Raw genomic sequence first — 103,211 nt, 5'->3', positions numbered from 1 at the left:
TTTGCCAGTACTTGCAGTATAACACTTTTAACAAAGAAAAAAAAAAAAAAATGAGACATAGCCCTAACAGCGGCACAGTGGCGCAGCAAGTAGGTGTCGCAGTCACACAGCTCCAGGGACCTGGAGGTTGTGGGTTCGATTCCCGCTCCGGGTGACTGTCTGTGAGGAGTTGGTGTGTTCTCCCAGTGTCCGCGTGGGTTTCCTCCGGGTGCTCCGGTTTCCTCCCACAGTCCAAAAACACATGTTGGTAGGTGGATTGGCGACTCAAAAGTGTCCGTGAATGTGTGTCTGTGTCTGTGTTGCCCTGTGAAGGACTGGCGCCCCCTCCAGGGTGTGTTCCCACCTTGCGCCCAATGATTCCAGGAAGGCTCTGGACCCACCGCGACCCTGAATTGGAAAAGCGGTTACAGGTAATGAATGAATGAATAGCCCTAACAGTTGTCTGAGGTCTTAATAAAACATCTGTAAAATGCTTCAGTCAAAATGCCAAAACACAATCAAACAACACAGTGCCTTTCTCATAGCCCTGTTTTGACTGGTTGCATCTGTTCCTTTAAAAGAGAATGAGCTCTACCGTTTACGTGGCTTTAATGACTGTCTATTTAATTTCTCTTTTTCTGAACAGTATCATTTACTATGGCATAAACAACTACGAAATAATTTAGCAACATAATATAGTGGCACCCACCACTGGCTCCAGGCAGATTAGCTCCTGGCGTGCACCACGCTTAAAAAAAAGACAATATACAAGCTATTATTTGAGTGCTTTTTGCAAATGGTGTGTCAGAAAGAATCTCTACAGACTTCCAGGCATGTGTGCAAAATCACTACTCAAAACGGTTCTGGAAACAGTGCTGGCATGAAGGCAGAAGGAACATAATTGGTTACTAGCCAACAGGCGGGGAAAGGGATTGGTTCAAATGGATTGGGCAGAGATTTTCAAATACTGGACCAGAAACCAGCTCTGCCTAGACTCTTGTGGTTCTCCTGCTCTGACTGTCAGAAATTGCTTTGGAAGAAATAAATGTACAATATACTGTAAACTTAGCTCTCTTTAATAACTTAGAAATGTTGAAAAAATCATAGTATTTTGTTTTCCCTGAATGGAGGATAATGTAACTCTGTGCCTCTGAGGAAGCTGCAGAATGTTCTACTGCTCTGCTGCCTCTGAGGCTGATTTTGAAGACATACTTTCTTGCACATTTGAGTTATAAGAGGAAGCTGCACAAGGCTATGTAATAAAATACTGCTGCCTATGAATCATATTCTAAACAAATATGTTTTGCACACTTGATTTATGATTGCCACCGCTGAAGAAGCTGCAGAATTACATACAATAATTTTCTGCTTCCTCAGAGGCAGCAGAGCATTATTTAGCACAGCAATGCAGCGGTAACGTTAGTTGTTTACTTGTTGTGTATAAGCTCTGAACCCCAGTTCTCACAAACTCCCCAGTTTTTTGTTGCACCATTCAGCTCTCCCTGGAGTTTTTCATCTGCCACCTATCTAAGGAGCATTTGAACTTCTTCAAAACACCACAGCGTAATTTTATGAGCTACCATTGTGAGTCGGATGAAAACAAATGTGACTTTTAACTTGTAAATTTTACTAGAGGCTTTGTGTTGGAGGTCTGCATTATATCTTTTTTTTTGGTGATCAGTGCTCTGCAAAATTTACATCACCTTGCTTCGAACCAGGCCTTAGCAGGGACTACAATAGTACCTGGTTCCATGGATCAAGTACCAGATTTGGCTAGCGGAAAAGCAAAAGAGCTAAGCCAAGCCAAGCCAAGTAGGGTTGAGTAGGCTACATGCAGTGGTAACAAAAATGAAAAATACATTGCACGTTTATTCTTACAGAGACATTTGTGGCAGTCAAAACAGGCAAACACAAGAGTCTAAGCACAGCTTTACTGGATTATGATGTGGTATTTGAAAAGCTCTGCCTTTTTAACCAATCACATTCATAAGGTGTTGGCTGGCAACCAATTACGTTCCTTCTTCCTTCAAGGCAAATTTGCTTCCAGAACCATTATGAGTAATGCTTTTACTCAGACATCCTAAACCCAAGTGAGAAAAATGATGTGACTAAAACTCATATTACCTTACTTACATTATAACCTTTTTAAATCTTAACTTTTCTAAATTTGATATTCTCATCAGTCATGTGTTTGTAACTCCTTTGATCAAAATAAGGCTCTAAATCATAAACACATCAGGTCTGGAAGAAATTAACAAGAAATTAACTTTTCTGAAGCCTGAGACCTGTGAAATACAAAGTTATATAAGTATGAAATAGGTTTGAGAGTGTGCTATCCCAGAAATCATTTTGGCCTAATCTGTGTCACTTTTTGCACTTACAGCATCTTATCAGCACTGATAAATGTTGTGTGGGCCAACTGTCAGGAGCATGGCTTGAACTGGGTTATGGCATATGGTATATGGGCCAAAGGTGATAGGAAATGAGACATAGCCATTACTGCAACAAGCAACCTTTATTAAATAAGTGCAGAAAAGAGCAGAGAAAAAAAAGCAAGTAAACAGAGCTTGGTATGTAGTGAGATGCGGATGCAATACAAGCAGGTAGACACCCTTCTTCATCATGGGGTCCCTCCAAAGGCACACATCTCGCTACCAAGTCCAAATTCATACTTTCACACACATAAGCACACAACAGCAACAGAAAACATGCATAAATAATATCAATACAACCAAGGCATCCCTGACACCTGGCCCATATAAAGTGGACTTGTGTCTAAGCTGAGGTAACTAGACTCACCCTGAGTTAACAGCATCATTCAAAACCAAATGTGGAACATAAGAGAACAGCAGATGTGTCACAAAGGCCAAACATCCATTGTTAACTGGGATGTATAGAATGCTACAACAAATCTTGTGAAAACGTTATGTTACAAATACTTTATTAAACTTTGTTTGATTAATTGATAAATTATCACTGTTGTAAATAGTTATTTGCAAATTTCCCAATTAAAATTATGCACTTCACTATACGCAAAGCCTAATGACAGTTTACAGTTAGTGAGGGGCAGTATGTACTTTTGCAGTTCCTGTATTTTACCACTAGATGGTAGACAGTTACTTGGGACACAAATGGACAGGATGTTTTATTGTCAATTAAAACGTATCAATATGCAGACTACTGTATATATAAAAATAACAAGTCATCCAGTTTGTCCAGAAATTTTTGTAACAATAATAAATGAAAAACAAAGCAGCACATATATTCTCCTCTATTTAGCACAGAATACAGAATAAACAGATACAGACCTACAGTTAATTTCTCACATGACACTAATTTTGGACGTTTTAATAAAAATAAAAGAAAGCAATATCACTGAATTGGATTGGGTTGAATTGGAATATTAAAACGTAAAAAAATTGAAACTGAATGAAAAACAAAAAAATTAATAATTTGTAGCTCAACAGAAGATGTTTCCACTGCTCCAGAGTCTAGTGGACACATGCTTTAAACCATCCCATCTGACACTTGGCATTGTGGTTGGTGATGTAAGGCTTACATGGCTATGGAAACACATGCATGAAGGTCCTAATACACAGTTTTTGTACTGCTGCTTATGCCAGGTGAACTCTGTAGTTATTTATTTTTATGCATGTGCATCTCAGCAATCTTTGACACCACTCTACATCTGTGACCTCACAAATGCTCTTCTTGTTTTGCCACATTGTGGCTGAGTTCCTGTGGTTGCTAAATGGCTCCATTTTTCAATAATACCACTTTTGATGCAGCAGTGGTATCATATTACAATACCACACATGTATTCAGCAAGCTCTTAGAAAAGTCTCATTCTTCACAAATATTTTGTAAAAGTTGACTGCATGGCTAGATGCTTGATTTCATAGACCAGTTGCAATAGGAGTAAAAGAAACACCAAAATTCAATTATTAGGTGTGCAGTTTTGTCAATATGACTGTGTGTGTATATGTGTGTTTCTTGTCTCCAAGTGTATGTGCCTTTGTGTGTGCATAGATTTGTCAACTCACTATTCAGAGAGCTGTTCAGTGTCTCTGAGTCACACACTGTAGCCCTGAGCATTCTGGTTTTTAAAAAAGACATTCAGGTCAGCTTGAATTGAGTGAGTCTCTCTCTCTGTCCCTCTGACTTGCCCTTTACATTTACAGTAATACACAAATGTATTATTATTGCTGAGTATGTTAGAAGTTGTTTTTGCTGATGTGGTTATTTCGACACTACCACTGCCCAAATACGCTTTGCGTTACTTTGAGAACACACACACACACACACACACACACACACACACACACACTCACACACACACACACACACACACCTCCTTGTGCTCTGATTACACAAGATGACTGTTTAACACCCCATAGTCACAGTCCCCAGGTGGGGAGAAATGCCAGGTAACCATGGAAACGCTGTGTCTCTTAGGGATGTACCCTGATTGCCTCACTGAAAATCAGGAATCAGCCATGCTTTATGTTCAACTTAAAGATTTTCGCATCTGTGTAACTTCTGCCTTTAGGCATTCAAAATGTGTGTGTGTGTGTGTGTGTGTGTGTGATGTTGTGAGTCAGCGATGAGCAGATCCAGTCTGTTGCCCCTCCCCCTCCTAATGTGAAGCTCAGTACAGTCAGAGGCCACTTCACTACTGCTCTTTATAGCTGATGGGTGCCACCACTAGCAGCTTTCTCTCTTTCCTCTTTTGGTGGTGGTGGTAGTGGAGGGTCCTGACTATTTCAATAAAATTATTTTAATACACAAGAAAATTAACTGGTTAAATTAAAACTGGTCCAACATTCCTTAAGGAGGGAGCGTTCACAGGGGACCTTAAATGGTCTTGGCTAAAAAAGAGACTGCATTTTACAAGTGAAAAATAAATAATTAAATAAAACAATCCAACCCAAATATACAACAACCCAAAAATACAAATAAATGTATGTAAAATTTAAAGCAGACCATCGTCCTTGCTCACAAAACAACACTACAAATGGAACTGAACCCAATAAAAATTATAAATCGACAGCAGCAATAAACCTCATCACAACAGTCTGTCTTTCATTGGAGGCATGGGGACTGCACTGCATTTCTCATGTTATATTGTAATATATTAATCATTTAGAATAAATAATGACAAAATGAACAGGTAGTGGCCTCCTCCATCAAAAACATCCCCACCATACCTCCTAGTTTTGTACAAATTGTACAGGGCTGAAAAGTAGGTGCAACGTGCCTGTATTTCCTGCTGGCTATACATAGGCCCAGCACATTCTGCCTCGCCACCTCTAACGTTTTGGGCCTGGCTTTGACAGCAGTGGGAGGGAATTCCTGCCTCCTGCTAATTTGCTTGAATTAGAATACAGCGCCCTTTAGCTTTTGCCAGACAACATCTGTCATTCCAATTAACATAAAAACCCTGTTTACTGATGGTGAAAACTGAGTTATATTTTAACTGTACTCCCTCTAAACTCGCTTCTGCTATTCATTCATTATCTGTAACCGCTTATCCAGTTCAGGGTCACGGTGGGTTCAGAGCCTACCTGGAATCATTGGGCACAAGGCGGGAATACACCCTGGAGGGGGCGCCAATCCTTCACAGGGCTACACACACTCACACATTCACACCTACAGACACTTTTAAGTTGCCAATCCACCTACCACCATGTGTTTTTGGACCGTGCAAGGAAACCGGAGCACCCAGAGGAAACCCATGCAGACACAGGGAGAATACACCAAACTCCTCACAGACAGTCACCCGGAGCGGGACTCAAAGGTCCCTGGAGCTGTGTGATTGAGACACTACCTGCTGCGCCACGGTGCCACCCCTACATCTGCTATATAATTGTCAATTTAGTTAAATATTTCACTCACTGCAGACATTGCATGGGTAAACCCATGTTTTCTATCAATATGTGAAATTTACCACATTTACTTTGAGGAAATCAACATCATTCATTTTCATTTCTGTGACATTAGTAGGTTGTAAACTTGTTTATGATTTATCTGACCAATGTGTTTAAGCAACTGCCACTATGTGAAAAAAAAATGTCTTCTCTTTTTTTATGATTAATATTAATGGGTTAATAATAAATACACACAGAAGCAATCAATGAAACATTTTTTTAAAAAGAAATATGTCTGTATTAAAAACAAGAACACACCTTATTAACAATATTACACACACGCTTATTAACAAAGACATATTTCAAATTAAAAAGCCACACACACGTTTGCAGAAGTGGGAAGGGGTATGGCATGGATCTACGGTCTCCTGAATAACTCCCAGAAATTAAGTCAGGCTAAAGTCTGAGCTTAATATGTTGGGAAAATTTCCCCACTTTCCCTGGTAAAAATACATTCTATGCAACCGAGAGACTCCCACATATGCCGCTATCCTAGCTAACAAATCCAACACCAGGAGAAGATAGAGGTTTTAAAGTAGAGGGGTCACCCAGAATTAGTAAGCGAGGCACATCCTGCTCAGTAATCATCTGTACATTGTTATGAATCAGTATCCGTAAGTCCTGAAGTCACAAGTCTACGGCTGGTGGCTGTACAGTTGGAGTTTGTCTTGGTAAACAAGAGGGTTGCCTCAATGCGGCTTGCAGAGAGGAAAACTTTGACTGTTGTGTGTGCAAATTCAATGAACAGCAGTTCAGAGTATTCAGCCTTCTTGGCTTTGGTAGTGAGTGGAGTCCTGTTTTGCTGGGGGACTTCAATGCTCATATTGGCAATGACTGTGAAAACTACTGAACCCCAGTGGTGTGATGTTATTGGACTTATGAGCTAGTCATGGTTTGTCCATAACGAACACCATGTTTGAACCTAATGTCGCTCATAAGTGTACCTGGTACCAGAGCACCCTGGGCCAAAGGTCAATGATCGACTTTGTGGTCGTGTCTTCTGATCTAAGGCCATATGTTATGGACACTCGGGTAAAGAGAGGGGCCGAGCTGTCAACCGATCACCATCTGGTGGTGAATTGGATCTGATGGCGGGGAAAGAGCTTCTAAACGTAAACAAACAAGAAAAGCATACATCAGCAATAATAAAAGTAAATGGAGCACTGCATAATCGCCACAAAACCAACAAAGACTATTTTAGCCTGCTGTATGTTGTGCGCCAAAGCCTAGCATTGTCATTAACGTTATGATGGACTCTTTCATTAGCGAACATTACTTTTAAGTGACTTGTGTTTCTTTGAAAAATAGTTCCTTATGTCCAGCTTCTTTTTTATGCTGCCATCCTCACTCGCTTTTGACACCCATGTGTCACCCACATTGCACCTGAGTCTTGCACATTAAGTCTATGACTGAAAAGTTTTCCTTCTAGTTTTGGTCGATGCTAACAACCAAACATAGCTACAGAAACTCACGCGACAGCAGGGAAAGGTACAGCCAGTCAGTCACACTGGCCATATGTGTTACAGTGCACAGTCCAAAAGCCAGCAACTGTGATTGTATAGGGGTGCATTAGTGCAGGCACAGTTATTGCTAAATGATATATACACATTTTGTAGCAGCATATGCCTCCAACTAGGCAACGTATTTTTCAGGGTAGGCTTTGTTTTTTCATCAAGACCATGTCAGAAAACATTCTGCATGGATTTTAACAGCATGGCGCCATAGTAGTAGTGGTCAGGTTCTAAATGGACCTGTCTGAAGTACAAAAAACAGGTAACTCAACACAGTGGAATACAATTCTCTGTCCCAAATTGATGTTTGCATCAAATATGAAATGAATGTATATTTTCCAGATAGCAATAACATATCGGTTTCAACATTTGATATTGTCATGGTACTATTTTCAATTAAATATATGGTTTAACTGATCTGTGCTTTAATTAACATTTTGCACAGTGTCCCAACTTTTTGTCCACACTAAGCCGCATGTCCATCTGGAGCTTACTGTGAAAAAACATGTTTTCTATCACATTATAAATACCATTTTTAATGTGGCTGAGTGAGAATCCATCACAGTTTATTACACGGTCCCATACCAAGACCAAATCCCTATGTTCCAGTAAGCTTCCATTAAAATGTAATAACATAAGCCCATCTCTGAAATGTCACAATGTACCAGCGTGCAGACAAAAATACTATTAATCAATAACATACTCACCCTCCTATGACATCCATAAAGCAACTACACAAAAAAAACAAACATTTTAACCACATTTCTTTTCAGGTTCAGATTCAATTTATTTGTCATATACAAAGTTATACAGTACAACATTCCAGTGAAATGACTTTTGTAATTTGAAATTACAATCTATCAAAGTATGTTATGGTAACACCAGCTAAAGCTGAGTGTTCTTTTTGTGAAAAATAAATAAATAAATTAAAACATTTATAAGAATACTTAAAATAATACTTACACAGACAACACACACATCTAGTCAAATCACGGATTGGTATGGAATGGCGCACGTTTGGCCTGATTGACAGGTGAGAGCTCAGGCTAATCTGCTGGAAGTGGGCAGAGACAGACAGACAGAGAGAGAGGAAGAGCCAATATATTGACCTTCACACTCTATGGCCTTTCACCCTCACCTGGCTTTGTTAAAAAAATAACTTGCCCACACAACTTACACACAAGGCTTAATGGAGTATTACGTAATGTTGGAAAGATGTTTGCTTTTGTAGAACAAGAGGAAGGAAGCCAGACCTTTGAAGTGCAAAGTAGACAATAACCATGAAAAAAGGTCTTTCAGAGATGTTCATTTATGTGCCAGATAATCTCATTGTCTGCCACTGACTGTCTAATATTTCAGTATTATCAGTTTTCAGCTCTGAGTGTGATTTTCTTTCATATTCAAAACCTGCATTATTCACTAGATGAGAAACTATATGAATAGAATATTCAATTCCAAGTACAAAGTTATACTAAGTTAATTTATTTGGTTGTGTGTGCTTCATGGGAAAAAAAGATGTGCATATGTAAGAAAATATATATATTAAGTTTGAGTGATTCATTTTTCAGCAGCAGCACAACAGGCAGAAAAATACACTAAACTGAAAATGAAATAGAAAAACAACCAATTATATTAAATGTAATGCTGTGGTTAATGTGTCCACCTATTTCCCCTAATACAACAGGACAGGAACACCTGTGGATGTTGATTTTCTCCTGTCTCTCAAAGATAAAAGCTTTAAATATTGTTAGCAGTCTTACTTTTTTTGGTATCTTTTATTATTCATTGAACTCTGGTTTTGACTTTTCAGTTGGTTTCCTTTGACTTTCCCCTTCCTTGTACAAGTGAATTGTTTTATCTAATCTTCTAATGGCTCCTGAATAATGAATAAACTATATAAACAAAGAGTAATGCTTGACTCTTGCATAGATTATTATATTGCATAGTAATATTTCTTAGTGATACATAAGAGGCGTATGTTTGGTGCTGCATCTTGACATAATATGGATGCCCACCAATGCTCCCTTGTGTGAGTCTTACCATGGTCTCTCATTGGCTGTAGGGGTCATAAGAAAGCAGATTAAGTGTGTGTGTGTGTGTGTGTGTGTGTGTGTGTGTGTGTGTGTGTGTTTCTCTGTATTAAAGGGAGTTGTGCCCTCAAGATACGGTGAAGGCAAAGTGGCAGCACGGAAGCTGAAGCTTGCCATCCCTTTAAGAATATATTTTTGGTCAGACGGATAACAGTGGTCATCAGGAGAGAGAGTGGGGCATTGAGGGAGGATTTAAGCACGTGGCAACTGTTAAGAGGGATGTGTGGGGATCAGGGAGACTAATTTACCACAAATGAAACCTTCAGAAAGCGGTTCACACGGAGAAGCAGACAGTTTGAAGGTATGTGACTCTGTTACTCCTATTGCCTAGTGCATGTCTCTCCCTCTCTCTTTCCTATTACTCTTATCTAAACACTTAATTTAAGCTGAGATAAGTCTCTAATGAATAACCATTGTCTATCTGCACTTATGCTGCTTTTCAGCTTTTTTGTCTTGCAGTGAAGGAAATTATTTCTGTATTAGAAACAATGTCATGTAACACTAATGTAATAGCAATCATTCCTAAATGTATATGAAGTCTATTTCGAAGAAAAAATAAGAGAAAATGTGTTCAAATTTTACTTAAATACATATTAATTAAATCTGCTAATAGCCTCATTAAAATGTGTTTAATAAAGTTTCTTGAAATAAGTACATTATCTATTTCTTTATAAATTAAGTCATTTTCAACTTAGTAAAATATTTAAATATAGCAATTTAAATGAAAAAAATATATATATATTTTTTGTTACTGTCTATAACTTAGTAATAATAGAATAGACTAGAATACAATAGACTTTTATAGAATAAAATGGAATAATGTAAGCTTAACTATGTTGTGCTGTTAATGTAAAAGTGTTGATCTTCTGCTTGTATTAACTTCAGATCACATCTGAAATCACTCAGGGTGCTCTCTAAGATGAATATTTTTATCAAAAAAAAAGATACATCACATTGATATAAGGTTATTGCACTTATATAACATTTTTTATTCTGATCCTCACAATGTAAACCATTACATTTTAAGGTGAACACATGTTTAGCTGTACTTCTGGAAAATCTCTTGACAAGTGAAGGGCAGTCTGTGTAACATTCACTCATTTCACTGTGTGTGTGTGTGTGTGTTTATGTGTGTGTAAAGTCTGCACTGTAAGTGTGAGAGGTTAGTAGAAATGGGTGTTGGGTTCACTGGCAGACTGAAACATAATCAGAGATGCCATATTTCACAGTGGTGAAATGAATGCTACAGTACCCTCGTCTGTATCAAAGCCCACCGAAATTGACTTGACACCCATCGGCACTAATCTCTAACAATGTGCAGCTTGTTGAGGTCATTTCTGGCCATCTGAATTTTATGGAGTCCCTCGCCTAATATTGGGGCCATAGAGTTGCACATTCAAATTTAATGAAGTAGGCGAGGTGTGCTGTCAAATTTCAGGCTTGTGTTACACACACTGTGGGTGCACTAGAACTATGCATGCTCACAGTACACACACACACACACACACACACAATATGTCACATACACAGGCACCATCTGCATGGCTGCCAGTGGTAACCCACAGTGGCTGCCTTTTTCTCTCTGAGTCCTGCTGTGTGTGTGTATGTCAAAGCTTCTGCATCACAACGCTAAGGGCATTGCTGCATGCTCCACTGGTCAGCCATGTTTGTACTGGTCTGTTACTACTGTAAGGCCCTTTTTGTAAACTGTGACAACAGATAATATTATTCATTGTGCTACACATTCTACACCCTTAAAACAAGAGTTTCCCAGTAATGTCCAATTCCACCCGGTTACTAAGTCTCTTTATCACAGGCTGTAACCAAGTTGAATGAAGGACAGAACAAGATTCTGAAAGGCACACAGCTAGAGCCAATGTCTTTTCAGTCTGTAACTACCACATAACTGTCAGTTCAACGCACTTAGAGGAGAACACTAACTGCCCAGGTCTGTTATTTAAAGCCCCTGGGAATCTAAGTTTAAGTTTGCTTTCTATTTAATGAATCTGGATTTTTACAGCCCACAGTGTAAGTCTACCAATCATTTATTATGACTATCTTTCAAAAAACGGAATATAATTCTGCTGTATGTCACCAGTAGAATGGGCGGTCCTAAAATGGATGTAATGCTTACATCAGCTTCACCCTGACCGGTCACAAGACTACCATGGCTCCATTCTATCTTTGGGTCTGAGGAAGCTCACAGCTGATCTGGCATTCTGAGCATCACACAATTTACTTTACTCACCCTGAGTAAAACCAGTACTCATTTCACTGCCCACACACTGACTTTAGAGCTCTTTATTTATATGCACCCACACACATACACACTGATCAACTATAATACCATGACCATCTTGTTTCTACAAACACTGTCCATTCTCTGAGCTCCACTGACCATACAGTAGCACTTTGTAGTTTGTATACTTAATTTTCCTTCAGTGTTTGGCACCCCGACAGGACCACTGCAGAGCTGGTAGGATTTGGGTTGTGGATAATTCGCAGCGCTGCAGTGACACTGACATGGTGGTGATGCTCAGTGTTGGTCCTGTGGGGGTCCTGACCACTGAAGAACAGGTTGAAAGGGGGTAAAATAATGTGTACAGAGCAACAAACAGACTGTAGTTTGTAATTATAAAACTACAAAGTGCTCCTGTATGGTCGGTGAGTGTAGAAACAAGGAGGTGGTCATAACGTTATGGTTGATCAGTGCATATAAAGAGAGAAAGCAGTGGTATTCTTAGGCTGTGACTTTTTCTGTGATAGCATGCCCTGTGCCAACAGTAGATAATGTTAACAGGGAACTTAGCCTGCTGCTAATACATTTAGATCTCATTAATCGATGTGTCGAGGTCATTCTTGCTCTGCGGATCTGATAAGGACTGCTCTTTCAGGCATAGCCCACAGGGATGCACTGGAGTTGGGCACGTGGAGGACGAGTGACCCCTGGAGCTCCAGAATGCTGTGAATAAGCTTCAGATGTCACTACCGTCTATCTCTCCCAGTCATTTCTCTGATATTAAACAGGGCACGTGGGCTTCCTCTTAAGCTCTGCTGACATAGGTCAGAAAGAGTCTAATCTACACCAGTGTGGATGGGCTGCATTTGGTGTTCTCACTGGGTTTATGTGTAAATCAAGTGTTCATGCTTGAGCTGCTCAGTGCAAACAGAGCGGAACATTTTTCTCAGCTCACAGTAGGTATGGTGCATCTTGGGAAATGAAGTTCTTTTAGAGGACAAGCATGTTTTCTCTAGAGAAGTGCAGCATCTTGGCTCTGCATTCTCACCAATTGCTACAGTTGTCAACTTGAATCAAGTGGGTATACAGTGTGTTCCGTTTTCACTTTCAACCCCATACAATTTTGGCAGGTGTCAAAATAATTCACTGCCTACATAAAACAAAGAGTATATTTCTCTAAAGATTCCATGAAGGATGACTCTGAATAAATCAGTTTGCAAAAAGGATTTGCTCAAGTGAAACCTCACATGGGAGTTGACAGACTCAAATCCTATTACTTAAATCCACCCTGAAACAGAGACTTATCTGAGATTCTGAAATGGCCTACAGCGCCCGTATTTATTAGATTACAGTTTGTTTTTGTTTTCTATATGACTACAGGACCAAAAACCTCTGTATACCTGCTCATTCTACATTTATTTTCTAAAAAATCAGTGTTATTAAAAGCAACGTCTACAATTGTGGTGAAGCGCTGATCTAACATTTGTTTACATTCAGAAGCTCTGCGCCTTGGTGGACGGTATGTTTGAGGGGATAAAAACAACTGTTGTTTGTACATGTCTAACTTGTATGTAACTTTTTATACAGTGTCTGAATTACCACAGAAACTCATTTGTTTCTTATGTTGTTAAGTTTTGTAGCACTTAAGATCTGTGTTTACTTTTATGCACTTAGTGCTCTCCCAAATTTAGAATACTGCAAAAATAAGTCAATATTACCCACCTATGGAACAAGAATAGAGTAAGATCTCCATCCAGTTCCAGCTTTTCAATGTTTAGAGGGGTCTTTGTTGTCTAATACCCTCCAGAAGCCTTTTCTCTGCCTTAAGCAGAAGCCTAGCATACCGGACTGACAAATTGTTTTTTATTTGTCTGTTTGTTTGTTTTTTGTTTAGCAATTTACAGAAACTGTTGCTTCATAAACACAATAGACTGGGTTTAAACATGCTAGTCTCTCATTGCCAGACACTAAACGGAGAATCTGGTATCTTTCCCCACTTCACATGGCCAAGAAACACCTACTACTACAGGAAAAGAGATTTGACATGCAAATGTCCAATTTGGGATTATGTGTTGAAGGAGGCACATAGCCAATCAGAATAAAAAAGACAGAGTCCTGACAGTGAGGCCAGCTTAATGCACTGAAAGTCTCTCAATCAGCTCATGGGCAGAGGATCTGTAGTTGAAACCACGTGCACACAAACAGACTGGTGAGCATCAAATGGTGAGGAAACATCTTCAGAATTGTATCAAACCTGTATTTCCATATTGTTGATGCAGTAGCAGATTCTGTGAGGACTTTACACTGAATGTTGGAACATTTCTCTGAGGATTGATTCAGCCACATAAACATTACTAAGTCCAGGTACTCTATCCATGCTGTTTGCTAATTTGTTTTGCCGCTCTAAATCATCGTAAAGGGCCCATCACTCCATAGTTCCAATGCTCTACTTTATTAATCAACTTGGAGAAATTAATTATCTGCATTTAACTCAACTGTGGTAGTGAACACACAAACACACACTAGTGAGCAATCCTTCACACACACTAGGGTCTGTGAACACACACACAGCCACAGCAGGCTGCCAACCACTTCGGTGCCCAGGGAAAAATTTGGTGGTTAGGTACCCCTACCGGTTCTGGGAAGTGGGTCTCAAACTTGTTTCTCTAACATTAAGGCCACGGTTGCATCCAAAATATATAGGCATAATAACCTTAGGTTATTAGAACTGTCTGAAACTGCTTATAGTTCAGGGTCGCAGTGGGTCTAGAGCCTACCCGGAATCATTGGGCGTATAGCCAAAGAAAAACATGAATCTCCAAAATAGTAACTATATTGTAGTAAGGATAAAAAACTTTCTTAGCCTTGAATGGAAGTCATGTAAAAAGATTTATATAAACTCTAATAAATATTTCAGTGGTGATAGAGATATCTGACAAATAGAATATATCTGCAGTACACATTTGTTCCCACATCAATGTCCTTGTACTGTAAAGAACTATAAAGAACTGCTTTGCTAAAAATATCCACAAACCTTCAGACACACAATTCAGTTTCTACAGGTCTGAAGAGCCTTCAGCCCTGATGAAGGAAAATCTCATCTCCGTTAGCAACCATCATTGATCTCTACTGCAGAACAGACAGCGTGTATGGAGGAGGCTGAGAATCAGTCTCTCAAGCCCCATGTTCATTGAGCCGCACACTGATCACCGATCTGTGATCGAGGGATGAGGTGGAGGAAGATTTTCTAAAATGTAGGTGGTTCATTGCTTTAATATTATTTAGGATACACATATCATTACTATCCAAAGAAAAACACACATCTCCATTTTCACATTGAACCTGTCCTTCATATTGTATGAATATTTCATAATGAAAGGACCAATAGAAATGCTCCAAACTGACTTGGAACTATACAGACAGGACATCTTTAAGATTAGTGAAAAAGTAGGGCTGCTGAGGACATCTGAGTAGGCCTAAAGATGGGAGGGGTAGAAAAAGACCCTCACTTGGTGTTGGGTGGTGGCTGAGTCATTAAAACGTTTTTTTTTTTATATATCTAATGTAATCTTTAAATAAATTCTTGGTAAAACATCTTGTTTTTGCACCTTTGCTCCCTCTGTGGTGTAGAGTGTAATTCATATTTACAGCACTGTCCAGAAATCAAGTTTCCTACCCTCCTTCAAATATTACATTGTGCAATTTCTGCAGTACTGAGCCCAGAATAGAGTTTTTTGTGATTCAAACCAAGAAAATAGTAGAATCCCTGAATGTAGAATCTATCTGGCCATATAGTGCAGCAGAGTATATTTTCATTCATTCATTCATTCATTATCTGTAACCGCTTATCCAGTTCAGGGACGCGGTGGGTCCACAGCCTACCTGGAATCATTGGGCCCAGGACGGGGCAGAGTATATTTTAATAAACATTTACAAAATCAATATTAGATATATTTAGGGTTGCAAAATTACATCAAGGTTTACAGTTGCTTGCTATCTGGTAAATCAGAAAAGCTCAGTGAGTAATTACATTTAGGAGACAATTTTACAAAGGCTAGCAGGCTAGCAAGAGGTTAGCTTACCAAGGCTAGCATAGGCTACCTAACTTTATATTTTTCATCTCAATGGGTTTCTGTAACCAAGAATTTTAATATTTAACAATTGTTTATTTAACATTTTGAAGACCATTAGCTTTAGTGTTTTTTCAGTCATTTTATTTAACAGAAGAATGTAACGTGCGTCAACGACAACCCCAATCCCAATGAAGTTAGGACGTTGTGTAAAACATAAATACAAACAGAATACAATGATTAGCAAATACTTTTCAACCTATGTTCAATTGAATACACTACAAAGACAAGATATTTAATGTTCAAACGGATAAATTTACATTCCAAAACAGTTGGGACAGGGGCATGTTTACTACTGTGTTACATCACCTTTCCTTTTAACAACACTCAGTTAGCTTTTGGGAACTGAGGACAGTAACTGTTGAAGCTTTGTAGGTGGAATTCTTTCCAATTCTTGCTTGATGTACAACTTCAGTTGCTCAACAGTCCAGGGTCTCTGTATGACATCACAGGTGTCATAATTATTATGTGTTGTTATGCCTTCATGTCTGCGGTTGACAAAAGAAATGGTGCATTGATGATAGTGTATGATATAGTTCCTTTAAATTATCCAAAATGTCCTATTAATTCCAATAAAGTCCCATAAATTCCCAAAGTTCCCAAAATTTTCATGGAACGTTTACATTTTGGAATATTTCCCCAGCTAAAGTTCCCATCGAAAATTACAGGTAATTTACTGAAAATTTAGCGGACATTTTCCACTCCTTTGCAAACCTAGATATATTTATACATGTACTTACCATAGAATTTCTGTATATGGCAATTTTCTTTTATTTTATTTTTGGATGTGTTCGGTAATTATTGAGACGAATATTACCCTCTCATCCTCCTTCAAATGGGCAGATACATACTCCAAAACTCTCCCCAGATTATCCTTGGTGGCTCAAAGTCATCCACTCCTCTCTAATCACGCATAACAGCTCTGTTGGCCATATGCAACACAGTGACTGCAGAAACACATTTAAGGATTTTAGTGTTTGTGAGTAGGTTTAGTCACGAGAGTATGATCTCTGCAGCTGTTTGATGATTTAACCTTTATGTAGGTGACTCACACTACAAACCAATACCATGTGACCTGTGACTAAGAGGCTGGGCAAGAAAAGTTACAGCTCGGGAAATGTTCCTTAAAACAGCCACCTCTGTTTAGATACATTCAGAAAGATGCATAATTAGATGTGATTTACTGGCTGAGTTCCAGGTTCAGTCTTGTTGCTGTGATTATGGTGGCCCTTTTTCACTGCACTAAGCAGTGAATATGTTCTGCCACTTTTTTATACACCTCCAGCAAAATCCATAGAGCTGAATAAACAACAGGCAGCACAGTGGCAACATTTTCACTGCCACACAGCTCCAGGTTCCTGGGGCTGTGGCTTTAGTTGCCAGGTCGGGTCATTTACTTTGCTGTGTTCTCTCTGTGTCTGCATAGGTGTCCTATAACTACTCAAAACTATACGAAATAGATAACCATAAACTGGAACAGGAAACTGGAACTGTGATTTTCCAAAGGACATACAAAAGTGTTCATCTTTGTGTGTTTTGACCTGCTCAAGATTGGTCTCAACTAGATTTATCTACACCCATGTGCGTTTTCCCTGTTTGCTATTATTTGTAGCCAAAGCTAATAACAATAATTTATATCAGTTAAAATGATTTACTCTTACAAGTCAAAATAAACTCACCAATTACTATTACACCCAGCATGTAAACTATAGTATGTTAATGTATTCAATACTATTTTTAGAAGTATTACAAATAAGAAAATTTAATAAGGGCTGGCACAGTGTTGTAGCAGGTAGCATCGCAGTCACACAGCTCCACAGTCCTGGGGTTTTGTGTTCGAGTCCCACTCATGGTGACTGTCTGTGTGGTGTGTTTGGTGTGTTCTCCCCGTGTCCGCTTGGGCTTCCTCCTCGTTTTCCTCCCACGGTCCAAAGTCTCCGTAGGTGTGAATGCGTGAGTGTGTGTCGCCCTCCGATGAACTGGCGCCCCCTCCAGGGTGTGTTCCCGCGTTGCACCCAGTGATTCTGGCTAGGTTCTGGACCCACCTCAACCCTGAAGTGGATAAGCAGCTACAGAGGATGAATTAATGAATGAATTAATTAAAATATAATTTTAAAAATTTGCAAAGGTAGCTCAGCATGGTGGTGCAGCAGGCAGTGTTGCTGTCACACAGCTCCAGGGTCTTCAAGTTGAGGATTTGAGCCCTGCTTCGGGTTGAGCTTGGTTTGAGATCCCTGTGTCTGCCTGGGTTTCCTTAGATATCAGTACTTGAGACAGGTGTAATAAGCTTTGATATAAGAAGAAATGATGAGTTGGACTGTGAACAAACAACCATTGTGCTAGTTTTAAAGAGACCACAGTTTGTTTTTTTGTTTTTTTTATTTCATTATGTTATTTTTACACGATGTACTTTCCTCTGTGTAACCACTGCCTTTACAGAAGAAGCCTTAGGAAATCTCTATTTAAGACGACGCTCCTGCCCCCTTTCAATCTTGTTTGTTTTGTATAAAAGGACGAGAGATAATGCAGCCTATTCTGAATCTTCCTTATCGCAGCAGGGAAAACATCTTGGTTGGTTGCTAATTAAACAATTAGGTCTTGACTCCGGCTTACTATAGTGTTTGGGAAGATTACAGTATTCGGTGGCGCTGGTGAAGAGGCAGGTCCCTTTTAATTTTGGTTTCCCCTTCGGGGGGGTTGTCGTCTTGTGATCACCTGTCAGGCGTGGCGCATGCGCGTTGGCGCTCGGAGGGAGAGGCACGGTCTCGGTGTTATCGAAGGAGGGACACCATCGAGGGGCGCGAGTGAAAATGGAGAAGAAATAAGGACGGACATGCCATCGCAAGCTGACCCCGTGAACATCGTGTTCGAACCTAAAAAGCAGCGCGTGACTCGCTGAAGAGGGAGCGCTGCTGCTGTTGATAGTGGGGGTCTAGTGGGGGGTATAGGGGGCTTTGGGGTTGTTGGGGTCCGGGGTCAATCATGGGCAACGAGGCGAGCGCCGAAGGGGGCGAAGAGGGGCTCGCTGGACTAGCAGCGGGCATCGCGTCCGATGGCAAAGGGGGCTTCTCGGAAGCGGAGCTCAGCCATCTGAGCGAGGACGAGAGGAAGCAGCTGGTGGCCGCGATGGCCAAGGCGCAGTCCAGGCAAGTCCAGGCTCCAATGGCGATTTACAGCTGTGGTGTGTGGCTCTTTGAGGATGTTCAGGTCTGCTGTGGCGAAGGTATAACGTTGTGCTTTGGCACGAGGGCACTGCAGGTTTGGCACAATCACGACCGCAGCACGGGGGCAAAAACACGCCCATCTCCATTCAGCAAATGGAGCCAACGCTAAGGCTTAGGTGCCAGTGCGGTGTGTAACATCATCTTGGTTTAGTTAGAGACGACTACATCCTTCTAAATAGCAACAGCGTTGTTGCAGGCCCTGAAATAATATTCTGGCAGTTGATTGAAGCTTGTTTTAATCTTCAACTTAGAAGATATGTGAGATTTTTACGAGAGCTTGGATACATTGTTTATTAATAAAACTGTATGACAGCACGAGTCTCTCAGAAAAGCAAGCTGTGGCCTATTTCATGCAGAAAACAGGGTCTTATTTGGCACTTCTAGCCTAATTCAGAGCTGTTTGACGGCTCAGTCGAGGGAGAGCAAGTTGACAAAAATATCACAATATTTAAAGACGTTTTCTCCGTAGTCTGTATGATGATATGTTGATGCACACCCAGTAAACATTTAGCCGTTGAAATAACGTTGAACGTTGAAATAACGTAATGACTGCCGTCTAATCAACGTTCTCTTAAGGTTGAAAATGAAAGTTGAAAAGACGTCCAAACACAGACATTGAAAAGACGACTATTGGACGTATTTTGGACGTCCACTGACGTTATCGATTGGTCACCACTTAACTAACTTATTAAGATGGATTTTGGACGTCCGTTGACGTTTAAAATATGTCCTTGACGGACAGACTACTTTTAGACCTATTTTGAACGTCCAGGGACGTTCCTTGTTTACTGGGCACAATGTGCTAATAACTAATTGTTCAAAAACGTCCTCGTACAGTGTTTATTATTTTCCTTTTTACAAACAGTACTGCAGTGAAGCTAACAAAATAGGGCTAATTATGCTCTCTGTACGGAAACATGACGCTGACAATTTTCGTAACGTGCAAATGAAAGCATATACAGTATACTCAGAGAACCACAATGTATATCCTGCTAACAAAATCATTTAAAATAGCAATGAAAGGTCCTCATATCGCCCAGTTCTCGGCACACTCGTGCTATTTCCTCCCTAACACAGCCTTGAAATGCTTCAAGGAGGCAGTGATTTTTTTTCTTCTTCTTTTTTTTCTTTTTGGCGATTTGCAGCTTGAGGTACCAAGCATTTATTTTTGTGCTTCAGCTACCGTTTATATTTTCTCTTACGTCCGTGTGTGGCTTCTTTAATCCACACACACACACACACACACACACGCCCCCCTTCCTATGGGCTGAGTAGGTGATGTCATGAGCGCTGCCTTGGAAAACACTGGCTGAGAATAACACACCTTCGACGCAGCTCCTCAAACGTTAATCGCGTGAAAAATGCCGATCAGACTCAGTTAATATATCTCATATTTCAACAGACGAGCTTCAACATGTGACAACAACGCGCCTAGGCTTTAGGCAATAGGAAGCGCAGCGCTTTGCAGTTAGTTCCCATTATTTTTACCCGAGCGAAGAAAAGAGGGGGGAGGGGGAGTGCCGGGGGTATAAATATTAATATGACTATATATAGCTTCGCGAGCTCGAATGCTGTCGTGCTCATTGATTCTCTCTCCGTGTCTCTCGGTGGTGCGTATAGTGTTACAAGTGAGAACGGAGGGGATCGAACGTTATAAGATAGAGCATCAGTTGCGTTGAGGCTTTTCCTTCACTCTCCATGGTGCTGAAACAAAAAAAAAAAGAAAAGAAAAGACAAACATCAGTCCTGGTCGGGTGGAGAAAGCGGCAGTAGATCAAGGGAAAGTGTCGTGTTCAAACACACACCATCCACAACAGCTCATACTATCTGTTGTAGCTCTGTAGCTTCAAATGTTTCAGTACCAGGACTTTAATTCAATGGTTAGCTGAATGAAGCCTTTCTTAGAATGAAGTATTGATCAAGAGTGGAAGTCCAGACAAGCGAGATCCTGCCTTACACTAGGCCTAGATTTACACAGCTTCAATAACCTGCTTTTATGGTGTGTGTGTGATGCTTCAGAGAGTAACTAGATTCTCCCTAGCAGCACAGTGTGAACTCAAATGTGTTGATGAGAGCTGCAGGTTCCTCTGATGTTGTTGTTTAAAAGTATCATATTCTAATTAGGTCATGTTTATGCTCAGATGAGGCATCAGGCCGCAATACTTTGCTTAAAGCTGTATACTTGCTTAATGCCGAACCACGTTTTTTCTATTTGCTATGTCATGCAGTGTCTGATCTAGTCTTCTGTGACCTGCTGTTGACTATAAATATGTTCAGAGAGTATAATAACTACAACAGCGATAATAACAAGTTTAAATAATATAGCGTCTTTTCAAAATGAAGAATCCATGGCAATTTAAAATAACAGCATAAAAGTCATATACACTCAATTTTATACACTTCAAGGCCTATCTGTTTATCGATATAAATGGCAATAGGAAAGAAGAAACATTTGCATTTCGGTTTTGAAAAATATTGCCAATGTTCTAGGCCTGAATGTGTGACATATATCATTGTATATATAAAAAATAAAACAGATTAAAATTAACACACACATTACATTTACTTTTAGTAGAAATTACGCGGATTGGTGGCATGAAATGGAATGTTTTTGCAATACATTTGTTTGCAGCAATCATATGTAGATACACAATTTGAAACGTCAGGAGGAATGTATTTTTTCCTAGAGGTAAGACAAGCCAGATTAGTGTGCTGTTGTTTCTTATTCATATTATTCGCCATTTGAAAAAATATACATATTTTTTATCTTTTATAATTAATTCAACCATTGTCAATTTATAATATTTTAATGACATTAAAATGCCCTCGCTGGTCCTAGGCGGTGGCCCTCATGCATCATGGCTGACTTTCAGCAGTGGCCCAATGATCACCAAAGGGTGCTTGAGAAAGTACAGAGTTCCCTGTATACTCGCACCCTACACCATCACAGTGCAAGATCCCTGATTTGCAGGTCAGCCAAACTTCAGGGTCACGATGCAAATTCCCCAGTTTGTGGCCTAGTCAAACTCTGTTGTCATTACGCAAGACCACTGTCTCATGGTTTAGTCAAACCCTACAATCATATTCCAAAGTTTTAGACATACAGCCTTGTAAAACTCCACTATTATAATGCAAAGTCCCCAGTTTGTGGCCTAATCAAACACTAATGTCACAGTGCAGTCCCCAGTTTGTGTCATAGTCAAATTCCTACAGTATGTCTGCATAGGGCTGGACATTATGGTCCAAAATTGATATCACGATATATTTCTTAATTTTAGTCAATAAAATATACTTCCGATATTGGTATGAACAATGTAAAAAGCCCCAGAAAAGCTGCCAAAAAGTGCAAACAAGAAAAATGACATCACATTCAAAGATAAATCTCTACGTTTTGTCAATATTAATATTTTTAAACTAACAGTGCCCTGTAATAAATGTCAATCAGTGGCAGATGCTGTATATTGAAATACTGAAAATATGTTATTGAATATTTTATATTGTGATATATGTAATATCGAATTATTGTCCAGCCCTAGGTCTTCATCACTTTAATGGCGACATTAATCATATTTTTCATACACAATGCAGATGATTTATATATATATATATATATATGTGTGTTTATTATTCATTCTTTAGATCATCAGAGCCTCAGTCATCTGGAGCACGAGGTCCATCAGGACTTAGCAAGAGTCGGACTGTAGATGCGTTTGGAGAGGGACCACCACCCAAACCAAAGCCTGGCCGAAGCCCCTCATCCCTCAGCCTCCTTGAGTCCCGCTTCCGGCAGGAGCCCAAAGACCCTGAGCAGCCACGCACCGGAATGTTCTCCTCTTCTTTCCTGAGCGGGGCCAACCCCCTTAGTGCTGTCTCTTCAGCAGTCTCCTCTGCCAGCATCCCCAAGTTTGGTCTGTTTGGGGATGATGAGGAGGATGAGGCAGCCAAGAAGGGAGCCAAACCCACCGGTCCTCAGTCAGGCCCTGGGAAGGGTCCCCCTCAGCAGGGACCACCTAAAGGACAAGGACCACCTCAACAGAAACAGGGAGCTCCACCACAGGGGCCTGGAGGAAAGCCTGCTGGTCCTCAGCAGCAAGGACCCAAAGCTGGTGGTCCTGGGCCTCAGCAGCAAGGACCCAAAACTGGTGGTCCTGGTCCTCAGCAGCAAGGACCCAAAGCTGGTGGTCCTGGGCCTCAGCAGCAAGGACCTAAACCTGGCGGCCCTGGGGTGCAGCAGCAAGGACCTAAACCTGGCGGCCCTGGGGTGCAGCAGCAAGGACCTAAACCTGGTGGCCCTGGGGTGCAGCAGCAAGGACCTAAACCTGGTGGTCCTGGGGTGCAGCAGCAAGGACCTAAACCTGGTGGTCCTGGGGTGCAGCAGCAAGGACCTAAACCTGGCGGCCCTGGGGTGCAGCAGCAAGGACCTAAACCTGGCGGCCCTGGGGTGCAGCAGCAAGGGCCTGATAAGCCAGGTCCAGGAGGCCCAGGAAAGTCTGCTGGACCACAACAAGGTCCTGCTGGGCCTGCAAAATCTGGACCTCAGCAGCAGGGTCCACAGGCAGGCCCAGGTAAAGCTGGGGCTTCTCCAGGGAAGGCTGCTGGAACAATGTGTCCTCTTTGTAAAACCACTGAGCTGAACTTGCAGGCCAAAGACCAACCGCCCAACTACAGCACCTGCACACAATGCAAACAGCAGGTCTGCAGTCTGTGCGGCTTCAGCCCTCCAGACTCAGCGGTAAGCACAATTCCCTTCTAATACCCAAGCCAACCCCAACATTTTTTCTCAGGGCGAAGGAGGTGTCATTCCAGTTTTCAGATATAATATGTTTTTGTAAAGAGTAACAGCTGGTAATTGAAAATATAATTTAAAGTGATGTTAATCATAGGGTGAATCCCATTTGTTAATTTTACCCTTACTCTTTGTTTTTCGAGTGTTATCTTTCCCCTTGGAACAAAGGTACAAGGTGTAGTGGTTAAACGCTGCTTATTTGGTGGCTTTTTGTTCAAAATGTCTAGTTCCTCCTTCAATATTGCAGTAGCTGTAGGCACTAGAATGTAATTGATTCACCATTTAATGTGGAACTGGACATTGAGAGACATGAGCAAACATTGCTTGTTATGGAGTAAAAGGGAATGATGCATTAAAACTACATTAAAATAAGGTAGTACAATAGTTTTTAAAGGAGACAATATTGATATTTGTGGTGAGGTTTTTTTGGTCACTTTTGAAACATCTTGAAGGTGATTCACAAGGCATTCATGTGCCCTCTGTTTCAAAGGGTATAAAGCCTTATCACTTGGCCCTGCTCCTTTTTCCCAACAAAAATGAAGACAACCCTTACTTTAGACAAAAAAATGTGTTTAAGGCTAAGGAATGAAATGAGATTCACCTTTATTGCTGATATATCTTATGTGTGCAAAGACCACTCAAATGAGTATCAAGGAAAAAAACATTTTGGAATAAAACTATTGAAATACAAACACCAAGGCTGACTTTGCTTGGAGAAGCAATTGAATCTGTATAATTTGGAGATACATGCCATTTGAAATAACCAGAATAGGGTTTTTTTAAAGCTTAAATATGAGCTAATACATCGCTTTTCCAAATCATAAATTTCTTATCTCAAGGTTAAAGGACAATTAGGAACTATTCCCTGTCCCCCACCACCCTATTTTCAATGACTAGACAGTGCTATAACAGTGAATAACACTGATATTTTAGGGGAAGCCCATGAGCAAAAATACCAAATCTTTGCATCACTAAAGAATATCAAGTCCAAGTCCAAATATGAGTTGGTCTCTTGAAGGCTTGAACCTCTCTGGGTTTGATTTGGAAGGTTGCTCGCACAGCAATGGAAGATCTGATGTCTTTATCAGTCTCCCCCTCAGCCTAAGGCAAGAGGGACCATATGGGCTCCAAGGGGGAAGATTATCAAGGTGACTCACATCATCCAGAGAGGAAGTGCAAGAGGCTGCCGCTCACCATGTTTAGAATGCATTCTGAGAATAGCAAAGCCTTAGAGAGCACAGAATGATGTTTACTGTTCTCTACATGATGGGGAACTGCAAGGCTCTGTGTTTCACTGGTGGAACTTGATATTGAGTGGCCTGGAATAACAGCATCAATAGATGTCTATGTATAGGTGTCTTAGTTTCCTTACTGCCAGTATGAATTTTAGATACAGGATTCCTATAGTCACATAGGCAGTAGAATGTTACCTGACGCAGTGGGGCTAATCCTGGGGTCCACAAGCATGTGCACGTTTGTACTTACCCTATTTTAACAAACCTAATGATGGCCTGGATAATTAGTTAATTAGCTTAAACAGATGTATTAGAACAGGGAGAGCAATAAATCTTAAGTGCAGTGACCCTTGAAAATCTAATTCTAGGATTATTTACCATTATAGATCTGGTAATAGTAATGTGAAATTCATTCAAAACAACACAATTCAAATGTAGTATTTTACCTTAAAATATACAGTTTCAAAATGATTGTGATGCTTTACTGACTTGTAATAGGGAGAATAGGGACTCTGGTTTTGCTACTGGGCTTAGCACTGCAGAAACAGCACTGTGTAACTTTGGAGGTGGGTAGGAAAACACCTCCACTCCCTAACACTTCCTCTTGATTTCAGTGACAGACAGTGCTTTAAAAGTTAATTAAATTGCACAAATTTAAGGGGAGCTCAGGAGCAAATATACCAAAAATTACCTAGTGTTCCTTTAGTTGTAAAGGTAAGGAGGATTTTTAGAATCAGTTGCTTAGTAAATGTAACACTCTTCAAGCTTTATTAACAGGTGGTGTTTGAATTTATGAGCTACAAACCTTCCATATGCCACTGGGTAATCAGTGAGACTGCTTCGGGTGACTGTTTGTGAGGAGTTTGGTTTGTTCTCCCTGTGCCCGCGTGGGTTTCCTCCGGTGCTCTGGTTTCCTCCTACAGTCCAAAAAACACACATTGTTAGGTGGATTGGTGACTCAAAAGTGTCTGTAGGTGTGAGTGAATATATATATATATGTGTGTGTGTGTGTGTGTTGCCCTGTGAAGGATTTGCACCCGCACCAGGGTGTGTTCCTGCCTTGCGCCCAGTGATTTGGGGTAGTGCCCAATGATTCCAGGTAGGCTCCGGCCCCCACCGCGACCCTGAACTGGATAAGCAGTTACAGACAATGAATGAATGAATGAATTAATTAATTATTCATTCATTCATTATCTGTAACCGCTTATCCAGTTCAGGGTCGCGGTGGGTCCGGAGCCTACCTGGAATCATTGGGCACAAGCCGGGAATACAGCGTGGAGGGGGTGCCAGTCCTTCACAGGGCAACACAGACACACACACACACATTCACTCACACACTCACACCTACGGACACTTTTGAGTCGCCAATCCACCTACCAACGTGTGTTTTTGGACTGTAGGAGAAAACCAGAGCACCGGAGGAAACCCACGCGGGCACAGGGAGAACAAACCAACTCCTCACAGACAGTCACCCGGAGTGGGATTAGAACCCACAACTTCCAGGTCCCTGGAGCTGTGTGACTGTGACACTACCTGCTGCGCCACCGTGCCGCCCTATGAGTGAATGAATTAATTAATATTATTATATATTGTATTATTTCATATTTCTCCTATCTTGGACTTTTTTTTACTTTTCTCAGGGTAAAGAGTGGCTATGTTTGAATTGCCAGATGCAACGTGCAATGGGTGGCATGGAACCCCCTGGCCCCCCAATGATGAAACAGTCTCCCAAGCAGGGCTCAGCCCCTCCATCCCCCAAAAAAGAACCACCACCAGGATCACCTGCCATAGATGAGCCAGGAAAGAAGCCTTCCACCCTGAGCAAGCAGCAGAGCATTGGAGACTTAGGGAAAGGTGCAACTCCTCCAACAACTCCCAAGCAGAAATCCCCTGGTCCAGGGCCACAGCAGCAGCAACCACAGGGGCCTCCTAAAGGACCTCAAGGGGCACAGCCTGGAGCTCCAGGGTTAAAACGTGGACAGCAGCCACCTCCTCTTCAGAAACCTGCACAGAGTCCAAAAGGTAGTCCCCAACCCTCCCCTGCAAAAACCACACCAAAGCAGGAAGCAGGTGGCTTTTTTGGGGGGTTTGGCCTTGGAGGATTGACTGATGGAAAGGCTCCTGCAGCTGAGTCAGTTACAGGGAAATTATTTAGTGGTTTTGGCAGCTCATCCAAGCCTCAAACACAGGCCAGTGAGTCGGTCACTGGGAAGCTCTTCAGCGGGTTCAGTGGACTGACCGAGACATCAAAATCCCAAGCTGCCACTTCTCAGGCATCTGATAACGTGTCAGGGAAAATGTTTGGCTTTGGGTCCTCTATTCTGAGCTCTGCCACTAGTCTCATCACTGGAGAGGAGCAAAAGTCACCCCCAGAGTCACCCCCAGGATCACCACCTGACTCCCCCATTGATTCTGGTCCAGGATCTCCCCCAGACTCAGGCTCAGAATCACCACCCGATACTCCACCCGCCTATTCCGAAGACAAAGTCTCTCCCAAGCCCAGAGCTGCTGATGGTAAAGCTCCAGCAGATAAGCCCACCACAGAGACTGCAAAAGCAGAGGAACCTCAAGCTCCAGCCCCAGGTTCAGAAGCCCAGTCCAGCTGTCCACTCTGTAAAGTGGCACTGAACATCGGGTCAAAAGATGCGCCCAATTACAGCACCTGCACGGAATGCCAGAAGACTGTGTGTAACCTGTGTGGCTTCAACCCCATGCCACATCTGTCAGAGGTATGGAATATCATCTCTACAAATCTTTTATATTATTTATCCTACAGCATTTTGTGTAAAGGTTGTTACATCCAGTCTTACCTGCAGCACTTTTAAAAATGATGTTCATAGCTGTAATCCAAAACACTTTTTATAAAATTCAGAAGATGTTTCCTCGCCATTTGCTAGCTCTCCATTTTTACGTCTATTTTCGTGCTGGAAACGGGTCTAATGTGTTTACATAGCCCCGATGTTTGTAAATGAGTATAAAAAATCAAACTATCTCGGTTCAGTATGCTAGGCTTTTTCTCTCTCTTTCTCTCTGCTCATGGCAGAGGTATCTGGAGTTTTTTGGACAATGGTGAGAACTCCAAACGTTGAAAAGCACGAACTGAGAGAAGGATATTGCTTAATATTGACTTATTATTATTGCTGTTCCAGATCACTAAAAGTGGAAATGTTACCGAAAGTGCTACAAAACTAAACAACTAAAGTTACAAATTAGTTTTTTGGTAATTCAAACTCTCAAACAATGTATAAAAACTATATAAGGTATTTTTCCACCTTAAAAGACACAGAGCTTCTGAACGTAAACAAACCAGAGTAACTGTGTTTCACCATATATGTCCCCTTCAAAAACATAAAACATAAATTGCGATCGAATGTGCTTTAGCACCTTAAAGGTGAATCCCATTGATTATCCAAAATGTCTGCATAATTAAAGAAACACTAAGTAGTATGCTTATCTTAAAATGACAACTTCAAAATAATTGTAATGCTCCACTACCATGTAATAGTGAGAATAAAAGAACTTCCAAGAAACTTTTAGAGGAGGGTAGGAAAAACCATCCATTCTCCATACCACTCGATTTCAGGACAGTGCTGTAAAAGTGAATTATGGCCCTTTTCCTCTGCATGGTACCTACTCTACTTGACTACTCGGCTCTTCTAACATGTTGGTACCATCACTACAATAACTCCCTTGAAATGTAGGCAGTGATATCACAACACATTATCTTTAATGGGAGCCATGGGCATTGGAACCCACAGCAATGGCGGCTGTAATGTTAAGTGTTGTTTACTGATCATGTCTTTGTGTATAGTTTTTTGTTTTTTGGGACTGAACACAGCTTAGCTGCTCACCAGTTCAGACAGATTCCTTGTTCCTGGTTGCACTGTCCAGCTCTCACAGGATACAAAGAGCATTTGTATGTTTTCAAAAGACTATGGTGTAATTTTATGAGCTGCCATTGTGAGTCAGATAAAAACAAGTTATCACTTCTGTAGCTTTTTTTTTCACTTCTGAGAGTTTATAAACGCCTAGTTTTCACTGGATATCTGCATTTCACTTTTTTCTGTGCTCTGCAAGGTTTCTAAGCCTTTAGTCCCTACTCTGCTCATACTAAGAAAGTATCCAGGTCCAGGTAGTAAGTACCAAATTTGACTAATGGAAAAGCAAAAAAAACAGAGTAGAGCCTAGTCGAGTTAAGTAGGTACCAGTTTCAAAAATCCCAGTTTTTTTAAATGGTGAAAAATGTTAAATTAATTCACAGTAGTTTAAGATGAACTGCTCGATTATAAAGACATAGTTTCATAATAGTTCAGAGATAATTTTTAGGACTTAAATGACATTTTCGAAAATTTGACTTTTTTTTAAAAAACTTTTGCATATATATATATATACTGATTACATATGAGACACATGCATATTCACTAGCCATTTTGTACACTAGTGCCCTAGTACACTAGTTTTCAAAAGTGCGTCAGGTTTATGGATTATGCAGAGACTTAATAATTGGTGAATTCCCCTTTAATGCTGGCAGAGAACAGGGGGAGTGTGCCCTGCCAGTGATACAGTTAGATAAACAGTGCCTTAGGATGTAAGACACTGATGTGCAAACATTAAACATTTAAAGTTGCCGTGCACTTGTCAACTCCTGCCCAACACAAACAGTCGCCCAATCCAAGATGCTATCTCCATCTCTCAGCATGGCTGTCCCAGTGCTACTGCTCCTGGGCACGTGTCTGAGATAAGAGCATGTGACCTGTGCTTGACGTGATTATACCATGTGTACTTTTCTGCTCAAATGGACTATCCTTGGTTTAGAACTGGTCAGATGAAGGTCTCCACACTTTGCAGATTCAAAAGCTTCATGCCTTTGCATTTCTTAATGTGAAGATGGACAGCTCTTCTCATACTTAGAGTCCACCTGAGATTTCTTGACTGCTTAATGATTTGCCAATGGTGTTTTTAATTATTATTAAATCAGAAATATTACAAGAAAAGTTTGAAAAAGAATGAGAAAGGTCATAATGATAACATGGAGTCTATTTGAAGGGGAAGCCCCAGCTAGTCATCTCACTGGTAAGGCAGAGAATGAGAAAAGTTGGCGTCCATATGAATATGTATATGTAAAGTGAGCCAGAACACTTTCTTTGCTATATTTAAGGACAATGCTCCAAATTATATAAGAAGAATTTGTCCATTTTTAACAGTGATTTCTAATATGTTTTTGAAACATTGCTGTGGCTATTAGTTTTGGTTAATAGGCCTTTCCACATTTAAAGCGATGTAAGGCTGGTCTTGAATGGAATGAGTGGCACGAGAGGAAAATAATCACTGGGCTTTATTTTTATTCCATTTTTATTTTATTCACATGTGACATCACAAGTATGGCAACAGATCTACGAAATTCTTTCTCCAGCTCTTACTGGCAGTTCATAAATTAATCATGAATGAGCCATCATGAAGTAATTACATGATTGCACTAACATGTTCAGCTGTGGCTTAAGTTGCAGAATATGTGAATGTGATCTTGAACCCAGAACCTTGCTTTCCTGCAAAACTGTATTGCCTAATTTCAATTACAATTAAGCAATACAGTTTTGTCCAATTACGGTTGCCAGTTTTGTCTTGACAGATGTCATATTGTTTATGTCACGTGCTATTTTTATGCTAAGTGTCATCTGTCAAAAAAAAAAAAGACAACAGCAATTGGAAATAATCTGTCATGACATCTCATAAAGCATATAAAATACAATATGTAGCAGTGTTACCAGAATTACTTACTGCACTACAATATGAAGCTATAAAACTGTAAGAGGTGGTTGATCCACAGGGTTTTTGAGGTTTGAATTGATTTCAGAAATTTCTAGTTTTTTTTTAAGTTACTTACAGTATGTTTCATTCAGAGTATCTGAATATAGTTCAACTGATTTGAGTAAAATTACTTGTCAGTTCATGAAGTCATATTGGTATGAACTGATATGTTTTACACAATGTTCTGGAGATCTGAGGCTAATGTCCACACAACTGTGTGGATCCTCAGCATACTGTGGCATTCATGTGCTAGCCACCTGGTGTTTATGTAGACCTCTGTGTGTATTTAGTGTGTGTGTGTGTGTGTGTTTGTGTGTGTGTGTGTGTGTGTGTGTGTGTGTGTGAGAGAGAGAGAGAGAGAGAGAGAGAAATAATGTTACAGTAGGCTTCTCCAGTACTCTTTTGCTCGTGCATGTTGTAATCCTGTGAGTCTATTTCAGGTGAGCTAAACAGATTAGCTTAACCATGACTGTCCGGCTCTAGCTCACATGGCAGTGCCTATGACCTCACTACCTACGCAACAACCTATGAAAAAGGCCACCATACTTCTTTTCTTGTTGTGGACAGAGGCAGAAAACCTTAGTGCTTGCCTGTTTTGAGGCTGAAACTCAATTCACTCAATAGCATTTATTGCACATGGTAGCTATTAGCATGTGCTTGTGTTAAAGGGTCTGAGTTGTGTTTAGATGCATTCTAATTTTGCTGAAAATCCTTGCTGAAAAGAATTGCAAAAGAAAATGTATTATTTTGCCATCTCCATTTGGATATTTCACTAGCATTCAGTAGAGACCATACCGTTGTTACTTACCGTTGCTATTATGATTTCAGACATATTCTGACTGAGTGACCATCTGAATTGCTTGTTTGTGTGTGTGTTTGCCTCTTTCTGAATGATGGGGACTTGATGAATTGGAAAACTGGCAGTGTTGTGGACAATTATGTGGGCATTTAATCCTGCTAAATCATCCCCATGAAAATACAGTGTAATAAGATTTATTCTTATGAATCTGCGTTATATTTAATGCACAAGAGAGGATCGTTCTTGATGCATTTGATCCTACTTGATGCACTTGTTGATGGAGGTGGGGGTGGGGGGTGTTTGGTTAGGAGTGTGTTTGTGTTGCCTGTGTGTGTGTGTGTGCCTAATCTGTCCTTGCTAACAGGATTTTAAAGGGAACAAAGCTGTCTTTCATCAGATTTTTTTTTTGAGTGGAATGTTTTTCTTCTTTTTCATGTTTATTTTTAATCTTCATATTTGTTTCATACAGAGATGAGAAGATTACACTCCCATTCTCTTTCTTTTTTCTCCACCTTTCAGCTCTTCAGAGTCAACACCTCGCCTTTCCTTTGAGGATTTCACTTATTAATGTGACTGCAATGCCTCACGTTGCCTCCTCTTTCTGTCTTTGTTTATATTTCTAATTACAAACAGATACTATGAGAGATAAGAATGGTCATATTCCAGGAACTGTACATGGTCTTCTAAGTGCATTATTTATATCAAAATTGATTTCTCTCTCTATTTTTACTGGTTTAGAAGCTGTGTGTTTTGAGACGCTCCCTTGACTGAGAAGAGCATGTGCTTGCGGAAGGCTGAGCAGCCTAATGGCCTTTTTAGATGCTTTCCAGAGCCTCGCCCCTTTGTTGAGGGAGCGTGTGCGAAATGCATGCCTTCACTACCACCACTCCAGTCATAATGGTACTGGAGCATCACTCCTCCATGGCGACAGTGCATAGCAACACTGCCATGTCCCCCACAGAGGGCAATTATGAAGCGCTATTCAGACAGCCATTACATAACAGGAGAGAGCACATCAGAGCTGAGAGCTGTGCTGTGTCAGTCTCTCTCAGGTTAACGGCCTTTACCCCTCCCACTACTGTACCACATATACAGTATACCATATGTCCAGGTTTGTAAGCAAGCTTTAAAACTAAGCAGCTGCTCATTTTTACCACCAAAATGTGTCAAACAATATTTATAAACATTTCATTTTTTTACCTGTAAACACTTTATGATTATAAGAAGCAAATAGCTTTTCATACACTGAATTAACCACTATATACTCAATATAGTCTCCCACATGGGGGCAGCCATGTTTAAAACTGGTTTAGTTCAGAATTTCTGAAACATGCAGGCCATGATGATCAGCTGTGATCAGTGAGCTCATAAAATCTCAATAGAAAAATAGCCACAGATGAGCTTAAGGTCACCATGCTAAGTGCCAAATGTCAATAAGAGGTGTATAAAGCTCCCTCAGCACTGTGCTGCAGAATTTAAATCCTCTTAGGTTTAAGGAATATAGAGCCAAATAATAACAGTAGTATGTAATGGAATGATAAAAGAAAAAACAATTTTAAAATATTTAAAAAGAAACCTTAATATGAAAGTGAAAAATGCATCTGAGACAGGTACATTTTTGTTAGAACAGTTTTTTAAAAAAGCTCAGATATTAGTAATGGAATTTTATATGCTTGTATGAATGTCTATTAAACATAAAACCCATTAGTTCTTATACATTAAAATTAAAGGGGAATAGGAGGGAGGGATCATTATTTCTGAGGATGAATGGATATGGAAATGTCAGAGGAAGTATACCAGTTCAAAAACTTCAATGTGAAGAACTTGGCTGAAAGAATATGATAACTTACTTTATTAATCCCTTTAATATACCTCAAAAAAGGCTGAAAAAAAAGATAAAAATTTAATGAATTTACTGTTGGTGGCTGGTAAGAAAACTCCTACTAAGGAGTGGCTTTTAAAAAATGTCCAACTCTACAATTTTTAAATTTTTTTCTATACATATGTACAAACCTCATTTCCAATGTTAAAAAAACTCAATGCAATGACGTGGACAACATAAAAAAAACATATTTGCAATTGAAAAAATGTAAAGAAAATTCTAAAATGGTGAAAATGTGACATTTTATTGTTTTTTAAAAAACAAATGCTCATTTGAATTTTATCAGTGGCTAGTTTCTGGCCACATGATTTTGGGATATTTTTGGATGGGACATGGTGATATTGCAGTGTTTAAAATCACAGCAACAGTGTTCCTGATTTGCTTGTAGTGTGAAACATAGATTGACATTCATCTGCTGTGTTGGTAAAGTGTCAGTGTGGTTCTAAAAATGGCCCACTATCAAGATCATATCTGGTCAGCTGTGCTCTATTTGTCCTCGTGCTGTCCCATTCTACTGATCAACATTGTGAAGGGCAGCTGATAGATTGTAAAGAAGTCAATAGGCTATAGTTTGTGACTGAATGTAGACAAAATGCACCTACATGGAATATCCCACAAGACCTGCCATTTTGGGATATGCTTGAACAAAACCTTATGACATTGAAATTTGGTCAGTATAAAAATTCATAGTTTATGTTTTCAATATGTCAAATTCAAGAAATGACTTTTTATTCTTGACAGATGGCAGTGATAAGCAATGTTTTTCACTTCACCTTTCAGTGGTTTTAATATGGTTATGGGTGTACAGTAGGTTTTTTAAAAAAAAATTAAACCCACAAGAAAGACAGTCTTGCTCCTTTGACTACTTAATCCACTTAAGTGAACCATCACTAGAGGATGAAACAGGGGCTGTTGTTTCCATGTATTGAAGTGTTGAAGGTTTCATAGGAGCCCCACCAAGAACTGGACCAGGATTTAGATCCCTCTCCCTGGGAGTGTTTTTTTTTTTTCCAGTTGGCCATCTGCTCTTTACTTTGACTCATGAGTGAGCCAACTGATGTGTTACCAGTCCCCCCAGTTCCTTTACACCACCCACCAATACATACCAGATCCACGCACACATGATGCTTCACAATTTTTTTGTTCTTATATAGGCCTGTACTACACATATTTATCTAATTTTAAAGTGTGAACCAGAAAATGTACTGAACTGCCTAAATTTGCATTAACATGGGACTTACTGTGAATGTCTAAAGCAAGTCCAGTGAACAGAAATGTGATAACATGCCCAGCTAACCATGTTAAACAATGTCAACCAGTGCATCTGCTTCTCAATGTTGTAATATTAATGTAGAGACTGAAACATCATATATAATACTTCACTTAATATTTGTGTGTTCCAGTTATTAGCCTGGATGCTGCCTTCCCTTTCAGCACAAAGCTGAACCAGGCTCATTTCTAGTCAAACATAGTAGACCTGTTTATTTTATCTTGTAATTTGAGTCAGACACATTTGAAAACTGTTGAGGTGCAGCTCAGTGACTTGCAGGGACTCTTTGCAGGTCTCTTAGTGTTTGCATCAATGAAAACAGCACAGGCAACAGTGAGAAAATAAATGCAAACTCAGAAAGTTAAATTGGAAAAAAAGTACAATTGGACCGGATTCATATGCCTCCAGAGCAATTCATCACACCTAGACTTTCTTTCCTCTCTTTCTCTAGCTGTGTCACTTTGTGTTCTTAATACTAATTCTAGTGTTTATGTATTAATGTTACAAGTGTCAAAGTGGAATATACTATAAAATCCAGAGTGCATATTTAGAACCAGTCCATATTTGAGTACGATAATGGGACAATCTCATGGGAAAAATAAAGGGAGGAGCTTCATAGGTCTTGAAAATAATGACTCTGTCCCAAATAGTGCCCTACTCCTTACATAGTGCACTTAACAAGTTATAAAACTAATACTACTACACACAGACAGGGCACTAAAACTTAGACAGATGTGAAGCTTATATCAAATAAAAATGATTTTATAATCTTATGTACAATGTGCTATTTTAGTGGAGAATCTGTTAATTTATGACGTACACTGTGCACAACGCAGTGTAGAGGGATATATTTATGTTTCAAACATAGAAAATATGGCGGCTAGCATTGCCTGTACATATCCTGTTAATAAAAAGGTAGTATGTTAATATTTTGTGTACTATACTGGTGAACTAGTAGATTACTTTATAGTATTAGTGCGTAGTACACAATTGGGAAGCTGCCTCTCTCTCTCTCTCTCTGTTTGGCCTTTAGTAGTGGATAATTTTAGTCTATTACCTTCAAGCTTTGCATTACACACACAGACTCCCCTACATGAAGGGGATTCAAAGGAATAGGCAACAAATCTTGAAAAGTTGGTAAGTGTGCAGTTTGGATAATACCTAATTAGCATAAGCTAAGAATAAGTTGAAGTTTGAATAAGGTATAAATTAGTCTTTATAACTTTTGACAACTGGATTAGCTGTTATGCTAATTGCATGCAGTACTGATTAAAGGAAAGAGGCAAAAACAACTCGAAAAAGGCTGATTAGTCACTGGATTGGATGTGCTCAGTAGCATAATAGCTAATCCATTTGAAACAGTTTTAAAAGTATATGATCGTAACTAGCCCCCTCCAGGGTGTATTCCCGCCCTGCGCCCAATGATTCCAGGTAGGCTCAGGACCCACCGCGATCCTGAATTGGATAAGGGTTACAGATAATGAATGAATGAATGAATGAATGATCGTAACTACAATTTGTTTAAACTTAAGATTTATTGAATGTCATGCTTTGCTCTGGCCATTAGCCTGAAGGTTCTCTATAATGAAAGGATCATTCTTTGAAGCCACATCACACTTGATGCTGCTGTGAGCTGTTGGAGGACCGCACTACAAATGGTTGGATCTGACCTTAGCAAGTTTGGGGTCACAATTCAGTCAGCGGCGAGTCGAATCATGACTAAGTGGCTGACTTAGGTCCCCTATGTAGTTAGTGTTTAATATGGTTGTGTATAGATATTGTATATAGGTTTTTTGTATAAATGTTTTGTCTTCTTTTCTGTTTAATCCATTTCATTGTCATGGTTTTACAAAAATAGAATAAGGTGTATAGCATTTTGTGTGTTTGTATGTGTGTGATGTATAATTGTAACATTCTAATTTAGTGTAACATTTTTTCTTTTAATATATAAAACCTTGTTTGTCTGAACATCTTTAGTCAATGCCTGAAGGACTTGTGCTACATTTAAACATTTTCCTGCTCTACACCCAACCTAGAAAGTCAGGAAGGATTTTTGTTAAAGGCATGTATAATGTGTGCAAATAAGTTTTAAATCATATTTTGTAATGTATAATTGCAATTCAAATGTCAAACATTCTCCCACTCTTTTGTCATTTTATGGTGACTGTTGTGTATGTGAAAAATGACGATTGTGTAGTTTATAAATGACAACTGAGAAGAATGTATTCATATGCATTCATTATGAATAATGAGTTCCATTAAGGAAAAGGGGTTGCAAAATTAAGTGCATCAATTTAATCTGTTTGTGGGGATAATATTTTATCCAAATGTGTTTTGGATAAGACAATTTAAAATGGTGATTTCGACATTAGCCATGGTGAACGCAGCAGTAGAAAAATGCTTTATATATGTTTGTTTTTTTATTTATTGATTTTAATAAAATGATAGTAAAATGTCTGTTTTAATACTAATTAACCATTACCATAAAATGACAAAAGAAATGCTGAATTTTGAATTACAATTTTACACCACACAAAAATGCTAAAAAAATAATTTATACTACTAATACAATTGTATTTATTGTCCATGTGCACTATTGTCTGCTACTACTTTGTTTTACACATTCTAGGAGATGGTGCGATCTTTCGTTGCTCATTTAACACCTGTGTAGGAAGGAATGACAATAAATTTAATTTTGAATTGTATAGTCTATATTTGCAGAATTGTATGGTTCTAACCAATAACACTGTGAGCATTTCAAACTGCAATGTCCCCCATTTTCTGTTGGTTATAATTCATGACATCTAGTAATGCCAAGATTGTCACAATTCAGGGACCTTGTTTTAGTCTTTGCAGGAGTATATCATGTTGCATACACCTTATATGAACCAGTTTGTCTACTTAAAGTAAGTTCATTTTCTTGCACACAACACAAAAGATATTTCTGAGACAGAGCTCTATGTTGTCGCCCACTTTCTTATCCTCTCTGGCCCATCCACCTCCTGCTTGCTGGGCAGAGTCTTTCCGTTCTTGGGTCACTTACAGTTCTTCTTGGCTTCCTTCTGAGCTGTTTATATAACCCAGCTCTTCTTTCACTCCAAACTTGTAAACCAACCAAGACTGATGTGTTCTGTTACAGTTAGGGCAATCTCTCAATTCTACTGTGAATCTGTCTTTATATTACTTGTCTCCTGTGCCATTATGGTTTGATTATATGGGGAAAAAACTTATATTACTACAAACAAACCCTGGAACCAGTGTACAGTATACGTCCAAATTTTGTAGACACACCCTCATAATTTGTAAGCCCAGGGACATTTGAACTCAGTAAATTCAGACATTTAGTTTTGCAAATGGAGCTTGTATAATGTCATGGCTCGGCAGGGGAGATGAGGAGGCAGACGTAAATGCAAGGAACACTTTATAACAGAACCAGAACTAAACTAAAACAAAACAGATATGAAGCAGGAGCAAAAACACTAACTATATTAATTTGAACAAAACTAAACAGGAGCAGATAGCAACAGACAGCCGTGAACTGGGGTAGACATACAGAAACACACATCTATGCACACAAGAACAGATAAGGGGGCACTGAAACAAAAGGACTATATATACACAGAGCATGGACAAGAAACACCTGGGTAAGATAACGAGAGGGCAGGACTACAAAGGAGACACATGTGGAGACACTGACAAGAGGCCAGAGCTAAGGCAGGACTAGGGCAGAGACAAGAACAACAACAAACAGAGCCATGTGCTACATGAGCACATGGTGGGGAAAACAGACTCAGGACAGTACAGGACAGGGCGTGACTTATAATCTCCATTGAAAAGCATGAAATGAGGTTCTTTGGAGCAGGTGCACATGAGCCTATGGCTCAATTGCAAGTGTGGGCTAGGGCAATATACAAAACCACTGGGATTATTTGGATTGGAGTTTCACACTGACTCCAGGGCTCTGTTGTTGTGTTTGATCCTTGCATTGGTTCACTCTCTGTGAATAGTTAGTAGGTGTGTTCTCACACTGTCTGTGTGGGTTTCCTCCAGGTGCTCGGGTTTCCAGTCCAAACACACACGTTTGTAGGCCATTTGCCGGGGTAAAATTGTCTACAGGTGAGTGTACGAGTAACTGGGTGAATGTGTGATGCCCTGTGATGGACTGGCAACCTATCGAGAGTTCTGCTGCCTTGTTACCAATGATTCCAGTTTGGCTTCAGACAAACACTGACCCATATCAAGATTAAGCATTCACAGAAGATTAAATGGATTGAATGCACTTGGTTTGTGATACAGAACTAATCGTCCATCTATAATCATAATCATTCACATTCATATAGGTGCTAAAAAATCCTCACAATAATGTAGCCAAGGCTTTAAGTAGAGCAAATAAGTGGAAAATCTTTTGGTTAATACCCAGTATTTCAGGACGAATGTAGGATGAGCAGGTGTGGGCTCCAACAATTGGCAATATAATGTATGCCCATATTTTGTAGATGTATTCTGTCTGTTTTTCTGTCTCTCTGCCATTCTGCTAGACAGCCAGCTCTCTTTCTTTTTCTTTCTTTCTTGATCTTCTCAATCACCAGTCATTCTGCTCTGTCTATCTGAATCTCAGCTCTGTTCCCATAGCTACAGTTCAGTTTCTCCATCTGGCTGTTTGGCTACTTTATGTAATGTGTAAACACGTGTGTGTGTGCGCCTTTCTGTGCAATCTCTAGCACCATGGATATCTGTCCATCTGTCTGTTTGATCATATTCTCTCAGTGTCTTTGTCCTCCGTTTACCTTTAAACCCTTAGCTGTATATTCTACCTTTCTACCTATGTCTGTAAACAACACAAAAATGAGTGTAAAACAGCATGACGGAATGCAGTTGAATACATGTATATTATGTCATTTTGAAGTAGAGCTAGGGCTGGGCAATCTGGCCAATATCTATATTGTGATGCATTTCTTAATTGCAATCGATAAAATATAATTTTGATATTTATATGATATTATACCAGCATCAGTATTAATTTTTGTATATGTAATACATTTTTAATATCTGCATCATAGTTTCCATTATGCATATGCATGTATAAACATGCTTTTATTGTACATATTTTTTATATATACTGCATACTGTATGCAAATCTGTCATCTTCCTGCTGTATCATGTGTTCCTTGGTGTATCCATGCTTTTGCCTGACAGCCATAGACGAAAATAGCCAGAGTGACAAAAGAGCAAGAGAGGCAGGGCCAAGCATGACTGCAGGGCATTGTAGAAGATTGGGCCTCTTTGTGTTGCTGGCCTTTTATTTGTGTGTGAATATGAAGGGATGAGTGAGTCAGTTTTCTCCCTGTGTGTATGTGTATTTGGCTCTAAAGCCTCTCTCTCTGGGACAGCCTCCTATCCACTGTCATCTTCACTCTCTGATGTTTTGAAAGCAGCCACCTTTTTATTTAGACATGTGTTTTAGATGTATGTTTTAGAGAGAGACAGAGAGAGAGAGAGAGAAAATAATTATAATCATACACAAGATAAGATAAGATAAGAGCTTCACATAGGGCCCACCACGCTCTCTTCCTACCTGCAGCCACCAAAATTCATGTTGAATTCTACACCTCAACACTAAGGTTCATTCATTCATTATCGGTAAGCGCTTATCCAGTCCAGGGTCACGGTGGGTCCAGAGCCTACCAGGAATCATTGGGCGCAAGGCAGGAATACACCCTGGAGGCGGTGCCAGTCCTTTACAGGGCAACACAAACACATTCACTCACGGACACTTTTGGGTCAAAAATCCACCTACCAACGTGTGAACACACCAACTCCTCACAGACAGTCACCCAGAGCGGGACTTGAACCCACAACCTCCAGGTCCCTGGAGCTGTGTGACAGCGACACTACCTGCTGTGCCACCGTGCCGCCCCAACACTAAGGTTTCTGTGTCCATTTATGATCCAATGAGCAACCGGCAACCCTTAACAACTACAGTTACTCATTGAGCCCATCACATGAGCACCCACAGGTACCCAGCTCTTCACAGGGGTCATCAGGCAGGCACCTCCTCTTGTTGGTGTTTAAATGAACTAAGCTCACAACACCTCCAGAAAGCTCAACAGTAAAGTCTGGTGTCCCAGACCCTCCCCCCTCCAAGCCAGGTTTACAATCCTACCTTACCTTTACCATCAATAACCATAAATCCACACTGGCTACTCTGGTGGTTAAGGCTGTACTTGGCCCCACTGGCACCGTTAATGCATGCTCAGCACCACCAGTTACTTTACATGCTACATCACCAACAATCCCAATAGCATCTCTACAGTGCATTTCCCCAAGTAATCTGTGCTCTCCTTATCCACAACCACTGACTAGACCTTTCAGCTATTTCTGATAACTCCTTCACAGCTGCCCTTAGTTTCCGGCCCCTGTTGCCAAACTGCACAAGCAGGGATGTGGCAGACTTGGCTACAAATCCCCTAACACCTATTTCCACTGGCCATACATGTGCCTGCCACCCATGTTCCCTCACCTCAGCCACCAAGTCTGCGTACTTCAGCTTCTTCCTTTCGAATGCTTCATCTACTGTATCCTCAAATGGAACTGTTAACTTTATTTTCAGAGTAGAGCATCACATCTAACCTCAGTATAGTTAACACAGTGCACTCTGGGACCTGCAGCTTTTTTCCTACGTCCACCAGCAATTACCAACCTCATGCTTCACCCCATCTACCAATATTTGTAGCCTGCGAACTTTCTTGCAAATATTCCCCCTCACGCACAAAGCTAATTATTTTATTAATACAGCTACTCATCAATGCATTAACCTCTAGCCGTTTGCCTCTAACCCTTAGCACCTGATTATGTCTACGTGTATACCGACCCTGTAACAAACTCATTTTACAAGCTGATAGAATAAGAGAAATAGGGTGTATAAGAGATGGCGGCCTATTCATTCATCAGATTTCTGATTCAGACCACATTTAGTTATTTTTTTAACTGAAGTATAGTGGAATTTAACTGAGAAAATATTATTGTATTGTAGGTTGCAGCCTCACTCTTCTATGTCACATAACTCATGATTTTATGTCAATATCCAGCCAAAAAAATGAAGGTTAGGTGAATTGACTTCTCTAATAACTATCCTGGTGGGTAAGTGAATGAATGGCTGTATGCGTGTGAGTGAATGTGTGAGCCCAGATATGGATTGGCGCTCTAACCTGGGTGAAACATTAGTGCCCGATGCAGTCCTCCAGGTGGACGTTTGTTCCTGGTTGAGAGTATGCTGTGCGCGTTTGGCTGCCGATTCTCACCAGTGTGTGTGTGGACTGAATGTTGTGTTGATTGTAAAGCATCCTTGGGTTTCTAGAAAGGTGCTTTAAAAGTGTAACGTTAGTATCTGGTTTTGGGTTTACACAATTTTTTAACAATTGTGATAACATGCCCAGCTAACCATGTTAAACAATGTTAACCAGTGCATCTGCTTCTCAATGTAGTAATATTAATGTAGAGGCTGAAACATCATATATAATACTTCACTTAATATTTGTGTTCCAGTTATTAGCCTGGATGCTGCCTTCCCTTTCAGCACAAAGCTGAACCAGGCTCATTTTTAGTCATACATAGTAGTCTTGTTTATTTTATCTTGTAATTTGAGTCAGACACATTTGAGAACTGTTAAGGTGCATCTCAGTGACTCACAGGGTCTCTCTGTAGGTCTCTTAGTGTTTGCATCAATGAACACAGCACAGGCAACAGTGAGAAAACATACGCAGGTTCAAAAAGGTAAATTGTGTTATGATGAAGTTAAATTGGGAAAAAAAAACGATTGAACTATATTTCTGAATCGATTTGAACAACTCATTCAAATAAGCTCATTCATGAGTCAGACATCTCTAAATGGAATAAAATGGTGTTCTTACCAAACTGTCCAGTTTTCTACCTTATTAACAAACATTCCATTCTGTGCTTTTAAATGTTTTTGAGGCAGTAATTTCAACCACTTTTGCCTCCAATCCAGAGTTTCTGTAAGCGTAGAGGATTGTCTCTCTCAGGGGTGCACACACACACACACACACCAGGAAGTCTCAGTGATGCCAAACATGTTATAACGGGAAGTTGCTTCATAAAGACCTACTGCAGTTTGATAATAAGGACTGGAGGGAGGCAACGGATGTGAGAAGTCTAGAGAAAAGAGAGATGCAGTGGGAGAGGGGAAGAGGTGATATTAAAGTTGGAAGAAAAACAGAAGGGTAGTGTGTGTATATTGGCAGTGTGTAGCCAGCTACTCTACATCTGTAGTAATGAATCAAACCTATAACATTTTTATACTTGATACATACAATATTTGTATACTTCATACTAACATTTGTGTAACCACTTAAAGGCGATATTCAAGATCTAATTTTAAAAAAGGAATTTTTTATAAAATTCTGAGAATGTTTCCTCACCATTTGCTAGCTCTCCAGTTTGCAGAGTGAGGATATTGCTCTATGCCTGCTCCAGAGATGGCGAATATTGACTTATGTTTGATGTTTTGGATTAATTAAAGTGGAAAATATCTCCAAATTCGGGAAAAGGCTAACTGCATTAACAAAAATGCTACAGAAGTCGAGTTACGAATAAGCTTCTGTGTTAATTCAAACAGTGAATAAATATATACACACACACACAAGTTAAACTTCAGCCCCTTACAAACAACACTATACAATTCATTATTTTTTTTACATCAAACCTACCATTCCACTGAAAGAACTGGAGCTTCTGAACGTCAACAAACCAGAGAGACCAACATTACAATAGTAGATATCCCCTTTAATAAAGTACCAATATATTTAATCATAATAATATTAATATGTAATTGTCTAATTAAATTATTTGCACATTAATATTAATTTAGCCCCACACTTGAATGTCTTCACCTCTGTGTTATACAGCAGCCTGACTGCAGTCTAGGTGAGAGAGTTGACTTTTAGTTTGAAATTGTTAAAAGTTGTGGAACATCTAGTAAACTACAGTATCTAAGTGAATATACGATATTGTTCTATACTATACAGTATCTGAATGTGTTGTACAGTTTTTATGGATTGTATATATCTAAAAAAAAAAACACTTGTTGATGTTAAACAACTTCAGAAGTGACATATTAATAACAAGACTAATGCTAATTAATATTATTCCATTAATGCCTATTAACCAGTGCAAAATTACAAGAAGACAAACTGGCCTCTCACATCTATTCACCATTTTTCTTGCTCACCCAACCCCAACCACATGGGGGAAGCATCTGGCTCATATCAATTAATCTGTCTGTGTCTGTCTGTCTGACTGTTTGAATTTTCCTGGCTGTGTGTGTCTGAGTCACTCACATCAGTACAGCACACACTAATACATCACCACAACGTCAGTGTCACTGCAGCGCTAAGACTGATCCACCACCCAAATTATGGTGGTGCTCTGTGGTGGTCCTGTGGCTGTCCTGACCACTAAGTTACAGAATGAATTGATAGAATAAAGTTTGCAGAGCAACAGATGGACTAGTTTTAGATTGCAGTAATTGTAGAAATACAAATTGCATCAGTTTGGTCAGTGGAGCTGATTCATTGGACAATGATGTAGAAACAAGGATGTGGTGTTAATGTTATGATCAATTATGTTTCATATTATATATTTGCATACATTATATTATTTTTAGACCCCTTTATCAGACTGGGTGATCTTTCTGATGTGTTCTTCAGTGAATTGCAGCAGAAGGGTGTGTTGAACAGAAGCCACACTGCCAGAGCTGTGGATAAATTTAGCTCCATTTCCCACATTTATTGCCAGACTTCACACGCGCTCATAGACACACACATGCACACGTTTTTTCTTTCAACAGGATGCTCTCTCAGGGACTAAAAACACTCACCCCATCAGTCCCATCAAACAGCTCTCCAAACACTCTAAGTAAGCACATACCAATGTTTCATGGAGCTACAGTCTGTATGTCTCGAAGACCTACTGTTCTCTGGGATTCAATCAATGCTAAAGCAAATTCCCATTCACAGGAAGAAAATGTGTGTTCCTCCTTGTCCTTGATTTTAGTTTTTATGCAGCATTATGCAGAAATATTAAGTCATATTCAAGCTTTCCATCCTCAGCCATAATATGTTTACTGTAAAGGGCTGATTTCCAAAAGAATTTGCTTTTATTTAAAAAAAAAAAAAAAAACATTTCCATTTCTTACAGGTCTTTTTAGCTTCCCCTTTCCCTGCAGCATTTCTTCTGTAATCAAAGACATTATTTGACCTTAGTCAGCTTAAGCTGTCCTCAGAGAGAGAGAGAGAGAGAAAGAGAGAGAGAGAGAGGTTATCTTTGTTCTCTTCTGCCTGCTAATGATAAATATGATATTTTTCCTTCAGTTATTCATGCTTTGATTGCATCCTTCAGGTTCCCCTGTGATTGGAAGGCACTGAATTTTAGGAGGATCTTTGAATGATATTAGGCCGTAAGGAAAGCAGTTTTTTTTTTTTTGAAAAAGTGGCAAATCTAACTTGCTTTATGTCTCAGAATACTTTGGATTTAATAGAATAGGATTTAAACCAGAATGCAACCAATTGTTGAGATGTGTACAAAAATCCAAAGTAATTTCTGCTCCATTTAAGGTGGAATAGAAAGTGCTGTAGGTGCTAGAATGTGGCATCTTTTCACCTGGAACTGACCATTGAGTAGACTATAGAACACAGAACTGAATAGAACTTTTGCACCATTTAAAGGAAAACTAGGTAAGATTTGTTTTTTGCGCTCATGAGTCTCCCCCTGGTGTAATTCATTTTTACAGCACTCAGAATGTTATTGCTGCCCCATTTAAATAGGAATGGAAATTGGTAAAACCAGAGCAACTCAAATTCACACATTCACTCAAACCTATGGACACTTTTGAGTAGCCAACGGACAGTGGGTGGAAACTGGAGGAAACCCATGCGGACAGGGGGAAAACACACCAAACTCCTCACAGAGAGTCACCTGGAGCTGGGCTCAAATGCAGGTCCCTCTAGAGAGGTCTATGTATATACACACAATGCATACATACACACACACACACACACACACACACACACACACACACACATTTTTATTTTTTATTTTTCCTGTGTATGTGGTGTTATTTTTCTTTTTCTCATGGGAATCCCTCTAGTGAAATTAATTTTTACATCACTGTACTTTCAGTGGGGAGGGTGATAAAGGGGTTGTGTTTTTTTTCCTCCTCCAAAACACAAAGTGCAGTTTCTGCAGTGGTGAGCCCAGAGTAGAAAGGACAGAGGCACTATTTCCTCTTATTACAGGTCAGTGGACATGGCCTGTGTTCATGGCATTAGGCATGGTGAACTTAGGCTCACGTGTTGCTGCTCCAGGGCATCTCATTCTACTGCTTCCAGCATTTCTATTGAGATTATTCATGCTGTGAGTATGCCATGTGCAGTTGAATAGCTGTGACAGCACTGGGTGTACTTTAAATTAGCCAAATTCATTAATTATAAAGGATGTCTACAGAGATTTGGATACATGGAGCCTTTCCCTTTCATGTGAAGTACTATGAAGCTTGCCATTAGTCTTTAGCACATGGGTCCTGTATTGTCATGGTGGTATAAATCTACAGCACACAGTCACCACCACATATCAGCTGCCTCACATCCATAAAGAAACTTCAGCTTGGATTTTACAGGCTCTCATTATAAAGTATCTTATACTGTTGGTTGCAGACTCAGCAAGTTTCACAGAATCCGTGAGGGGGAAGAGGAGCACACTTTTCAGCCCAAATCACAAATCATGTGGCTGACTCTGCTCTCGTTATTTCTCATCAGTTGCAATCTCTCTAGCTCTTGGTCCATTGGATTTAATGGATCAGAACGGGGGCCTCAAAAAAGCAGTGTATTGTGGTCTTCTGTAGGACCTTGACCACCTCAGGCTATATTATTAAGTTGTTATTTGCCAAAGATTGAACAAAATGACTATTGATGCTTCGTAATTACAGGCAGTGACCTCAGAGTCAAACAGATGCAATTTCTTTCAGTTCCAGCTATGCCTTTCTCCTTGATGGGATCTGATAACCAAATGTCATTTTCAGCTCTGTCCCAGGGCGTCAATACTGGTGAATTAAGTGAGCATGAAAGAGTGCAGGTTTCTTTTGCTCACCAAACCTACAATGGAGATTTGGCCACTAGAATGAGCCTGGCAGGAAAATGTACATTTTGTATACACAACTTATATTTACTGAGTTCAGATACTTTAAATTGCACCCATTGTGGAAACGGATGTTCAGCTGTGTGCAAAGAGCTTGTATAAACTTCATAGAAAAGCATAAAAGGGGCATAATTTACACAGCTCTTGGCTCTTGAATACATGCCTGTGATATGCTTTGATCAAAATACCACAAGGATCATACAACACAGCACTGATCTCACTCTGTCTAAAAAGCCCTATTCATAATATATTCTTTCAGCGACTGTTCCTTTAAACGAGAATGACTTCAGCTCAAGGTGCCCAGGAGTAAGGAGCGAGGAGCAGTTGCTTTTGTTTTTGGCTGTTTTAACTTCATTCACTTCAGTTCTCATATACCCTGTAATAGTAAGAATATGGCCTCTGTTGTTACTACTCTGTGCCTAATATACCATATCTTACCAAGTGTATCTTTGCACTCTCAAGTTAATGGAAGTGCAGTGCTGTGACTGGAGATACACAGATGAGGTCTTAAATTGTGTGCACAAAGAATGCAGCACAAAATCAGACTCATTTTATCCCATGTTTTCAGACTGAAGCAGCCTATAGATTGAAGCAGTTTGTGGTTTGGTAGGTGCTCCAGATTCCCAAGTTAATGTGTACATGCAATGAATTTCTGATAATTTTGTTTTCATAATATGAATATAAATATATATTTATAAATATTTTCCCCTTTAAATAAAACATGGATGATCTGAAGCAGCTGTATCTGGAACCTATTGCCAGATACATGATTTCTTGACATCTGGAAAGTTGTAGTCCTGTTTGTTTTTTGTCATTTTGTGTTTTTGAGAAGTAGTGTGTATTGGTTTTATAGGAGGGAGTTCTCATTAGTCACCTCATTGCTCTTTAGCAGCTCAACAGAGGGTCACAGCATTTCACACAGAGCCAAATTTGTACTTGTTTCAATGATGAATTTTACTAGGAAGATGTATATTATAATCGTATTTTTAAAAAGCTACACCAGCTTCATATATTTGCTCTCATTCATTAGGGTGGCTGGCATTCTGGTATAAATTTCTTTAATTCCATTTTTTTTCCCAAAGTTTGATGCTTCACTCTGATTCAGTAGTATTTTGTGTGTGGTCTCTTTGGACTTTGGTGTGTCCCCACCATCCCTTTCTTCTTTGCTTGTGATAAAGGCTATTTCCTGGGAGTGTTCCTGTTCTTTTTTTTTTTTGAGCTTCTATGGCACAGGAATCCCATCCCTCCTCCGTTCAGATAAAGATGTACTGTTAAATCAGTGGAGAATCACAGGAACACTGTGCATAACACTACTTAACTCGGCACTGTGATGCGATTGAGCAAACACTCAGGATTTACGTCAGCCACGGCCTCGTGGGAGGAATTCACCATACGGTTCATTCTTGTTTAACTCTGACGTCAGTGATTTTAGCAGAGGGAGTGTCTAGCCTGCACTGCACTGTCACAGCACACATGGTTGCACTTGCTGTTTGCCTCATTTACAATGTTTCTTTTTTTTTATTTTATAATAACATTTTTATCATAATTATTAATATTTAATAATTCACTGAAGAAAGGGAAAGCAGAGGTGACACTTGGTATTAAGCTATGCTAAATCACCTTCAAATAATAGACAAAATTTATTAGAATGTCATGACTCAAACACTTAAAGCTCAAACACTTTTTGTTTTGTAACTGCAGAAAATGTATGTAAGCCCTGTCATATTGAAATGCCAAACAGATATAATTTAACTACTGTTTAACTTTAACTACTAATTTAACATATCTATTTAACTACTGTGAGAAATGTTGTTTCATATTTAAAGATTTTTCCAATCATCTTTCCTGTAACATATTCTTTAGTAGCGATTAAACTAAGCCCTAATAAAAGCCACCTTAAACTGCCACTGGCCCAAATGAAGTTGAAAGCTTTATGCACTGACAGACTACAAATGGCAGCAGCTCTTTTTTTGTTCACTCCATTTTGTTTGCTGACAGATTTAATTGGCTCTAAACACAGGCATTTAGCTCATTCTGCCCAGAACCATCAGCTGCTTGTTTCCATCCGCTCTGCTTGTTTAGAGACACAGCATATCTGAACTGCAGGGGCAGAATAATTGTTAAGAAGGAGCACAAGATGACTAGTTCTCGTTTCATAGTGAACTCTGTCATGGCATATCAGTGCAGCTCAACCAAGCTTTTCTGACAAGAATGGTTAAAACTTATATCAAAAATATCAGTAAAATTAGAACAAAGACTTATTATACCTACATAAAATATTAAGTTATTACCAATATTATTATGCATGAAATATATCTGTTAAAGGTCTAAAAGTATTATTTTTTAAATTTTATATAACCCTTACAACCCTTTAATTACAGTGCATTTAAATGTGTAATACAGTTCTAATGACTCTCCTGTAGTTTGCCTCGTTCTAAAAAATGTCTGGGCTTTATAACTTCATTTATAACTTAATAGAACTTTTTGGTGAACTGATGGGCCTATGCTACAGGCTGAATATGTGGGTAAATGAAACTGCATTTTTGTGACATAAAAGAAGAAATGTATTCTATTTTTGATAGTTAAATTATATTTTTTGTTATACTAAAGAAAAAACTATTTTTTTATAATATGCTCTTCTTAAAGTTCTTACTTATTTATTAATTGTAATTACTTTATGATGTCAAACAGTGTTGAATTTTATTGCACTTCTTCAGGATAAGTTATATGTTTGTTTGGTTTTTTTTTTTTTTTTTATTATTATTTGCTTATTGTCTTACAGAAAGAATGGTTATGCCTGAACTGCCAGACCCAAAGGGCTCTCTCCGGACAGCTTGGGGACATGGCTCCACCTTCTCCTTCAAAACTGCCTGCTAAATCCCAGTCAACCCCTCCCTCTTCCCCAGCTAGAGCTGTCTCCTCCATCCCTTCATCCCCTACTTCCACTGTCACTGCTGCCCCTGCCAAAGTACTCTCCAGGACCCCCAGTGTAACTCAGGCTCCAGCTGACAAGTCTGAGCTTGTCTCAGCCACAGCTGACACTAAACCTCTAGTAGACTCAGCTGCAACGAAATGTGATGAGGCACAGGCGGTACTGGAAAACACACAGGTAGTACCTAAGGCAAGCGAAGAGCGAACTCTTCATATTGCACCGGAAAACAGAGAGGGCATATCTAATCCACCTGAGAAAACAGTCAAAGCCGCCACCCCTCTTCCTGACAGTGTCCCAGGGGATATAGCAGATGCAGACCAGGCTGAAATAGTAGAGCAAACTGAGCCTCCTGTTGAGACCCAGAATGGAGGGAAATGTGAGCAAGATCCAGCACTTGAGTGTGATATAGCCTCTGATGATGCTAACATTGCTAAAAATGAATTAGAAAACACAGAGATGTCACAGGCATCTAATGTAGTAACAGAAGCACAAGTACTAGACATTAACAGATATAGACCAGTCACAGATATAGAAACAGACCAACAAGCATCTTATCAAGGGTCTGAAGAGGTTTCTCTAGCTGGCGATCCAGCAGAGGAATGCTCAGTTGGGATAGCATTAGCTGATTATATGCACACTAGTGTAGGAAAGAAATCAGATGATAAAAATATCCCTGTAGCTGCTGGAGTTGCAACTCCAAATGACTTAGGAGAAAAAGAAAGAATTGCGGAAGACAGTTCTGTTATTACTGGTCCTCTGGAAATGCCTGTTGAAAAAGAAAAACATACACATCCAGATGAGTCAGTTAGCGGCAAAGATGAGGTTGAACATGAGATTTTGGCTCACAAAGGATGTGAGATAAAGTCAGAGACAAAAATGCAATATGCTCAAGCCCATGAAAATCCAGATAGAGAAAAAAGGGAGAAATATCTACTTAATACAGAGAAAGAGCCAGCACAACATAGAACAGAGCCCCCAAGTGAACTTAGCAAAGAAGAAACTCAAACTCCCCTGGCAGAGACTCCATTGGGTTCTTCCCCACTCCCTGTTATCCTGACAGAATCTGAACTAACAAGTAAACCTGATATTTCATTACATTCATCTGCTGAAACAGTGCATGCATCCTGCCTGAATACAGGAAAAGTGGCTTCAAATACATCAGGCTCAGAATTAGGGAGTGTTAATGTCAGTCCTCCCGAAGAGTATGCCAGTCTTATGGATGAGCTAAATGATGCAAAACCCATGTCACAAAATCAAACAGTTGAATGCTCAACTTCAAAAGTTGAAGTTGCTAGTGAAGATGTTGGTAAAAAAGAAAAAGAGGACATGTCATTGAACTTTGATCAAGAAAAGATTCAAAGAGATATTTTGGAAAATACAAATCAGGTTATTCCAAATTGGGAAAAGGAGGAAAAAACTGAATCAGAAAAAGATCAATCACCAATAAATAACAAAGCAGAAATCAGTGAGAAAACCAAAGAGGAACTATGTATTGAGAGCACAAAAGTGCAGGTGACAAAAGCAACTGAAATATATGACCCTTGCAACAATGATGAGGCTGGTCCTAAACCTAATGTTTCGGAGCCAGAGAACACCTTTGATAAACACATCAAAGATGAAATATTATCCCAAACAGATTTATCTCAACTGGCCCAAGACCCTCCTCCCAAAAGAGAGGAAGTGCTAATAGAGAAAGATCCAGTGCCAGAGCTCTCAGGAGAAACTATCCTCAAAACAGGCCATTCAATTAACAGGCAAAAATCTGAGAAAATGGACAGGGATACTGAGAAAAATGTTGAAAATTTACAAGGCATGTCCATTACACAGTGTGCAAACAAAAGTGATGAAGATAAGACAAAAATTGAGATGAGCCTTAAAGGTTCTATGTCAAAGGTGGAATCAGAGCAGATTTCACTGTCGTCTTCAGTTACTGAAGCTAAATTTATGGGAAAAGTCGCAGAGCAATATACAGTCAAGTCAGGCACTGATACTGTGAAAACTGAGAATGAGTGTGTAGTTGAGAAGGATGACTCACCATCAGCAATATGTGCTCAGAGACTTTCAGAAAAGGAAGAAAGTTCATCACTCAAAAACAGTGAAATATCATCTTCAGACACAGTCTTTAAAAAATCTCTAGAACAGTCTACCACACCAGCTGTTCTGCTGTGCAAGACAGTAGGAGAAACTCCACTTCCTGTATTTGATGGAAAGGAGAACATACATTTGGAAAGGGAAATCAGTTTGAGTAAAGGACAGCCTGCAAATCTAACTCCAGTAACTGATTCTCATGCTGCAATGCCCTGCAAAGAAAATAAAATTGAAAATGAATTTAATAAAGAGTTGAAAGTTGACCCAGAAGTCAGTAATAAATACACTGATAATGAATTTAATGTTGTCCATACTTTAGATGCTTTGGTAGAACCAACTTCTCCAATCCCTGTAGCTAGAAAGCAAGAAGAATGTATATCTTTTGTGCAATCTCCAATCACTCAAGAGCAAAAAGATGTTGAGCCAGAAGTGCAATCTCCAGTCACTCAAGAGCAAAAAGAAGTTGAACCAAATCCACTGATAAAGCCTAAAGAACTTGAGGTGGGAGAGGTAATTGTATAACTAGTGGATGTAGAGGATATGGTAGATATAGCCGTTAGAGTGAAGTGATTTTTAAATGTATGTTTTCACCATTATACATTCTATATTTAAATATAGATACACTGTAAATTCTTATTTCCTTCTTTTGCAGAAGAAAGAAGAAGCTCTGCTTGCAAAAGACAAAGAGCTCCTGAAAGAACCTGGTGACAAAGATGGAGCCAGTCCAGTGTGCAGTCCCACCAGCCCTTCAGATCTGGCAAAGTTGGAAAGCACCGTACTTCAAATACTAGAGGCTCAGACAACACCTCCTAAGGATGAAGCACAAAGTGATACGATGAAGACAAGACGGCGACTGGAAGTGCTCCCATTGTCTCCAGATCTCAGCTCAGAAGAAGACAGGCATGGTGAAGATCAAGAAGAAAAACATGATGCTATAGGCCCTAAAAAAGAAAGGAAAAAGCTACTTGTGCCAGGAGAATTTCAAGGAGAGCCTTTGGAGGACAGCAGTGAGGCAGAATCTTCACCTCTCACAGAGAGAAAAAAGAAACCCAGAAGAGAGAAAGATTTAGGAGGAGAAAGCCCAGGTTCGGCAGATGAAGAGGAGTTTATTCGAAAGCAGATTATGGAGATGAGTGCTGATGAAGATGCATCTCCATCTGATGAGGAAAATCTTATTAGGAAAAAGATCAGGGATCATGAAAAGAAACAACAGGAAAAGGATTCCAAAAGGGATATCAAGGAGAGGAGTGAGTCTGGCAAGGTGAGACGCCTTCTCAAAAAAAGCAGTGTGAGTCCTGAGGATGAGCCAGACCGCAAAAGCATAATTTCTGTGGCTAAAATAGAGGAACTAGATAAAGCAGAACAGCCTTCTGCAGACAATGGGTCTGCCATCCGTCATTTCAAAACAATAGAACTCAATAGTGTTGCCACAGTTCGACAGCCTTCGGATGATGGGGAGCCAGAGAGTCTTACAGACTCCCCTGATGACAGGTCCAGAGGGGAAGGCTCATCAAGTTTGCATGCTTCCAGCTTTACTCCAGGAACATCTCCAACCTCTTTGTCCTCGCTTGATGAAGACAGTGATAGCAGCAGCCCAAGCCATATTCGTTCCACTGGTGAGGGCAAACAACACAGGAAAGCCAAGCACCGGCAGCCAGGACAAATGCTGCCTACTATTGAAGATTCATCTGAAGAAGAAGAGCTACGTGAGGAAGAAGAGCTTCTGAAAGAGCAAGAAAAACAGAAAAGCTCTGGGAAGAAATCAAAGAAAGACAAAGAGGAGATACGTGCACAAAGAAGGAGAGAGCGACCAAAAACTCCACCAAGCAATCTCTCACCGATTGAAGATGCTTCTCCAACAGAGGAGCTACGCCAGGAAGCAGAGATGGAGGAAATTCGAAGATCTTCCTGCTCTGATTTCTCCCCAAGTATGGAATCAGAACCAGAGGGATTTGAGATTCTCCCAGAGAAGATTGCTGCTGTCCAAAAAGTGTATCATCTGCCGACATCGGTTTCCTTGTATTCTCCAACAGATGATCAGCATGCTGATAACAGATCCAAAGAAAGCAAAGAAAAACGACCACTGAAATCTGCAGATGAAGCCTACGAGGAAATCATGCTCAGAGCAAAATCTCCAACTACAGATAGAGAAGAAATTCCACCAGGGAAAGAATCACTTTATGGTGGCATGCTGATTGAAGATTATGCTTATGAGTCCCTTGTTGAGGATGCATACACAGAGCAGGAACCAGATAAAATTACTGTTCCAGAAATAGCAAAAAAGCTTAGATCTCCTGATGAAGTATATGAAGACATGATGCAGAGAAAGCAGGAGATACTCAAAGAGCAGCAACTGAAAGATGATTACACCAGGAAAGAAATCCCCAAGCCAGAAAGAATGCTTCCCTCGCCTGACCTCAAAAGAGACACTGTCTCTACATGCAGCTCTGGCCAGTCAGGCAAAGATGGGAAACCATTATTAGATGCAGAGGAAGCCTATGAAGAACTTATGAAAAAACAGAGAACAGTTTTGACACCAGGCACTAGCCCAACTCAATCTGTTCCGGATTTGGGTCATGCAGAACAGCAAACGGCATTAGCCTCTTCTGAAAAAACAGAGAATACTCTCCCGAGGAGAATTCTACCTATACCTGATCTGAGGGTTACACAGTGCTCCTCAGGTGAAGAAGAATCTGGGGAGGAGAGCTATGATCAAAAACAGGATACTGAACAATTTCCATCACCAACTTCAATGCATACCGCAGTTGCTGAGTCATCATCATCTGATACTCACCAACCTCCAGCTGCTCCTCCATCCTTAGAGCCTTTAATAGATTCTGCTTCATCAAAAGAAGGACCATCATCACAACCACTACCACCACAAACTGCCATGGTTGAAGTCGAGTTTTTCCAGTCTGATGTTGTTGACTTGTCAAAATCTTCCACATCCACTCAAATAGATACTTCCCCTGCTCCAATCCCTAGTGTAGTTTCTAGACCTTCTGTCCCAATTGCTTCAGCTTTACCCACTGTACCACAGTACACTCCAACAATACCTAGTGTAATATCAACAGCTCCACCTGTCCCTCCTAAACCAGTAGTTCTACGTAGAACTGTGTCTCAGGAAAGAGCAGACATACCTGCCCCACCTCCCCTACCACCACCTACTCTACCCAAGCCTAATGTTTATCCCAAAAAGATTCCACCTCAGGTTCCACAAAGAACAGTTCCAGTTGGTATGCCAACTGCAGTCCCTAGACAACATGTGGCTCCAACATGTAAGCCTCATGTTCCTCCTCCTGTGCCTCCAAAGCCATCCTCAATTCCTGCAGGACTGACATTCAGTCACAGACCAGGAGAGGCTGTGAAGCCACCCATAGCTCCAAAACCCATGTCAAGTGCCCAGCTTTCTTCTTCTGTTTTTGTTGCATCAAGACCAGACATACTACCCACAAGCACCACTGAAGGTGCTTTGAATCTGAGTCCATCAGCAGAAAATAAGACAGGAGTTACATCACCAGTCAAGACTCCTACATCCCCCAGGTTTGGAAAAAGTTTACATGACACTTATGTGGTTATTACTCTTCCATCTCAGCCTGGTTCACCCATAGAGGGTGTGACAACCCAAGCCTCAACAAGTTTTGATCCCACATCACCAAGCAAACAAGCTCCTTCACCATCTCAGGCACAGGTACAACCACCACAGTCTCAAACAACTAAGGTCCCATTAGCATTCACACGAATTACAGAATCCATAGAAAGCCAAGAAATATGTGGTCCTGAGAAGGTAGTTTCAAGCATGAGTCATGTGTATGAAGCTATTTCATCTACACAGCCCTCATCAGTAATACCAAATGTTGGTGTCCAGGTCGTTACTACTGAAGTTCAAAGAACAACAGTGTCTGTTGTGCATGAAAGAACAGCACCACCTCCTCCCACTCCTAGAGCCACTGGCATAGCCGTTGTCCCTGAAAATTTGAAAATGCAACCAGTACCAGCGCAGAATGGACATGCATATAATCCTGGAGAGGTTGTTGATCTGCGCACTCCAAAAATTGATGCAGAAACTGCTATGAAAGGTATGGATCTAACATCATCTGAGTCTCGAAGGCAGTCACTTCTTGCAGATGTCAGTGGACGGCAGCAGAGTGCTGTGCAGTCATCAGTCATGAATCTGAGTACTGATACTTCTTCAGTGTCTGTTGTTACTGACAGTATCACTATCTTAACTTGTACAGCTACCATAGCATGCAGCAATGGTGATCTTTCTCAAGCCACCTCAGTGCCTCTCCAGCTTACAACAGCAAAATCTTTTGAACCTGTATCTCAAATTATTTATCGGCCTATTGATTCTCAACCAGAAAAACCAATCAACCTCTCCACAACTGTAAGTAAAACACACCCTGTTCCTGTGACATTAGCCCCCACAGTTGCAAGTAATGGCATTAGCGTAAGTATTCCGCCTCGCCTGGAAACTTGCGTGTCTGGTGCAGTTGACCTCACAACTATGAAGCCTGTGCAAACCATGGTCTCGGTAGATGGGTCTACATCAGAAGTGGTCACAGCTGTGATCACAGAAGATGATGGCAAACCTGTAGATTTAACTGCAGGAAGACGTGCAGTCTGTTGTGATGTTGTTTACAAGCTTCCATTTGCCAGAAGCTGTGCCAGTGGACAGCCTTCTGCCCCATTGCCAGAGGATCGTTTTGGCTATAGAGATGACCACTACCAGTATGATCGCTCTTCATATGGAATGAGAGGACTTGGTGGAATTAAGCCCTCAATGTCTGACACAAATTTGGCTGAGGCCGGTCTTTTCCTATATAAAAGTAAAAATAGTTATGATTACAATGGAGCAATGGAAGGTGCTGTAGACCTAACCTCTGGAAAGATGTCCATGGCAGGTCAGTGTGATATTGCAGATCTTTCCCACAGGTGTCATTTTGAGTTACCTATACTGATTCCAAGCTGAAAGATTTTGTGCTTTAAGTTGTGATTTTTGTGGTACCCTTGAACTTTGCATGTTTTATTTATTTTTCAATTTCCTATTTTTCATTTTTAACCGGGTGTCTGTTTCTGCATGCAGTTTGAGATTTGGGTTTTGCATCTCCCATGAACCAGCAAAATCTTTTTGTTTTGTTTTGTTTTGCTTTGTATTATTTGGACAAAGCATGGCCTTTTGATGTCTTTAGCAAATGCTTGTATGAACAGAGCTCATGATTGATAATATGAACTCTTAACAGGTGAAGCAGTGGACTACTCAAGCAAAGTCACAGGAGCATATACTGGAATAACAATACCACAGTACTCCCAGGCCAGAATAACCTCTGCTGTTGGAACTAACTTTGGAGTTTCTAGTGTTCTGAGATCATCAAATGGTGTGGTTTACTCCTCTGTAGCAGCACCAGTTCCTTCTACATATGCTATTACTACTCAGCCTGGATCTATCTTCAGTACAAGCTACAACACTCTGTCAGGCATGCATACTAGTGACACAATGCCATCTCTGTCAAGTCTGCAGCATCATCCACTCACTAGATCACATAGCTTCCTTTCCACAATTGCTGTGACTACAGCAGAAGAGCAAGATGACTTACCCTTGAATCTGGAGAAAGTCTCTAAGGACATTTTTTCTGCAGGTCACTCGGATGGAGCTGCTGTAACCACAGTAGCAGCCCTGGACTATACAGATGCCTCACTAGAGGCAATTGCAGCTTCACTAGAGGCACTATCCTCCCCCATGGTTCCAGGTGATGAACAGTATCAAATGGAGCGTGAGCTTTTGGAGTTAGAGAAATTAAAACAACAGCGTCTAGCAGAGGAACTAGAGTGGGAGAGGCAAGAGATTCAGCGCTTCCGAGAGCAGGAGCAGCTGCTTGTACAGAAAGAGCTAGAAGAGCTACAAGCTATGAAGCAGCAGATTCTGTGCCAGCAGGAGGAAGAAAGGCAAGCTCACCTTATGATGCAAAAAGAGACTTATGCTCAACAACAGGAGCAATTAGAGCAAATTCAGAGGCTTCAAGAGCAACTTAGACAGCAGCTAGAGGAGCAGAAATATAGGCAGATGTACCCAAGTGAGATTCATGAGCAGACTCATGGTCTCATTGTGGGGAGCGACAAAAAGATGGACAGTGGCTGTCAGACAGATGAAGAGGACAATACAGACAAGGCCTATACTACAGGGAGAAAAAAGAAAAGTGTCAAGAAGGGTGTAGACAGCTGTGTACAGACAGATGATGAAGATCAGGATGAATGGGAGGTTCCTGCTCGAGGGAGACGTAGTAGATCACGAGGGAGTAAATACACTACAGGTGAGGGTGGTGGAGTTTCAGTACAGGCTCTTACAGAAATTTCTGTACAGACAGATTCCTCAGGAACACTTAGAGGTCACACTGTGCAAACAGATACAAGGGTTGATTATCCTGATTCTGACAGTATGTCCTCCCCTAAGAGACGCCCTACCCCATTAGAGATTAGCCAGTCTCCACATCTCAAAGCAGACACTTCCACACTTCAGGTTGCTCCAGCTCCTCCCAAATCCCCGAAAGTCCTCTATTCACCTATATCACCTTGTATATCCCCTAGCAAATCTCTTGAGTTTGTGTCCTATGATAAGTCTCTTGGGGACACCAGCCCACAGAAAGTACATGCTGCAGATTCGTCTAAAGTCCCTCCTGGTAGTCCCAGAGCACCCAAAGTCATACAGAGGTCAATGTCTGATCCCAAACCCATGAGTCCAACTGCAGAGGAGAGAGCAGCAGCCAATTTCCAGTACACTGAGGCTTACGCTGTAAGTAAACATTTCTTCAAATGTGTTCATGTTACATATGTATTACAGTATATTGCATTTTATTTATATACAGACATGAAATGGCAGGAAAACTCTATTCAAATTTTATTGTGGCCAAAAATTATCACAGGTATAAGTATTATCATGATATGTTAAAAATGTTTAAAATAATCTCAGCGAGTTTATTATTAAACACTAAATTAGCAGCACTATGTACACCTTTAAAAGATTTTAAAAACTAATAGACAAATGCACAATCAACTCTGCAGGTTTTTTCTGTTGGACTTACGTAAAAGTCAGCATGTGAGATTAATAATAATAGTATACAACTGTATTAGGTTTTGTTTAAGAGGTACTTTATATATTTATAACCCTCAATTTTGTTGTTTTTGTTGAAATATTTGCTGCATAGACAAAAGAAAATGCATTTGAATACATATAATTATATATGTGGATATATATAATTATAGCGCCATGTAAGGTGTAATGGAACGCTGTATCATTTAAGTTAGATTGAACGGTGTGTTTGTAATTCTGCCAAGAATTTGTTATTTTTTGCTTGTGACATCTTGTTGGGCATTACAAATGAAACAAAATGAATAAACAAGCACATTTCTATAACCACGCAAGTGTTTACAAGAGCATCTGCAGCTGTTATCCTACTAGTTTATTCGTTGGCTCTCTCACTGCCACATGTCTCCCCATCACAAAACAAACTCATGTTGCTTGCGGTGTGACGTGTACAGCTGCGGACTGGGAGACCGTTCCTAACTTTGGTTGATGCTGTACCTTGCATAAAGTTTTTAAAGCATAGTAAATAACGTTGAAACAGTATCACTAACCATTAAGGAATTTTACCATGAAACCGGTAACAGTGTCATGTCTAGTGTACTATTAATTAAATTAAGTAATAAGTACATTGCTTTTTTACAGGGCAAAGGATCTCCAAGTGGCACTCCATCAGGCACGCAGAAGAAAGTAAAGAGAACCCTTCCTAACCCACCTTCAGAGGAAGAGGCCGCTAATGCCGGTCAAACGGCATACAGCACTGCCTCTGCTCGTCGCCGTCTCTGCCGAAGCTCCAACATGGCAAGAGCCAAAATCTTACAGGATATTGATCGTGAACTGGACTTAGTGGAACGGGAATCCTCCAAGCTTCGCAAGAAGCAGGCTGAACTAGATGAGGAAGAGAAAGAGATTGATGCCAAATTGCGATACCTAGAGATGGGCATTAACAGACGGAAAGAGGCCTTACTCAAAGAAAGAGAGAAAAGGGAAAGGGCGTATCTGCAAAGTGTTGCAGAAGATCGTGACTACATGTCTGACAGTGAAGTGAGCAATATCCGTGAGACAAGGAGGGGTGGAGTTGAAGAGGACGTAGGTGGACATGGACTGGAAAGACCCCGCACTGCTCCACAGTCAGAACTAGATGAGTTTGTTCCACCACAGACCAAACATGAATATGGCAAGTACTCCCAGTATCAGTACCCACAATATCAGCAATCCCTGTACCAGTCTCAACAGCCCTACCAGTCTCAGTCCATCTACTCCTCTGTGCCCTCTCTCACCGCCTCTCAACAGCAAAGCTACCACCAGATGCTGCTGCTACAGCAGAAAGCAAGACAGCAGGCTGCCCTTCTGTCAGAACTAGATGCCACCAAAGTGTCAACTAACTATGATACCTCACCTTATCTTGGAGGCAAGTATGGCAATCACCTTGATCTGCGTGGCCTGGAAGAACGTGGTGGCAGCATGGCAGGAAGTCCAATGTCCAATGCGTCTGCAGACTCTTTCTATGCTGAATTGGATCAACACCATCAAACACCCAGAAGTTACCTGCTCTTAGAGGATGCAGCTGAACTTGCCAAGAGTACAGCTGGCCTCTCATCTACAAGCTACGGAATTGCAGAGAGGGAGCTGGCCAAAGCAGAGCGCCTGCTTAGACGCACAGCAGCAGATGTGGGCACAGATTACCTTGGGAGCTCCACAAGGCTTCATTCTTATGGAAAAACCCAAGATGATGAGGATTTAATGGAAGAACCATATGAACTCAAGCTTTTGAAACAGCAGCTGAAGCAGGAATTTAGGAGAAGCACAGGTGGTACTGAGAGCTTAGAGCAGCTGGCTGGTCTTTCACATCATTATACTCCTAGCACTAGTGTCACTGGAGGAGGTTATAGGCCATTCTCCAAGTCAGAGAAATACAGCATAAGTAGATTAACCCTGGAGAAGCAGGCAGCCAAGCAGCTTCCAACATCTATGATTTACCAGAAACACAAAAGTGCCAGCAATATTGGAAAATACCCCTCTATTCAGGACAGTAGAGGCTTAGAGACTGACTACAGCAGTTACCTGGCATCCACTGCTGCTTCACCAAGATCAAGCAGATTACTACAAGATGAGATCACCTTTGGTCTTCGTAAGAACATTGCAGAGCAACAAAAGTACCTGGGCTCAACATTAGGTGCCAATCTGGCAGGTTCACTCAATTTAGGTCAGAGTCTGAACCTGAGCCCCAGTGTGAGGTCATCCCTGGGAGAGGACTCTGCATATCCCAGCGGGAGTCGATCCAGGCCTTCTTCTAGACCTTCTTCTGTATATGGTTTAGACTTATCAATCAAAAGGGATACCTCAAGCTCTTCCTTGAGGCTCAAAGCAGAGGGTGACCCTTCTTCAGAGACGGCCTATCAGACACCATCAGGCAGGACAAAGCCCACAAGTCTGCCGATTGGCCAGGGTGGACGTGGCCGAATCCCAATTGTGGCACAGAACTCAGAGGAAGAGAGCCCACTGAGTCCGGTGGGTCAGCCAATGGGTATGGCACGGGCATCTGCAGGTCCGCTCCCACCCATAGCTGCTGACTCCCGTGACCAGTTTGGGTCTTGCCTCTCCCTCCAGGACCCTCAGCAACAACATCTCAGGGAGGACTCTAGCAGAGGTCGTAGCTATGTGCTTATGGATGACCTACAGGGCACAATGTCTGATAGTGAAGGTAACATTTATCTGCACGTATTGTCCTTCTGGGATATTATTTCTCACCTGTTTTCTTTAACATTTCTTTGGCTATCATGTTGTCATTCTCTTTTTGAGCATTGTTTGTGTATCTGCATGTTTAAGCACTTTCAACTGATGCTTGACTTCATGTATCTTCAAAATAAGACAGTAAATTTTTTGCTTTGTTTGGTTGTAAATGTGAATGCTTTGCATGTCAACTCTTTCCTAGTTGCTCACTTTGTTTCCTCTGCTTATGCTTCTTTTTTAAAATATGCATAAAAATAATGCATCATTTATGAAACTCTGAGAGGGCTGAAACACTTTTATATATTACTTTCAGGAATTTTGGGAATTAATGTCAATTAGCCTTATTGTATTGCTACTCTAGTGCCAGATAGAGGATAGAATTGTGTTACAATATAAAAAAAGTGCCTCCAGACTGGCAAAATATTCTCAGTATTCAAAGTAATTCAAGATATTTAACATAGAGAATCACAGTGTAGATATATTCTATATCTAAATTTTGTTGATACATTTTAGATAATCTGTCACAACATACTGATGCAGTGTTAGCTCTATTACTGAAATGTTCTGAGAATTGAAGCTATATATCTGCATATATTTATGCAGGTAATAATTTACTGATATTTAAATTATCAAATTTTGTTTTTGTTTTAACTATAGGGACAAATAATCCTCTCTCAGTTGTGTGATGCACGCAGTGTTACAACCATCTGTATTTAATTCATTTTCAGTGTCTGATTGCTTGCATGTGTTGTGTTTATGTAATAATAAATTAATTTGTTGTCTGTACCTTTTGTTTTGATTGTGTTTTTGAATATTTTGTGTAGATATTTTTGGGTTCTTGCATGGTAATATACACACTTTTGTTTTAACCAAAGTGCCTCTGCTAATCAAGTAGGCTTTGTAATACCTAATACACGCTAATTCACATTCCTTGTTTAAATTAACATCTGTTGTTCAAACCCAAATCTTTTACATCATTTAATGACACATTTTTATCATTTCTTTAAGTGAACTTTTATGAACCCCACACATGTAATACCATATGATGAACACATCATATGTGCCATTTGGAAGTAAATGCATTTGCCTTGGTTACAGCACTAAGTGAATCGTTGGTGGGTTTGAACAGAGACGATCCAGGAAACACACATGAGAATGTCACAGACGGTAGAGTATATTCACTATAGCTTCAAGCTCCCTTACCCCTCCCTCTAACACCCAGCTAATCACCTCTGTCCCAAATGCCTGCCACTTCCCCTTTCCCTCTAACAACCAACACCAACCACCTACTCACCCCTTGCACCATGACCGCCTGCCTGTCACTCACCCATAAGCTCATAGTTGGCTGTAATGGCCGCAGATTCATCTCCATAACAACACGATTTGGGGATTATAAGACCTCACACATTAATATAATGCTGCATTAGTACCTCATGCATCTGCATTTTTTAATTTTAATTTCATGCTCCCCTCACTCTAAAAATAACTCTAGTTATGTTGAGCTAAGATGCTACTTCATCACCTCTTAAAATAGCAATACCACACCAGTCATACAGATCATACTTTATTGCTTTCACAGTAAGCTACACTATTATATTGTGTTAAGGGTTTAAATTCAGATTTGTTTAAATGTTTAGATGTCCTTCATTGTTTATATCATGCTACATTTGAAATTCAGCTTTATATTGTACCAGGTTGCTCTTCACATTCATATATATTTTTGTGCCATGACCTAAGTGTAGTTATTCACATGATTTCAAGGTGATTTTATATTCATTTTATGATAATTTACAGTGTGATAATGTCCATAAAATATTTATTGCTTTTGACTGTATTAGAAGAGTTGTAATTTGATCTCATCATTGGGGATATAGAAAGAAAGCTTTGTCTGGATAAGAGTGGGTTTTAAGTCTCTCCAGCATTGTCCTTTCCTTACAGGAGTTATACTCCTCCCTGCGTTCTACTAAGAGTGCAAAACTGTTACACGTCTACCTCTAGTCTACACCCTGCTGCTTCCATATAAAGTTCAAAAACTAATCAACAGAAGGGGCTTTCAGCTTACTGTAATAATCTGGTTTAGCTTTTAACTATGAATATATATATATAACTGATCATTTTAATAGAGAATTGTTCCTTTAATTTTACTTGCAATCTCTTGGCAGTCCATTCCTTGGAAGTAGATGGCAAGATAGAAAGGCTCCAGGCAACAGGTTTTTCAATTCCCATTTCCAGTTGTGTGAAATAGTGTAACTAATCATGGAAAAATCATGTGCATCTACTGTGTCTGCATTCAATAATGCTCAATGCATCTGTCTTATTCTTATGTTTTAACCACCAAAATTAACAGCATGAATGTATATATATATGTATGTGTGTGTGAGACGTTTATGAACGTTTAAGAACATACTTGAAAAGAGATTATTAATTCTAACTTTCACGCTGGACGCTAAATACTGTTAGGAAAAGATCCAAATCAATATGTTTTTCCATGATTAGTTATACTATTTCACACAACTGGAAATGGGAATTGAAAAACCTTTTGTCTGGAGCCTTTCTATCTTGCCATCTACGTCCAAGGAATGGGCTGCCAAGAGTTTGCAAGTAAAATTAACTTAATAATGCACATTTTGTATCTAGTCAATTTAATCACAAACTTTGGCATCATTCAGATTTTACTATTTGCAAATGAGCTGACAGCCCCTTGGAAAAAGAGGGATGTGTTAAGAGTATTATGCACCCCATTCCCATACAAGAGGACTAAAATGAAATCTTTTACACTACAGTAGTGTGAATGGTATATTAAAAAGTATTTATTTATTTATTTATTTTGCTGCATGTCTGGAATAAGTAAAAGGTGCTTTGAACTAGGGACTCTTCACTTTACCTGTCTCTAGTGTTAAAGGCTGCCCTGTATGCCTAAAAGAAACTAGCCTGGTTTAGCCAGTTTTAAAAAGGTTGATTCTGATGTGATTTTTCTGAAGCCTACCACCTGCGTCAGGAGGAGACCGACTGGTTTGACAAACCACGAGATGATGGACAGGGACTGGATAGGAGACAGGTGAACAATGTGTCTTCATACAAACATATTCATGCACTGCATATTACAACCAGTTCTACAAACACAAGAAACAAGACACAGATATAACCATAGAAATATCTTAGATCTTAGAAAACATACTGTACAGTTTCTTTCAGTACCGTAAGGCTGAACAACAAATGCAAATCTTTAATGTATTCATTATGGTGTAGTGGTCACTGTGTTTTCACAAGTGTGGATCTGTGTGTAAATTTGGCTTCTGCTTGTGTGATATTACACAGATGAAGTCTCAGCACTACTCATTCCCTCATGCAAGAGTGAAACTACAGAGAGACCCTAAAGATCGCAGTGTATCAGGTAAAACATCAGCACAAAATCAGACAGAAATGAGAAACATAAGCCTCGAAAAAGTGGAAAATCTGTTGCAAAAGATGATCTCAAGTTTGCTTTGAGAATCTTCTGTTGGTAATTATCCCCTCTCACCAGACAGACTGTCAACAGACATGAATGTACAGTACGGAACAATTGGGGCTTTCTTTGACTTTTTGGCTTAACCGTGGTGCTGTTAGCCCAGCTCATGGAACCTAGCTCATCTAGGCACTAGAACAAAGAAGACATTTCATGGCATGGCATTGGATTGGCACCTCTCCACTTTCATTAGTCATCAAAAGCCCAAATGGCATGTAATGCACATGTCAGATTATCCTCATAATTAGGAACTGGTGAACAAATGTATAAAGAAAACACAGCAGCTGTGACCTATGTGGTGTGCTGTGACTGGCTAATTTGTTGATGGTGTAGTGATTACATTTGTACAGTTTTTCTGTGCAAATGTGTGCTGACTGACATTCTAAAACTCTGCTTGTTGCTACTGTGAATCATGCTGGGAATTCTATGGAAAAAACATGTTTTCCACCAGGAGGACCCCATTAAAACCACCTGAAATCAAATTCTTATGCAGCAGGAATTGGCCAAGTTGTAAATGTGATGTAAGCGTGATTTGCCACATGGCAGAACATTCCATCAACATCTAGAACTCAAATAATAATGTACTATTTGTATTTAGTATCATAATAGTAACGTAATTTTAAACATGCACCGTGAATGCATGTTATTTTACTACATTTGTGTTTAAAGACAGCTGTTGAAAAGCTAAAATCAACATGACACAACATAAAAACAAGAGCAAAGAGAAACTAGGCAAGCCTAATTTTGCCGGACCGCTATTAGCCAAATAGCTATTGTCAAAGGTTTTTTCTGGTATTTCAAAAACAGGAAAGCCCAAAATACATACCCTTGTTGTTGGAAGGTCTGGAGAAGCTTTGGTGCTTCATATCAATGTCTTTGTTTACAATAATAACAAATAATAACAAACTATAAAAGTTTATCTTGTCAGTTTCTGACAGTGTGTGTATGATCATGGAAAGCCTGTTATTTTCTGTTCATACAAAGCTACAAATCTGAAGCACAGTATTGAAATGACATTAAAACAACTTGTTTACCAGAAAGCAACAAGATAACATTTTAACATTTAAGTTTTTGAACATTTCTAAAACCAAGCACCTTTTATCAACCAAGTAAGCTATACGTGATAAAGGAGCAGGCCATCGCTAGTTATTTATGCACTGACATACATTTCTGCTCTCTCAGTTTTGTGTGCGAGTTCTCCGAGTTCTGCCCGTGCTTTCTGAATGTTGTTCGTTAGCACTTCCGAGTTTTGTGCGCCTGATCCCTGAGTTTTGCCTGCAGTTTTGGCACAAACCTCTCACATGGGCGGGTTTTCTCAGGGGTGCCTTTCCATTGGTTAATATAAGTTTCTGAGTGACAACTCACTGCCCAAGGCATTTTGGACTGCGCATACGTACTCCACGTACTTACTGTTTTAAAATGCTGAAATACCTGCAAAGTCAGACAATATCAATGTAGATACTGAGGTAGTTCAGTCTAAAAAAAAAAAAAATACAAACAAACAACCCTGTTTGTCTCTCGTAGATACTGATCTGAGGTAAATGCACAGTGATGTCTGTGTTTCCTCTGGATGAAACAATAAATGAGCATGTATTTCTGTTTATTTGTACAATATTTTTATATAAGTGCTTGAGCTCATGTACAGAATTCCGTGTACTAACATAGTGAGCCTATTCCACAATGGCTGTTATGATTTAAATGCTCAAATTTTATTTGGATGATCAGAGTTAATCTGTTTTTAAACTGGATTGTGCAATATGGCTGAACTAACAACAGACGGTGTAGTGGCGCCACCTTAAGATTTCTCTGTGAAATATGACTGAATGAATAGTTCCAACTTGCATTTCAACATTAGGTGTCAGTCAGTCAGTAAGCGCAAATTCCTCTTCTAGTTCAGCCTGGTCGGCAGTCTGGCAAAAAATGGTTTTACTCATTTTAAAAAAGGTTAACAGTAGCTAACTAGTTTAGCTGCTTGTGTTTCTGAGCATGTTAGCTAGGTGTTTGAGTAATTTTAATGCATTTTTGTGTAACATATAATTGAATCTCAAAATTCAGTCATTTTTCTTTTGTCGTTTTATGACTATTGCATAGTATTAAGAATGACAATTGACATTTTTTATTCAACAAAAAATAGATAACAAATTAAGTATTGATATGCGATGTTTACGATTGCTGACAACAAAATCATCATAACTTAGACATACTTTTGGACACAATATTATCGCCAAGAACAGAATAAATCGATGCTCAAGCTTTTGCAGTACTTTTTCCTTGATGGAATTCTTAATTTTATAATTACTTAATTTTTAGGTTCTTTTTCTTGCAGAAATTGAGATTGTTATTTTTATTACTGTGCACCATTACCATTAAATGACAAAAAAGCAACAGACTTTGAATTTCTAAATACAATTATCCTCCAGGGTTAGGGCTAGAAACTTGTCGCATTGACGAAATATATTCAAACAAAGATATACAGATTTAAAGGAAAAAGATTAGACACTTTGGAAATGTGCCTCGATGCATGATGCCTTTCAAATGAATGTTTTGTTATGGTTCGACCTGCAGGGAATGGACTGGGCATACGTGTGGTGGGAGGTAAGGAAGTTCCAGGAAGCAATGGGGAGATTGGTGCTTATGTGGCTAAAGTCTTACCAGGGGGAGCAGCAGAGCAGACTGGAAAGATTGTGGAAGGTAAGGTTTTAAGTTTGAGTTGTTTTTCTGTAAATCACTGCTGGTTGGTTTAAATGAGCATTTGCATTTACAATTTGCATTGCAATCTCTTGTAAAAAGGTTAGATTTGTGACATTTAACATTGTTTGATATGATGTTTTAGCGAGGAGGACAGGATAAAGAAATAAATAGATGCCGATCTACATAGTAGAATAACAAAAGACACACAGCCTCCCTTGCCCGGAGTAGGGTTACCGGGGCCCCACCTGGAGCCAGACCTGGGGGAGGGGCTCCTTGGCGAGCGCCTGGTGGTTGAACTTTCACTCATGGAATCCGGCCCGGCTCAGCAACATGGGTCCACTCTCCCATGGGCCCACCATAGAGAGGATAGGTAGTAATTCGGGTCTGGTGCATTGTGGATCGGGTGGCAGCCAAGGGCAGGGGCCTTGGTGTTCTAATCTTCGGTTACTGAAACTGGCTCTTGGAACATGGAACATAACCTCTCTGGTGGGAAAAGAGCCTGAGCTGGTGCGCGCGGTTGAGATATAGTTGGGGTCCCCTTCTTGGGGACCCTAGAGTGGGTGCTGGAGAAGACCCATTCTATCTATCGTTACACTTATATACACTGGGGAGAAGCGGCAGCCAAACGCGCACAGCGTACTCTCGACCAGGAACGACCGTCCACCTGGAGGACTGCATCGTGCACTAGGATTTCACACTGGACAGAGCGCCAATCCATATCTGGGCACACACACATTCATTCACACACCAGGACAGTTATTAGAGAAGCCACTTCACCTACCCTACATGTTTTTGCACTGTGACCCCAGACCGAAACCTACGAAGACACGGGGAGAATATGGAAACTCTACCTCTACTCTACTTAAACCCAAGATCCCAGCGCTGAGAGGCGAACATGCTTACCACTAAGCCACCGTGCTACCCAAATTCTGGGGACTCCATTGTTCTGCTGGGGGACTTCAACGCTCACGTGGGTAATGACAGTGAGACCAGGAGGGGCGTGATTGGGAGGAACGGCCTCACTGATCTGACCCCGAGTGGTGTTCAGTTATTGGATTTCTGAAAAACTGTTTTCCACCAACACTGTATATGGTGGGGGAAGGGAGTTGTTGACCTCGACTGGGGACATCATTAGGTGGGGGAAGGAATACTTCGAGGATCTTCTCAATCCCACCAGTACGTTTTCCACAGAGGAAGTAGAGTTTCGGGATCCTGGGGAGGGTTCGTCTATCACTGGGGCTGAGGTGGCTGAGGTAGTAGGAAAACTCCTTTGCGGTAGGGCCCCAGGGGTGGATGAGGTCAGCCCTGGGTTCCTCAAGGCTCTGGATGTTGTGGGGCTGTCCTGGCTGGCACGTCTTTGCAACATCGCATGGATTTCAGGCATGGATTTCAAGAGGCAGTGCCTCTTGACTAGCAGACTGGGGTGGTGGTTCCCCTTTTTAAGAAGGGGGATCAGAGGGTGTGTTCCAACTATAGGGGGATCACACTCCTCAGCCTCTCCGGTAAGGTCTATGCAGGGGTACTGGAGAAGAGGGTTTGACTGCCCCAGTCATGGAACACAGGACCAGCTCTTTACCCTCGCTAGGATCCTGGAGGGTGCGTGAAAGTTTGCTCAACCAGTCTATATATGTTTTGTGGATCTGGAGAAGGCATTCGACCGTGTCCCTCGGGATATTCTGTGGGGGGATGCTCTGGGAGTATGGGCTACTGGGCTGAACCATAAATTTTTGCTGATGGGCCGATGGCTGTTGCTGTGCTTCATGCAGATATCAGACCAAAAATGACCAAAACTGTGTTTTACTGTGTGATGGTTTTTGTGACTATTCTCATGTGGATGTCGGAGAAAGAGACATTAAATTCGTGGTGCAGATCAAGTGCATGAGCCTATTTTTTGACAGTATTTTAAGTGTTTTTAAGTAAATAACCTTATCTTTGTCATATATACTCTGAGCATTTAACTTGTCAGTTGCACGACTTTTCAGTAAACTCTAATCTCATTACTTCTTGGCACTGGAATTAGCTTTTGTGAGCTGTTTTTAATGCTAATGAATTTTCCAAGCTCTATTGATTACAGATGTAGCTGACAGAAACACTAATGCAGTGTCTTTCTCTGAGTATGAGGACACATACTAGGCACTGTAAATTAGGATCTCCTCCGTTTTTTGCCTTACATCCTGTAGGACATAATTTATGAGGGCCTGTGGGAGGTGGACTTCTACAGCACTGGCTCTATCTGTGCTCAAGCTTATTTATGAGCGTCAGGCAAACAGCTGGTCTTTGTGTGTCCATCTGCAGCCCTGACTTCTACTGCTTCCCCTCATTTATTCTTTATCCTGTCTTCCCATGTGAAAAAAGAAAGGTATACTTAAATTGTGCTGATGTATGTATGCTATTTGGGAAGCATTCATTTGTACTTAATCAGTACTAATATTTATTTTAAATTATATTAATGTACACTTAATAAATCATCCCTGTACAAAGAAAAACATGTATCTCCAAAATAGTAACTGAAAAAACTTTGTAACTTTCAATGGAAGTCTTGTAGAAAGATATTGTTCAAGTAATTTTGGAGCATTTCTATTGATCCATTCATCATAAAATATTTACAGTGTGAGGGACAGCTGCTGTGTTCAAACGATGTAGTAAACTAAAAATCAACGAAAAACAAGTATGTTTTTCTTTGGACAGAAATCAGTATATACTATAATACTATATTGAATATATCAGTTTTCACCACACGTTACAATTCAATTAATGTATATTTAATATGCTTAGTGTAGAATAAGTCATATACCTCTAATTTAATTTAAATTTAGTTTAAATGTATTTTTTGTAGTAGTATATTCAATCAGCCAGCTCAGGGAAATACTTCAATTGTATTAGAAGACTGGTGAAAATAATATGACTAGTATACTCAGTATACAAACCGGATTCCAAAAAAGTTGGGACACTAAACAAATTGTGAATAAAAACTTAATGCAATGATGTGGAGATGGTAACATCTAATATTTTATTCAGAATAGAACACAAATCACAGATCAAAAGTTTAAACCGAGAGAATGTATCATTCATTCATTCATTATCTGTAACCCTTATCCAGTTCAGGGTCGCGGTGGGTCCATAGCCTACCTGGAATCATTGGGCAGGGCAGGATTACACCCTGGAGGGGGCACCAGTCCTTCACAGGGCAACACAGACATTCACTCACACACTCACACCTATGGACACTTTTGAGTCGCCAATCCACCTGCAACGTGTGTTTTTTGGACTGTGGGAGGAAACCGGAGCCCCCTGAGAAAACCCACGCGGACACAGGGAGAACACCAACTCCTTACAGACAGTCACCCGGAGCGGGAATCAAACCCACAACCTTCAGGCCCCTGGAGCTGTGTGACTGCGACACCTACCTGCTGCGCCACTGTGCCACCAGAATGTATCATTTTAAGGGAAAAATATGTTGTTTCAAAATTTCATGGCGTCAACAAATCCCAAAAAAGTTGGGACAAGGCCATTTTTTACCACTGTGTGGCATCCCCCCTTCTTCTTACAACACTCAACAGACGTCTGGGGACAGAGGAGACCAGTTTCTCAAGTTTAGAAATAGGAATGCTCTCCCATTCATGTCTAATACAGGCCTCTAACTGTTCAATCGTCTTGGGCCTTCTTTGTCGCACCTTCCTCTTTATGATGCACCAAATGTTCTCTATAGGTGAAAGATCTGAACTGCAGGCTGCCATTTCAGTCCCCGGATCCTTCTCCTACGTAGCCATGATGTTGTGATTGCTGCAGAATGTGGTCTGGCATTATCTTGTTGAAAAATGCAGGGTCTTCCCTGAAAGAGATGACGTCTAGATGGGAGCATATGTTGTTCTAGAACCTGAACATAGTTCTCTGCATTAATGGTGCCTTTCCAGACATGCAAGCTGCCCATGCCACAAGCACTCATGCAACCCCATACCATCAGTGATGCAGGCTTCTGAACGGAGCGTTGATAACAACTTGGGTTATCCTTGTCCTCTCTGGTCCGGATGACATGGCGTCCCAGTGTTCCATAAAGAACTTCAAATCGTGACTCATCTGACCACAGAACAGTCTTCCATTTTGCCACACTCCATTTTAAAAGACCCCTGGCCCAGTGCAAACGTCTGAGCTTGTGGAGCTTGTGGAGCTTGCTTAGAAATGGCTTCCTCTTTGCACTGTAGAGTTTCAGCTGGCAACGGCGAATGGCACGGTGGATTGTGTTCACTGACAATGCTTTCTGGAAGTATTCCTGAGCCCATTCTGTTATTTCCTTGACAGTGGCGTTCCTGTTTGAGGTGCAGTGACGTTTAAGGGCCCGGAGATCACGAGCATCCAGTAGAGTTTTACGGCCTTGACCCTTACACACAGCAATTGTTCCAGATTCTCTGAATCTTTTGATGATGTTATGCACGGTTGATGATGATAATTTAAAAGTCTTTGCTATTTTACGCTGGGTAACACCATTTTGGTATTGCTGCACTATCTTTCTGCGCAACAATGGTGAAATTGGTGATCCTCTTACCATCTTGGCTTCAGAGAGACACTGACACTCTGAGAAGCTCTTTCATGTTGTCAATTGACCTAATTAGTGTTAATTGGTCTTCCAGCTGTTCGTTATATGCTCAATTTCCTTTTTCCAGCCACTTATTGCTACTTGTCCCAACTTTTTTGGGATTTGTTGACACTGTGAAATTTTGAATCAACATATTTTTCCTTTAAAATGTTACATTTACTCAGATTAAACTTTTGATCTGTCGTCTATGTTCTATTACGAATAAAATCCACATCATTGCATTCAGTTTTTATTCACAATTTGTTTAGTGTCCCAACTTTTTTGGAATCCGATTTGTACATTGAATGTAACTTATTGAATGTAAATTATAATGTTATTTAAAATGCATACAAGTGGTGAGCTTAATTCTGTGAAACACAGACAAGGGGAGGTGCCTACCTGATGACCCCTGTGAAGAGCTAGTGATGCAGTGGGTGTTGGGTACACATGGGCTGGGCCTAATGAGTTACCATCAGGGTTAGGTGTAGCTGGTTGTTGATCCGATCATAAATTACTACAGCAACTCTATTGCTTTGGTGTAGGATTTAAATTGGCAATGATGGATGATTACAGGAATGTTGTTGTTGTTGCTTGTGGGGAGAGAGTGGGCTGGGCACTATGTGAAGCTCTAATGGATTGGCACAGGATATTTTACATCTTATCCTGTGAATAATCACAATTAGTAGTGATTTAGTACAAATTAATAGTTCTATCAATAACCTAAGTACTTTTTCATAAGTAATTTCAGCACATATTAAGTATACTTTTTTCACAAGGGGTTTCCATGTCAGTTTATTATTGTTTTCCTCCTTCCTATCTGATCCTTTCCTGTGGATATGTTCCATTCTCTCTCTAAGCATTTCTGAACTGAAAGAAGTGAAAGATCAAATCTAACTCTTTGCCTTATTGTTTGCCTGTTTTTGCCATAAGCTGACTCTTCTCTCACAAAACATTCCGGCCTTGTTGGGAGCTTATTTTGTGCAGCTGTAAGGGTGAAATGTCAAATGTTCTGCTAGTGTAAAATGAAGGTGTGTATGTTTGACCTAGATACCGCTACACTGAGATTGAATATTACATGCCTGGACCAGGCAGAACATAGTGGTTTTAAGCATCTGAACAGTCCATTGAGTTCCTCTTATTAAATCCCAGCAGCTTTGAATGGATACACGTTAAATATGTGAGCTGTAACCAAGTCTTACACTGAACCTGCAGGGATCCCAAGCATCCATCGCAAGGTGGGAGCACTACGACGTAGAAAGAGGGCCTACCTGGCCTACCTCAAGACTCGCTTCCATCTGTGTAAGTGCTCCATGAGAGAGCCTTGGTTTGGGTTTGAGTTTGCTGTGGCCTGATCTATGCCTTTGCCCTGATCTTCTTTCTGCACTGCTAGGTTGGGGTGATTTTCATTGCAGGGAGTGATGTGGTGTTGGTGTTTTATTTGCCAAGTAACGTGCAAGAGATTCTTGAAATGTGTGTTGACTGTGTGTTTGCACATGCTTTTATAGGAATGCAGGTCCTGGAATGGAATGGCATTCCCCTTTCTAGTAAGACATACGAGGAGGTTCAGGGATTGGTCAGTCAGCAGTGTGGAGAAGCAGAGCTGTGCATGAGACTGTAAGTATCACAATCTGTCACATTTTGCTTGCGCTCAGAAATACTCAAAATTATCGCAGTTCATCGGTGTGCCATTAGACAGGTTTTCAAATTCAGGTCAAGTTATGCTTTTTGGTTTACCTTGCTGTATTTTGTGTCAGGGATATGAACATGCTGTCAGACTCAGAGGGATCCCACTTGGACCTTCATGAGCAGACAAAAGCAGGTATAAAAAGCCTCTGTTTTTTATTAACTTAACAATGATACTCCTGAGAAGTGTCTAACACTGGGAGATCCCTGGTGATGCCTCAGATACTCCAAAGAGCAAATTGAGTGAAAAGCTAGCCAATACAGGTGTCTGCTAATCAAGAGTGTTGTTGATTTCACAGCAAAGCTTTAGTGAAAAGCTATAGTGGTTGTGGTTAGCTTCAAATGAGTCAGAGGAAGCAAATGCTAGCCTGCACCCTCAGGCTTGGTGCTTGTTGTGATGGGATATAGCAAGTCCTAACAAGTGAAATTAGTAATGGCCAAGATTGGGAAACAAAAAAAAAGTACAAATAATATGAATATAGAGGATTATAAAAAATATGATAGTTTTCAAACCAACTACTTCTGCTATTTGACAGAATTATTGTAATATATGCTCATAGGGCATTTTTAGATATACTGCTGTTGTAAACAAGCATGACTTCTCAAACAGTTCTCATTGTTAAGCAAAAGGAAAGCAATGAAAATGTATGTTTAAATAGAGTTATTCTATGCTCTGCCCATGGCTGTAAGTAGAACGGCCCCCACGCTCACCAGGTGTGGACCCAAAGCAGCTGGCTGCTGAACTGCAGAAGGTGTCTCAGCAACAGGTGCCCAGTTCCTCAGCTTCCTCCCTGACAGCACTGGACAAAGCCTCAGCTTCAGGGGCATCCAGCGCAGTGCCAAGTCCAGGACAGCCTGGTTCTCCTTCCATCAGCAAGAAACGCCACAGCAAGGTGCCCAAAATGAGACATATCTGTGCAACCTGCTCAATTGTATAAATATTATAGCATCAGGTCACACAATAAGGTCTTTCAAAGCAGTAAGGAAAAGTCACATTATGTATAAGGATGTTGTTAAGACGGCAAATGTTGTTTATTTTCCATAATCAATTAAATGTGACATTCATGATTGTAATCAAAAAACACTTTTTATAAAATTCAGAGAATGTTTCTTCACCATAAGCTTGTTTGCACACTGGAAATCAGTCTAACATTTTTATGATGCTCCTGTGTCAGTAAACAAATAAAAAACAATGTGGCTCGGTCAGACATGCTAGGCTTCCTTTCTCTCTGCTCCACCTTAAAAGACACAGAGCTTCTGAAAATAAACAACCAGAGAGAACTGCAGTTCCCTTATAATCATAGACATTCCCTTTAATCTATTGATTATTATTGGTCTCGTTGAACGTTTAAGCCTTCTAGCATTTCCTCTCGGTTTAAGCACAGTGCTGATGTCAATAAGAGTTCTTATTGTAAGGGAATTGTTTAAGATGAAACAAAATAATAGAACCAAAATACATTAAATGCCCAAAGGTTTGTGGCCAGCTCTCCTAACGAAGAATTTCAGTTACTTTAAGTACAGCCATTATTGACACATGTATTCAACTGTTCACACACAGTTTTTATCATCTCCATATAAAAGCATTGTTAACAGAATGGGCCATTCTGGAACAGCCACATATGAGTCTAAGGCCACTATGCTCAATGCTAAAGTACAGCTGGAAGGGTCAAAATCCCACCATCATTGACCACTGCAGTGGAACTGCATTATCTGCAGTGATGGTGCTGCATCCAATATTACTGCTGTAAGTTGGAATGGGGCTTGTGAACAAGAACTAACCATCTAACATTATTGCATGTCTAATGGTTATTTATGCTTTAATTTTTTAAATCTGGTATTAAGCTTTCCTTGGAGAGTTGTCTCTTCTTGTAGCCAGGAACCTTTTATGAGCAAATGCCAAAATAATTGGGATATATTTTTATAGTTTATATAAGCTGGCCCAATGCTACCTTTATTGTAGTATAGGTTTTATCTGCAGTCATTAGTTCAACATTAAATAATATTATGTAATTAAATAACATTCATCCAACATTGCACCCTATGATTTCATGTAGGCTCCAGACCCTGCCAACACTGAAAAGGATGAAGTGAAACAGAATATGAATTATGTGAATATTACTGTTTGTTGTGTTTTGTTACTAATGTACATGTTTCCATAATCATAATTTAATACATTGTTTTGCCCAAATATATATTTCTTTTGTCTAGACTATGGAAGCTTCGAAGACCCAGTCCCACCTAGTCACTGGAGAGATCCAGGTATAACTTTCACAGTAGCTCTGATCAGTAGGTGTTATTTTCAGTTACTTGACATAATTTGAAGCTTTTGAAGATTGTGGTGCCATCCGTAGAAGACTCATTAAATTTGTATACTATGGGATATGTATTATGTCAGTGCCACTTTATATGGTCAGTGCATCTTGCCTTCTTTTTTGCAGCTACAAATCAATTATGACAAACAGCTGGGGAATCTCATTGTTCACGTTCTCCAAGCACGGAACCTGGCACCCCGAGACAATAATGGATACTCTGACCCCTTTGTTAAAGTCTACTTGTTGCCTGGAAGAAGGTAGGGAAGCTGCAGCGTAACACTGCTGGTATTTTAGGTCAAATCCTAGCGTTAAATATGCAAATGTTCAGCGAAAACCTGTTTCATGGTCAGGCTGCCATCATTGTTTCCTGAACAGATAATCAATCAATGAAATTCACAAATTTTTCTTACAATTCTAATCGACCATTCACCAAATTCTCACCTCCCTTTATGACCCAAAAAATCCCTTCTAAGGCAAACTGTTAGCATCTGAAACTGTTAAGGAAAATATTAAGGAAACATAATTCTTTTAAACATATATGTTAATGACATCAGGGATATCATTCAGTTGCTTAGTGTTAAATGTTTGAGGTTTATTAAGGCAGAATTGTTTAATTTTACCCTCATGCTAATGCTAACCCTGAAGATAGTCAGAGCATTTGAGGAAGAGGGGATTACAATTTTGTAAATGTCATTAAAATCACACTACAAAGATGTTTACTAATCACATTTTTAATGGCCCTGTTGAAAAAAAACAGCATGACCAACTCAAGCTAGGTTTAGCTGGTTGACCAGCTTAAGGTATGTTTTCATTTAAATTTGATGGTTTAGCTGGACTAAAAGCATGATCAACCTGACCTAGACAACCAGTATGACTAAGCTGGACCATGCTGATTGACCCCCATGACCAGGCTGGTTGACCAGCATGACCAGCAAGACAAGGCTGGTTGACCAGCATAATCAAGCTGGCTGACTAGCATGACCAGCAACATGACCAGCACCACCAAGCATGACCAAAATCAAATGCAACATACGCTATGCTGGTTAACCAGCTAGCTTACCAATATATGGTATGCTTTGCCCAAATGTCCAGATTTCCAACCTCCTTGACAATCAAAGACCAGCTCAAGACATCTACAACCAGGTAAAGCTGGTCTTACCCTGGATTTTTCAGCAGGGTGGAAATGCGAGTACTGTATAATAAAATTTGATTATACATCAAAATAAATGTATGTAGCAAACTGACGAAAAGCTAATTAGCTAACTGATTTTAACATTGTTCGGTAGAACTGTTTATCATTCATGTGATTATTAGGAAATATATTAACACCATTTAAATTTTGCTTCAGAATTGTGTGTGGTTCTTCATTTTTTTTTCAGCATGATTACTTGAAAAAAAGAAAGATAAATATAACTTTGTGTTCCAAATTATCAGCATTCCATCTAGTTTTCTCTAGTCAAATAATAATTAACTGCCAGATTCATTCTCACTGTAAGTTGGTTGTCAGGAATTCGGTCATAGTTTTCCTTCACTTCATTACATTCGGTCATTACGTACGACAGATTATGTAAACGGATGAGAATTTTGGGTTTGGTACCATTTTTTTAGGTATTCTGCGGTCATTGCTTTTCTTTAATTTACCAACTCTGACCTTGAGAACAGGTATACACTTACACATTGGACAAAATTTTACATTTTGTTAATTTTTTTGCTAAATGCTTCTTCTTCATCTGTAGGGCTGTAACAAGATAACATGGCAGTTTAAATATTACGAATACTTACGGTTTACTGTTATACTGTGTAAAACTTTGAGTTGTTTAATGAAATGGGCGCCACATATTTTGTTTGTTTGTTTCTATGTCAAGCCCCAATTATATACATTATAATACGACTTCATCAACATCAACATTACAGCATAAATTTGTAATATATTCACAGTACCATGCTTTAATGGGAGAAAAACTGAATGTAAGTGAAGGCTGCTGTGCTAGGCATAAGTTTATTTGCCTGTTGTTAGGACTGTGCTATCTCAGTTATTAGGTTAATTATTTAAACAAATCCCGCACTCTGCTGTGGTTTCAGAACAGTTCACAAATTAATACATTTATAAAATAAACAAGATTGTTGGTCATATCCAAATATGAGTCTGGAAGCAGTAGTGCCGGGTTTTGTGTTCAGGTCTTATGAATCAGTATTGTTAAAAGATAAAGTATCCAAATAAGTGTCCCTGGTGTAATTGCTGTGATTATCCCAATATAGGTTCCACTCACTTTGCTTATGCTTCTCCAGTTTTAGTGCTTTCCCTGAGTACAAATATAATGTAAGGTCTACACAGTTTTCACTCCAACAGTCACTGTGAACATACCTCAGAAAATGGCACCTTGTTGACATCACAGGCAAAAATCACAGATGGATCTTTTCTATCTTTAAAAGCTTGGATGTTATAAATATATTAGTACTGCTTATGTACTGTTGCTACTTTGTGATTGCGCTCGTTTGGGTGATGGTTGAGCCTATAATATAATAGGAAAATTAGTATATTCACTTGATTTATGTGCAGCTTAAAGAGCCGCTCTGTACAAACATTTGTGTACTTGAGTGTTTCTTGGTATGTGTGTGTGTACGTGTGTATATCATGTTAAAACCATCACCAGTTATCATTTGACATTACAGTACCTGTATAAGCCAAAATACAGGACCGCTGTTGCTGTGCTCCATATGGACATGTACGCATGGCCTCCTGCATAAGTGTCAGTGCACGCGCAGTCACACACACCCACCCACACACACACACTCACACACACTTGCCTCACACATTTTCACACTGAATTTGTAAGCACAGACTTGTCATGAGCTAATCCATCTCAGTCACATTGGCTGATTCTCTGTGTGTGTGTCTTGATCTCTTTCTCTCTCTGTCTCATCTGCCTTCTCTTGCTCTCTCTCTCTCTCCCAAGCACACACACACACACACACACACACACACACACACCAGAACACTGCCTCACGCCTTATGGATTGTTGTCTGTTTCTGCTGCATGCTGGATCCCCACAGTCAGGTCATGGTTGTGCAGAATGCCAGGTATGTGATTCTCTCAGATCCTTATCTCATGTGAATGGCTAAAAAGTAACTTTTATTTACTGAACATTTGGTTGCTTTCTTATATGTACATTGCCTTTTTTATTGTTTTCAGCTTCACTTGCACTTGTTCATAGCTCATAAATGTCACTGTGAAGGAAGTATAGGCCTAGGGTTACTGTGGACCTATACTGTGAATTTTTTACATGGTATACCTCATTTTCCATTGGGGACCTTTGTAAAGGCCTGATCCATATCAAAATCAGATTGGGTCCTTGTCTAAATCAAAAAGAATATGTGGTTCCTGCTTGTTTGATTATGTTTGTTATTTTGGTAATTTTGTGGCTAAGTTCATAATCGTACTGGATATAGGAAAATGCAAACTGCAATATTACATGCAGTACTTTTAATATTTAAAGACAATATATATTAGGTCAGCGTTTCTCAAAGTGTAGGGTGTGTAGGTATTGCAGGTGAGGTGCAAGGAATCTAAATAAAAAATTAGCATTTCTTTATTAATGAGCCTGTTTTTATTAAAGCCTTTTTGTTTTTCCTATAAAGCTTACTCAGTAAAAATCACCCACTAACAATGGATTCATTAATAGCCCTCCCTTAAATATAACTGCTTTTATTCGCAAACCTTTATTTTGAAAATGTGCCAATGAGATTAACGTGATTTGGCGGCGAGTCAGACACAGGGTCTTCTTTCAGCCTTCGTTAAGGCACCTGTTCCAATGTAAAGCTGCTCCAATCATCAGCTTCGTTAGCCTCCGATCCACAGTCAGAGTGTGGTTTATAAAATTAGTTTTTACCAGCTCTGAGCTTGAGGTCAGTAACGAGAGCACAACCGATAACAATGACGGCTAATTACAGTTATAAAAGAGGCTTGTATATAAATGTTAGGGAAACACAGGAGGATCTGAGAGTTAGTGAGAGTCTGAGAGTCTCCCAAACTGCACACTGCTGCACTGAATAGTATGGAAATAAAATAATCCATCCATCCATTATCTGTAACCGCTTATCCAATTTAGGGTCGCGGGGGGTCCAGAGCCTACCTGGAATCATCGGGCGCAAGGCGGGAATACACCCTGGAGGGGACGCCGGTCCTTCACAGGGCAATACAGACATACACAAATTCACAGCTACGGACACTTTCGAGTGGCCAATCCACCTGCAACATGTGTTTTTGGACTGTGGGAGGAAACCGGAGCACCCGGAGGAAACCCACGCGGACACGGGGAGAACACACCAACTCCTCACAGACATTCACCCGGAGCGGGAATCGAACCCACAACCTCCAGGCCCCTGGAGCTGTGTGACTGCGACACTACCTGCTGCGCCACCGTGCCGCCTGGAAATAAAATAATTATATATATATATATAAGTCACCTTTAGCAGTGTTTCTGTAGTGTAATTTGTAAAGTTCCCTAGTGTTGTTTGGGACACAACCTCACTCTCTAATGTAAATGTTAATCAATTGATGTTCCACATCATTATAAATGCAGTATTTTACTGCCTTATCTACATAGGAACCAGCTTATAGCTATCTAATATTTTGGGAATGGGGTGGGCTTTGACTCACTAGATATGTCCCCCCAATATCAAACTCACTCCTACGCCCTTGCACCTGCCTTTGCTCATTTTTGCACTGATTGAAAAGTGAGAAACTGAATCACAGTTTAAATTAGGCCAATTTTCTGTATCTTTGAACATTGATGTTAATGTATCTGGTGATATAAAGTTAAGCTGCCGGTTTAGACATAGAAGTTGATGTTACTTAAATTAATTAGAAAATTGTAAACTTGCATGTGTATTTTATTACCATTTTTAGGGGGCAATATGGGACAGGTGGGGCATAGAAATTACCTTTCGTCTGAGGTGGGGAATGACGTTTGAGAACCACTGTATTACGTGTTGTACTCTAAATAAACATAGGCTAATTGCCATACATCATTTTGATGTTTTGGTCCCTTGTGTTTGTGCCCTGGAGTGACACCTTGTGGTGTGTGACCTGATTGCAGTGCTGAAAACAAAAGAAGGTCCAAACATGCCCAGAGAAGCTTGAACCCAGAGTGGAATCAAACAGTCATCTACAAGAATATCCATCTGGAACAGGTGAAATTCATATCTAAGATTTATACACAGTTTGCTAGCACCAATGGATTAAAATGAAAATTGCCACACCCAATCTGGTGTTGGTTTATTTTCTAATCAGTGTTTAATGTGATGGTGGTCCTGCCAGAGGCATTCAAACTTAGATTTTTAATCCAGGTCCCAGGCCAGGACTTTTGAATGGCCAGTCAGTATGACACTATACTTGGCTCATAGAGTGCATTAGTAGTTGCAGCTATAGTCATTTCAAAATACTGGCCTGGAACCTTGGTCAAAATCCAGATTTGATTACCCCTGGAAAAGACATAGATAGATATATCTTTACGCATTAGATACAGTGAGCACAAGATAATACCACCATTGTAGTGCTAGTGTAGTGCTCACTTAAAAGTTTTTAGTGTTAACTTAGATGCAATTTCAAGATTAAAAAAAAATTATTTAGAAAAATGTATTCTATTATTTAATGACAGAAATTGATCTTTGACACACTGCAGCACAATACAGAATCCAAAACACCTAAAACATTCAAAGAAAAACAATCAATTGAGTTAAAACCCTCCCACCATTTTATTTGTGTAATCTATTTATTTTATTTTATTTATTTATTGGAATGAACACATCACTACAACGGAAGAGTGAGACTAATGGGTATCTGGCTTTTACACAACAGTGTTGATAACTAACCAAATAGTATTGTAGTATAGTGGTATAGTATAGTATAGTGCTCAGCAAGTTTCCTAAGGAAAAAAGCCACAAGCTTTCAGATACTGTTCAGTATGAGTTTCAGGGCAATGGCTTTTAAAGAAAAAAATTTATGTGAGGAATTTCAGAGTTTTGAGTATTTAATCAGGAAAAAATCTGAGAATATAGTCAGAATATTTAGAATGTTTGGATTAATATCTATTATAATTTTTTATGTTATAATAAGTGAGACAGATAAGTGAAGTAAACAACAGTTTTTATTATACGCTTCCATCCCAAAGTCATGTTAACTATACCTGTCAGTGCAGTGACTCACTGAGATGCATATGGCTTTAGGTCATTTTATGAGTTCATAAGCCATAACGCAATGGAACCTCATGGGCACGCCAGAGTTACATACATTCTGGTTGGATCATTTTCATGATCATTCTAGTTGTATCCTGTGAAACTACATCCCCTCTTCTGTATAAACTGGTTCTTGCACAACTGATTCAGCATTCAAATACTAATTACAGTCTGGTCCTGAGTATTTATTCCTAATGGCTTTTGTAGTTGCAGTTGATCATAACCAGCAATCTGATTGGCTCTTATTGCTGAAGGGTGGGACTTTATCTGTTAACAGCAATCTGATTGGCTCTTTATGCTGCAGGACGGGGACTTTATTCGTAAACAGAATCCATGTTCAGCTTTATGAGAATATTTCAACTGGTAATCGTTATTACCTTATTATTAAAGTTTGTGGTTTTACCTCATACATCACGGTCGTCCCGAAAGTGCGGCAAAAAATCTTTTATCACGTCCTTTGGGCTATTTTTACTGGCCCCGGTACAGCGGTATCTGGAGCCTTACCCTATGTGTGTAACACATTCGAGTCACAGTGCTCATCATAATGCACAGATCTGATTGGCTGAGTTGCCTCACGTGTGATATGCAGAGAAGCATGTGATTAGTCCGGTCATTTCCTGGAGCGCTAAAACCGAACCGTAATGTTTAGAAGAGTTACAACATTTAAACCAAAAACACTGTTCGAAATCAAACAGCTTTTAATTGTTCACATAGGACAGCATATGGGTCCTGACCTGGACCCCTGCCCTACACCCTAGATTAAATTGGGGTCTTTGCTTTTTGTGAGAGATGGCACTTGCAAAAATTCACAACCCATAGCATTACTGAGGTCTCAATTAGAGAAGAGCTCTTTAGAGGCAAGCCCAAGCTTTGGTGTGAACAGGGACAAGCTTCCAGGCTCCCAGAAGTGTTTCAGTTTAATTAAGACCAAAGAGCTCTATCATTCTCCTCAGCTTTTAGAGGCAGCTAATGACAGGACTGATTGATACACAGTCACTTGGCTGTTGAGGCGAAGAGAACAGGTCTTAATTGAGAAAGAACAGAAAGTAGAGAAGTATGCACAGAGTTGAATTTTGCAAGAAAAGCACCTGGAATTCTTCACTTCAATGCACAACTGTCACTGGGATTGATGCTCAGTTTGATATGCTCCACATTAAACTTACTGTGAAACTGGAGACCAATTATATGATGTTTTACACTTTACTAGGTCATGTTTAATTTTCATTAAAGGCATAGCATTGCATTTAAAATGACTAAATCTAGCTGGAAATGTCAGCTGATATGTTGATATTGTGTTGTGCATGTATGTGTTTAGCTGCGGAAGAAGACTTTGGAGGTCACTGTGTGGGACTATGATAAGTGCTGTTCAAATGATTTCCTGGGAGAGGTGAGAATTCACTTGATTTACAACAACATTCAAAAGTTTGAAGTCATTTGTTTAGTTAGTGATCTGGAAAATTATGATATTAAATATTACCTAATCTAAAAACTTGTATGTATGAATTTTAGGCATTCTTTGCAGGCAAATTAGTTTAATACCATGGTTTCCCAATCCCAAATTTTGCTCAATCAAAAACACAGGCACACATGAATATGTGGGCAGAAAAAACAACAGCATCTTCAGGGTCTTAGAGCTCTGTCTTCACTTAAATTTAACAGACATTGCGCAGCAGACTGCTATATTAATCATCACAGAAAACTGTAATTGTGTTCTGATTTTAGTCATCAATGACAAGTATGACATTAAAAATCAATAGTAGTGCTTTTTTTAATTGAGGTTCAGAGATTTTGTTGCTTACGCATTCTTTTAGTTGGCAACTGGAAATGTCTGATTTATAAGATCCCAAAACACAATAGTATAAATGCACCCTGCTGGCATCCTGCAACTAAGGTGTTTGGCATGGTGTAGGTGCTGATAGACCTGTCGAACACAACTCAGCTGGATAATGTGCCACGCTGGCTGCCACTGAAGGAACAGAGTGAGGGGGAACACCATCGGCGCTCGCATTCGCGCCAACATTCACCAAAACCACCCGCTGGACACTCCCCGAAAACATCTGGCCACGGCAGTCAGGATTCGCCCAAATCCTCCGTCATCAAGAGCCGCAGCCACGGCATCTTCCCTGACCCTGCCAAGGGTAGGACATGCCTTCATTCCTAGGGATTTTAATGTTGGTTTCACACTTTTTCCTGATTAGCTCCCCTTCCTGCATCTCTACCCAACCCACACTACTTGGTCTGGCGCGTTCTATTTTCCTTTTCATTCTGCTGTCCCTGTCCTATTTCTCTCTATTTCTCTTAACTTCACTCTGACCCGTCTACATCACTCATTCATTGTAGCTTTGGCTCCATGCTTTCTCCATATATGTGTGTTCAGCTCATAGTCACACTGTGCTTTTTAGCGCTCCATCCTAACCTTCCCATGGAGAAGACAGGGTCACCAAACCATCATTAGCTGTTTTAAACGGAACCTCACTAACTGCTACTAAACAAACTAAATGAAGTGCTAAATAGGAAACTGGGCTACAAAAAACATAAAAAAAACAGCAATATCTGATTGCATAGTCCCTTCCAACGTAAACCAGCCCCATTCTCATGACTCTGTGTAATCACCACTCACATTTTCTTTTTGTATAATTGTTAGGTTGCTTCTTTAGACAGCCCTACATTTAAATATCTGGGACTACCAGCTTACTAGCCAAATAAAGCTAACATTAGCCAGCTAACTTATGACTGGATCATTAATAGGGCTGTCCCGAATACCATTTTTAGGTCTTTGGAACTTCACTGTAATATTCTGCGAATATTCAAGTATTTGGAAGGTGTCGTGTCGTTTTTGTCAGATATCCATGTCTAACACCCACTTTAAATTAGAAACCAAATACCTACCCAATAAACAGATATCTGAATAGCCAGCTCTAATAACTAAACATCTAATCTGAACAGATTAATAAATGTATTAGCTATTCGTTGAAATGCTGTGTTCCATATTGTCCTACTTTATTTTTTTTTTAAATGAACACTGTTTCAGCCAACAATATTTATCTCTAAATATACATGGAAGTTATGCTAACCTTCTGAAAACATCAGATGTTAACGTTCAATATCATTAGCTAGCTAAATAGCAGAATCAGATATTTAAATTTTTAGCTTGATACAAGGAATTGTCTTTATGATAATTTCTAATGTACTCTGTCCCTCATGAATATTGTTATAATCTTTTGCTGTCTTTTAATATCTGGGGTCTCTTTTACACATGAGTCAAGGGGACTATGAGAGTGGTGGAGTGAACCCTGAGAATGGGGTCTGTAGTATTCCAAAAAGGGAGAACAGTACATCAGGGTCTCGCTGTGGTAATTTGGTTCTGGTTGTTTTAGACACGCAGGTTCCTACTATTGAGAAATCTCACAGTAGCCCCAGCACGTCGAAGCCATCTCCCTCCGAGGGTCAAGCTCGTTCCCACGGGACCCAGCGCACTCATAGCAAAAGTGGCGCAGCCCGGGCACACCCTGATGACGCCGCGTCTACGGCCGAAGTTGCCGGCCAGCAACGCCTCCAACCAAGTAAACGACGCAAATAAAGCCTCCACAGCATGGCTGCCTTCACACTCATCTGTTCCTCCTTCTGTTTTTCTTCTTCTTTTTTTATTTTTTTTTGCTACCCCTTTTCGTCTTTTTTTTTGTGTATTCTCTCCCTTGTTCTGGTCCCCTTGTGGTCACAGTCTGTTCACCTCACTGCTTCCTCTCCTGTGTGTTCTCACCTGTTCTCACTGGAGACATTTTACCACTCTGCACGCAAACGCACGCACACTCTCATGCACGTAGAGCCCTATTACTGTTCCAGCAAACACTCAGAACCACTTCACTTAAAGGAATAGACATGTTCAAAGCTCAGAATGTAAATATAAGTTATTTTATTGTTTATAAAGTGTGTAAATTCTAAAAAAAAAAAATTCTAAGGTCCTAATAAATATGTTTAAATATAATAGTTAATACTTTTTTAAACCAAAGCATATTAAAGCAGTGAATCTAACTATATATTATTAATTCAACAATGATAATACATATGAGGAACTTATATGTATGAAGAAGGGGGATGCTTTGATCCCAAATCTAATGCAGCAAATAAAATGCAGACCCAATTTAAAAAAAACTCTGACCCAGTTAAGCTCATCAGTGCACACAGCCCAACAGGCTTAAGTAGGATGCTTACTATGCCATTGCGGGTCGACCTGCCAATCACTGTCAGAGGATCTGACCTGATCTGTCAGGAGCTGAGTCACATGGACCTCCTCTGTATGCCGCAAGACGGTTTAGAAAAGAGGAGCCTACACGAGGACATCTGACTTCTTCTGGATCTCGGATCAGAAAAATAGCTGGGGTCACCCCTGTTATTGTCAAATTAGGGTTAGCTCAGCTGACACGGGATGTTCCCTGCCAGCACGCAGCCAGTTCTTTGACCACATAGGGCAGATTTTCTCGCTGGCCACTTTCCTGGAAGCCCGTACTGTTCCCGTTTGCTGATTCCTCCATTTTCTGGAACCCTTTTCATTCTGTTGTCCCACTGGGTCGTGTGTTCGGTTCCCGAACGACCCTTCCGGCTTTTTCTGCAGCTAACCCTCCTCCACTGAGTCGCCTGTGCATGTGGCCTCTTCTGCCCATGACTACCCTGCCTCCTCTTCCACGCTCCCTGTGGCTACTGCTGGCCCACAATGCACCTCAGTGGATGCGCTATGCCCCCATCCCCACCCCCACAACCAACATAACCCAAATCCAGTCCCCCTTGACCTAATCCCCCTTTGCAGCCAGGGGGGTACGCACTTTGGCTGCATGTGACTATGAAATACAGTAAAAAGCTGGTGGTTTCCATGTTGTAAGGAGTTCATACTCTGAGTCTCCATCTCGTCCCCCCTCCCCAACCTTTCCCTGACCTCTCCTCAAACCCTGTCCTCTTCTCCTGCCTACACCCCCCCCCCCCCCCAACCCTTCGGCTTGTACGTGGCCTTACCACTACCTCCCCCCAGCCCAAAATGGCCGTCTCTCCCTGAGGCACCACAGACACAGCGTAGTGGGCGTGCTCACCATACAGAAAGCGGCGGCCAATGAGATCACTGATGGCCGTCAACTGACCCTCCGCAAAGCCATGTCAGAAGAGAGGCCACAGCTGGACGGAGGTGAGAGTTGCAAGCCTTGCACAAGTGCTAAAATCTAAGAGTGAGAGAGAGAGAAAGAGAGAGAGAGAGAGAGAGAGGATGCTGAGCTACTAACGCACACCTATAGCAAAAAAATAAAGAGGCCTAGACACTCAGTCACTCCACAGATAATTCATGCAGTGTTACTCAGCCTCAGCCACAGTCCACAACGTGCTTCACTAAAACCAGAGTATCTGTATGAATTTAACAATTTGTCAACTGCTGCCATAGATACAATTGTAAATAAGATGTATGTAAACTTTGTGTGACATTTTATATAAAGCTAAGTGGATGTCTGGTGTTAGTAAAGCTCTCGGAGCCAGCGTTGGGGAATCTGTGCAGAGAAAGCTGTGCGCATGAATTATGTGTTGTGCCCAATTCATGCATTCCACCTCACACCATCACCCATCACTCAGTCACAGAATCACACGGTACAACATCTCTATAAGGCTTAATAAGGAAATTAAAATGCACAACTGCCCAAATATTAACTATATGTTAAGCGGTTTAAATAGAATTGCATTTATTCTAGAATGAGACTAACACCATTATTTAGAACACACAAGTTGCTAAAACACTGGAATTACTAATTAACAGTTTAATGCTTTCTTCTGTCTGTCTACGCTTTTGCTGTTCTTTGGTGTTTGCATATGTATGTTTTGTAAAATTTTGTCTTATATGGTTACATGTCATGCGCTCTACTTGTGGTTAATAACGTCTCAGAGCTTAGAGTATTTGTGTGTGCATATATATATGTGTGTGTGTGTGTGTGTGTGTAAGGGGGTTTGTGGGTGTTTGTGTGTATAGTTAGGTACTGGAGGTACTGGTCAGGAATAAGTGGACATTATATGTGGGAGGGTTATCATTTATCCTAAGCATTTTATTCTGCTTTTTCTGGGTCCATAACCCAGTGGTAGTTATCCATTCGGGAGGATAGTTGGACAATTGTATAACTCATGTAGTACACTTTCAAACAGCATCCCGCAGCCATAGACCTGCTGATGCTCCTGTTACTGCAGCCTCACTGGACAGTGGTCTGAGTGGCAGTGCCTTTAGCCTGTTGGAAGAAGAGGGTGAGACCAATGCGGTGGACAGCGCCATCTTCCAGGTCCCCAGATTGTAAGTGTTCGTCTGTTTACAATGTGGTAACATACAAATCCATTACATACAGATTTTATGATAAATAAAATCATTGAGAAACCCTGCCTAATATGCTATTAGACAGGTGTAATTTTGCACATAGCATGTGTCCACAATCTCAGTTTCTCCCAGTGATCATATTTACTTGTGACCTACTGCTATAAGCTGATCACGTTAAGTGATGGTTTTCACAATAAGTGATGGCTCTACCATATTGTCACTGTGGTAAAAAAAAAAACTTCTTATCTCCTCATAATGTAGAAAAGATTATATTTATTGTGCACTGCCAGAAAAACGGTCACTGTACTGGTACATTTAGCTGTCACTGTGGTGCTACTACTCAAGGGTACAAGGGTAAAATTGTACGTTATTTTTAAAAAATAATTGTAGATTTTATTTTAATTGCATTTCATCCCATATTATGTTCTTATATTTTACATAGTTCTATAATGAAAGCTTAAAAATATCCCTCTCTCCTTCTGGGGAAGAGAATGTAATGTACCTTTAGGGAACACAACTGGACTTTAAAACCACTGTTGGCACCTTCAGTGACAATAATGTACCTCTAGTGTACTTTCTTCTGAGAGTGTATAACTCTGTAATATGCCATTATGATCATTTATTTCAAAGCAATTTTGAATTATTCCCAATTGTCTAATATGTGCGCACACTATAAACGGCAGTGTAAATAGGAGAATAATGGACATTTGATATGGCAGCTATAATATAAATATTTGTTTTTCCCTGAGCTTATTCTGTTGCACTGTTATTCTTTCATATAGTGGAAAGATTCCAAACGGCACAGACGTTGTAAAGTCATTACATGGAGACACAGAGGGTAAGTGTGTGTGTTTTTATTCAGCCTGTAACTTTTCCTCATTAGTAAAGAGAGGACAGTGTCATGAGTCATCTGTCACATTTAGAACCAGCAGTTAAGGTAGAGACATGATAACACAATGATTTATAGACCTTTTTACAACACAGAATAGATATGCATGCAGTACAAGTAAGTCCTGTTAAATTAATCTAAATACCCACTTTTAAGGTTCTTTAGGCACATTATATTCAACATCTGTAAATGTCCCAAATTGCTGTAAACAATTTTTGTGTATAATAAATAATTTTTGGGGAAAAAAAACAACAAATCCAATTCTTTTCCGAAGTGTTCACCATTTTTTTAACCAGTTTTGTTTGAACCACTGGACAGGTGGGGACTGAAAATTTCACTCATTTCACATATTCCACACGTCAGACTGTGCCAAATCAAACTGAAATTTGTTCACTAAATAAAGCACACACACACTACCTAACACACAGACCACAATATCAGCACAGTCCATGTCTCCCAAGACCACGAGAGATTGAAATCATAGATGTTTAGTTGCTATGGTTACAAACAGAGGTAGTCCTCGTTGTAGATCTCCACTTCAGTAAAAATACAAAAGTATTTACCTTCAAATGTATTTAAGTATCTAATATAAAAGTACCATGACATATTATGGCTCTAATGTCTTAATATAATTTTTGTATAATTTTTGTATTTTTGTATTATATTGTATTATATAATTTGAGTATTAAGCCCAATTTATGCTTTTGTGTTGAACCTATTTTGTAGGTAGGGTGTCCTGATGTGCACTTCGGAAAAGTAACTTGACGTGTCTATACAGACTACAATGACTTGGTTCAAGTTGCTCAAGTCAAGAAGTCCAGAAATATAAACTCCTCTACACTATACTGCTTTTGAAGATTCATAAAACCAATTCAAATACATCACTACATTGTGTACTACATAGGGTTGAAGAACATTTAGCCCTATTGGTTTGGCAGTGTAATTGTGTGATGCGACAGTATAGCACATGTATAAACTTTCACAATGGCATAAGACATTTGTGCAGGTTACGGCATAGGCTCTGCACTGAGTGAACGCAAAAACATAAATTGGCCTTTTGTGTGTTCTTTGCACCAGAGCATATTTTTTTACTCATTTAGGAACACTATGTTAGATTTTTTAAAATCTGTTCCTGATGCTCACCCTAGTGTAATTAACTTACAGCACTGTACTGAAATTGGTAGGGATAGAAGGGGTGGTTTCTACCTATTACAGGTCAGTGAAGCGTCACAATGATTTTGAAGCTGTAATTTTATTATAACAGTGGAACCTCTACTTACGAACTTGATCCGTTCCATGACCCGGTTCGTAAGTAGAAAAGTTTGTTTCTCGAGTCAATTTTCCCCATTTAAAATAATGGAAAAGCAATTAATGCGTTCCAGCCCCCACCCCAAAAGTCACCCTTTTTGCACTGATATATGTTTACAAAACTCTCAAATTAGTAAAAAAATACATGTAGCATTACTAAAAATAAAAAAGAAATACAGTGGTAACAGTAATAAACGACCAGCTGGAGCAGTAACACAGGCACTGGCCGTATGACGGGAGGTGGGGGTGGGTGGAATAACAGAGAGTAGGCGGTGAATGTGAGGAGACGAAGCGTAGATACAACTTAACTTAGCACGAATTTCGATGTCTGCTATTTACACTAATGCTAAATTGTTAAAGCTACAATTTGCTAATCTTAAAAGCTCACTCAAGTCTGGGCACTGGGAGACTCGTCTATTGGGGTCAGTGGCCATTTCCAGTCGCCGGCTCGGAGGAGGCTTGGGTTCGTTTCTAGAGTCATGTTTCGTTGGTGGAGGCAAAAAATATTCAAATGCCCGGTTCGTACCTTGGAAAGTTTGTTAGTATAGGCGTTCGTAAGTAGAGGCTCCACTGTATTTTATATTACATAGTGTAAACGCTCTCTGGTGTGTCTACATATTTGCAGAGTATAGTTTGAGCTATTTCTGCAATTCTGAGACGACTGATTTTTAAACAGGCTACGTTTTTGTCTTTTCTAAATTTCTGCCTGATACTCGTTTTTGCCTTTGGACTGGTTTATCTCTCTGCACTGATTTTTGGGTTTTGGAATATTCCTTCTGGTTTTGACCTTACTTCATGTATTATCTTTAATAAATCTCCAACTGACTCTCACCCTTTGTGAGTGATATGTGACATCTACAGATGTGTAAACCATGTGTATGAATGAATAGTAGTTACTGATGACTCAAATACGGCCAAATAATAAACGGTACAAATAATTTTGTTATTTAATTATCGTTCTAAGAACTGAAGTAATTACTAACAGTCTCAAATTCACACAAAAATTGATTTTAAAAAAGTCTGCCTTTGGTATTATTGGTTTTAGGCAGAGAAACTTTTTCACTTGTATTCACGCAGCGACAGTGTTTGTTCGTCTCCTAGCAATGGTGCTGCTGTGTGTTGCATGGATAGCTGTGCAAAGCAGGAAGATTTGTTCAGACACATTACCATTTTGTCCACAAATAAACCAAAAGGAACGGCAGATGTTCATAATGTAGTGGAGTAAAAAGTAAGATATATGAAATATTGTGGTGTTAAAATAAAAAGTCGTCCAAAATTTAAATACATTAGTAAAAAACAGGACATTTGTGTATTTTTTCACACCTTAACACTTTTATTATGACCTTATTTTATTAACAAAGACGTCCTATTACAGCCCTAATTCCAATGAAGATGGGACGTTGTGTAAAACATAAATAAAAATAGAATACGATGATTTGCAAATCCTTTTTAACCTATATTCAATTGAATACACTACAAAGACAAAATATTTAATGTTCAAACAGATAAACGTTATAGTTTTTTTGCAAATATTCACTGATTTTGAATTTGAGGCCTGCAACATGTTCCAAAAGAGTTGGGACAGGGGCAACAAAAGACTGGGAAAGCTCAGAAAGCACCTGTTTGGAACATTCCACAGGTGAACAGGTTAATTGGAAACAGGTGAGTGTCATGATTGGGTGTTAAGGTAGCATCTCCGAAGGGCTCAGTCGTTCACAGTTAAGGATGGGGCTAGGTTCACTACTTTGTGAACAACTGTGTGAGCAAATCATCCAAAAGATTAAGAACAATGTTTCTCAGCATACAATTGCAAGGAATTTAATATCATCAAAAGATTCAAAGAATCTGGAGAAATCTCTGCAAGTAAGTGGCAAGGCCCAAAACCAACATTGAATGCCCATGACCTTCGATCCCTCAGGTGGTACTGCATTAAATATGGACATCAATCTGTAATGGATATTACCACATGGGCTGAGGAACACTTCGGAAAACCATTGTCAGTGAACACAGTTCATCGCTCCATCTACAAATGCAAGTTAAAACTTTAGCATGCAAAGTGAAAGCCATATATCAACAACACCCATAAACACCGTCGGCTTCTCTGGGCCTGAGCTCATCTAAGATGTACTGACAGTAAGTGGAAAAGGTTCCTGTGGTCTGACGAGTCCACACTTCAGATTGTTTTTGGAAATCATGGACGTTGTGTCCTCTGGGCCAAAGAGGAAAAGGACTGTCCGGATTGTTATAAGTGCAAAGTTCAAAAGCCAGCATCTCTGATTGTATGGGGGTGTGTTAGAGCCCATGGCATGGATAACTTGCATATCTGTGAAGGCACCATTAATTCTGAAAGGAACATACAGGTTTTGGAGCAACATATGCTGCCATCCAAGCAACGTCATTTTCAGGGACATCCCTGCTTATTTCAGCAAGACAAGCCACATTCTGCACGTGTTACAACAGCGTGGCTTCATAGTAAAAGAGTACAGGTACTAGACTGGCCTGCCTGAAAATGTATGGCACATTATGAAATGCAAAATACAACATTGGAGACCCCTGACCGTTGAGCAACTGAAGTGGTACATCAAGAAAGAATTGGAAAGAATTCCACCTACAAAGCTTCAAGAATTAGTGTACTCAGTTCGCAAACGCTTACTGAGTGTTGTTAAAAGGAAAGGTGATTTAACACAGTGGTAAACATGGCCCTGTCCCAACTTTTTTTGGAAAGTATTGCAGGCCTCAAATTCAAAATGAGTGCATATTTGCAAAAAAAAAAACAATAAAAGTTATCCGTTTGAATATTAAATATATATATTATATATTAAATATTGTCTTTGTAGTGTATTCAATTGAATATAGGTTGAAAAGGATTTGCAAATCATCGTAGTCGTTTTTTTATTTATGTTTTACACAACGTCCCAACTTCATTGGAACTGGGGTTGTAAATATAATACATATCCTCTTCTATTTCTCACACACAGATAATTTTAGACAATTATTTAGATACTGCAGGTCTTATGATCATGCCTTTAGGAAATCACAATTTAACTATACTATCTTGGACTCATATAAGAGAAATGTAGGTTGTGTATGTGGGGGTGAGATCACAATCTATTTTCATCTTCAGCACTGTAGATTTTTAAGGTGCCAGAATGTATGAACATTTTGACATATACAAAATCCACTGTGGTGGGAGAATTCTCTGGAAGCTTTAGGGCTAGGCTTGGTGAATCACATGTACCAAAGGATGATAATTCCCTAGCTTGTTTCCAGTTGGCAGAAGTCCCTGAGGTGGTCATGGCACAGTGTGTGATACTCTAGTCCAGCATCCGTGTGCTCAGCAGACATTAGGAGTTCGAAACCACTGTTGAGAAAATGCTGGTATTTTTATTCAATTTATGTAAGTAATTAAATGTCAGCCCAACATGCATTATTATATAAAAAATATGGAAATTCAATATATCTGGTATATATACGTGTTTGATGCTTTTTTCTGTATGTGAATAACTTTTGCTTTTTTCCCCCCATAACAACCTTTTTTACCCTGCTTGCTAAAAGGTTTCCTCTTGACTGTCATTGCTAGACAGATGAGACTTACTGGGAAGATATCCTTTTGAACATGTTTTGATACATCAGAAAAGTGCACTATAAGGTTGTTTACCAGAAATGTCAGCGATATTCTTTAATGTCTTGAAAATATTGCACACAAAAAGATGTGTCAATAGATAGAAGAAAGGATCATATGAGTCCAAGAAACATGAACTGAACAAGAGAGATCAGCCATATTCCACTGTGTATGATGAATGAGTATGTGTGTGTGTGTGTTTGTTTAGGTAAAACCCAGGTGATGGGGGAGATAAAGATTGCTTTAAAGAAGGAGATGAAAACTGAAGGAGAACACCTAGTGCTAGAGATACTTCAGTGCAGAAACATCACCTACAAATTTAAGTCTCCTGACCATTTGCCAGGTATCGGTCAAAACACAGGTGCCCTAATACACACATAATACACAATGGCTAAACAAATCCCTTTTCAGTTCACAAGTTTGTACTGTAATTTTTATATATACCGATCACTGGATTAGGAACATTAGGAATTTTGTATCTACATTCACTGTCCATTTTATCAGTTCCACTGACCATACAGGAGCACTTGGTAATTCTACATTTACAGACTGTAGTCCACCTGTTTCTCTGCATACTTTCTTATCCCCATTTCACCCTGCTCTTCAGTGTTCAGGACCCCCAGAGGACCACCACAGAGCAGGTATGATTTGGGTGGTGGATCATTCTCGGATTTTGCATTCAGCATTCTCTGAATCCGTCCGATACTTTTTCATAGATTATTGAGAGTGCTTGGGAGTTCCCAGAGAGATTCTGTGGGAGGTGCTTCATGAGAATAGGGTGCCAGGGTCGCTCGTCAGAATTTGAGTTGTGGCAGTAAGCCAAGTCCTCGGCAGTAAGCCAAGTTTGTTCATTGTGGGCATTGGACTTCATCAGGGCAGTGCCTGGGACAGGAGGGCTTCCGTCAAGAAGGTGACATCTCTGCTATTTGTGGACGATGTTATTTATCTGGCTTCTTCGCATGGAGGCCTCCAGCGCTCACTTGAGCAGTTTGCAGCCAAGTGTGAAGCAATCGGGCACCTCTAGGTCTGAGGCCATGGTTATCTCCTGGAAACAAATGGCATGCTCCATTCAGGTAGGGGGGTGAGAACCTACCCCAAGTGAAGGAGTTCAAACATCTCAGGTTCTTGTTCACAAGTGATGGGAAAAGGGATTATGAGATTGACTGTCGGTTAGGTGCAGCATCTGCAGTAATGCGGTCACTGTACCGGGCAGTCGTGGTGAGGAGAGAGATGAGCCATAAAGCAAAGCTCTCAATTTACTTGTCAGTGTACGTCTCCACTCTCACCTATGGTCATGAGCTCTGGGTAATAACCAAAAGAAAGAGATTGTGGCTACAAGCGGAGTAGAGTCGCTGCTCCTTCGCGTTGAGAAGAGTCAGTTGAGGTGGTTCGGGCATCGGATGATGCCTACTGGACGCCTCCCACTGGAGGTTTAAGAGGCACGTCCAACTGGAAGAAGGCCCCAGGGTAGACCCAAGACACACTGGAGGGATGATATCTCCTGACTGGCTCAGGAACCACTGGGGATCCCCCAGGAGGAGCTGGTGGAAGTTGCAGGGGACAGAGATGCCAGGGCTTCTTTGCTCACCCTGTTGCCACCGTGACCCTGAAATGGATTAAGTGGAAAAGATGATGATGATCATCGTTTTCAATGCTTCAGTGACAATGATGTGTTCGTGGTGTGTTAGTGAGTGTTGTGCTGGTATGAATGGATCAGGCACTTAGGAATGCTAGGATGCAAGGTTTTTAAAGCCCTCTCTGTCACTTCTGGACTGATAATTGTCCACCAACCAAAAAATATCCAGCCCAACAGTGTCCCGTATCCACTGATGAAGGACTAGAGGACGACCAACACAAACTGTGCAGCACAAAAACATGAGCTACTGTCTCTGACTTTATATCTACAAGGTGGGTGTGTCTAACAGAGTGAACAGTGAGTGGACACAATGTTTAAAAACCTCACTCTCATTGTAGAACTTCAGTGTGCTCTTGTATGGTCAGTGGAGCTGATATAATGGACAATGTGTGTAGATACAAGGTAGGTTTTCCCAATCCAGTGATTGTTCAGTGTATATATACTGGCTATTCCAATACATTTGCACTGATATTACTACAAATCCACAAGTCCTACTATTTTAAACAGACCTGTATGTGAAGCTCTATGTGGTGAATGTGGCCACTCAGAAAAGGATAATTAAGAAGAAAACGAGGGTGTGTCGACATGACCGTGAACCATCCTTCAATGAAACATTTCGCTTCTGCATGAACCCCACTGGACACTCCATTCAGGTGAACTTCACAATTACTGCCGATTAAAAAAACAAGGCCGTAGATTACAGTAAAAGACTTCAGATTTAAAGTGAGATTAATGCTCCACAATCGGTGTGGAAGCTTTGCTTCAAGCTTATCAAAACACCATAGGTGTTCAATTTGTATGATCTACCCCTCAGCTTCAGAATTAAAAATAAAAGTGTTATTTTGTTATGTTTGTTTTTTTCCTCCCAGCTGTTTCTGGTTTCAAACGGGGGCAAGTTTGTGAAGAAGACTCTGATTGGCGAGGCATATGTGTGGCTGGACAAAGTGGACCTGCGTAAACGGGTGGTCAGCTGGCACAAACTGCTGGCCACCACAGCCCAGATTCATTCCTAGATGAAGCAGGATGTAGAGAGAGCACTGGACACTGTAGTTCCACCTCCCCAACACACTCTGTGGGTCTCACTGGACTGGACCAAGTTGGAGTGAAGAAGAGAAGGAGATGCAAGGAAAATCTTAACCCCATGTGTCGTTCTAACCATGAGATTGTGGTAATGTGAGCTGCTAGTAGGGTTGTAAGAACCAGGAGGTGGGCTGCTCACCAGAGTGTTTTCTAAGTTTACATAGGAAGTGCTGGGGTCAAAAGTTAGACTAGCAAACAAAGGAGAAGAAGGTCATGTGACTAGGGCCAGATAGCTACACATATGTACGTACATGTACACTTAATCACAAACCATTACACTCACCCACAAGTCTCACTCATACAAATGTGTACACATATTTGTACCTACATGTGTTGTCAACGGGCCATAAAATGACTAGAGATCAGGATGGAAATATGTATATTTTTGTTGGCTTTTTATCATTACATTGCATATTTTACACTGCCAAGTCCAGGTTCTGGAAGTCCTCATATTAAACAAAAAAAAAAACATCCGTATCAGTACAATATATCACTCCTAGGAGAAGGTTACGATTGTTTTCAGAGTTAAGATGAAGACATATCTCATATATTATTTTTGTATGATAGATTTAGATTCATTATAAGAGACAATTATCACTCAACATTCGTCCTCTCTCTCAGATGTTCTAATGTGTTGGAAGAAGAGATCATTTCTGTGGATTTAAAGTATATTTTGAGATATTTTATATCTATAGATTTAAATGACGGAAATATTGTTAATATAATTTATAAATTTACTATGTTTTTGTGGGTTGTTGTGGAATGTCTTCGGCTGGTATGTACTCATATTTCCTCACACAGAAATAGCACTGACCTCTTTTTAATGTGACATCCATTCTGTATTTGAGATGGATTCCTTTTTAGAAACGGGCTATTCCTTTGGGAATGGTACTGACTGAATCTGAATTATGGAATTTAGATTCCATTCTTCCAAAGGTACAATTTCACATAAGGAATCATACTGATTGGATTTTTGAAGTTATTATTATTATTATTATTATTATTATTATTATTATTATTATATAAATTAACATGGCCATGGGATGTTGCAAATATTTCAGTTAAACTGTTAAGTCCAGCATTGTTAAAATAGATGTTTTGCACTTTGTCTCTAGCATGTCCTGAATGTAATAGTGATGTTTAGACAAATTATTTTACTATTTTTTCCCCTCAGGCAGAAAGGAAATGTGTCCAATTAAAAATATCACAGTGTCTCTTACTCTTATTGCCTTTTCAATAAATTATCTCCTAAATAGGATTCCCTAATTGAATATATGTGTTTGACTTTAGAAGAAACATTTATGCCAACTGGTTAAAAGCTAAAATGAAAAGCTTTCATTGGGCTTTAACAGATGTCTGGGATTTATTTATCATTAGCTTTTGCTGTTAAAATAAACGTTCTCCAGTGAAGTGAGGAAAAAGAAAGTATCATTTATTAGACATGCCTTTTATCTTGCACATCATTGTGACTGCAATAATCGAGTTTACTGGATATGAAGCAGGTTTTTTTTAATGGTTTTAAGGCTAATCTTAACTCTAAACTCCCCGTCCTTATTGTTTTGAATCCCTGTTGTTATGCTCCAATCTCAGAATTGTGCACTTAGATGATGTGCCATCATCATGTTTGTTGTCGTTGTTATTGTTGTTGATGTTGTTGTTTTATTTATAGCTTGTTAAAGTTAAGTTTAATTCAGGTTTTTGCCATCAAATCATTCTCCCAAGAGAGGACAGGACGTAGCCATTTATATCTCAAAGCCAGACACATCAAATACACATTTCATTTGGTTGTGCAGGGTTACACTTAGGAAGGCCTGGTTATGAGGAGCTTTTAACCTGTGCCAAACTTTGACCAAATCCACAGGTTTTACTTAAGCAATTCTATGCAACCTCTGGTGTATCTACTATTTAGTTGTCAGACAAAGTATTATGACTGAGATCTCTTTTTTACATTTTTGTATTCTTTTTCATGTATTTTGGTTTGGTTTTTATTTTTAATGCTTTTGGTTGATGCTTTATCACTGAAAATGTTAATGCTTTTTAGAGATTCTGTTATAATATGCAACATTACAAAAATGAAGAAAACACAAAACCTTTACATTCCACCCAAAAGCTAGTTCACGAGAAAGATCCGATGTACATAAATGAAGATAAATATTGACATTATGTTTGTGTGGTGCACAATGTATATTGTGTGTTTACAAAATTTGAACTAACAGGGTCTCTGATGTGTACTTGTGAGCCCCCCCCCCCCCCCCCCCCAAAAAAAAAAAGTTACACACAACAGAATCAACGTGGTTCAGCCCCCGTTTTTTTTTTACTTTTACCAATTTTTTTAAAGCCCAAAAAGTATGTTGCCATATACAAAATGCTCCGTCCATCCATTTTTCTCCATACAATTAATATACATATTTACACTCTTCCTTTGACTTTTCAGTGCATGATGACATCATCCCTACTTCACTCGTGACATATGAAAATAGAGTATTTCTTATCTTGTAAATAAAACAACTTTTCTTTTTCTACAGATAGAATCTTATATTAATTTTGCAGTTCAACACAGTGCATGTGTAAAGGCACAGGGCAAGGAGACCTATGCTCTCTCTTGCTCCATGTGTATTCTGCTCAGCACATGCACTAGTGGGAGGATAATCGGCGTGCTTGCCTATGACAAACTGGACTTAACCTGCACAACAGACACATAATTTAACAGTGTAAAGAAATGAGCTAAAGCTGACCCTGTTGTCTCAAGTAGTATCAGGAGACCTGTGATGTACTCACTTTGGATGTTGCATGTTTCGTTGGTGGTTTGTTCATACTATTTTTTTGTCCAGATTCTATTCTACAATAAGACAGACAAAGAGACTACGGGGGAAGAGAAAAAAAAACCTACTATCTAAAGATGTATGCTGACTGTACAAAGATGCTTGTATAATCTGTCTGGTTTTCCACTCAATGTATAATGAAAAACATAAAAAAAATTCTAATGTCATGGTTTTTGTGGTTGTACACAAACGGTATTGATAAATTATGCAAATTGTGCTGTAAAAAAGGCTGTTGCCCTAAGTCTAAATATTAAATAACATATGGTAACTTCTCACAGGGATTGACTCTCATTTAAATCGCATATGAATTGTTACCCCAGGAATAGCGTCAAATAAAATGTCTTTACAGCCCCCCTGAAAAATATTCTCAGCTGAGCTTTTTTGTCCTTTCATTTCTTGCCTTTCTATGTGTAGTAGCAGTGACTCGGGCAACTCTGGTATTTTATACACTCGACAGCCATAACATTACATTTACCTTTTTGTTTCTAAATTCATTCTCTATTTTATCTGCTCCACTTTCCATATAAGATCACTTATAAGATCAATTAAGTACTATATTATCATGGTCACATGACACCGTTGACTTAGGCTTAGACAACTGTAGTCCACTTGTGACAGTAATTTTATAAAAACCCTGTCTGATACATAAATAGATCAACCATAACATTATGACCACCTCTTTCTTTCTACATTTACTGTTCATTTACAGACCATACAGGAGCGCACTTTGCAGTTTTATAATTACTACCTCATTGGTCCACCTTATAGGTGTGAAGTCTGACAGTAGCTCATCTGTTTCTGCACAGTTTGTTTTGGTCGTCCTCTAGTCCTTCATCACTTGACTCAGGACGCTGTTGGCTGGCTGTTTTTGGTTCCCAGTCCAGCAGTGACACAGAGGGCTTTAAAAACTCCAGGGGCACTGCTGTGTCTGATCCACTCTTACCAGCACAATGCAAAATAACACACCACCATCACCATGTCATTGTCAGTGCAGTGCTGAGGATAATTCACCACCCAAATCATACCTGCTCTGTTGAAAAACAGGGTGAAAGGTAACAAACAATGCAAGAGCAACAGATTGACTCCAGACTTTAATTGTAGAACTACGTGTTCCTTTGGCAAATTTATGCAGAGATACAGCTGGATTGCCGTCTGTATTTGTAGGACTACCAATGTGGGTACAGTAAATGGATAATTTGATAAATATGGAAAATTAATATAGAAACAATAAGATCATTTTAATGTTCTGGCTGGTCTGTGTATTCCTGAACACATTATACTTGTCATCTTAACTTACGGCAATAAAACTTTAGAATTAAATGAAACATTTGTATCTCGGTAGTTGCAATTAAATGTTGCACGCACCCTACTGTGTATATCTTGCAACTGCAGCTTGTTAATGATGGCGCACAATACTACAGTAGCCCCTGTATAAATTCCGGCCCGAAGACCTAAGGCCTTTTTGAAGTGTGCACTTTGTTGCCGTTCGAAAATTGGCACAAGCGTTTAAGGAATTGAAATCAGAAATGGGACACTTAATTTCGCACCCTACATCCCTACTGCTTAAAGACTCCACCCCTCATTCAGCTTTGAAATGTATTTATTTATTTATTTATTTATTTTATTGTAAATGTAGGGCTTCGTCAGAGGGCAGTAAATCTGGTAATATTACTGCGTTTTACCAGGAACAAAAACAAAAATATTTAGAATATGCTTCAGATAATTTATCATAATATATTCTACATGTGTGGTAATGTTAGATGTAGGGCAGCACGGTGGCGCAGTCACACAGCTCCGAGGACCTGGAGGTTGTGGGTTCGATTCCCGCTCCGGGTGACTGTCTGTGTGGTGTGTTCTCCCCGTGTCCGCGTGGGTTTCCTCTGGGTGCTCCGGTTTCCTCCCACAGTCCAAAAACACACTTTTATAGGTGGATTGGCGACTCAAAAACTGTCCGTAGGTATGAATGTGTGTGCGTGTTGCCCTGTGAAGGACTGGCGTCCCCTCCAGGGTGTATTCCCGCCTTGCGCCCAATGTTTCCAAGTAGACTCTGGACCCACCGCCACCCTGAATTGGACAAGGGTTACAGATAATGAATGAATGAATGAATGTTAGATGTAAGTATCTACATGACTGGTTCCCAGAGGTACCCTGTTAGTTAATCAAGTATTAATAATTTCTGATTGATAAAATGTAAAGGTGTTTGCATTTAGTAATGTTTAAAAAAATCCTGTCATGATTACACACATCTGACTCATTTAAGTGAGTTGTTGAATATCAACACAGTTATTCAGTTCTGTAATTTGGAATGAACAGACGGTACAGGCGTACCCTCATCATACAATGTCCTGGTACATATCACTATAACATTCCATTTCCTACTAACTACAGAATTTTTAAAAAACCTGAATCAAAACATTAAAAAAATTAATAAACAAATTCCAACTACTCTTAAAGAGTTAATGTTTCTCATTTTTGGAGGTGTGAGGAATGTCACCTTGCAGGGAAACAGGAGTCATTTTCTTCAGTATAGTGCTAGTTGTGTACTTACAATAGGTGTGGAATAAGTGCATACAGGGGGCGCTCATGAGAACTTTTTGGGG

General features: G+C 39.9%; 1 protein-coding gene across 1 annotated transcript; it reads left to right on the top strand.

Moving 5' to 3' along the window:
* Nucleotides 1-18,858: 18,858 nt before the first annotated feature.
* On the top strand, nt 18,859-100,953 carry pcloa (piccolo presynaptic cytomatrix protein a). The gene is made up of 28 exons (XM_066667132.1): nt 18,859-19,022; nt 22,740-23,832; nt 26,762-27,850; nt 49,873-50,373; nt 50,488-50,496; nt 52,766-57,014; nt 57,354-58,900; nt 59,834-61,892; nt 63,020-63,088; nt 64,903-64,979; nt 65,240-65,315; nt 67,992-68,117; nt 74,196-74,304; nt 74,445-74,509; nt 75,067-75,266; nt 76,582-76,632; nt 76,812-76,942; nt 79,741-79,767; nt 81,786-81,879; nt 84,239-84,310; nt 84,833-85,061; nt 86,301-86,486; nt 87,947-88,096; nt 89,092-89,233; nt 90,037-90,092; nt 95,282-95,416; nt 97,217-97,362; nt 97,579-100,953. Exons 1-28 carry the CDS (start codon nt 18,859-18,861, stop codon nt 97,720-97,722), a joined length of 12,996 nt encoding a protein of 4,331 aa, XP_066523229.1. The 3' UTR covers nt 97,723-100,953.
* The last annotated feature ends 2,258 nt before the right edge of the window (nt 100,954-103,211 follow it).

This window comes from Hoplias malabaricus, chromosome 4, assembly GCF_029633855.1.
Source record: "Hoplias malabaricus isolate fHopMal1 chromosome 4, fHopMal1.hap1, whole genome shotgun sequence".
NCBI classification, from domain to species: Eukaryota; Metazoa; Chordata; class Actinopteri; order Characiformes; family Erythrinidae; genus Hoplias; species Hoplias malabaricus.
The sequence above is the reverse complement of the archived record's forward strand: the minus strand, read 5'-3'. Positions and strand labels throughout refer to the sequence as shown.

What these genes read in the sequence shown, in the direction of transcription:
- pcloa (XM_066667132.1), top strand. Translation starts at nt 18,859, where the DNA reads ATGGGCAACGAGGCGAGCGCCGAAGGGGGCGAAGAGGGGCTCGCTGGA. An exon ending in CCAGCAACGCCTCCAACCAA is followed by an intron (nt 86,487 to 87,946) that starts GTAAACGACGCA and finishes ACCTCCCCCCAG; the next exon opens with CCCAAAATGGCCGTCTCTCC. An exon ending in ATCTTCCAGGTCCCCAGATT is followed by an intron (nt 89,234 to 90,036) that starts GTAAGTGTTCGT and finishes TCTTTCATATAG; the next exon opens with TGGAAAGATTCCAAACGGCA.